Source organism: Python bivittatus, unplaced genomic scaffold (genome assembly GCF_059951505.1).
Source record: "Python bivittatus isolate LINGU-HERP-01145 unplaced genomic scaffold, Pbiv_v1 ctg000840_np1212, whole genome shotgun sequence".
NCBI lineage: Eukaryota > Metazoa > Chordata > Lepidosauria > Squamata > Pythonidae > Python > Python bivittatus.
Window position 1 is genome coordinate 45,001,249 of NW_028277113.1, and position 144,179 is coordinate 45,145,427.

General features: G+C 36.9%; 1 protein-coding gene across 4 annotated transcripts; it reads left to right on the forward strand.

Annotated features, from left to right (window-relative positions):
- Positions 1-11,301: 11,301 nt before the first annotated feature.
- On the forward strand, positions 11,302-97,802 carry FAM110B (family with sequence similarity 110 member B). 4 transcript variants are annotated; one of them, XM_007437405.3, is made up of 2 exons: positions 11,302-11,664; positions 94,844-97,802. In XM_007437405.3, exon 2 carries the CDS (start codon positions 95,182-95,184, stop codon positions 96,292-96,294), a length of 1,113 nt encoding a protein of 370 aa, XP_007437467.1. In that variant the 5' UTR covers positions 11,302-11,664; positions 94,844-95,181; the 3' UTR covers positions 96,295-97,802. The 4 variants fall into 4 exon arrangements, with proteins under 4 accessions (XP_007437467.1, XP_025028471.1, XP_025028469.1 ...); XM_025172703.2 differs by lacking the exon at positions 11,302-11,664 and adding an exon at positions 11,681-12,163; XM_025172701.2 differs by lacking the exon at positions 11,302-11,664 and adding an exon at positions 59,999-60,129.
- The last annotated feature ends 46,377 nt before the right edge of the window (positions 97,803-144,179 follow it).

Here is a 144,179-nt window from a genome sequence, read left to right on the forward strand (position 1 = left end):
GAAAGAGGTTGGGGGAGCAAGCAACCATCTGAATGCAAGAAAAGTTACATTTTGTGATAGATAGATAGATAGATAGATAGATAGATAGATAGATAGATAGATAGATAGATAGATAGATAGATGTATAATAGTTTCCAAATATTTGGGGGTTAGATAAAATCCTTCTTCTAAAGCTGTATAAAACTGCTTCATTTTAAAATTGTATTTAGTTGACCTGAGCAAAAGTATAAAAGCTACTGTGATTTGTCTCTCAGGTGCAGAGCTTACATTATTGAAAACCCTTTTCAGATGCCCTTTAATAGATGTATTGAGTTGATCATGCTGCTATTTTATGGATGTTATACGGTTGTGGTTTTTAAGTATTTATAGAAAGAGGGAGGCTAAATTATATCCTAATGTACTGTTGGCTCTCTGTATTTTTGAATGTTAGTTTTATTATAAAGTATGACATTAAGACATTAAAATACAACTTAACCACCTTTTATCTCTGTAGTGTCTTGGGAAGAGTTTTGTAGTTAAACACTAGAAAAATAACGGGCCTTATCAATTTGACCTATCTTAAAGACAAAATCAAAGAAAAATATGAATGAGGATAATTTTAGAAGTATTACCAGAACCATGCAAAAATATTTCCAACTCAGAAATCATTTATCAGGCAAAACATGTATTGTATTCTATGAAGTGGCTTTAAGGTCTGTAGACTTTGCTCACAAGCTCTAAAACTGCCAAGAAAACAGCAGCAGATAGGCCAACCATTTGAAAACTACTTTGAAGAAAATAGGAGGGGTTTAGGAGAAGGCATAAGTTCTGGGTTCAGAACCTAAGGCCTTTCACTTAAAGAAAGGTTAACCTGCTTCATCAAATTGTTTAGCATTGACATCACAGGGCTCTATGCCTGCAGAGAAGCTCCTCTTGTCGAGCAGTGATGAGCTCACCTAAGGGCACTTTTTAGAAGTGGGGTGCTGTGCCACTGCACCATTTTGCTTCAAAGGTATCCTTTACTGAAGCCTTCAACAAAGTGAAATATCCCTCAAAGTTCCTCATGGTCATAAACAGCAGCTTTTGTAGCAAAGAGTGATGACATCAAAATGACAAGACCCATGCAGTGTCTTCCTTATGTAAATGCCAGAGGTACATACTTGCATTCTGGCATCTGACCTAAGAACATAACTTGTGGCATTTGTGTGATGTTGTCATCGTGCATGCTTTGTCATTTGTCCTCCCTTGCTCCCCAGCAGGTGCTCATGGCCATAATAAATATTTTGGAATGATTTTTTTTCTTTTAGAACTGGAGAACAATAAAACAAAATATTAATGAAGGTTAAATTCTTAGCTGATCATCTATGCAAATATTTAGTGTTTTGTACACTTGTACTGGAGCACATGTGAACAAATGCCTGGGATATGGGTTGATCCTTCTGATTCCCTTGAATATAGTTCCTAAGTCCTTTCTAGGAATTCTCTGATCTCTTGGGGTTCTCTGAGAGGCTACTCAGGATGCTGTCATTTTCCACAGAGAAATCCTCTCTGATGCTGCGTTAGGTCAAGTGGTGATCTCCTCCCTTTGATTCCTTCCTTTTTGCATCTTAACCATGTGGGAGGTAAGTGTGCTAAAGTTGCATTCCTTTCAGAATAAGAATGCTGATTCAATAAAAATGTTCTGATTATGTACATCAAGAATAAGGAACTAAAGGAAAGTAGAAAGCGGAAAAGGGGGGGAGGAATGAAGAGTTCTGTTTATCTTAGCAACTGCTCTGCAGTCAAGACTATGTATAGACAGACACACACACACACACAGAGTCAGAACAAGTAGAACAAAGCTACACAACTCCAATTATTTTCCATAAAATAATATCCTAAAACTCTAATCTGCATCTAGCTCCACTATTTCTAGATTGTTGTATTTTTCCTGATCTCCACTCTCAGAATCCTGTCTATTGTTGTCTCTTCTTTTCAAAAGCCCACCAGAAAGAGATTCTTCCTGCTCCTGACTCTTTAGTGTTTGATTTTCTCAAGCTTTGATGCTTTTTGCCCTTTACCTAGAATGACAGATTCAGTTTGGTTATCAGATCAGAGCCTTTTGTATCTGCACCTTTGGAGATAAAAGCTCTCCTGATTCACTACCATATTTTGGCCATGCTGTCTAGTGCCAGTAATTAATCTTATTTGGTTAATGTACAGAGTTTTTTTTTTAATCTGTTCATCATGAATGGAGATTGCCTGGACAAGTCCCTGCAGTTTTCTTGGCAAGGTTTTTCAGAAGTAGCTTGCCATTGCCTCCTTCCTAGATCTGAGAAAAAGTGACTGGCCCAAGGTCATCCAGCTGGCTTTGTGCCTAGGCAGGACTAGAACTCCCAGTCTCCCAGTTTCTGGCCTAGTGCCTTAACCATTACACCAAAGTAGCTTTCAGTATAAACTATACTGAGTATAGTATAAACTATCAACTCAGTATAAAGTCAGTATAAACTATTCTGTATCCTTAATAATTTGATCCTTAGTAGGCCTTTCAAATGGTACTATGAGCACTTTTGTGGTTTAAATGGTTGAATACAAAGATACACTTTAAATTTTGGAGTCTGGAATTGAATACATGTTTCCAGATCGTCACAACATTAAAGACTGCTTATTTTTAGGTGAAGACAAACAAAATGTAAATGTATGTCTATACAAAAAAAGTAGAGATGCAACTCCCTCCCCATCTAGACATTTATAAACACATCAATTAAATATAACTATTAGTCATAAAATTATAATTGGCTACAAGTCCATGATAAATTCATATTTGGTGACAGTAACAATAATAATGTTTATTTAGAACAAACCTTTTATTTATTTGTTTGTTAAATTTATATGCCATCCATCTCCCCCAGAGGGTGACTCTGGGTGGCTTACCATTAAAAATCAAGATAATAAAAACAATAAAAATATAAATACCCCCAATTAAATCACAAATAACAAATCTATACAAGCAATATACAAATCAAGAAGATGGGGGAAGCAGTATCAATCATCCCACAAGCCAGTTCCAGCAATGTGAGCCCCCATCAGGCCCAAGGCCATCTGGCATAACCATGTTTTTATACTTTTTTGGAAGGCCAGGAGAGTGGGGGCAGCCCGCACCTCAGATGGCAAGCTGTTCCATGGAGCAGGGGCCACAGCAGAAAAGGCCCTCTTCCTAGACCCCGCCAGGCAAAATTCCTTGGCTGGTGAGGTCCAAAACATGCCCCTTCTGCTGGACCAAGTGGGGCAGGCAGATATAATGGGGGCGAGATGGCTCCTCAGATAACCTGGTCCTGTGCCATGAAGGCCTTTAAAGATGATAACCAACACCTTGAATTGGACCCAGAAGCAAAGAAGCAATCAATGCAGCTCATGTAACAGAGGTGTTATATGTGCCGCCCTAGGGGTGTTCAAGATTGTCCACACTGCTGCATTTTGTGCCAGCTGCAGCTTCCAAATACTCTTCAAGGGTAGCCCCATGTAGAGCTCATTGCAGTAATCCAAATGGGAGGTGACCAGAGCATGAGTGACTGTGTAGAGGGCCTTCTGATCCAGGAAGGGGCGTAACTGATGCAAAACACAAAGCTGTGTGAAGGCCCTCCTAGCCACGACTGCCACCTGCTCTTTGAACAGAAATCGTGAGTCTAGGAGGACCCCCAGATTATGCACCGAGTCTGTCTGGGGCAGTGCAACCCCATCTAGAACCAGAGATGATAAGCTCCTAGATCTTGAGGCTCCCTGTATCCACAGCCCCTCCATCTTACCAGGTTTAGGAGAAATGAAATAAATTGTTTTACTGTGTATTCATTTTTCAAATTTTTAAGCATTGAAATACAATATTTATATGCGCTCTTCCTCATTCACAAAACTGAAATTCAGTGAACCTCTAAGAGGGCAACCCCATGTGTGTCTTTATAAAAGTTAGCCCTTTTTAACACCGTACTATTTATCAGTGAAAGATGTGCCAAGGATTTTGCTGCAGTATAGGTAGTCCTCGCTTAATGACCATTTAATGGCAGTTCGAAGTTACGACAGCCTCGGAAAGTGCTTTATGAGCTGTACTCATATTTACAGCCATCACAAACCATTGCGCCACCACCCCGCAGTCATGGGATTGTGATTTGCAACCTTTTTTATGACTATTGTTAAGCAAATCAAGTGGCTGTTAAGCAAATTCTGGCAAAAAAGTCCATTGGGGAAATTGGATTCACTTAACAACTGTGGTGATTCATTTAATGACTGTCATAAAAATGGTCATAAAATAAGGTCCAGTCATGTGATTACTCACTTAATGACCACCCTGCTTAACGATCAATTTTATGGTCCCTATTGTTGTTAAGGGAGGACTAATTGTATGGTTTTATGTAAACAAGGTTAAAAAAATATAATGGCTTGGATTTAAAACAAAAACAAATTTTTCTGCAAATAACTGTTGCCTATCCAAGAGTTATCACATGACAAGAATCTCGTATCATATATAATTAAGAATGTATATGCCACCTTTTAAAAAAGTTTTCTTAAGCAAAACCTAATGCTAAAAGTGGTGGCGGTGGTGGGAAGAATTCTGCACATATCCAAACTGTGGAGTCTACCATAACTCTTGTTTTTCTCATAGACTATTTATCTTTCAGTTTAAGACACAGGCATGATTTAATGAGCTTGCAGTAGACTTTAGCACAGTGATAGCAATTCTAACCTCAATTTCACACGTGCTGTCCAACTGCTTTCTGGCCGACTGAAAAATCTGGCCTTGTATCAGCAGGTCAAATTAAACATGTGTTAAATAACATCAGGCCTGTGCCATATAGTCAAATTTTCTACTGCTGTTTTGTTCATAACTGTATATACCAATGCCACAGAGCTTTCGTTCAAATATGCCCACTGAGGTTCTTCTTCCCAATAAATAAGAAATGGCTGTAATCTGTTCATTCACACTTAATTAAGTCTAATTTTTGATCAAATTTCATGTTGTGCTACTAATTCAAATTCTAGAAGATGTCATATTTAGAATATTTACTGTTAGAGATCCCAAAGAAGAGAAACAATTGGAACATCATAAATTTCTGTGTGAGACAAGAAATTTATGCTATCCAATAATAATGGATGAGGGAAACAATTCTAAGACAGGCTGGTGTTTGGGAAAGTATCAGCAAAGAAAGACATCAGGACCAATATCTTTGTTGCTGATACTTTCCCAAGCACCCGCCTGCCTTAAAATGGTTTTCCTCATCAACTAGTTCCGGCTGTCACGATTTGTGACCTTTAGTTGATATTATGAACTAAAACTCTTAGCATCTTTTAATTTAGGATACTAATACAAGGGGGTATTAATTGAGGCTTATTCAAGCACTTAAGCAAAAACTGACTTCTCTGAGTTGTGTGAATTTACTGACCATGATCCTCATGGTTATGCTGTGTCTTCATTCATATGAAGAGAAGCAGCATAATTCTATTCATAACGAGATTAAATATTTAACTCACCTTTTCCTATAACCGGGTTGTACTGATGATATTTCAATAGTAGTGGTTTAACTCTTTATCACAGAGCCAGTCTGGGGTGGTGTTTAAGGCCCCAGGCTAGAAACCAGGAGACCCTGAGTTCTAGCCCCACCTTAGGCATGAAGCCAGCTGAGTAACCTTGGGCCAGTCCCTCTCTCTCAGCCCTAGGAAGGAGGCAATTCCTTCCTTCCGAAAAACCTTGCCAAGAAAACTGCAGGGACTAGTCCTGGTAGTCATCAGGAGTCAACACTGACTTGAAGGTCCGCATACACAAAAGCAGCCCACCAAAAAAGCCCTCTTTATTATTCAGCAAATACAGGCTTTTCTCACTTTATGCTAGGGATACGTTTCCCAGAAAGCTCTCATAAAATGAACTCACATAAAGTGAGATATTGAACCAGTGGAAAAAAGGGGGTTACAGTGTATAATGTCAAAGTTTGTAACTCAAATGCATTGAAAAATTTGCTCATAAATGTTTAGAGCCTTATTCTTAAGCACTAGGTTACTCAGACATGTTTTCTTCCTTGTCTGTGTTCTATGTACAATGAATGCATTTTCTCCATCTTTTCTACAACTGGATTTCTAATCTGCATGGTTCACATGGCCGACAAAGAAGTAGAATGCATTACAGCGCTACAAATTATTCACGTTCTTTGTTATGCTGCAGACAGTAGATTCACCCAGGTTAAAACCTGTCCTAGGGCTGGGGATCCTTCACCAGCTTCAGCACAACGTAATATGTCCAACTTGATTTCTAGTGTTAGAGAGGTCCTTTTCCTTTTCAACTGGGATAAGGGGATTGGCCAAATGGTTGATGGTTGTGTTGACCCCTTTGTAACAGTAGTACAGGTATGGAAGTAAGTGGGAGACAGGGCAGGCAGCTACAGCAACAGTACAGCACAATGATAAATGCAGGAATGAGGGCAGAAAGCAGTTTTGGGAGGCAGAAGTATTTGTATCTTTCTAGATCTTGGAGGAAATTGACAATACTGGCACAAATGTAACAGCCACTTCTTTTTTCATACAAAGTGAATTCTTAGACAAAAAGATCTATCAGACTATAGCAAATTTGCATAAAACAAGGAAAACCTGTATTACCTAAATCAGCTGAACTACTGTGAACACAGCCTAATTTGGATTATTTGGAAATTATCTGGTCAACCAAGAATTCCATTAATGCTTTCAGAAATGCCAGTGATCTGGGAGATTACCTAGTCCAAATCTCTGCCCAGTGTAGGATTTTGCTGCTATAGGGAAATATTCAATACTCAAAAGCATACCTGTTGTATCTGGGGCCTAAAGAGGCAAAAGATCAAACAGGGCCAGGATTACTTTTGCAATGAAATATTTTAACTTTAATGCCCACAACGGCTGTGTCAAGAAAGATAAGGATTTCTGCAATATTCCCCCATGCAATTCTGATGCCAGAAGACATAGCATAAATCACCAAGCATTAATGGATTACAGACCAGAGACAGAAAGACCCTATGCCTACTATATCAGCCTTTTTGACAAAGATTTGAATTAAGGTGGAGAGCCAATGGAATGAGAATACATGGAACCTGAATTAATTGTCCACTGAGTTTCGGTGTAGCTTTGATTGTAGAGCTGTCCTGTCCCGACATATAGGCATTGTCATATTTTCCGGGGATTTGCTTTTCCGGGGATTCCTATTCCATATGGAAAAACCCTCTACGCCTGGGAATTTTTGGACAAATTGCATGCATGGTGCATGTGCTAGAAAGAAACGGGTTCAAATGTCAGCTACCTAATACATGGTCTTCTGTTGCATATTTTAGGATTAGGGTAAGGATTTACTCTGCGCTCCCTCATTGTCTCTCATTCTACCTGCTCTCCCTTCTGCTTTTACTCCCAGACATATATGCACAAAGCACCTGTTTTAAGACTTTTCTTCAGTAAGGATGTAGTTAGCTATGGTAGGGCTAAGCTTTCCCTATGCCTATGAATAAATCTCCTTTCTGTTATTCTGCCAACTTTACTAATCTTTACTCAAGTTAGATTCTCACTCTCAGGAACATTCACACGCACACACTGAATCAGGATTATTTAAGCGGCTGGAAATAATGTAAACATATCCATATTTACAGTTAAAGAAACTTAATTCTTCTTAAGTGTGTGAGGACTGTATTCTAAAATGACAAGAAAAAATGTCCAATTTGGTCCATGCTGCAGAATACCCTGAAGTTTGAAAACTGTTCAAGTGTCAAGTTACCAGATGGCAAAAGGATTTCTAGGACCAAGGGAACTGATGCTTTGATATAAAGATTACAATGACGGGAAGAATAACAGTAATCACCTTCTTTTGTGAACCTTTCCCATTTGCTTTATAGTGCAGAAAATATTTTTCCCCTGAGGGAATATAACAACAAAAATTCCACATACCTCATTATTCTATTTCATCTAAGTGTCACCACTATCAAAACAACTAAACAAATAACATTAGTTGGTAAAACGTAAAGGTCTACTGTGACTGTTAAATGGAAAACTCAAGAACTTGCTCAGAGGGCATCAAAGGGTCTCTACATCTTGTTGCTGCCATCTCATGGTTGTCTGGATTTCTGCAGTCCAGATCTGTAAGATCTTGGATTTCTGTAAGAATATTTAGTTTACACCAAGAACAATTTTCTTAAGAGAATATAATCCTACTTTCCTTTTTCTTTCCTGTTGATTAACATAATAAAATATCATCTGTTTGTTTTGGGTATTTTTGATCCGACATCAAACACAACACAGGAAACATAATGTTAGATGTAGCACAGAGATATAGAAAACTCTAAATCTTTCCTGCCACGTAGTGGTTGTCCAGATTTTTACAGTCCAGATGTGGTAGCCCTATTAGCGTTTAGTCCAAGACTGCTAAACTGTGAAGAATTGATGCCTTTGAACTGTGGTGCTGGAGAAGACTCTTAAGAGTCCCCTGGACTGCTAGGAGGTCAAACCAGCCAATCTTAAAGGAAATCAACCCTGATTGCTCATTGGAAGGATTGATAATGAAGCTCAAGCTCAGATACTTTGGTCAACTAATGCGAAGAGAGATCTCTTAGGAGAAGACCCTGATGCTGGGAAAGATTGAAGGCAAAAGGAGAAGAGGACGGCAGAGGATGAGATGGTTAGATAGCATCACTGAAGCAATGAGCATGAAACTGAGCAAACTCAGGGAGGCAGTGAAGGACAGGAAGGCCTGGCGCGATATGGTTCATGGGGTCACGAAGAGTCGAACACGACTTAACGACTGAACAACAACAAGCTAAACTGTAAGCAATTATATAAGCATCCCATTTGCCAGAAGAGAGCAGCAATCCCACAATGTAATTTTGAAATCTCATTGGACAATTGTTTCTACTACTTGACATCTATGGAAAGGAAGTGCATGATTGCAGCCAAGAATAACTGAAAGGACTGGAAGCTGTGCTAGAACAGAGATGGGACTTAGGACCTAAACTGGAAACAAAGTGCAGGAATTTCATGTCTCTCCTTTCTTAGGTGCTACTGGTATGAAAACAGTATTGAATTGAATGAGTAGAGCCAATTTCTATGTTTAAATAGGATATCAATAATGGAATTAATTATTTCCTCTGAAGAGAAGGCAGCGACAGGGTGAATGCCATTTCAGGAGGCATTTTTTGTTTCCAATAATCATACGCCTCCCTCATTCTGAGCCCTTCACCATTTTAGGATTGGTGGGCTGGATGGCTCTTTCTCTCTTCCCAGTTTTGTCATCTATACCACAAGTAGAATCCAGTATACTGAGCCCCCAAGCCTGAGGGTCAGAATGATCTTCAGATCAGTTCTGGTTCCCAAAACAGCCAGAGTCTGCCTATCATGGGCATGTCCTCTGTACTGCATGTATACATAGGTGTATGTGAAAACATTCATTCAAGGGGCGAGGGGGGAGCAATAATGTAGAGGTTGAAACCTGGGTGGAAAGAGTTGTGCTAAACCATGGTTTATTTTGCCACAGCTTATTGAACTGAACCAGATGAGTTCACATATTGTGTTAAACCATCAACTTTGGTTTGTAAACCCTAATGGCTGAGTTGATGCAACCTGTAAACAGAAATTAGAATAAGCCACATAATGTATTAGCATAATGCGTGAACCTAGAAGGAACATTTATATAAGTAATGATGGCACTTTGGCTGCATCCCACACCAACCTATTTTCCTTATCTCAATGTAATTAATTCTGAGCCAATTGGCATACCTAGGGCTGTATTATTCATTTGCTTATATTACTGGTGTACCCAAATATAAGTATGTCTGAAAAAGGCATTTAACTGGCCACTAATTTACAGAAGAGAGGAACATCCTCCAATCATTTATAGAGGAGTCCAAATCATCTTATGTTAAACTAAATATATGTATAACATTCTTCCTGAAAAGTTTCAAATGTATTCTACTATGAACAGAGGGTGGGGGTAGGGGAGAAAACCACATACAAAAACAAACCAATTTAAAGACATTCTGTGCAGAATTGTACGGAGGCGTGAGGGTGGGAAATTATAAAACACAAATTGTAAGTGAAAGGTAGAATGTTATCTTGACCATGGCTTAACATGTGTGAACCCAGGCATTATGCTTTCTAAACCATTATTCACAGTTCTGTAGCTATGTTCACACTGCATACGGAACACAAACTAGCCATGTACATTTTAGTCTGGCGCATTGTGCAACTGGTTTATGTGGTTAATTTATGGCTCATTGCATTGTGTGAGCCCCCCCTCCCCAAACTGGATAGTTAAATTAACATGGGTGAGCATACTATACCATGTGTTTTGTGAACCTGACTGTGGTCAATAAAACACTGTTTATTCAATAAACCATTGTTAGGCAAGCATAACTCAGTGTGTTATATAACTTCATCCTCCATCTCAAACACCAGATATAAGCTTAATGGGAGAATAAACTTTGTTAAACTGAGTGATGTTGACTTTCTAGCAAACATGCAGAAGCGTGGGCTGCTAGTTCTGCAAAATGCAAGAGAGAGATGGATTTGCAGAGCACTCTGAGGTTTGTATGCTGATAAAATTAAAAAAAAAACTATGGTAGGATGAATCAACGCCAGCTGCATCCATAAAAAAGTTGTGATGGCATCAAAATGATGACAATTGTGTCATGCCATCATCAAAGACCACAGTTAAGTACTCGAGCCTCATCATTATACAAAAACAGAAACTGCATCATTTGCATTGTGACATCACTCCCCCAAGCATAAAGCTATCCAAATTATTTTGTTCACTGTTAAGCTGGGTTCACAACAATATACTTAATCATGTCAGGGAAAAACATACTGCTCAACATCCTGAACTTATTTAACATTAACCGTGGACTTTTTTTTTTTTTTTTTTTTTGCGCGGTGCGGTTTAGTGTTGTGCAAACCCAACTCCATTGATTAGTTTACGGTATTACGCAAACCCACAATATTTAGTGAACAGTTTAAGCATGTTATCTGAACCCAGCCTTAGAATCGCGTATATCTCCCCGCTTTCCCCACCTTTAATGCTGTTTACTATTACCATACTTTCCTAGTCTCCTAGCATCCAAACCCAGAACACCGCCTTTGAAAAGGAAACAAGGTAGGAATACTGGAGAGCTGTTTTTTGCTCCGTTACATCGCGGAGGTCGATTCAAGCCTATTGTATGCGAGCAACAGCATCCCCCGCCCCGCCCCTTCCCCATTTCAGGATGGACCGAGCCATTCAGAGCCAAGAATGGGGGACGGGGCGTAGGGAAAGGAAGAGAAATATAGCAAAACAAATTCCTCCTGTCCAGGAAGAGTCCATGAAAAATACAAAGGCGAACCGCGAGCTCTGTTTCTTGCGGCCTTCCGGGCCATCCTGGAAGGCCGCCCAAGTACAGAGAAAACACCCTGGACGCCGTCCTTCGACTCCCCCCTACGTTAGCAAGAAGTGGGAAGGACGGAGCTCGGCGCCGCTTGTGGCTGCGGTGGCAGCAATCCGGCCGTGGGAGAGTTTTCATTCAATGTGCGGAGGAAGCCCGGGGGCGCGTGCACCGCGTCGGCTTCGCAAGCCGTGCCAGCGTCTCCTCGCCACCGAAGCGCTCGCTCCCGTTGCTTTCTCGGCAAGACCGTGTCTCCCTGCCTGGGGTTTACTATCTCGGGGAGACGGCCGAAGCAGGGCACCAGGTAAGTCTCGCTGAGCTGGGGAATGCGGCCGCCCAGCGCCTCTGGACGGGTGGTCGTGGCGGAAGGACACACAGACAGCGGAGCCTCGAGATGGGGAGTGGGCTTGCTCCCCTTCCTGGAGCCTCGCCTCGCAGCCCCGATGCGGCGGCGGCTCTTCCTTTCTCGCTCCTCTCCTCATCTCGGGTTGTCCTTGCGATCTGGGACTGGAATGCCGGTGCCCGCTTCGCAGCGATAGTTAGTGCGCCTGAGCAAACGTCGTCTTTCCACCGCCGACGTAACCAGCAGCTGAAGCCCATTTTTGAGGCGGCGGCCGGGGTGGGCTTGCGCTGTATGTGCGCCGGTCACTACACCTGGATTATGGTTCCCCCTCCTTGCGATAGCAAGAGGGCGGTTTTTTTCTTGATTTTTGTAGTAGCTTTGGGAGGGAGTCCCTTGATAACGAGCGGAGGAGCAGGAGGGGGAAGTTTAACGTGCGCCTGCTGGGGAAACGGAGAAACGGGTTGGTATTGCGGAGAGAGAAGGACGGGTTATTCGCTGTTTCATTATTCGCGCGCGCACGTGTGTGTGTGTGTGTGTATCTGGCGGCACCGTTTCATTTTAGAATTGTAGAAATGGAAGCAATTCCGGGAGAATAGGAAGTTCGCCTTCGTAAAGGTCGCTGCTCTACCTGCGAAGTTCAGTAGAGCCTCCGCGCTGCGTTTCCAGAATCGCCGCGTTTTAAGGAAAGATGTGGTCTTGCACACTCTGGGGAACGACTGAATTCCAAGGAAGACAGTTATATAGACACCGGAACTGTGGTGGAAGTGCTGAGAACATGCATCCTTTGCCCTGAGAACAAACGTCTAGCGCCCGTGTGTGAAAAGTATTTGCACCATTCGTAGGATGGGTGCCAGTCCCCCTTTAATAAGGGCTTGGCTGTGGCTGTTGCCATACTGTATGGATACGGCACGGTGTCTTCGTGGAGTTTGTTTTTGACAGTGAAAAGTAAATGCAGTGTTGGTGTTTACTCTGAAGAAAAATATTCTGAGCTTGATTTTTTGGTCAGTGTGCTGAGACCCGAAGTTTAATAGCCTCTTTTTAAAATAGATAAATAACCTTTCATGTTTTAGCCTGCATTTATATCAGAAGGTAATTCCTGCTGGACATATTGATCTTTTCTGTCTGGCAGACAGGTACAGCCGTCTTTTCACATTTGGTATGCTCCAGTTAGGGAACTGGAATATCAGTGATAACTGTATAAAATTATATAAACGTTTTGTCATAGGATTCTATTGTTAGCATGACTCTAAAATACGAATCCCAGAAAGAAAATTGTCTGTGGTTCACATATCTACCTGGTTAACTTCTTGATGAGGTTTTTGGAATATGAGTGTTACAACACTTCCTCTCTCATGTTCTAGTGAGATGGTTAAAAGGAAGTTTCTAATCCCAGTCTTAAATTTAAGAAAGATATTTCGTCTTACCCTCATCCCATGCAGGGATAACAATAATAGTTTATTTCATAGGATTGGTATAGTTCTGCCCCATCAGATTTTATTATTAAATTGATGCTAAGTAACAGTTCTGTCACGGGGAATTGAAAATTGAACTTGTCAATGGTTCCTCATTAGTTTGAGGGAGGTTTGGGGCAGCGTCCCACAGGGTTCTATCCTGGGTTAATCCTCTTCTGCCTTTTTATTGGTAATTGTATTGCATTTGCAGATACGACTTAAGCTGGAAAGTGTAACCAGCACTACAGAAAAGAAGAATAAAATTCAATGGCCGTGTTGAAATGGACCAAAGTTATTACCACAACCACTACTAACAACAAAGAAATTGATAGAAATAAAGGCAAAATTCTACACTTATGCAAAAATAAATAAAATGCCAAACTATAGGACGGGGGATAGTTGGATGGCAGTAGTACATGTGAAATGTATTTTGGTCACAAGCTAAACATGAGTCAGCAGTATGATTTTGCTTACAAAAGCTGGTGCAATTTTAGGTTGTGTTAACAGAACCATACTTTTTAAAAATAAAAAAAAAATAGCTGCGTTATCTGGATGTAAACTTAGAACCAAGCTATAAGGAAGATTCCAAATTGGAACAGATTTAGAAGAGAATGTGAAGATGGCAAAGTAATGGGATTCATATACTTAGTTCAGAGAACAGAAGATTAAGCAATATGAAGCACTGAAGCATTCAAGTATTCTGCCACATAATTTACAATAATTTGGTGTCTACTGCCAAGATAGCAATGGTAGATCTAACTGGCTTACATTAAAGGGGATAGATTTTGAATGAATATGATTGCAGTGTTTGTATGCATTGCAGTATGAACTATAAACTAGCCAACCATATTTTAGTGAATACAAATAGTGGTGTTAACATTTAGAAAATTGGGACAATTGAGTAAAATCATGGTTAAATTATGGATAAGTGAGTTCTACAAAGCTTTTAAATGATTAGAGCAGTTTGACAGTGGAAAGACCTAAGTAAATGATTGGCTGTTCTCATGGAAGGCATTTAAGCAGAGGCTGGACAGCCATCTGTTAGGAATGCTTTAGTTCTGTGTTTCCTGCCTCAAGCAGTATGATTGATAGCCGATAAAGACACCTAGCAGGCATGTCCATGAATGGGATAGTTAGGGCATTTCCTTACAACTGCAGTTGTCATTCCCCAAATCCTTGGTCTCGCATTGCTCCACATGTGTCCTCAACTTGTTGGTGAGGAAACTGCCTGAATAGAGTGTTTGATGATGAGGGAGTGCAAAATGATGCTCCATCTTGATTTATTCAGTGTAGACGCCACTCGGTTCCAACTAACTCTGGGTGGTGTACAATAAAAGTGACAGCATAAAAATAGAATACAATACTTATACAGATATTGGGGGATCTCATTCAAGAGGGTAGGCACCATAGCAATGAAGGTATGCTTCCTGGATCCTGATAGATGACATTGTTTAGTCAAAGGGACCCAGACTTTACCAACTCTATCAGATCGAACCAGCTAGGCTGATACCATGGAAGATAGGCAGTCTGTCAAGTAACCAGGCCCTATACCATGTAGGGCTTTATAGGTCATAACCAGCACCTTGAATCATACCCAGAAGCATACCAGTAACCAGTGCAGCTCATGAAGCAGAAACGTCACATGCACATACTGAGGCGTGCCTATCAGTGCTCACACTGCTGCATTCTGAGCCAGTTGAAGTCCAAGTGGTCTTCAAGGGCATACACATGTAGAGTACATTGCAGTAGTCAATCCATAAAGTGACAAGGACGTGAGTGACAAAAAGGAGTGACCTTTTTGCTGCACTTCTTTTTGTGCCAATTAAAAAAAAAACTCTTAACCACAGTGCGGGGAATGGCAAAGCCGCCTATTGCCTGGGAAGAATGGGACAATGGAAACGGAAGTGGGAATTCTTACCAATGGGAAAACTATCTGCAACTGCACACAAAACACTGCAAATACTCTTTGTAACTTTTTCTACGTAACAGCGGCTAATCTTGAAGTTAACTGATTCAATGTACAAAGCCCTGTGATGTTGTAAAGATAGGGTAGTGCAATACCAATCTCAATGCAATTCTGGACTCTAGACTTAAAATATAAAGGATCCTTATCTAGTGTTTTGTGCCTGATATGGATAACTTCTCTGGCATATGTATTGATGTAGAAAGTTTGAAAAACTGGTGCAAGAGAATATTTATACTAGTATCACTCATACAGGAAGGATGCAGTGGAACTGGAAAGAGTACAAAGAAGAGTGACAAAGAGGGGCTTCAAGGCTAAATCCTGTGAAGAACAGTAACAGGAGGACATGATAGCAGACCCCTTGAAGGGCTGCCACAGGAAAGAGGGTATAGATTTATTTTCCATAGCCCCCAAGAATAGGAAAAGAATCAATGGGTAGAAGCTTTACAGAGGGAGATCCAAACTTGAAATGAGGAAGAATTTCCTGACTGTGTGAGTTATTAAGCAGTGGAACTGTTTCGTGGAATCATGAATGCTCTGTAACTGGAGATTTTCAAGTAAACATTGGATAGCCATTTGTGTGGGATGGTCTGGGGATTCCTGCCCTGGGCAGGGGTTGAACTCAAAGACCTTCAAGGTCCTTTCCTACTCTGATTATATCATTTTATCTTTTTGACAGTGACTCTTTAACATCTTATTATTTTCCAGCTTTCTCATTAGTGTCTAGGGAAATTGCTTGTACAAGGCAAGAATTATTTGATCACCATTTCATTTCTGAAAGTGTTATGAATAACCAGCAAACCATTTGTGAGGTAATGTTGAATTAGCACAAAATATTAACTCATATTGCTGGTGTTATTATATTGGGCCTGTTCTGAGCCTCATGCATATCAGAAATAAGTTACATCACAGTAGTAGTTGAATCAGGTAGTGATTCAACTAATAGTCAATCTGTACAGGAAGAATGGGCAATGTTCAGGGTTTACTAAGTTTTTTTTTTAAGGAAATGCATTTGACTGGTATGTTTGTTCTACAGAGTAGCTGGTGGGGCAATGCAGATAATTCAGTAATGAGCTTTGTCTCTTTTGATCCAGTCCTTCAAATGGTAAAGTAGCTGCAACACTTACCCTTGAGGGCTCTGGGCTGCTCTGAGGCCTTCCCAAGGTGTTCTGAACGCTTCTGCTGAGATAACTGATGAAGCAAAATGACTTGTCACATTATTTCCAGAGCTCTAGTAGGTACCAAACTAGATACTGAAGAATAGCATAAGATAAACAAAATCAGCTCAGAAATCTTTTATAGTTTTTATGCATATAAAGTGCCCTGTTTTTCCAAGAATAAACAGACAGCTCTTTCTTCAAGCTTTGGTTGCTTTGCCAAATCTGATAAATCTGTCATAACTTTACATGGATTTATGGTTTCATTTGGACATAAAATTACCATTGTGGCAAAGATATCAACCATCTTAGAAAAGTGGCTGATAAAGAGTTGTCTCAGTTTATAGCTGGAGTATAATGGGAGATACTGATTTTTTATATATAAGTAAAGGAGAAGCATCTGAACAATCTAATATAAATCAAAATGTTTGTATTGCCTCACTATTTGTTATAATCATCACCACATGCAACGGCCTCTAACTTTCTTATAATGTGTGCTTCACATAAGGTGTTTTTAATTTAATCTTTTTTTTTCTTTTTATAATTCTTTTTGGGGAGGAGTTTCCGCTAGGACTCTAAATTAAAATCTAGGTTATTTTCAATATCATATGCCCTACTTGTATTTGCGTAAAGCAGTCTTATGGTTTCCAATTGTTGCTTAAAGAAAAATACACTTTTTAAAGGCTAAGATAAAGTGTTATATGTTTTATCACTATTATAGCTGCAGAAATAAGAGAACAGTACTTTGACTACTTAGAAGTAAATCACACTGAGTCAAAAATAATTCTAAATATTAGAATTGAGAATTGTTTCAACTAAACTCTACTACAAAATGCAAAGGTAAGAGCAAGAGAGAAAGAAATTTGAAAATTTGTAATTGTGCTACAAATGCCAAATAGAGTTTTAGAAATGACAGTATATACTTACAGCAGGTTACACATTTTTTATAATCTTAAGTTGTAGAATTATTAAACCTAAAATAAAATTAAAAATAAGGCTAACAAGAAACAACCATGCTTTTGATATATTAATTACTGGACGTAGCAGAGAGCAGGACAAAACCTTCAACTTTCACTACCACATAAATTAGTAGTCTTCAGTTAGTTTAAATTCTAAAACACATTGGTTACTAATTTCTGCACTGTGAAGTTGTTAATCAAGAGTTAGGCATTTGAACTCTGTGGAATGAATAACTATGTCAGTAGTTTGTGGGTTTTTTTACACCCATAGGCTACTCTATTATCCAGTGTTGGTTTTTATTTATTGGATTTAAGAAGATAATATCACCACTTCTCTTTCATCCTGCCCATCACAAATGTAACAATAAATGTAATGCAATAAATTAATAGCATTGTCTTTATTTATGTATTTAATGTGTGAGATTGCATAACTCTTTGGGGAGCAATCCTTCCTCTCAGGAAAGGACTGTTCAGTTTTGGGCTCATGGTGGCAAAATTTATAATGGCCATGCAGAATTCATTAGTTCTGTTGTACTATTTTTTCCCTGTCCAATTCAGTTTTGTGGTTTATAGAAATTAAAGTTTTTTGTTCTTAATTCAGTCAATGTAAAATTGTGAAATTGGAGATAATCAGAAAGTTACATGTACAGAAAGTTAGTCCTTTGAATTTAGAAATCTCAGAAACTGATAGCAAGCATCTTTTTCTTTCAATACAAAAGAAGGAAGGTGATGGTGGTGATGTTTATTTTTATTTTAGAAATTTGTAAAGCCATATAATAAATTTTAAAATTAATATTTGTATTTCATCTATTTATGTGTGTGTGTGAGAGAGAAATTTCAGTCTTACAAATGCAGAAAAAGTGTGATATTCAGGGGCTGCTTTTAAATGCATTTGGTGGTAATTAGTTGATTTTCAGTGACATGATCTTTTTATTCCTTCTGATCCAGTGAAATATTGGAAATAAATTTTGTAAATTCTGTCCATCAGTGGAATTTTCCGAAAACTCAACAAAATGAAACACATTTTGGGAGGAGATGCTGGCAAATGAAAGATCAGGTTCACCACCACTACCCATTCTATCAGTGCATATTACAGAAGAAACAATTGGTCAGTGGCACAGAATGTAGTTGACTGTTCCATTCTAATTCATCTTTCCTTTTGGTCATGTGACCCAGCATGGAGTATATGCAAGCCATCCTATTCTTTGTGCACATTAATACAGAGAGGTACAACACAAGTGGAGATGAGAGATACATGACACAACAGGTTATTTCATTGTACTGATAATGCAGGCACCTCCTGTGACCATTGCTGGTAAAATGGTTAGAAAGAATTCCAGAAGCCATGTTCTTCATACTTGTTTTTTATTATTTTTTGAACAAAAATAATAATAATAATAATTTAAATGTATATGCCGCCTGACTCCCAGTGACTCTGGACAGTTTACAAATGTTAAAAGCATTTAAAAACAAGGAAACAACAAAGAATAAAGATGGCAGAAACAATGAAACCAGATGGAAACTAAGAAAAAGGGGGTTCAATCACCCTCGCCAAAGACTTAACCTAGGTACATGAAACCTGTGGTAGGATTAGTGTAAATATTTTGAGTGAGCCCTTCCCCCACAAACTTGTGCAAAATTTAATTGGAGCTAACTAGTTTGAAAACTCATTTGTGTGTTGCTAACTGATTATGGACTGTAAGCTGGTTGTATAACTCTGTGACATGTGAACCTTGTATTACACAGTTTTTTCACATCCTGGCAAACTCTACCTAATCTTTCCTAAACCAAACTCAAGTTTTAGATGCAGACAGAAAGTATGTGCTTTTTGTCAAGTGTGATTCCATCCAAAGAATTCGACTTTCTGAAGTATATGGGATCAGTAACTTACAAGGTATTTTTCAGTTTGGATACATTATTTTGTTTTGATGTTAGTCTTAAGCTTTAAATAAAAAGTAGTTCTAGCTTTGTTGGTCCATATGGAATGAATATCTGAAATCTCACCAAAGGGATATTTTTCTAGGACCAACAAAAGGGTATGTAAGCTTTAGGCACATTTTAAGCTTCTGGCAAAATGTTAAAGTTATAAGGTTTATAGTTCAGTGTCAGGTCCAAGATGGCAGCTGCCAAATGAACGCAGAGACCAAGTAGGTATTTTTAGTCTTAGATTTCACCCTGTCTTCAGGTTGCAAATAAAATAGTTGACTAGTTGCTTCTCCTACCTCTGAAAACAAAAAGGTCATTAGTCCCTAGTCTGTCTTTTGCCATGGGTGGTATACACATGTATCTTGATTTGGCAGAGTGCAGCATAAATGTTACAGTCTTTACATAAAGAAAGCTAGAAAATAATTTTGCACTAAGTATAAATCAAGTAAGTCAAATTGTTTGATAATATTAACTGGTATCACCAACGAATGGTTTTATTTGTTCTAAAAACTCATTTATGATAATATATTTTGACAACTCTTTTTTTACATATATTACTGATGAAAATGTATGTTGGTCAAAGCTGTGATATGTGTGTATATGTACATGTGTGTATTTAAATTGTTTAGGGAATCCCAAGACATCCCTTGCTGAAGATACCTATTGTATAACTAGAGTATAAATAGAATAAATGAAAAGTAAGGGCTTGAATATACTTTTGTAGCCTTTTTTCAGCAAAACAGTATCCATTGTACATACGTGAGAAAAAGAGAGATTCTTCATTTTATTCTTTGTAATTTATATGTGGTATATTTTGCTTTTCAAAAATGTTGGCTCCTCTTTTCCTGTTAACTAGGAAATATCTAGATCAAGAGGTTTAATCTTATTAATAATTTAAGGGTCTCTTCAACTGTCCTAGATACGCAGCTTCACAAATTTTATTCAGAGAAAATGCCCCTTGCTCGTGGTATCTTCTCTTTGCTTCTGACTTAACATTTCTTTGGGACTCTGAATGTGTCTGATTTCTTTGGATTCTTATCTTAGTACAGTTAGCACCTTCCAGGACTGCACCCCTAAGGGATTGTCACATCTAGAATGTGCCAGCTTGGAGAAATATACATTTAAATGCTTGCTGTGTAACATAAATATTTCCCAATATAGTTCCGTGGGAGCATTAGTCATATTTATTCAGAATTCTAATTTTATTTGGTAAGTTAATGTAAGTTGTATGCTTTGAAATGTGACAATGTTTTGTGCTGTAGTCTCATACTCCTAGAGTAGATCCCATAGAGTTTTTCTGTGAAATTGGTGCCTAAGGCATCTGCTTTCTATTAGAAATACACTTTTTTAATTTTTATTTTTGGCAAACATTGTTTCAGGTGAAATATATTCAGTGGCAGGATTAGCATAAAGAAGGAGAGGTACTTAAGTGTTTTTTTGTGGAAAAGTTCATAGAAAAAGGTATTGGGTGAGGAAAATCTTTTTGAACATAGGTTCAAAATGAGAAAAAAAAGCCATTTCTAGAGTAGACTGGAATGAATGGACCTGTAGCATCCAAAGCATGGGTGACAATAAGAGCAACAGTAAGCTAGATCTGGAGAGTTAACACCCATATGTAGCTACATAAGCCATCTACCTTAGATAGGAGTTTGTGATAGAAATTAGGCAGAAGTTTTTTTTCTAGTGGGAGGAGGAACATGAGCAGTAAGGAGCAACTCTAGATTTAGGAAGCAAATACAGTAAATGCTTTGTACCCCAAAGCCTGAGTTGTATTAAAAATACATTGACTGGGTTCACATATTGAATGTAGCATGTCATAACAATATCTTATTAACTAGATCACAACTGATTGGATTTGAATATTTGTATTGATTTGTATGTTAGGTCATAAACCATGTAAAACAATAGTGGATGAGATCACACAGTAGTTAAACCAGAACAAATGAACCACATTATGGCTTAGTACAATGTGTGGTCCAGGTGTGTCATTATTTCTTCTAGTCCAACAATTCCTAACTACGTACTTTTCTAAAGAGCCATGTAAATTCTGTAGTATAGCAAGTATCGTTGATATTGTCTGCAGTATTACAAATGAAAAACAGAAAAATACTACTATGTAAGAGAACCTCATTTACAGTTCTCTTCTATCCAGAATACTTTCTTGTTGTACCTAGCCCCATTTTGGTTCTAGTCATGTCAGTTTCACTAATCAAAACATTCAATTAAAACTGTGATTACCTACTAGTGGAAAGCACTTGAAAAATGTAATCAGAAACATTTTTCCCTTGTTAATTGATATTTATTAGTTGTGGCGGGTTGTTTATATCTTGCATATACCTATATACTTCTATTTGATCATGTTTTTACAGGGTATTGAAGAACACAAAAAAGGTTTAGTTGGGTTATTATTTCCATTTGTCAATCTGTGACACAGTAAACCAGATTGTATAACATTAAATTATAACAACAGCCAAAATCATATTGGAAATTCATAACATGAAAGGTTTATATCCTTGACAATGCACTAACAACGGTAGGCATTGGTTCCAGCAAGGCCTTAACACTTTGGGTCAATGCTATGCATGGCCTCTCATAGGCCTTCTATCATGTTAGATGTTATACTGATCTGTGAGCTGTGTGGCCCTGTATATCATCTGTACTATTTTGAATGAACTTCAGCTGATCTAGTTGATCTTTGGATTGCTTGGTGTTTCTGTGTGACCAAGATATAAGTTGGTCTAGTTTTCCAATTTTCTATCTATCCATTAATAATTTTTATTAAATGTTTTTCCGCATAGTAAAAACAATAGAAATTTTAAGTTACAGATAAGAGAAATAGACAAAAGTAATAGAAAAGTGAATAAGAAATAAAAAGAGAAAAGAAAAAAAAAGAATAATAAAGAAATGGCTTCCAATCTTCTTAATAGCAGTTATAAGTATATTTATATTTTACCCTCTCTCTCTAAGGTTACATCAAAATTTCCTTCTTTCCATAATTTACCCTTTCTATAAATCAAATCCATAAAAAAAAATGAACTCATGTTTTATGGACTTTTTGCTGAAAAAAGAAGATGAACTGAAAGTTTTCCAGCTTTCTGAGTTACTCAGTTTCATTGCTTGCATCTGCAGACTCTTACCATTCTGTGACTTAGAATGAGGTTCAGGCTAGATCTTGTCTGTGTCAGTCTTTCAGATTTTGATATATATCAATTTGTCATTTAAACTAAGAAATTTTATTAAAAGGCATAAGCCTTGGTGAGTTATAGCTCACTTCATCAGATGCATCTGATGAAGTGAGCTGTAGCTCATGAAAGCTTATGCATTTTAATAAAATGTGTTGGTCTGAAAAGGTGCTTCAGTACCTTTGGGCTATCACAGACTAGCATGGCTCTCCTCCTACAGTTCGTCATTTGTGTGTGTGCATGGACATGAATTTGAAAATAATGCTAGAAAGTCTGTATTAGGTGTCATCCAAACTTTCCTTGACCTACCTATTTTTGATACTAGTTTTTGATACTGTTTTTTAATTCTTCTCTCACTTCCTTTGAATAAAGAATGACAGAAACTAATAGTCCCTTCAGAGCACTGCCATTAATACATCAATGTATGACAGAATAACTGATCTTGGCAATTTGTACCTGATGCCCCCTTTTCACTATATATGTGTCTCTTAAAAGTATATTTTTGCTTGGAGCCTATAAAGCATGTAGATATACCCTTCCATCATTTTTGCTTGCATGACTACCTTTTAGATTATTTATATCCTTCTGCATAAGGAACTCACTGAAACTTCAGAGACATGACCATAAGCAAATAATTCTTATAATAAATTATACACAGAAGAGTGATCTGCAGCCACTGCACTGTTTATAGAAATGGTAGGCAATGAAATGGATCAAAATAGAAAATTAGGGCACCGAAAAATCTATTTGTGTTCTATAACCCACACAATATAACTGGTATTTCTGTCTCTTATCCAGCTACATACTTGTATAGTCAAATGTAGTTATGGAGGCTTTGTATGAATGAATATTTTGTTTAATTTTTTTTTTTACTTTATTAAATGCTAATTACATCAAGCTTTAAAAAAACTGACAAAAGTGTAGCTCTCTTTAGGATCATGTTCTGCTTAACCTTAGTGTGTATGGATAATTCATGGGGTTTGAAATAAGACTTGTTAATTGAATTTTCATGTTTTCTAGATTCTTTTCTAGTATTCTGAAAATCATATTGTATGTGTACTTGTGTGTGATCATATTTAGTTATATTTAGGAATTGTGAAATAGTTATATTTAGGAATTGTGAATTTCCCTTATTTTTCAATGCAGTTTCACAAATGGAGGTCTGCAAGTGGTTGATTCCTATATCTTTGGGTTTTTCAAATGATTCCTATGTATGCAGAGTCTAAGTATTCCCTGCCCCGGGTATAAAAAATAATTAGATATTTATTGTGGCAGGCTAGTATATACTCTGTATGAATGTACATTTGAATGCACATTCACTTTAAAACAGTGCCCTATATCAATGTTTCTCAACCTCTGCAACTTTAAGCTGTGCAAACTTCAACTCCCAGAATTCGCCCAGCCAGCGTGCTGGATGGGGGAATTCTGGGAGTTGAAGTTCACACAGCTTAAAGTTGCAATGGTTGAGAAACACTGCACTGTATTAAAGGCATGTATGTTGCTTTACACATTATTTTGCCCAGTGGTTTCCATACCTCGCTGGTTTTTCTTTCTCATTTCCATCTCATCCTCTTATATAGCAGAAGATGAATTGAATAATTTATTTCAGCTACTAGTAGAATAAAAATATCTGTCTTGGAAATTCAACTTGGTAAAATGCCAGCTTCAAGTACAGATAGTATTAGAAAAGTAGGGCAATTGAAGGTTCTGAATTCAGGCTCCCAAAGACATGTATAATATTACTGCGGTGTCAGTAATATCATTAAAATGGCTGTGGAATGGTAAGCTATTAAAACTATTTTAAAAACTCTGTCTTTTAAATGTTTATTCCTTATACAGTTTTTAATTATTTGCTAATGATAAAACTTCCAGTTATACATACGTGTCCTTTGAGTACTGCTATTCACACCGTTTGTCGGTATTTTCTTTCTCTTGCCCAAAGTTGAAAAATAGCACTAGATATGTTTTTAGCGTCTCTGCAGTACATGGGAGAATGATGGAAAAACTTTCTCTGCTTGCTATTGTAGAACTTCCTTACAAAAAATCTGTTTCACATTAAGTGAAATTGTAGAAGACCCAAGCATGTTCCAAGAAGGCTAGATGTCAAATACACACTCCTAAGTAAGAACTACAAAAATACTAAACATAGCATAATGGTTACAGTGTGACTAAACATGTGCTGTACACTTCTGTTGTAGAAATGTCATTGCTACGCATGCTAATATTTTAAGGGTATCAGGAGGTGATACCTTACAGTACAAAGGTTATTAAGTTGATGATTCTTCATACATCAACTTATAATTCATTAGCAGCACCATCGTATGCATGGCAAAAACCCCTTTCTTAGAAATAATACTGCATGTCTAGGTGTGCTTATTTTGATGTGATTATATCATTCATGGCTTTGAATGGGCTGCATGGTACAAAATATAAAATGATAAAGATTTGCTTGACTTCAGCACAGCTCCTGGTAACTACCAAGATCCATGTAGTTTTCTTGGCAACAGTATGGAAGTGGTTTGCAGTTGTTCAACTTAGCGTGCTTTTCTGAATTCCCAGTCTAGCCTATAGCCTTGAGATGTTCTGATGATCTTCCATCCAGGTACAAGCCAGATCAGATGTACCAAGCTTTTTTGAGAGCATAAAAGGTTGTCTGGCATTTGCTTTAGTGGAATATGACTACATCCTTATTCCAACCCAGTTAGTGAAAGAAGAGCTCAAACAAGGGAAAACATCCTGATGAAGTTACACAATTCTATCAAGCAATGAAATTGCCAATAAAAACAGCAACTTAGGGCATATCTACTTGGTTCTCCAGTAACATGGACATATTCCCTCTTCACTCTTCCTCTTAAAATTGGAGAAGCAGGTTCCCTAAAAATGGAACAGAAGAATGTGTTATACTATATGATAGATCTGAGAGCCAGTTTGGTGTAGTGATTAAGGCACCAGACTAGAAACCAAGAGAACCTGAGTTCTAAGGCACATTAGGCACAAAGCCAACTGGGTGACCTTGGGCCGGTCACTGTCAGCCCTAGGAAGCATGCAATGGCAAACAACTAATGAAAGTTTGCCAAGAAAATTGCAAGGACTTGTCCAGGCAGTCACCAGGAGTCATAACTGACTCAAAGGCATGCACACGCACACATGCACATATGATAAATCAGTAGACTGATAGATTACAAGGCTGTTTGCAAACCTTAAAAGCTCAACCTAGGTTCTGAAAATCAGATCAGAACATTTTTATGCCGCTGTACTTTTTAGCCAGTGAGCAATACTATTTAATGTAGTGCCCACCTTGCAGACTGATCTGATTAGTGCCATTCTCCCTCCCATAGACTTTCAAAGAAGGAAATTTTTGTATGTGGAGATCACACAGATATTTTATTTTGTCCTAGAAAGCAGGGCAATCTGAAGAAAAGGTATTTAAACAGAAATAGGTTAATTAAGTTAAAGTGATACAGAAGTTGCCTAAAAGTTCAGTGTATATACGTAGTTAAGATGAATTCACAGTTTATGATAGAAGACTGTATTTTGGAACCATCTTTTTTAACTTTCTGAAAATCCGACAGTGATTATATGAGCAGTTTACTGAGTGGTGTCTTATAATATAATTATGTATATTTAGTATCTTAAGCTATAAGCCATAGCAGGTGCCAGCACCTAGCTAACCTTGGCTGATTAAAAAAAGCTAAGCAAGTTTGGATCTGGTTAGTTATTGGAATTTTGATTTGATTATGTGTCATCATGTTGGTGTTGACTCGTAGTGACCAGATGCATAGGTAGGTAGATGAGTGAAGAACACTGGGAATGTATGCCAAGAATATATAATCCCAGGAGCATCACCCAAAGTGTGAAGGCCATCCCAGCTGCCCACTTATATAGGGCAGCAGTGATATAGGCAGAAGATCACTTTAGTAATAGTGGCAAAGGTATCATTTCATACTGTACAGGAGAAAGATGTAAACCACTCCTATATTTTACCAAGAAAACCACACAAATAGTTATTGGTATGGTGATCCAATAACCAAGAAATCCCAGACATATTGGCTAGACTGAGAGGTTTAGCAAGAAAGTGAATCACTTCCGTAAGAAAATTTGCATGGAAGCATCCATATATTTGCCAGGAGTCAAGCTTGATTTGAGGGTAGTGGTATGAGATACATTAACTTTAACAATCATTCCTGCATCTTCATGTAGTCTTTGGTTATACAGTGGTACCTCTACTTATGAACTTAATCCGTTCTGTGACTCTGATCGCAAGTCGAGTTGGTCGCAAGTCGATGTAAATTTTCCCATAAGGTTCAATGTAAATACGGTTAATCCGTTCCGCCCTCCGAATTTGGTCGCACCACGAGGCAAATATCCCCATAAGGTTAAATGTAAATACGGCTAACCCGCCCTCCAAATTTGGTCGCAAGTCGAGGCACATTTCCCCCATAAGGTTCAATGTAAATACATATGGTTAAACAGTTCTGAAACATATGCATTTTATTTTTAAACCACAAAAACATGAAAAAACACAGTATGAAGAGGGAGAATGGGGTGGGGAGGCAGTTATTGTTTGGAGGGAGAGTCCCCCTCCAAAAGGACATCGGGGAGATCTCCTTCAGGGGTTTCCTCTCTTCTTTGCCTCTTAGCTGCAGGCTCAGTTCTGGAGAAAAACCTGTCTAAAGTCAGTTGTTTTTTCCTGCGCTGCATAACCCTCCGGAAATGAGAGAACACGTTGTTGTTCATGTTCAACGCTCTGGTTGTCACAGTTCTGTTGGGGTGGTGCTTCTCAATGAAATCCTGACACTCATTCCATTTCTGCATGATGGATTTTATCGCATCACTGCTCACCTCCTCCCCCTCCTCCTCTTCCTCAGTGGAATGCTCCTCGCCAAGCGCTTTCTGTTGCTCACTCTGGAGCTGAGGAAGTTCTTCTGTGGTCAGCTCCTCCTTATGGTCCTCAACAAGCTCCTCTCTGTCCGCATCATCCACAACCAGACCCATGCTCTTGCCCATGGACACAATCTCCTCCACTACCTCTGCATCAGACCCTTCAAACTCACGTTCAGCGACACATTCTGGCCACAGTTTCCTCCAGGCTGAGTTTAAGGTCCGGCAGGTGACATCTTGCCAGGCTTTGTCAATTAGGCTGATGCAGTGGAGGACATTGAAATGTTTTTTCCAAAACTCTTTGAGAGTCAAGGATGTTTCTTCGGTGACATTGAAACACCTGGTGAAGAGCACCTTTGTGTACAACTTCTTAAAGTTGCAGATCACTTGCTGGTCCATGGGCTGCAGAAGAGGTGTCGTGTTGGAGGAGGAACTTGACCTTTATGAAGTCGTACTCGGTGTCCATGTCATCCACCAAGGCTGGAGAGTGTGCCGAGGCATTGTCCATCAGGAGAAGGCACCTTTCAGGCAGCTGGTTGTCAGACAGGTATTTTTTAATGCAGGGTGCGAACACCTCGTGCAGCCATTCCATGAACAACTGCCTTGTGACCCACGCTCTCGCATTGGCCCTTCACATGACAGGCAGTCTGGCCTTGTTCACATTGTGGTCCCTGAATGCACAAGAGGTCTGGGAATGGTACACGAGCAGTGGCTTAATCTTCAGGTCGCTGCTTGCGTTCGCACACAGCAAAAGGGTCAATCTGTCCTTCATGGGCTTGTGCCCTGGCAGTGCCTTTTCCTCCTGCGTGATGTAGGTTCTGTTTGGCATCTTCTTCCAGAAGAGCCCTGTCTCATCGCAGTTGAACACTTGCTGAGCGACGTATCCTTCCGCCTTCATGAAGTCCTCAAAGTCTTTCTTGTAGGCTTCTGCAGCAGCCTTGTCAGAACTGGAAGCCTCACCATGTCTTGCCACACTGTGGATGCCGCTTCTCTTTCGGAATTTCTCAAACCAGCCTCTGTTGGCTTTAAATTCCTCACTTGCTCCGCTGGTAGAGGGGTTTTCCCGCAGTAAATCACTGTGCAGTTTTCTGGCTTTTTCACAGATGATAGCTTCACTCACGCTATCACCTGCCAGCTGTTTCTCATTCAGCCACACCAACAACAGCTTTTCTACCTCTTCCACCACTTGTGTCCTCTTCCTCGTTAAGATTGTCACTCCTTTTGTCACATCAGCTCCTCTGAAGGCATCTTTATTCTTCAAAATAGTCGAGATGGTCGACTTTGCCATCTTGTACTCCGAGGCCAGATCAGTCACACGAATACCACGATCGTGCTTTTCTATAATGTCCTTCTTCAGTTTGATCATCACTTTTTTCTTCAAAGCCTTATTCTTGCCAAGCCTGCTCTGCATTTTCTTTGGAGCCATGCTGACAAGCACATCAAACACCTTCCAAAACCTTCCAAAACGCCACAAAACACACCACAAGCCTCACTAAACGTCTCCTTGCTACCGCGATCTCGCCCACAGGAAGTCACAACCGCGTGGCAGCAGGGAAAATGGCCGCGGATCCGGTTCGTAAGTCGAGGCAAGTTCATAAGTAGAGGTAAATTTTGGGGGCCGGAGCTGGTCGTATCTCAAAATTTTCGTAAGTAGGGGTGTTCGTAAGTAGAGGTACCACTGTACCTGAAAAAAACAGTGTCTTATGTGCACACTTAAACATTTGCAAATACACTTTTAAAACAGTTTCTAAGCTTGTTTGTTTTCCTGTATTGTAAGTGTATTCTTTGTAGATGGATTTTTGTTATCATTATGCTGAATTGCAAGGATTTTTTGTTTCAGTTAGTTGCAGGGCTAGGACCTCCCACACCTTTTTTGTTTTGTGAAATCATTTCATTTTTTTCCCCTAAGAACAGTACTTTCTATTCTAGATCATTTGCAATGCAGAAGGTGTTTGTATCTCTTTGAAATAGACAGCCATGCTTCAGCCAGAAACCTAACGAGCTTTTTTAGCTCTCTAGTCACCTTTACTATTATCATAATGCTCTATTTTTAATCATTGGAATGTTGATTCTGTTTAGTTATTAAAATAGCTGTATTGGAGGCTTTCATTAATTTTCTGTTTAAGTATCTTTAAGGCTGAGTAATGGATTATAAAGACTTCCGTAGATCTGAATAAATATGGGGGCTTTTTCTGATAAGAAATCAGTCCAGCCTCATAAATTTGTCCCAAACTAGCCTTGGTTTGTTTTGAGAACTTTGTACTGTATATTTTCATGAGCATTGGAATGTATGCAACAGGGAAAAAAGAGGTCACTTAATGTCAGAGAAACAAATGATAGCTAAAGCAAACAGAAATGACAACCCCAATGGAAATTAAGGGCAGTGGGCTTATCAAAAATCAGGCATTCTTGAGTTTCCAGTTAAATACAGAATATATGCTACACGCACCAAATGGCAAGACCACTAATGCTAAAAAGAATAACATACTGTGTTTGCTGGACAAGTAAAGATGATTTTAAAAGAGTTGTTTGGAATCTACATTGATTTTCTTTTTTTAATAATTTTTATTGAATAAATATTTAACGAAGTAAAAACCATAAAAGAAAATAAAGGTAATAAAGAAAAATAGTAAGTAGTGAGAAAAGAAAATAGAAATAGAAAAGAAAAATTATAAAGAAGTGGCTTCCGATCTGCTTGACGGTGGTTATAGATAGAAGGAATCTACATTAATTTTCCAGTCTAGCTTCTCCTTCCCTTGCTCCCCCCTTTATATACACTCTTACACACACACACACAGATTGGAAGGACTTATACCTGTTTTTCTAGGTATTAAAGTAATCCATGGATACTCTGAGTTTAATGTTTGAAGATATTTACCTGGTTTCTAAAACAGCAAGTCATCTGTGAGCCAAACACACTGTTAGACTTTTTTGCATCCATGGATGCCCATGATGATTGCACAAATAGTGTCTTGGGACTGTTTAGGGTTACTGTTTGCAGAAGGATATGTCTTATTCATGTACCAGTAATCCTCACTTATTAATGGTAATTGGGACCAGGATCTCCATCACTAAGCTACACAGTCGTAAGATGTGAAGTCATGTGACTGCACCAATTTATAACAGCAGTTCCAGCAGTTGCAGTTGCCATTGTTAGGGAAATCCTGCATGGTCACAGTGTCCCATGGCCATATGATCACCATTTGCAGCCTCCTGCTGGATTCCCCATTGTTTTTGCTTGTCGGAAGTTGGCAGTGAAGGTCGCAAATGGTGATCTCATGACCATGGGATGCTACAATGTCGTAATTGTGACCTGGTTGCCGAGTGCTTGAATTGCGATCATGTGATCGCAGAGATGCTCTGACAGCCACAACTACAAGAACTGGTCGTAAGTCCCCCTCATTCAGTACCGTCATAACTTCGAATGATCACTGATAAAGTGGACATTAAGCGAGGACTACCTATATTATTTTTGGCTGTAATGACGTCCCACCAAAAAAAATACAGTTCTGGATATCCAAAAACTTTTAACATTATACAAAGGATAAGGATAATGATATGGAACTTCCAAGTGAAGTTTTAGCTACTCAACCACAGTTAAAAGAAATCTGTGTGCAACAGCAGTGGCTGAGTTCACATTTCTGGGCAACAAGTAATGGCTCAGCCCATTGTAGTTTGCTTGGTTCTGGCTTAGCGCAAAATGTGAGTCTTTTCCAAGAGATGTTCAGCTGGTCCCTGCATTGTTTTCTTTCAGAAAATAATTGAATATATACCTTGTCATACAGACAGACCTGTGCACACATGGAATAACAACCAGGATTGTTGTATATTTTTTCTGATTTTTAAAATAAGCTTTTAAGTGTTTCATTGTTTTTATTTTGATTGTTTTGTTATTCTATCCTCCTTTATAGACTGTTCAGCTTTCCTCTAGAGAGAATAATGTTACAGAAAGTAGAAAAGCCCAGCCATTGAGGTTTATGAGTGAATCAGGCCATTGTATTTTTTTTCTGTATACCACGGTCAAAATAAAGTTCAACTTAGCACTATTTGTGAACCCAATCAACATCTTAAATTACGGAGGAGACTTAGAATCTATACAAGTGGAGGAACTGAAAAAGAGACCCTGAATATAGATTTATGACACACCCAAGATCTAAAAAAGGTAGAGCACAATTTATAGGTGTGTGTGTGTGTGCGGGTGTGTATATGTGTGTGTGTGTGTGTGTATTCATTCATTCTTAGACACAGAATAGGTTCTTATTTGAGATGCCAGGATATCAGAGATAATTTGAGAATTAATAAATATGTACATTAAGAGGGCTGCTAGATTTGAATGATGTGATAAGTTGTAAAAGGCATATTCATGCATTAAACCTAAGCAGGATTTATCTTATTCATTTATTACAGCTATTTTAGGTCACTTCAAGTATAAGTGGTTTACAAGTAAACACCATAATTTGATCAATTATAATATTGACAAAATTCTATAAATAGCTTCAGGCGCATCCAAAATGCTTATTTATCGCATCCTTAATCCCTAATGCCTGCTTGAACAGCCAAATTTTTAACAGCTTTAAGCATTATATAATGCAGTTTGGCTAAATCTCTGTAGCTAGCTGTGCCCATTCACTCACCAACCTTGTTATGTTGAGGGGCAAGTTCTAAATGATGGGGGTGGGGATCTGTTCAGCATTCTTAAAATGCAGATAAAACTACTTCTGTCCACAGAGGTTTCTGCTTCATTGTGATCTCCATGCATGGGCCTTATGTGCCTGGTCAAACGCCCATTTGGAACCCTCTAGAATCTACAGTATTGTTTGCAGTATCTTTTGTTCATTCATCCCAGTCAGCTAGATGTGACTTCTGCTGAACCTCTTCACCTTTTATCTATCACAGCTGGAGCCTGTTTGTCATTGTTTTGTTTTATCAAAATTCTTTACTCTTTTTAAAATTTAAAATCTTTTCTTAACTTTTCTTCAGATCTCTTTAGAGTTGTTAATTGGAACACTTTGTCCTCTTGTTCCAAGTACCAAGCATTCTCCCTTGAGGTCCTGAGGTCCCCATTTCTCAAATGCCCCTTAAGACATGCTGAACTACTTTTTTTTTTTTGCACAGGTCACACAATAAACTCTTGTAAACACCATCACACATTTACTAAAAAGGTAAATCACCTCGTTCATCACCTCATTCCTTACCGTTTGTGAGCTTTAACAACTTTTAAGGGTGGCAGACCCTGAAGCTTTTGTAGCTGTCTCCGCTTCCTCCTATCATATTTTTCAAATTATCTGGTAGATCCACAAACTATGTTTGCAAAACTTAAGGCTATATCTTTTTATAAAGGACTGTGGATTTAACTGTAAATGCTATTAAGACCTATATAAATCTTCTATTCTAGCCTATAATTGATGAAGTTTATATACAGTGCATTCGGAAAGTATTCAGACCCCCTTCACTTTTTTCAGTTTTGTTATGTTGCAGCCTGATACTACAATTGTTCAGATTCATTTTTTTCTCATTAATCTACACTCAGTACCCCATAATGACAAAGTGAAAACAGAATTTTAGAAATGTCTGTAAATTTATTAAAAAGGAAAAACTGAAATATCACATTGGTATAAGTATTCAGACCCTTTACAACAACACTTGAAATTTAGCTCAGGTGCCTCCCATTTCTCTTGATCCTTGCTGAGCTGTTTCTACACCTTAATTGGAGTCCACCTGTGGTAAATTAAATTGATTGGACATGATTTGGAAAGACACACACCTCTCTATAGAAGGCCTCACAGCTGACAATGCCTACTGTATCAGAGCAAAAGCCATGAGGTCAAAAGAACTGCCTGCAGACCTCAGAGACAGGATTATTGCAAGGCACAGATCTGGGGAAGGCTACAGAAAAATTTCTACTGCACTGAAAGTTCCCAAGAGCATAGTGGTCTCCATAATTCTCAAATGGAAGAAGTTTGGCACAACCAGGACTTTTTGAAGAGCTGGTTGCCCGGCCAAACTGAGAAATTGGGGGAGAAGAGCCATAGTAAGAGAGGTGACCAAGAACCTGATGGTCACTCTGACTGAACTCTAGAGATTCCTGTGTGGAGATGGGACAAAGTTCCAGAAGGACAACCATCACTGCAGCCCTTCCTGTGCTTTATGGCAGAGTGGCTAGACGGAAGCCTCTCCTCAGTGCAAAACACATGAAAGCCCGCTTGGAGTTTGCAAAAAAGCACCTGAAGGCCTCTGTCTGTGAGGAACAAGATTCTCTGGCCTGATGAAACCAAGTTTGAACTGTTTGGCCTCAATTCTAAACGTTATGTCTGGAGGAAACCAGGCACCGCTCATCACCTGCCCAATACCATCCCAACAGTGAAGCGTGGTGGTGGCAGCATCATGCTGTGGTGGTGTTTTTCAGCAACAGGGATTGGGAGACTGGTCAGGGTTGAGGGAAAGCTGAATGGAGCAAAGCACAGAGATATCCTCAATGAAAACCTGTTCCACAGCGCTCAGGACCTCAGACTGGGCCGAAGGTTCACCTTCCAACATGACAACGATCCTAAGCACACAGCCAAGACAACACAGTAGTGGCTTAGGGACAGCTCTGTGAATGTCCTAGAGTGGCCCAGCCAGAGCCCTGACTTGAATGCTATTAAACATCTCTGGAGAGACCTGAAAATGGCTGTCCACCGACGGTCCCCATCCAACCTGCTTGAGAGGATTTGCAAAGAAGAATGGCAGAAAATCCCCCAATCCAGGTGTGCAAAGCTTGTCGCGTCATACCGAAAAAGACTCGAGGCTGTAATTGTTGCCAAAGGTGCTTCAACAAAGTACTGAGTAAAAGGTCTGAATACTTTTAAGTATTAATATTAAGTATGTAATATTTCAGTTTTTCCTTTTTAATAAATTTACAGACATTCTAAAATTCTGTTTTCACTTTGTCATTATGGGGTACTGAGTGTAGATTAATGAGAAAAAAAATGAATTTGAACGATTGTAGTATCAGGCTGCGACATAACAAAATTGAAAAAAGTGGAGGGGGTCTGAATACTTTCCGAATGCACTGTACCTTAAGTTTCTTCACACAGCAGCACTTAAATTTTGTGGTAAAGGCACATATTCTTCAACAGCTCTTTTTCTAGGTTCAAGCAATTGTTAATGCTATGTGGCACCTGCTCTCTTATGCATAAAAAAGACCAAACACTTTTATTCTTGAAGTAAACAACTTTTTCATATTTTAACCAAATATTTGCTTGCGCACTATTGTGGCAAGATCCTGTTTTATTCCTCAATTTAACTTTGATTATATTTTTCTCAGAGGACTGGCCCTCAACCATAAAACCAAAGTTAAACAGTGCCTAGGATTGTTGAAAATAATCCCATTTTAGGTTCTGAAATTGAAATGGATACATATTTGATAATTTATAAATAAATGATAGCCTGCAAACCTTTCAGGATGAATGGGAAGAATTAGAGGCACATTTTTGTTTAGTTAGGAGCAACTCCAAGTTTTTTTCCTGACTGTTGAAAGCCAGTATCAGTACAGCTTAAAAGTAGGACCATTTATTTGAATACACCCTATTTTTATCCTTAACAATTTTGTCAAGAACTCGAGACAATGTTATTCCTTTGATTAAAATGTGGATTTCTGAGCCTTTGGATCTGTCAGACTGAATATTTTCTGCTATTTACTTGTACTGTAGAAAATATCTTAAATTCCATGTGGAAGAGAACTGACTTTGAACTGGTAATACAGATATCTCTTAAATCTGGACATTGCGTTAGATCAAGAACTAGCTGTGATACAGATTATTATAAAATCTGTATATTTGTTCTAAGGTATATATCTAGTCAGGTGCAGACCTATCATTGTTTTTGTCTTATATGTCACTAAAAGATTAATCTAGATTGATTGAGAAACTTCAGTCTACAAATGAGGACAGATATCAACATATTTGTTACATCTGCAAGAGTTTTCTAAGGATGAGTGCCAGGCTGGAATTCTTTTCCTTGACACAGCTTTCTGCAAAAATGTTTTCCCTTAAAATCTGAAGATGCAGATTTAATTCATCAGTGATAAGCAGACTGCCAGAATAAAAATAATACTACAACAGAGGTAAAGATGTGACAGGGCAACATATCTTCTATAGTTACGATAGCTCCCAACTCTACACATGGGTCCTTAAACTCTCCAGATGCTTTATGCTATTGCTGCTTTTTGCTCCTGTGCAAATCATGTTCATGTATGTGTCAAGGCTTAGTTTTTTAAGGTATGGAAATGGCAACAGAAAGAGCTATTTCATGCTGCAGACATTGTCCACCATTGAAATTAGTGCTGCCTGCTATGAGGTACAGCTTTTTCTCCATTAGCGAAGAACTCTTCTTATGCTGAAAAGTGCTTCATATTTACTTTAGAGAGATCTGGTATTTATTTGGTATTTAGAGAGATTTGGCAGAATACACCTGCCCATCCCATCAGATCCAGCAGAAGAGACATGCTGCAGGAGTCTGTTAGGGAGCTACACTTGGTGGGCCCGAGGAGGCAGGCCTTCTGTGCCGTGGCACCCACCTTATGGAACACCCCCCCCGCCCAAAGTTAGGTCATCTCTATTCCTGCTTATTTTCTGTCAGTCCCTCAAGACCTGGCTATGTCATCAGGCCTGGGGGGTCTCAGGGGAGAGATCTTGAGGTGGCTCCCTGGCTAACCTAATCTCTTGTGTGACTCATGCTTTTTAACTTGTTAATAATGACTCCTTTTTAACATATTTATTGTTTTATGTCTTTGTTGTACACCACCCAGTGTTACTTCTTGTGAGACGGGCAGCCATATAAGTGATAGCTAGCTAGCTAGCTAGCTAGCTAGCTAGCAAGATAGATAGATAGATAGATAGATAGATAGATAGATAGATAGATAGATAGATAGATAGATAGATAGAGGTACCCATTTACTATCGATACCAACAATTGCTTTGATACAAGTTACTCTTTTTATAGCTGCAGTGCTTTAGGCTGTTTTAAGTACTTCACGTATTCTTTCTTGCAATTCTAACAGAGACCCTGTGAGGTACGACAGTATCTCTGGTTATCAACCATTCAGTCTGGTAAAATCCCAGAAAAGGATTAATCTCTTACCAATTGTGCCAAAGAAACTTTCTATTAGCTGCAAAGTGTGGAAGCAACATCAAGATATTTCACTGAATTCATCTGATTGGACCAGTTTAGGTTGAGGGAAGGAGTAGGTGGAAACTCTGTTTCTTCTTCACCTCCCATTGTATGATACTTCTGTTGAGTAATGTTATTGTTCCATTAAGGTAGTGATTTTCAAATGTGAGCTTTTGTTTTCAGGATCATTTTGAGAAAGGAGGAAAATAAACCAGAATCTGTTAGCTTGGCCTTTAATTGTGCTGCCAGTTTCTTAGGGCCAACAGTTGATATGCCATTGCTGTCTACTTGTTAATTACTCATTATAGAGGTACAGGAAATTGAACTTAGTTTGAAAAAGAGGTTTAAATTTTCATATCCCCTTTTTTTCTTTTGAATTATTAAAGTAATTGACAGCAATATATGCTTGAAAAAGCTGTAGTAGCAGACAAGCATATTCAGAGGAGATTAGAAGTCACCATATAAAGGCTAGCCCAGTGTTTCTCAACCTTGGCAACTTTAAGAAGTGTGGACTTAAACTCCCAGAATTACCCAGCCAGCCATGCTGGCTGGGGAATTCTAGGAGTTGAAGTCCAGACTTTTTAAAGTTGCCAAGGTTGAGAAACACTGGGCTAGACTGTGCTTAATCACAAATCATTAAGAGGTAGAGGCAGGTGTGTCTTCCATCTGTAATGTGTTGCTTGGCTAATAGGGCATCATTGTTGGAAAGTATCTGACATTTTGGGTGACAAAAAAGGCCTCAATACCTGTCCAATTCAGTCAGCTATATGCTGGCCCTATCCAAGTCACCATCCGGTGTACTAAAGGGAAGAGACTGTGCCAAAGCCAGCTTTCTAAACATTGGGATTGTAGCTTAACATAATTATCTGATTGGCACTAGGAGCATTGATGTGATGCACAGTAACTAGTTCATCAAGTTAAAGTTAGGCTACTTTGGAGAGTTGTTGCCAACATAGCACTTAAAAAATGAATAATTGAATGAAGAGAGCTTTCAAATGGGACATCCCCATTTGAAAAATATCTTTTGAATAATAGAAGCAGCTTTGTATCTCAAATGTCTCCTTGAAGTGATGTTCGATTCCTGGTAACCTCTTGGACCCGCCTATGTAGTCTTCTTGTCAGTTTTATGGAAGCGATTTGGCCTCCTTCCAGGATGTGTTTCAGCTTCCCCTTCTAGCCAATAGCACCAGAGATTCCCTGAAGGTATTTCATCCAAGTACTGCCCTAGCCAGATCTTGATTAGCTTCCAAGCCCACTATCTTTTGAATAATGGAAGGAGCTGTTTTGTCTCTTTATCCTTAAAACGGCAAGGGTGCTTGTCTTTCAAGGCAATTGGTACCCAGAATTAGATTTCTGTTGCTGAGAAATGCAAGTGAAATTGGACATCTATTTTGATTGAATGAGCAAGCAGCAGCTTTGGCCTCCATTATTGCCTTTCTGTATTATAATTATTTGCTTTTTTCCTCTGCCGGCTTCTTTTTTGAAGTGTGTTTTGATATTCCTGTTGCTGCTGCTGAACAGTCCCATATAGGAATATGTAAACGCTACTGAAATGTGTGGAACTGCTTATGCAGTATATTAGTGGCAATAGCATCACTGTATATAAATTTCTCTTCCTATAATGTATCATTTTGTGAAACCATACAATATAAGTGTAACTTATTAGGAAAAAGAAGAAATTAAGTTTCCTGTAGGGACATTGACATGTGGCACCATCTCCATGTTGGCTCAACAATAAATGTCACTCATTTCAATATAAATGTCGGCCTTAGAACTGCTTTTTCGAGATGTACTTTCATAAATTGTGACTGATATATTTGAAGTGCTGCCCTAGAAGGTGATCTAGAGGCTGCTACCAAAATCAAAGTTTCAAAGTATTTCATGTAATAAATATAAATAGCAGGGAGAGCCATTATGGTGCCCTCCAGTTATTTGGGCTTCTGTTCCTGTCAGCCTAGCTTATGGCAAAGGATTATCGGAGTTGTTTTTAAACATCCAGAGGGCACCATATTGCCTGCCTCTGCTGTATAGGATGGCGAGCTTCTCTTAAACATTTTTCTTTGTAGAAAACCTACTTGTGGCTTCCCTTCCCTCCAAATATGGACGGGACAAGGGCACTAATGAGAAACATCTGGAATAAAGCAATTGCCAGATGTTGAAGGAAAATGGGAGGTTCTTTTTCAAGTTGTGAAGATGACATTTGTCCTATTTTATTCTTCTTCCCTGTTGCAATAGATCACATGAATAATTTATCAAAGATTCCTCAGTTCTTACCTGAAATGATAATTCTCCTGGCTTCCTGCTCATTCATCCTTTGTCATCACATAGCCTCTGCTTCTATATTTGTGATGTCTCATTCCCTAGAGGGGAGGCTGGCTTTTGCTTTAATTTCCTCCGTGGTTTAAAGGAAAACTTCAAAAATGAACACTGATATTAAGCAAACGGTAGTTCTCCCCTGCCTCCCTCCCCCTCAAAAAATAAAGAAGAAAGCTTCGTTCTGGAAAGTCAGAGGCATAAAGAAGTGTGTTTTCATTAAGTTTGCATGTTCTGCCTTTACACATTTTAAGCACGAAGGAATATTCTGTAGTATTCTGTAACTGGAGGTTCCAAGTGAATTGAAAGACAGCTACATCTGCTGTTCAGTTAGAAACAGAAGACATTTAAGTTGCCTTTTAAAGCCAGCCTCAATAGTGATGCAATTCAGCTGAAGTAGATTTATGGTGCCTTTTCCTCTACAAATCAATACAGCTTGAAGAGGCTGTCATGGGAACTGGGTGACTCAGAGCCAGCTGTGTTCAAATATAAACTTCTGTACTGCAAACCCAAGGTAGTGACTCTTTGCTCTTGTTTTTTAATCAGGACTTTAGCTGTGAGACATTGCAGAGTAAGTTTTAATTGACTACTTAGTTTCCATTAGAAACTATCTGAAACTTTCTTCAGGCAAAGTCAGCAAGTTAATACTATTCTTCCTTGCCCTAAAGCAGCATTTCTCAAACTTTGCAACTTTAAGATGTGTGGACTTCAACTCCCAGAATTCCCCAGCTAGCCATCAATGTTTCAGATTGCATTGAAAGTGACTATATATAATAACCAGCTTTGGTCCTTTATACCCATAGAGTGCACCATACACATTGTGTGAGAGAAGTGAGAAACAGAGGCTGTCCAAGGTGGCCATACTTCTAGCATATGAAATAATTTAATTCTCATCTTTATATATTAGATATTGCAAAAATATCTTGAAGTAACAGTTCTCCACTTGTAGTCCACCCATAATTCCTTTTGCTGCTTGTATCTTTTTTTTTCTCCATTAAGTCTGTTAAGGAGGAACAAATCATGCACATTTTCTTTGACTACTGTATCTAGTATTCGTTCACCTGAAAGTACATTTTATTAGCCAAGATGAAGCCAAGAGTGTGAAGATACTGAGGTTGGGCTACTATTAGGAAATGTATATGTTTGTACTCATATCTGTATTGGAGATAGTCAGATGTCACTTTCCATTTCATCTTTCTATCTATTCTCACTATTTTAGTTTTTGTCTTTTTCTTTTAGTTCTATCTTCTTTCTTTTCTATATTTTTTTATTTGTGTTTTATCTGTATTTTTTATATATCTTAATAAAAGTTCTAATAAAAAGGAAATGTATATATTAACTATGATATTGTATTAGGAAATGTCTAACATTAATTTTATATGGTTTTATTGTGATACTGGTTTATATTATTTTTTATTTACCTGTACTGTGCTTATTATAAATGCACACTAAATAGAACTGCTAAATTACACAGATCTGTCCATGTACACCTTACTTCTTCACATGATTCTAACTGCATGAGACTTGCATCATGACATAAGGTTTATATCTCATTCAGTGTGCTCAATCCAAAGGACTCCTTTCCGTGTTAACAGAAGATTCATTCCACTGGAGGAATGGAAACACTAGATGCAATCTAATATTTTATCAATAAAAAAAAGGGGGGAAAAACCCTCCACATAGTTATTTGTGCTATGGGACATATTTTTATTTCAATAGCTATGTAATTCAGGGAGGAATTGATTCCAGACAGTATGAGAATAGAAAAAAGCCCTGAAAGGTGAGGTGGCCATTTTTACCCAAAGAACGACTAATTGACCTTGATTGTATAATTGAGCTAAGTGCACAGGAACATGAATTGTAATCAAGTTATTCAAATAATTGACTGTTCCTGTACACAGATCTATGAAGGTCAGCATCAGCAATCCAAATGATAAGACTCAGACCCCATCAATGTAGAGATTGATAAAAGAGATGGGATATATTAAGAATAATCTAGGACCATACAAACTACACTATTCTGGATGCAGTTTAGTGGTCAGAGAGCAGAGTCAGGAAGGTCTGTCATCAAACAACTACAGTAATCCAGAGAACACCACCAAGGCATGGACTAACTGCTTAGCTGCTTTTGAAGTATGATATGAATGGACTCTCTGGATATTTGTAAGGTAAAACTGCAAGTTCTTGTAAAGTTATTAATGAAAGGCTTCAATTTAAGTTTGTCATTGAGAAGAACTACCAATTTATGTACTACAGAAGACATCTGCAACTGACGGTCTTGAAGGGCAAAAGAAACAAATCAAGAGAAAGGGACAGTCAGGATGAAAAATAATAAGTTGAATCTTTTTTATATGTAATGCAAGGCTTTTGTGAGAATTCATTAAACTGGAAATCCCAGTTAGACATTTAGAGAGAAGAGATTACACTGCATCATCCAAGACTTTCATCACTTTGCCTTTGCCTTTCAAATTGGAGAACCAATAATCTACAACAAGGAGCTAATTCTATTAGTGTAAGCTCTATATGAGGTTTTGATATTGCATGTGAGTTTTCATTCATAAACCAAGTACCCTACTCACATTGAAAACATAGTTTTGTATGTCTTAACCTTAAATGCTGAGGATCAGAAGTTGCCAGGAATGCCTTTATCCTGCCAAAATCAGCTGTCCCAGCTAAATCCATTCCTACAGAATGCAGATGCTTTCCTTACTTACATCATATCCAGGTATTCAGAAGTTACAGTTGGTTTGGAATTCAGCATGTTTGTTAACAGAATAAGTATAATATCCTATTATAATTCAGAAGTCTGTTAACAGGGTTTGATTTGAAAGAGGGGCTTTGGAGCACAGGGCTGAAGTTTCATGAATACAGATAGGTACTGTCTTGGCACATCTAAGCATTTTGAAGCACCTTTTCTAGATTGAATCCAAAACATTGAACAAACTAAGTTTGTTTCTAGGTACAGTTCAAAGTGCTAGTGATCTTTAAAACTCTACATGGTTTAGGACAAATTTAAAATGACATCTTAAGCTGTACCAACCTGCCTGTGTTAAGAGAAGAGGATGCCTAGACTCTCAGAATCCCTTTCCAGGGAGGCCATCTCACAAGCTTACTGACACCTTCTGAAAATTGGTGAAGACTTTCCTTTTTAAGAAGAACTTGAGTAAATAATTTCCCTTGTTGTTTTTATTTATTTGTTCTTGATTAGATGGGTACTACTATTCTTTTTTTTTATTTTTTGAATATATAAAAAATACTGAATTATTTAACTGTTATTTGTTGTGAGCCACCTGGAATTTTGTAGAGTGCTTTATTTATCTTTTAAATAAAGTAAATACAAAATGTTCATTCTTTATCTAAGCAGGGAGATGTTAATAGAGAGAGAAGCTGAGTATCCCCCTGCTCCTCATACAGTTTCAATCATATGGAAGATCAAATCAGCTGCAAAGATTGGAGCAAAAATGGACAACAAATATACTTTTTAAAAAAGTGTGTTCTGAAAAACAAAATCCAATAAACTTCATTGTTTACTAATAACCAAATGCCTATGTAGTTATATCTCTATATAAACAAACTGTAATAATATATACCGCACTATAGTTAAACAGCTAGACACACTAAAAACATCAGTAAGAAAAGCAGTTCATAACTATATTATATTAACTCTTTGGTATCATGCCAAAAGATAACTTGCAAGTTAAATATGATGAATATAAATTCTTTTTCTTTTTTAAAAAATAGCCACTGTTCAAAAACAGCAATAAGGAGATCTCTGATTAAAAATAAATCAAGTGGATAAATATTTATTCCTTTGCTTGCTTGCTTCTGGTGGAGAAACCACAAGGTTATGTTTATATTTTGAACAAAATAAATGCTTACAGATTTTAAGGACTGCAGGAATAATTTTATATAATGCTAAAAGATTGAAAAAAAATTGAACATGAATAGGGCAAACCATTTTTTTTGGCCACAGTTTTTATTGGAATGAAGTCATTATTATTATTGTTGGTCACACAGTCAGCCAGATGTTTAGACTGGATTTGGCATTTTTATCCACTTATTGAGTCCTTCCCAAGGACCTGGGATAAGCAGATGTTGTTGTTTTATGGTATTAAAGGTATCGTCCCAGGATGTAAGCTGTACCAAGTAAAGCTGCCTTTTGCCATTGACTGATGGTGGTTTTGCCAATGGTCTTCAAGTGGTACTCCAGATGTTTTGGATTGGTATTATTATTATTATTAGTAGTAGTAGTAGTAGTAGTAGTAGTATTTTAAAGAAGCAAATATAGCCATGGTTTTTATACCCAAGAATGTAGCCAAGTATTTTGTACTACTTTCCACTGACAGGCAAAAAAATTCTGATTTTGAGTTTGAAGCAGCTGCTTTGCTCTGAAAAAGGGCTACTTTGGCCAATTTGGAAGTGTTTTGAGCTAGAAGTTTCACATTTGATAAAATTCAAAAATGGTCAAATAACTATCTCAAACTTGATATGGAGTGTGCCTAATTCAAAATAGTTTGAATTCAAAATGTTTTGCGCACCCCTACTTCTTGGCCTCTGGTTGCCTTGGAGACTGTAACAGCTGCTTTCTTGTGCTCCTCCCCTATCCCACAGACAGCAGAAAACCATGCTACCCTAAACCTTTCTGTCCCCTTAGTGTGCCCTTTCCACAAACCCAGAAGTGGTATACCATGCAGTTGTACAGTTTGAATGGACAACATTATGCCATGTGTGGTAGTGGTCCTCTCTGCTGAAATTCCAAACCTACCCAACATCACCACATGAAAAGCTTCCTCCAGTTGGCACATGCAATGCTCTGCTTACTCCGTGCACTACTTTTTTTCTTTCCTATCATACTTTTGATTGATTGAACTTTTTTTCCATTCCTTGAAAATGCAGGTCAACCTATCAATCACTAGGTAGCAGCCAAGAGTTTGAGTCTCTTGGCTCCAGTCTAGCGTCACCCAAATTTTTGCAGCTGAGATGTAGCCACTGGATAAGTGCTGTTGAAGAGCTAGAGTTTGAAAAAAGATGTCAGCTAAGGGAATGGTATGGACCCTAAGAACCTGACATGAGAAGAAATAAGCCAGGGCTTGAGAGCAGCACCTATGCAGAAGGGAAGTACAAGACCTGAATCCTTTCATTTACACTTTGATATATATATGTGTTAAGCCAAGGATGGGCCACTCAGTTTCAGAGTTTCACATTCCCTAGGTCCAACAGTCCACTGGTGAACCAACCCATTTAAAAAAAGGACTTCTGGGTGCTTGGGTTCCAGTTTCTCTCAAAGCCAAAACAGGATTGTGAAAACAGATGGAAGGGGTGCTATCATAGGAAACTGTCAAAACCAATTGCAGCCAAGATGAAAGATATCATTTCAGGCCACCTTCCCTAGCTGCATGAATAAACTCTATACTATCTTCACAAGTACAGCCTCTGAAGGCAGGATAAGAAGAAAAACATTTTGAGAGTGCAATTCCTAAAGCTATTTTCAAGTTTCCTTAGCTGATACAAAGATGGCAGGTGGACAAGTGCTTGGGAAAGAATTAGTGGGCTGCCCCCGCATTGGGGCAAAGAAGCTGTGCGAATTTATACAAAGTCTTGCTGGATTGCTGTTAGCACTTGGGAAAATGTATGTACTTGGAAATATTTACAGGTAAAATATCTTGGATTTTCTCATGGTTTCTTATGAATGTATAGTAGACTTGTATTCATTTTGAAATAATTAATTTAATTTAGGTATATAAACAAGTTCCCATTTTCCAGCCTTAAATTTATGATTTTAAGATACAGAGAACCAAATACTTAATGTAAATGAGCTATTTATAATATATTTAAATAAATAGGATAAGAAAATGCTTATATTGCCTTTGCCATTTAAGCTTGCCATAAGGGGAGACTTACTGAGAAATACAGGTACGTGAGGAGTGAGAGCTCTGGAAATTGACTGCCTATACTTGTAAAAATATTTTTAAATACTATAAACAGAAAGGATTGTGACATCTAAATGGTTATAGTTAAGCAAAACAGAGCTAAAGAAAAGTAAGGGCTTTTTGGGTGTAGCAACAGATCAGAACTAGTTCATTTTGTTTGTTCTATTTGGATTCAGCTTTTTTAAAGTTGAGTCAACTTAAGCAATTTGTTATATGATACCTGGAATAAAAACGTATGAAAAACTTGGCTAGGTAAGTCCAAAGCCAATGTATTCCAGTATTCTCTTCCTGTAATCATCAACCAGATGCTTCTGGGAAATCCCTCCCCACAACGGTCCCCGAACATAATTTTAAGAAACGAATTCGCTCTGATACTGGTGAAAATACTGAGCCAGTTCACAGAAAGCACTAAGCCAGTGCTTTTCAAACTTGGCAACTTTAAGATGTGGGGACTTCAACTCCCAGAATTCCCCAGCCAACACTTCACTAAGCATAATACAGTTGTGTGACAAAGAAAGTACACCCTCTTTGAGTTCTATGGTTTTATGTATCAGGACATAATAAAAATCATCTGGTCCTTTGCAGTTCTCAAAAGTAGGTAAATACAGCCTCAGATGAATAATAACACATGACATATTACACCATGTCATCATTTATTTTACAAAAAGAAAGCCAAAATGGAGAAGCCATGTGTGAAAAACTAAGTACACCCTTACTGCTTCCATAGGTATGAAGAGGCTAAGTAGCAGCCAGGTTATGCTAATCAAATGCCCTTGATCAATTGATCATCAGCAAGTGTGACTACCTCTATAAAAGCCAAAGTTTTTAGGAGTTTGCTGGTTTTGAGCCTTGAGGTGTGTGTTAACACAATGCCAAACAGTAAAGACATCAGCAATGATCTTAGAGAAGCAACTGTTGCTGGCCATCAGTCTGGGAAGGGTTATAAGGCCATTTCCAAACAATCTGAAGTCCATCATTCTACAGTGAGGAAGATTATTCACAAATGGAAAACATTCAAGACAGTTACCAATCTTCCCAGGAGTGGACGTCCCAGCAAATTCACCCCAAGGTCAGACCATGCAATGCTCAGGGAAATGGCAAAAAATCCAAGAGTTTCATCTCAGACTCTACAGGCCTCAGCATGTGAAATGTTAAAGTTCATGACAGTACAATTAGAAAAAGACTGAACCAGTATGGTTCGTTTGGAAGGGTTGCTGGGAGAAAGCCTCTTCTCTCTAAAAAGAACATGGCAGCGCGGCTCTGGTTTGCAAAGTTGCATCTGAACAAATCACAAGACTTCCGGAACGCTATCCTTTGGACAGATGAGACCAAAGTGGAGATGTTTGGCCATAATGCACAGGACCATGTTTGTTGAAAACCAAATACAGCATATCAGCACAAACATCTCATATGGACCATCAAGCATGGTAGTGGAGGGGTGATGATTTGGGCTTGTTTTGCAGCCACAGGACCTGGGCACCTTGCAGTCATTGAGTCAACCATGAACTCCTCTGTATACCAAAGTATTCTAAAGTCAAATGTGAGGCCATCTGTCCGATAGCTACAGCTTGGCTGACATTGGATCATGCAACAGAACAGTGATCCCAAGCACACCAGCAAATGTACAACAGAATGGCTGAAAAGGAAAAGAATCAAGGTGTTGCAATGGCCAAGTCAAAGTCCAGACCTCAACCTGATTGAAATGCTATGGCAAGACTTCAAGAGAGCTTTGCATAAACGCCCGCAAACCTCAATGAACTGAAGCAATGTTGTAAAGAAGAGTGGGCCAGAATTCCTCCACAATGATGTGAGAGACTGGTACAGTCATACAGAAAACGATTATTTCAAGTTATGGCTGCTAAAGGTGGTTCTCCAAGCTATTGAATCATGAGGTGTACTTACTTTTTAACACATGGCTTCTCCATTTTGGCTTTCTTTTTGTAAAATAAATGATGACATGGTGCAATATGTCATGTGTTGCTGTTCATCTGAGGTTGTATTTACCTAATTTTGAGAACTGCTAAGGACTAGTGATTTTTATGATGTCCTGATATGTAAAACCATAGAACTCAAAGAGGGAGTACTTTCTTTTTCACACAACTGTAATAACAGTGGGGGTTGAAGGTGCAGTGGGGCTTGTGTTGGGAAAATCCAGCTATGGTTCATAGCAAGCCACTGTTTATGGCTTAATGATATGTGAAACCAAATAGGTTTTTTCAGTAAATCACAGTTGATCATGATGTATGAACATAGTTGCTACCTTTAATATGCCTTATTTACATCCTTTTTTCCTAAACAAAATAGCTCTTAATATTCTAAATAATATTTTACTTTAAGAAGTTGCAGGTTTATTTCTGCACTTTCCAAGTATGTTTTTATCATAGTATTTTGTAAAAGAACTAACTTAAATATAAGTTTAATTCAGAGTCCTTTATTAATTATTTCCAGCAAGAATGTATCTTAAACTAGGGACTCCCTGTAATCAGGGCAGCTCACAAAGCAGAGGCATCACCTAGGCAAACTGAAGTGCATCCATAACTACTCAGTGTCCTCCCCCAGTAACTAGAGGAGTGTCTTCCAGTTTGGGGTGTGGTATGTATGATCTTCTAGCATTCATGCAATTTTCTTGATGACAAGTGAGAGTTGTTTGTTCTTTCTTATGATTCTGATTTTAGAATTCCTTCTCCTAAGTAGGTTAGCATCTGTCAGCCCTTTGAGGTAGGGCAAATCAGGAAACAAACAAAACAAGAACAGCTGGAACTTTAGTCTTTTGTTATAAAATAACAGAATCTTGAAAGCCTGGCAGAGGTTCTCTCTCCCCTGTCTTATACTCTAGTTACTGGGGAAGAACATTGAATCACCACAAGTAGATTTTGTGGTGATGGGGTAGCCCTCCAAAGCTGCAAGGAAGTCTGGTCACTGATGGTATTGAAAGCATTCCTCATTTTACAAGGACACACAGAAACTGGAACATGGAATGTATTATTTTTGCTCCTAATAAGGAGACTGGTATTTTTTTCAGGATCTGGACTTGGAGGAGACAGTGAAATCCCAGCCAGCTGTAAGGGAAATGCTGGAAGTGATTACTTCTCCTAAAGAGGGGACAGCTGGAAATACTGAATTGCTTAAATCTGCTCCTCTGGGTCCAAGAGAGCAATTGAGACTGCTGTGGTGAAGATGCAGCGAGTCCCTGAAATTATGAGTTGGCAGGATTAAAGATTTTCTAGCAGAGTAATTAGACAACACTTGGGGAGATACTCTACTTTGCCGATTTATGACGAACCTTTGATTTCCCTTGTTATTACTTGCAATTGAATTTTTTCTCTGACCATTTCATGAATCTTACTCATGTATCTTGAAACATGAATCAGGTCCCTCGGACCACCATGTGACTATCTCTTTTTAACCACCTTTTTGGACTAGACTGCTGCTATGGAACCCTGAGAATGATCCAGCTAAAAACTACAAACTACTCTGTCAGTAAACCACTATTAACCTTGGACTATTCTGCTTTCTTTGGCTTTGCTAGGGATAAAACCTGGTACATGAATCTATCAGAGTGAATTATAGCAGCAACAGTGGTAAAACAACAGAATTTGAGAAGCATCAAGGAAAATTTGAAATTTGCAAAGCGCAAATGGAATGGATATTTTCAGGATGTGGATTTTTAGGCAAGAGTAGAAGAAATAAAGAAACCTGGACTTATAGGATGATTTGGATTGGGTAAACATAATAATGTAAGAGATAGGCTAACAGAGTTTTGTGAAGAGAATTCTTTGTTTATTGCCAGTGGAAATGCAAATTCTACTCAAGGACATTACTGGTTGTACAACATCAGAATCAAAATGACTACATAATATTAAAAGAAAATGAGAAAATGAAATGCAGGCAAACTTTCATGTGCACATTGTGGTATAGGCCATGAATTTTGGCCAATGGGTTAAACTTAGAAAAATAAAGAGAAAATAGATAATAGAGGACTCATGTCAGAATATAAAATCAGTGCAAGAAATAGATTAAATACTCTTAACTTATGCAAAAGAAAACATAAGAAGTTAGGGAAGAGACGAGAAACATTGTAAAAATTGGATCAGAAAAAAATGTTTCCAAAATTTGAAAAAGAAAAAGATCCTGCACTTTACATGGGGTTGCCCTTGAAGACTACAGCTGATCCAGAATGTGGCAGTATGAATAGTTATGGATGTACCTCTGTTTGCCTATGTGATGTCTCTGTGGGCTGCCCTGATTACAGGTAGTCCCCAGTTTAAGAATGAGTTCCATTCCCATTGTCCATAAGTCAAATTTGTGTGTAAGCTGGAACTGTATTATTGTATAAAACTGTATAAGTAGTATTGTGTAATTAACTCAAACCAGTGTGTATTTAACTCGAATTTTGCTAAAGTAGGCTCTGTTGCTGCTATGGAACCCTGAGAATGTGGGTCATCCTTAAATCTTAAACCGGGGGTTCTTAACTGGGACTACCTGTTGCAATTCGGGGTGCTTTTTGTCATCTGTAAAGCTCTTTATGGCTTAGGGTAGCTGGATATCTACAATTGTTTCTGCTCATCCAATAAGATCTGGCAAGGTTGACAAGCTCCTGGCCTCGTCAATATCATGTCTTTTTATGGAACTTTGGAGATACAATTCCTGTTGCATCCTCTGCCCTTGGGAACAGCATTTCCACTGAAGTCTGCACAGGCTCTAGGCTAAAATGATTTGTGAACCCACACCAGGAGCATGATATATATGTATTTTTTTAATTTCTGTAATGTAGTGTCTTGACTTTTTATTTTTATTCTCTCTCTCCCTCTCTTGCTTTTATTATCTATTTTTAAATTCTTGTATGTCTCCTTGAGTTGCTTTGTGATTAGGTGGCTTATAAATCAAATAAAAAAATAAAATCCAAAAGATCTAGAATAAGTTATGATAGCTAAAGATGGAAGGGGAAAGTCTTAGACAGCAAGGATGTACCGTGACTGAATACAAATTTCTAACATCAAGCATGCAAGGACAAAATGTTTTCTTAATCAAGAATGTCAACAACTAGAAGACAATAACAAAAGGAATATAAGTTATGTTTTTAAGAAGATTGCAGAAATCACAGGATATTTTATAACTAAGAAGATTACAGGTAGTCCTTGCTTAATGACCAATCATTTAGCAACTTTTCGAAGTAACAGTGGCGTTAAAAAAAGTGACTTACAACCGGTGCCTGAAGTTATGACCATCGCAGTGCCCCTGCAATTACGTGATTGCGATCCAGGCACTTGGCAACCAACTTGTACTTACAAGGATTGCAGCATCCTAGGGTCACATGATCACCATTTGTGACCCTCCCAGGCAGCTTCCAGCAAGCAAGATCAATGGGGAACCACATGATTCACTTAACGACCACAGTGATTCGCTTAACAACTACTGCAAAAGTTGTAAAATTGGTCTGCTTAATGATTTGCTTAATGACCACATCACTTAGCAACCTAAATTCCAGTCCCAATTGTGATCATTAAGCAAGATCTACCTGTACTCAAGAGTAATCTTAGAAGAAAGACAAATAAGGTTAAGAGATTGTGGAAGGACAACACTGAAAATCTCTATAAGTGGGATTCTAGAATGATAGAAATATTTGTAGAGACAAAATATATTCATAAACTGACTCCACTAGAAAGTGAGATATGATAGGCTTTAAACCAGTTGTCAGATAAAATCACAGGTGCAAATGAAATGCTCATTAAACTAAAGTTGTAGGAGATAATTAAAGTGCTAGCAATTCTGTGTCAACAAATTCAGAACAAAACAGTGTGGCATAGAGATTGAAAAAGTTCAGTTTGTATATCTAATTAAAGAAGGAAGATGCAAGAGTGTGCAGATTATTGAAACATTGCATTAATCCTTTCAGAAGCAAAATATAAATTAAAGATTTGAAAAAAGAATGGTGTCGTACATGGTGAGAGAAGTATCAAATGAACAGTAGTAGACTAATGAGTGAGCTTGAACACTTGATCAGTCTTCTGAGGAACTTTTACAGTGAAAAAGAAGTTTCTTTAATAACTGTATTTAGAGAAACAGAGTGGATCAAAACAGGGATGGAGGTGAGATAACAATGCATACATAAACACAAACTCTGTTATAAGAATTGCAGGAGGGAAGAGATGTATCAAAATAGGATGCCAAAACATTAAGAATGTCAGATATGCAGACAACACTTTCCTATCAGGAAAAAGAAAAGTATGAAGGTAAAAATGGAAGGTGAAAAATCTGGATGAATGTTAAATATAAAGAAGACAAAAATAGTGTTAACCTGCATGTCAATTTACAATTCATGATGAAGAAATGTATGTAATAGATAACTTTGTTTCCTCAAGCTCAAGGATTGAGAAAAATGGACAGCATATCAAAGAAGTAAAGAGATTAATGTTAGGAAGACAATAACAAATATTGACAAAATAATAAATAAGAATATTTCCGTGACAGTACTTAAAACAGTGGACTTTCCAGTGTTACCATGCCACTGTGAAAGCGAGACATTGAAGAAGGAGAGAAATATGTCTTTGATTAATAGATCTGGATATGGCTGCCAAGAGTACCATGGGACTGTGGTCTGTAAGGGGAGCCAGTTAGTCTATCCTGGCCCAAATAAAGACCTGGAAGCAAGGATGAGCAAACAGAAACTCATATACTTTGGACACATTGTGTGAATGGGTAATGAACAAGACAGACATCTACACTTGGAATAGCATAAAGGGAAAAATGGATATAATGGATGAAATGGATGGTCGAGATCAAGGAAATTACAGCAATATCCTTGCAAGAGCTACAACTTAGTACTAGACAGTGAATATTTGTCATGATCCTGACTTGAAGGCACCTAACACTTGTCTGTTGTGTTCTGATATAGAAATCCCTTATTTTTTGGATTTGAAATACAGAAATTTAAATCTGTTTGTCTAACCTAAATGTATTAGGGAAAAAAGTTACTAATGAACAAGTCTGGAATTTTTTAAGAGCAGTAAATTGACTTATTTGATTATATTCTTAAAATATGAAGCAGTGAATAATGAAATGTTCTGACAGATCTAAAAATGACATAATTTCAAAATCAGCACTGGTTAATTGAATACTTCTCTTTAGGTAAAAATGATTTTAAATGAATATTTTTAATGGAACCATCCAAATGTTAAAGGACTAGCTGTTCCCAAGTTCTAACACTGGGGATAAAAACATACAATACAGTGTTGTAGATCAGGGGTCCTCAACCTTAGCAACTTTAAGATGGGTGGACGTCAATTCCCAGTAGACTTCATCTACTGGTGTATATGACCTTTGAGAAGATATGCAGAGGCCATTGCAAAACATGAGCTCAGTCTTGGAAAACAAGACAGCGTGAGAAAGAAACTCAAGGTTGCCCTGCTTTGACTCTCTTGGTATAAGGGGAAGGGGAACCTCTATCAAGCTTTCAAGATTCTGTTGTTACTATAGCCTATATCAATATAGTTCTAGCATTTTTTCTTTAAAAAAAAACATTTTTATTAAAACAAGCAAAAATAGAAAAGAATACATATAAATGCATAAAATGAACTTTATATTAAAGGATGAAATGAAAAAATGGTTCTAAAATATTTTTTTTAAAAGCAAAATAAACAAAAAAGATAAATAAAAACATTTAAAAAGCATTCTGGTAGCCCCCCTCTTTTTTCCCTCTCTCCTTTTTTTCCCAGATGCTACTTGAGTTCTAGTATTTCTTGTTTCTGTATCCTGACTTAGCCTGCCTCCAAGAGGTGACAGGTGGTTCTTGTTATTTGCATGGGATCCATTTCATTCAACCACCACCAGAAAATCACAGATAATGAAGTTTCACTAAATGGACTTTAACATGTGCAAAAGCCAGTATGTTGTTTTCTACATGCATATAGTAAGAAAACAAGTCCAGAATTGCAGATGTATGAAAACCTCACCATGGAAGACAAAGACTGGATTCTATTTAGAAACTCTGGATATCTAAAACTATGGGAAAGAGAACCACAGGGAATGAGGGCATCCTGTATTCTTTTAAATAATGAATTAAAACTGCTGTGCTGATATGTGTTTACTGTTTGGTAGCTGTTTATCAGAAACAATTTTTTAAAATCCTCTTTAAAACTTATTTTTCACTATCAGAAATTGGGCACTTTTTATTTTCTGTATGTATACATTGCTGTATACAGTTGTATCATGCTGTACACATACAGTTGTATACAAGAATGTAGGTATCCCTTGCCAAAGTGCATATCTTAATGAATCTCTAAGTGAACAGAAGCTGATACTATTTTAATATACGGCAAAGCTAAACGTGACACCTTTCTGCAAATTTGAATGCATATTTTTTATGTGCAGTTGTTTATAAATTCAAATTAGAAAATTGAATATGGCATGCACAAATGATTGGATGCCCTTTCAGTCACTGCTTTGTAACACCTCCTTTGGCAGAAATAACCATTTCCAAATGTTTCCTGAAGCCAGTTGAGATTTGTTTTTGGAAAGTTTTCCTACTGTTCCTTGCAGAATTCTTCTAGCTCAGAAATAATATTAGGTTTCCTTGCATGTACTGTTTGTTTGAGATTGCTCCACAGATTTTCCATAAGACTTCTATTCAGGTTTCAGGACCGTGAAAGCCATTTCATAAGTTTTTCTTTCTTTCTTGTAAGTACAGGTAGTCCCCGGGTTAAGAATACCCAGATTACAGATGACCCATAGTTAAGAACAGAGCTTATTGTAGCAAAATTCGAGTTAAATATGCAATGATTCAAGTTAAATGCACAATGGTTCAAGTTAATTACACAATACTACTTGTACAGTATTATACAATAATAGTGTTCCGGCCTACATACAAATTCGGCTTAAGGACAGACCTTGCGAATAGAACTCGTTCTCAAACTGGAGGCTGCTTGTATTTCATGGTTGATTTGGAGCTTTGTTTCAGATAATTATTTTCCTGAAATATCCAACCTCTTTTCAGCTTTTCATGTCTGCAACATGCTTATTCTCAAAATCATGCAGTAGCTGGGTGTTCCAGAGAAAAGTCAAAGCAGCTGTAAGGAGTTCCAAATAGGTGCACTTTTCATGTAAGAGATCTAGCCAATGTCACTACTACATTAGCCTTTGTTTCTAGAGCACTGAGATCTTTTGCTAATGACTCTGCAACTGTATTCTGTTCATTGGGAGGTTCTTCACTTTTATTTTATTTTTCTTATTTTGAATAATTTGCATTATCCATTACAAAGCAGAGTACTATAAATTTGAAACTTAACAACATATAGCTTGTAGTGCTACTACTTGTGTATATTCAGCACACTGAACATTTCATGTACCAGTTACTTCAGCTGGGAAGATACTCTTTTCTGTTGATAGACAAACACATACAATGGAATCAATTATGAGAACTGGCTTGCACATAAAGATTTGGTGTAATAGTTGGCCCTCATAGATTATTTGCATGCTTCTCAGTTTCTTATAGCTTTATCCAATAATTGCCCTGGAGTACAAGCTTTGCTGGGTGGACAATTCCTTAGTCAAAGTGGCAGAACCATGTTGATGAAGAGCCCTTTTCCATGGCTGAATTTGCTATCCACCCATTCCTGAGTCAGCAAAAACTATACAGGTAGTTCTTGCTTAATGACACTAATTGGGATTGGAAACTCCATCATTAAGCAGTGCAGTCATAAATTGAAAAGCCTCATGACCATGCCACTTAGTGATGGCAGTCCCGGTTACTGTTGTTACGTGAGGAACTCACATGACCATGACTCGTGCCGGTTTCTCTATTGACTTTGCTTGTCAGAAGCTGGCAGGGAAGGTCGCAAATCGCTATCACTTGACCATGGGAAGCTGTGATAGCCATAAGTTTGAGGACCCATCCTAACTACCACTTGTTCAGCGCTGTCATAAGTTCAAATGGTTGCTGAACAAGTGGGCAATCAATATTTTATTACGGTCACAGACCAGAATTACAAATAAAATACAAATTTGTACAAATATAAATAAAAATGCATTAAAATGAAATAAAACAAAACATAATATTAATGATGGGATCATCAGTGGGCAAAGTCTGCCTACTTTTACAGACAGTATAACAAAATTTGCTATTTTCAAAGAAACGGAATCATACTGATCAGATAGCCACAACTTTACATAAACAAGATCAGAATTTCCCAGGTATTTGATCAGATAGGGAGCTGTAAAATGGGTCCGTGAGTCCTTATAGAAGGTACAGTATAGCAGGACGCAAGCTGTAGTTTCAGTAGCCCCTTGTCCACAGGGGCATAATCTCAGCTCATATGGAACTTTTTTGAATTGGCCCTTCAAAACTGCTGTAGGAAGAACATTGCAACGTGCTAGAGTTAATGCCCTTCAGAATTTGGAGATAGTTATATAATGTAAGTATCTCACTGGTTTATAAAAATGGGCTTGACCGCTCAGGAAAACGTTCTTAGGTAGAGCAGACTCATCCTGTTGGACTTCCAGATCTTTGATACGTTGTTTAAATGCACTAAGTGCATGCTCATAGCCCATTATTAGGAACACTCCCCTGGAGAGAACAAGTGGTCATTAAACAAGGATCACGTGTACCAGCATGAAAGTTGTCCCTATGGCTGATATGTGTTCTGTTATGTTGGATCTTTTCTGACTTGCTGTCAAATGGTGGTGTCCTGACTTTGCTTGTATGGTGAGTGATCAGCAAATTGGTCGATTGATTCCTCCAGCTTTGCTACCCTCCCTCTTCAGCAGGTCTGGAATGGTGTGGGTCTGGCTACAGACTCTGTCATGTGCTTGTCCTTTTTATAACCTATTCTGTCATAACCTAGCTTGAATAAAGTTTAAACAAAACTTTTAATAAGGTTTTAAAAACCAAACACCAAGGATGTTGAGTCAAAAGCAGCATTTTTACCTCTCTCTTTGCATCCTTCTGCAGGCAATAAATTCTTACTTTTAGATTCCTCTGTGTCTCTTTGTTGGTCCCATCATTCTGCTGTTTCACTATTTCAGCTTTGCACTCAATGTTAAAGGCCATGGTGTTCAAGCCCTTACAGTACTGCCCGTTCAGCAATTTAGCACTACTGCATCATTCTGATAAACCAGCAAAGCATAGATTTTAGGAGAAAACAGCAGAATGGCAACAGATGAGGCCAGACTAGAGTTGCCAGCTGCAGTTCTGATCATGTAGAAAATAGTATGTTGCATAAGCAACCAAACCATTTGTAATCAGTTGCTTCTTGCTGTAATTTACTGGCTTTTATTACAAAGTTATCTGTTTATACAAAGATTATCTTGGCTAGGCATAATATAGTAGGTCTTGATGACATGCATACTGTGGCTTCAGTGCTATCAGGTAACTCTAAAATAGTAATGCTGATAATGGCATTGAAGACAGTGCTGCCCATCGGGTTGTTTTATTCTAAAGATGGACCTACATAAACAAAAGAAATCAGTGCAGATCATATAGCTACCTTGCTTACTTATGATTGGGTGTCAGTGATGATAAAAATGAAACAGTAAAAACCTTCCTGTGTTGTTCAGCTGAGAAACCCTTACAAAAAGCTATGACTAGAAGTCAAAGGGAAGAAGAAAAAGAGTATGAAGTTATACAAATGTTTACTAACCTGAAGATCATTCATATTTAGAGGTGCTGTTTCAAAAGCATGAGAAATTTTGATAAAGATGCTTCATTTGAGCAGCCAAGGTCTGGATTTCTTTGCCACATCATTTTCATTTTGTGCATTTACCTATCTTACCCCAAAATAGAGGAATTTTATTAAAATATTTCCAAAGAAGTTCTTTCTTGTAGCCTGCTGCCCTGTTTAGACTTAGACATAGACAATAGAAAGTACAATCTGGACTGGAAACCATCACTCACTTCCTCAGAGCTAGAAGACAGTGTTTCACTTTCTATACCTTTCCAGATCCACTTTGAGTCCAGAAACTTACTTTTTGCCAGATGTATTCTACCATCTCAAATTCTATATTCATTTCCCTTTGTGTTTGCACTCTTAGAGAGAAGACAATTACTAGATTTGTTAACATACCTCTCAGCTAATTATATTCACAATTATCTGTTTGACACAGATATATGTGTGTGCGCAAAACATCTAAAGCTTTAAAATCTGATTTTTAAAAAATAATTTATTTTAATAAGTCCTGTTCTCAAGTTAGGGAAAGCTGATGTTCATGATATTGTGAAGAGGGAAGACAGTGGCCAGCTATCTGGGCTATTTGGAACAATGGAGAATGAAAATATTGATACATGATTGTGAAGGGGCACGATTCATTAGACTCAGAAGAAAGGGAGATTGGAAACACTGGACTGGGAGCCTTGCTGTCTTTGGTCACCTCATTATTGGCACTAAAGGGACATTGTGCCAATGACTGTAGTGGAATTGCTTTCTTAGTGTTAGCTAATGAAAGATTTCTTAGACCAGAGTAAATAGGTTATAACAGGAAAGCAAAGGCGGTCTAATAGCCACAGGTTTGGGTTTGTGCGTGTGTGCGCGTGTGTGCAAGGGAAACAGAGGCTGTCTCCTCAACTTTGTCCTGTTCTCATAGAATAGAATACTGTCTGTGTGTTTTTGTCATGCTAGCAGACAAGAGCAAGACGCACACACTCTTATATATACAAAAGATTCTGTGTAATAAATTCCATGGCCTTCTTGCATGTGAAGGTTTGTAAGGATAGAAAAGAAAAGCAACCGTGTGTGCTTTTGGCACCAGTACAGTGTTCTCTTTCATCTATTTTATGTGCTCCGGGAATAACCTGCTCTTTGCTTCTGCTGCCTGGCAGCTCTTTCTTATTATCTCAGTGTAGGTACGTTAGGTACCTACTCACTGTAGCTTGACTTCCAGGGGGAAGCAGTCAACAGATTACTGTAAGGTTTCTTTGAGACACAGTTGTACATTCTCTGGAATTAGGTGGTAAAATTTCCGGATGCAATGTACTAAGGAATCCTCATTTAGAAATTCTTAGAATACTATTTTAATCTAAGGGACAAGCAGGTTTATTGCTTGATAGAATGAGGGTTGTTCTGTTCCCCAAAGCTGCATATCTGCTGTAATGATGGATATGCCCAGTCACTAGTTTTGAAGCAAAATTCTGCTGCCGTTTTACCTTTCATAAAAAAATTGGGGGGAGGTAGGAGCCATTTGTTTTTAGTGTTTCAGGCTGCAAAATACTTTGGGCCAAGACTTAAAAAGGCTATTCATTACAGAGCTGTTCTTTTCTCCCTGCATTATAATAGCATCTTTAATGGGATACCTTCTGTTACTTCCACAGATATTTATAGATAAGGTTAGTTGACGGACACTGAAAACGGAGCAACAGTGGTGTTGTTAAAAAAGAAGTGAAATACCTATCTTGCAAACGAAAGATTGTAATGACAGCTTCAGCAGTTTGTACAGGCTTGTTTAAAATAACTAACTAAAGAAAGAAAGTTTTAATTTCTTAACACTTAATTTCTGACCTACTGTATATCTTCTGTAATAAATACAAGGAATCTATACTCTCCAGTTGTTCCTGAGCTACAACCTCAGTATATGTTGCCATAGGTGATATGTTGGACTTCTGGAAACTGTTCTTGAAGAATAACTGTAGGACCTCAAGCGCCTGATTCTTTTTCTGTTTGCCTGTATTATTTGGGGTTTTTCAGAAGGTGCCATTTTCAGTCTGCAGTCGTATGTATGCTTAAATGAGTGTCTGTTAATAAAGGGGAGCTGGATACATTCGCAGTATTTTAATGAATGGAAATCAGATTCTGGCACTTCCTTGTGTTATTCAAGATATACCACTTTGTTGTCATTTCCTTTTAAACTCGTTAATGCTTGCAAAATGTGAAAGTGGGCAAAGAGGCCATTCCCTGTTCCTGCATGTCAATGAAGTTAGTAATTATGTCGAGTTGGGAATTATTTTGCTGAATTTGAACATTTGAATGCATAGTGGACATGAAGTTCTTTTTTATCACCAAGTTAATCACTTTATTGGCTAATTTAGTTTTAATGTTGCAGAAGTTTGGATGCTGCAAAGAAGTGTCAGATTTAGCTTCTGCTGGCACAGGCAGATATGCAATAGGAAGATAAAAGCATATGACAGTAGCCAGAAGCCAAATGTTTATACTAGCCTTGTAAATAAGCCCTTCCAATATGTGAAAAAACTTTTATTCACAGGAAAATACAGGATAAGATTAGAAGAAGCTGCGAAAAGAAGAGAATGGGCAAGAGATAGAACTGATGATAGCCACAGCTGCTTTTAGACGCTGAAGGTGGGCCTGTTTGGGAGAGGTTGTTTCATGGGTGAATTTAACTCTTTCGTGTAATGCTGAAGAAAACTTCTCTTTTGTCTGTTTCTCTGAGACAGAGAATTATTGCCATATGGGGGAGCAATTAATTTTATAAATGGGGATCTTAATTTGCAGGCGGTTGGTCTTAAATCAGTAATTACTGATTCAATTAATGTCTATCTATTCTGGGACTTTTTGGAGTATAGTTTTTGGCAGATATCTAGTCACTCATACTGTATGTATGTATGTATGTGTGGCTATACACACACACACACACACACACACACATCACATGCACATACCCATTGGGGACAGTTGTCTTTAATTCAGGTTTGTCCTTTTTTCAGATTGGTTTGATAGGTGCGTCTTTCCTTATAGCTGGCAAAGCTGGGATGGAGGGATGTGAAGAAAGATGCTTTTTCTCTTTCAGTACCCTAGTTGGTTCCTCTGCTGGATGCAGAGAAAGCATAGATTACTTCCATCACCTCCTTCCTGCTTATTCATGTCTATCAGAGATGTGTTTAAATATAAAGCTGATTTTATGTGCATTCTTATTCTGTTGGCCACTTACATAGGTTCAGAATAGTTCAACTTGCCCACTTAAATGTTTCACTGAAAATAACTATACCTTGTATAAATGTATAGAGTTTAAATTGCAAAGCGTTAAACCTAACAACATAAAAATGCAGGTTTATAAAGGAAATGGGTGAATGCTGTTCAGAGCTTCAGATATCATGGAAAAGTGGTTGAAATCAGCTGGTTATCTAACTGGGAATTCTTGCATTGACAGAAACTAGAGTGCATGTGTCCATGCTTACATACGTTCTTGTACACTCTCCTGGTGTACCTGTCTTGGGGGGTATTTGATTTTCTTGGTCACGTGCCCTGCGTTCATCGTTCTGTGCTAGTAAATGGCTATAATTAGATTAGCAGCCTGCTAAACAGCAGTGACAGTATCCAAGCCTCAGAGAGCATGTGCTAGATTCTGCATGTGCCTTTCTGCCATTGGCTGGCAACATTTGCTGCTTTCCAATTTGATAGGTTTCCCCAGTAATCTTTATACTGCATTAGAGACATAGATACAGTGGTATAGGGCTCATGCAACGGTGGAGGAACTCCTTCTTGTGTAGCATAAAAGAAAAGCATACAGAAGAGAGAGTCATTGCTCTTTATTATAAACCTATCAGCATTTTAACAACTGCTGGCTGCAAGCAGAGGTCAGTGAAGGAGTTTCAGTTTATGGTAATTACTTTCAGGTCTTTATCTCCTCCCATAAAACACATCCATGCATGAAATTAATACAGTTAATCATGTCATCTCTCTAATTTTCTTTTGCTTTTGTTAACATGTGTACCCTACCGGGGTGGTCATCACATAGCGAAACACATAATTATATTTAAGATTTAGCAGGAAAATACATTGTATATTGCATGGAGAAAATGCTCTCATGAAATCTTCGACCCTGGCACCTATCTATTTTTGTTGTGATCAGAGTAGTGTTAGCATCTGCTTGGATTTTTTTTAAAAAAATGTTACATCCACCGAATTAGAACATACATAACTTTTTTCATTCATGAAGAACGAAATATTTCTACATAACGACCATTAATCAGAGATGATTCTGGAGATAGCCTTCAGTTCAGTCCAGGCAGTAACAAAATGCCTATTTATGCAAAGACAGGAACTTGGATTAATATGCTCTATTGTCTGTCTGCAGCGTGTTTGGGTGGATTCTTTGTTTGATCCTCCAAATTCCTTATTAAGTAGAAACTCACTTACATTGCAGTGAATCCCTCGTTGCATACTTACTGTTACAAGATGCCAAATACTAGCTTTAAGCTTGTGTATGTGTGGTGCGTATCAATGATCTTTTCCGGTGTGTAGCAAAATGCAGTTTGGTATAACTGGATGGTGCAGTGAAATGTTTTGGCAAGCTGGGCTGGTTTATTTTTTGGGGAAGGGAAGAGTATATTATGATTCTCTTCCCCCGCCCTCCCCATTAGATTCTTGTGTTTAGGGGACTTGAGATTTCCTTGGTAACTGATCCAAACTTATTCAGAAGTGTGCTGATTGAGGGTATGCACCTTGCTTGATTATTAAAGGGACAGCTGAAGCAGGAAGTGTTACAACAGATCTTTAGTTGTGTAGTTGAATTTCTTACAAAAAAGACCACTTATAACTAAGCTTTGAGAACTACTTCTGTGCAAATTGCTTTGTTATGTGTGGGCACCAGCACATGGGTATGGTTTGTTTCTGTAGAGCTTTTTGTAAAATAGGTTCCCTGAAGTTGTTCCTCGGAATGTTTTGACTGCTGATGGTCATGTAAATATGCATTAGGTCACGAATTGTCCAGCTGGCATTTAGCCACCATGCGTCTGGATAACAGGAGAATGAGCTATGGATTTGCTTTTGTTTCAGATCTGATCTCTACTCCTAATTTCACATTTTTCTCTAATTAAATGTTACCAAACACAACTCAGTTGTAGATATCAGTTTCTAATATATATTTTTAATTATTTGCGTGTACATTTTGCTCTAATTTGAACAAAAGCATAGAAAAACAGAGTAATCAGTGAATATTTAGGTTTTTTTAAAAAAAATAACTTGGGGTTCTTTTGATTTTTGTTTTCTTTCTAGTAATATAGAGCATAGTATTGATTTTTATTTTCTTCTCCTTGGTATAGTGTACCATAGGATAGTAATTCAGCATGGCATACCAAATTTAATTCTCATCCCAGCTGTGAATTTACACCTTTTGATATACTAATGATAAATTAATAATATATTATTACATGGTGGAATTGGACAATTGCTGGGAATGCAGAATAATTTTAGAATTAGAAAAAAAAACCCCTAAGATACAGTGGTTAGACTTTATTATTGCCTTTAAAGCAGAGATGAACTGTGGACCTCCATCTTTTGGGGGTTTGGACCCAATCCTGTGATTCCTGATTTTTTCAAACTTAAGAGTGCTGTTGAGTCATTTCAAATGCCTGTTCCCGTGTGACCACCCAGATTCATATAGGAAATCCACAACTTGGAGATTAGAGTAAAAGACGTCTCCTGCTGTTGTTCTCCAATGATTACTGTTCAAAAGCACCTTACATCCAGTATGAGAAGTAATACAGAGCAGGTGCTATTTTTTAGTCTTACCTCTCATGAAATGTTAAAATTGCCCAAATCGTTGGCCTTATCTATAGACTTCATAGTTTAATTGTGTGATTTATGAAAAAGGACTTTCTTTTTAACCTGGCTGAATCTTTCAACCATTAGACTAATTGGAGAACCCTGGAATCCTGTATCATGGAAGGATAAGAAAAACAGCCATCCTTGCTTTGGAATAGCTGTTAATGATGAAAAAAATAATCGAAATTTAATAATTTCTACCTGAAAGCTTCCAAGCTTGAATTCGTTCATAGTAGAATTATTTTATCCCAATCACAGTTTGAATTGCAGTTGTCTGCCTGTGCTCGGGTTGTACCACATTCTTTTTAAGGGTTTTACGAGAACCATCTCAACCATGATTTTATCATGGATTAGAATAATGGCAGAACAGCAGTTTATTCAAAACCCACTTTCAAATGGGTATCAGCTGTTCATAATAAATTGTTTTCAGTTGGCCATAAAGTATTCATGTCTTTTCAGTTTGCCTTAATTTCTCAGACTTTCTTAATCATCCTGACATACATGAGTATCAGCTACATGTCTGCAGTGAGGGCAGATGCAAATGACTCCTTAGGTTTCTGTGCAGTCAGCTTTAAGGTCTTCTTGCTTCCATATCATTAATTGTATATGGGCCTTGTTATCTGCACTTGAGAGGAAACCAAGTTGCTCATCACTGCCTTAAAGAAATTATTGCATAAGTAATATCAACAGATTTTAGATTTCCAGAAATTATTTGCTCTTAATTTTTTTGTTTCTTCCAATTTAGCAGAAGCCATGGGCTTCTTAAGTGTACTTGAGATTATAGATAAGGTAACAGTCTTGGCCACTGATAGAAGTGAAGTGAATGTGTAGTCTTCTTTCTTTGTTCGCCATCTGTTAGACCTACCATGTGTAAGGCATTCTGCTGGAAGCCATCTTCCATGTTATTCCACACAGGCAACATATAAATCCCCATAATCAAGTCATAGATATTTTTAGATGATGGCATGGACATATATGTACAGTTTTGCTGGTAACAGTGGGTTTGCCATTGTCTACTTCCAGTTTAGCCTACAGCCCTAATGTTTCCCAGTTGTCCTATCCAAGTACTAACTAAGCCTGACCCCAATGAGATTCAAGTCTAGACAAGACCAGCCAGATGTCTGTCACCTATATAGATATCTGATAGGTTTTTCTTGATTTCATTAAAAAAAAAAACAAGAACAAGAACAAGGGAAGCATCAGAACACAATCTTGGTTTCAACCCAATAATATATAAAGTACATTTGAAAGTTATCTTCTTTTGTCTGACTTTCTTCACAAAGTACCTGGTAAACATAAGTATGAATATAATCTTATAATAAATTTAAAACAACCAGATTTAGATATTGCTGAGTGTGTCATTTTTAATTATTTGATAAAATGTCATTCCAGTGCTACATACTTTGTAAAGATGTTTTACATGCAAACTATCCATTTATTGTGTTATGGTACATCATCTTGCTATAATCTATTCATACTGAATTAGGGGAAGGGATTGTGAGGGAGGATTATATTTTTTCAAGGAAAACCATGGTTTGTAAGAGAGAAGTTTAAAAAAAATAAATCTATTTATATTTGTGTATTCAGCCATAGCCATAACTTCTTATAGTAGTCAGCATAATTAAATATTTTGAAAATGGTGTCTGCATGAAGCTATTCTAAATATGTTTGTTTAAAACTAGTCGCATTTCTCAGACATTTGCCTGTCTTAATCTCTTCATGCTGACTGCTGTATCTTGCATTTATTTATTGCATTTATCAATAATATCCAGGAACAAATATTCACATGAATGTTGATATTCATAGGCAAATGATATGATGTTGGCTTTGAAATTAGAAATGCATCTTTTTTTTGTAATGCTCTATAGGTGTGGCCCTTTAGATGTCACTAAACTAGAGACATGGCCAATAATGAAGAATACTGATAGATGCAGATCAGCAGTATTTCTACAACCACACATTGTGTATCTATGCTGTTAAAAAAGAGAACTTTTTCTGAAAGCTATGCCAAATCTAAAAAGAGGGAGTCACATTATGAAAGTAATGAAGAAATACAGAAACAATCACCAGCATTCATGAGATGCTGAACATTTCAAGGGAGGCAGGTAAGGTTGAATTTGCTGTGACCAGCAGAATTTGAGAATATATATGACTATGAATTTTAAGGGAGAGACCTGTCACATGAATTGCACTGGTGTTTTATGTACTGAACTGTTTCTTTTGTTTCATTTTCCAATTTCAACTTTTTCATAGTGAACTGGAACGAAATGGAGATGAAGTTGTTCATATCCATTTTGATTGATTGATTATGTGCCATCAAGTCGCTGTCAACTCTTAGTGACCACATAGATAGATCCATGTTTATATCATGTCCATAATGCGGCTATAAAAATTGGAAAGCTAACATGAAGACTTAGGATTTGATAAAAAATTGCCCTCAGAATTCTTGGCATATGAGGGATTGATGCATGATATGGAGACATGTAAAAAAACCTAGTTACTCCATTGTAAAGCCAGTGGTTTGCGAAAGTAACATTTTCCATTTTAATAAGTTTTCTGTTCAAGACCTACTGCCCATTGGCCAGGCTTTTTTTCAGCTAGGTGACAAGTAGTCTGATTCTACATAAAGCTACTACATATGATTAGGTGATGATATAGGTCTTGATCTTCCTCATTGCTGCCATTAAACCATAAATTCATTCCTGCATTAGGTATCATAAACAAAGCAGCCTGTTCATAGTATCTGTAGCATATAACCATTGTGCTTTGTGCATTGCTTTACTTTAATTCCCCTGTGCTGTTAATTTATGTCGTCTCTCATGTGTATACTTTTAAATTGAGGCTTAAAATGTTCAAAAGTTCATGTCGATTGATAAAACTTGAAAGTGTAGTTTTGCTGTTAGAGGGAGTCATTTAAGGCAACAAAAGGAGGAATAAAATGTACAGGATACAGGCCCTAAAACCTGTCAGCCTTACAGGGTAGACCAGACAGGAAGCCAATTCTACTTTAATGTAGAGCTACATTATCATAATCTTGCAAGTCTGAAAGTGCATCTCTTCTGCCAGGTCCTTTATAGCCCAAGAAACTAGGAGGGATGTTCTCTTCTGAGCCTCTTACCCCACCCACATTCCTGCTGCAGGCTCAGCTGCCTTTATCTGACCGTTCCTGTGGCTGTGTCTCTTTGCCCTGTCTCCCAGGGTATTACAAAACTGGACATACACAAAAAATGTGCACCTTAAAAAGCTTTTCAGTTCTGTTGGATATTTGGCCATTGTGAGGCTTTCAACATTTAGATACTTACAGTCCAAGATCAACAAACTCCTTTGGCTTTTAAATATATTAATCTATTAAATGTTGTTAATTTGAAAGTTTGTATCTTGTCCTTCAATGAAGACAACAGTTACATAAATATAAAATGAGATCCCCTACGTATTAAACACAATCCCCAAAATCTAATTTAAAACTATCATCAATAAAAGCACTACCTTAATAATTGACCTATTTGCTTTAAATCTTTTTATTTCCTTGCTAACCTCATTGTTTATAGTCCACATCAATACTATTTAGATATACATCTGTCTAATGAACTGGACTATTGTCCCCAGAAAGTTGTGGAATGATAAAATGTACCTAAAGTTTTTCATTGCTTTTTCTGCAGTCCTCTTTTATTTCACCAGCTATATCTTGGTATATGATATAAAGTAGAATATGTTTCTTTTATTTTTTTAATATGAATGACAACAGAGATTTTTTTTTAGAGAAAGTCTCCTTCTGGTGACTTTATCGACACATCCATGTAGTTTTCTTGGCCATAATATGGAAGTCATTTATTATTGCTTTCTTTTGGGATATTTTTCAACTTCCCAATATAATTTACAGACCTGATATTTTCTGGTGGTTTCCCACCCAAATATTAATCAGGTCCCTCTCTCATAGCTTTTTGGGATCAGCCAGGGTTAGCTAAATGCCACCACCTAGCTGGTTGTAGATTCTGCTTAGCTATCATTTTTCCAATGTATTCAATTTACTATATCATTACTTGAAATAGCATTTAGGCTAGAAGTGACAGTTTTTATCACTTCCCCCACCACAAAGCTTCTCCTGTGTAACACTAACATTATGAGTGTTCATGTGAGTGGTAGAAGAGCACTATTGTCTTTCCTGTAGGAAAATACAGCAGCCAGGAAACTTTGTAGTTTATTTCCTTTCCACATTGATCTGAAAGTTCTTCAGAGCTGATTTAGAGGTTCTTCTTAAACATCCACTAGAAAACTTTCTATGCACACTGTGTGGAATCTGTGGCAAATGTTAATAAGTGTGATGGTTTTATTATGCAGCTTCCATTAACTGGAATTTCATGGGGCAAATTTTAATGGATAGTTCCAGCAGAGTTATCTTTTCCTTAAGACAGGGCCACATGCTTCCACTTTATGGTACAGGATTCCTAAACTTTGCAGTTTTGTGATTCCCTAAATGATAAACTAATTTGTGTGACCCCGCCTACCACATAGCTAAATTAATGATTTTATTGGGGTTGGGATTAGATAAAAATAATTAATGTTTAAGCTATATATCAAATGAAACAATGAACTTTCAACGTTATTTTCAGTGAAAAGGTTTCATTAAAAAAAACAACACCAAATTTGAAATCATATTTTTATGGGAAGCATGGCCTTGCTTATTTGTACATAATTAATGAAATGTGGGGTTTATTTTTTGAGATAGCCTCTCTCATTTCTGGATACAGATGGGTTTTAGATTAATATTTGCTCTTTTTAGCAGTGATCATAGAAAATCCTGAGACACCCAGATAGGATATTGCAAATGGAGTCAGAATCCTCACAACTTTCTCTTTTAATTCTTGCTACTCAGTTTGCACATTTACCCAAACTTCAGGGAGATGCATTGGTGGGAATTTTGTTTTTAAAGATGTGTCAGAAACAACATCAATAAATTGCTTCTTTCCAGAAATAATGAGCGTGCCGGCAATCAGTTTAACATAAATGGGATCCTTATCAAATCACTGTTTCTATTTCTGCAACTGAGAAATAGTTTTGAAAGAAAGGTGAGTTAAAAATATAAATCTTCATGACTTTACTGACTCTCAATAAAATTGCTTTATAGTAAGAAACATAGTCTCAATTTGCATTTTCCATTTTATTTTGCTGCAGTTCAACTTTCCTAATAAATTATTTTAATTTGTCTGCGTTGAATATTATTTTTTCAACCTTGCAGTGAGGTGCTAAAAACGTTCACCCTATCAGTTATCATTTAAATATTCTGCATGCCTAATGAAATCAGTTGATAAACAGTTGTGCATTACTGAGCCTTTCTTCAATTAAATACAGGTAGTCCTTGCTTAATGACCATTTGTTCGGCGACCATTTGAAGTGAGTTTTATCTTCAACTCTGAACAAAAGAAAAATTAATTATAAGCTTAAGAACTTAAAGAATTTGAAATAAACAGCAAAATGCTGAGTAAGATTTTGATTTAAGAAAGTTATAAACAGATTAAGGGTTCAGATAAATTTGGAATACTGACTTTTACTATAAGATGTTGGAATTAATTATAAAAAATAAATAGCTTCTCATGGGAAATAGACTTATTTTGACTATTCTGGCCATTATAAACCATAACAAAGATAAGTTACCTTATGATTTTAGAAACTGAACACTAGAGGGGACTAAAGATTCTAAGCAGAAGGCAAAAAAAAAAAAATATGCAAGCCTGTTTTTGATGTCAGTTAATACTGGGACTTACAAAATGACACAAAACATTATAACATCAGACACATTAAAGGAGATATTTGAAGAATGGAGCCAGAAATTAATAACTGCAATATCAACACTGTCAGTAATGATGTCTGCTTCCATGGATAAACCATGTCCAAAAGATGTTAATGAAGGAATGACAGTTGGAACAAATTTTATCTGACAAGACAGAGAAGGTACCGAAAGTGGAACTACAAATAACAGGCCAAGAGAATAACTTGGAAAAGGACACTTTGCTGGATATATAAAAGAAACTGGCTGAAGTTTTAAAAATTAAAAAGGAAATACAAATGATAAAGCCAAGAGAATGACTTGGAAAATGTTTTCTTATTGGATTTACAAGAGAGGCTTGTTAAACCCTTGAAGAAATCTCTGCAATGGGATAAAGAAGAATTGAAAAGAAATCATATCCTATGTCAATATTTGATTGAAATAAAGATTAAGACTGTTAGAAGTAAAAAGAAGGAATATAAAGTTGGTTTATTAGATCAAGGTTAAAATAAGACTTTTTTTTGCAAAGTTCTGGCAACCCTTTATGGACCTTTTGCTGACACCAGGATTAAAAAATTGATGTTTTATGGATTTGGTTATAGATAAGTGATGGGATATGGGATGAAGCAATAACTTTGTAGCTTCATAGGGGCTGAAGAGTTACTAAACTTGTTTGTACTTGTGATGAAGGTTGGAAGTTACTTCTTTATATATTTCTTTTCTTTTTCTTTATGATATTCTTTTTCTTTCTTTTTCTTTCTTTCTACACTTTTTATTATTTTTTCCTATTTTCTTCTCTTTCTCTAAGTTTAGTTTGTATTAGTTTTTACTATTGTAATCAAAATCCTTAATAACAATTATATTTAAAAAAGGAATGTTCTAAATATTTTGACTAATAGACAATAAAACAGTAACATATCAACTCTAAAATTGCCAGGCTTTCTTAATTCAAAACATTTCTACCAAAAAAGTTGACCCTGGAAGATTTTGGAAGATTTTTCTAACCAAATCTTTCTCTAAATAGATAAAATCAAAATTAAAAACAGAGAGTTCCAGAAGGATCTCTCCAAACACGGGGAAGAAAATGTTAAATATCCTAAATTCATGATATACATTAAAGGGATTTAAGTGATAAATAGCCAAAAAGGGGATCTGGTAATTAGCTTGATAAAAACTTTGGCCCAAAGGGTAGTTCCTGTAAAATTCAAATTCCATGTTGAAAGAAACTTTAAATCAGACAGGCAGTATCTCAGAGCTGGTCTATGAATCTGTGGTGTAACCCACTTAGAATGTTGTCTACCATTGTACTCACTGCACTTCAAAAATGATACTGTAAAACTGTAATGGTTGAAGAAGCTGTTGTATGATGACAAGGTACAATATTTTGAGATTATTAACTTGGTAAAGTGATAAGGAAGTATAAAAGAACTACATAATATTATGGGTGGTATCAGGGAAGATGTTTCCTCACTTTCCCAGCACACTGAAACTTGAGTGATAGGAGATTAATGATAGACAAAGGGAATACTGTTCATTTAACTAGTTTCATGTAGTTGTAACCATCAATTTAAATAATTTTAAAATTAGATTAGATAGACCCATCTAATATCAATTTATCACAGGGTACTGCCAGGGCTATACTAACTATAAGTTGTGTATTTATTTACAGAGAAAAGTGCCCAACAATGCCAAAATTTACGTTACTTTCTGATATGTTGCCATTTTGAAGATAGGTGAAATAATTTACTAATTTATTACCATGAAAGCATACTCTACTTTTTAAAAAGATACTTAAGCATCTTTGAAATGTTAATAGAGTGTCTATATGTTATATATATATATATATATATATATATATATATATACACACACACATACATACATACATACACATACATACATACATACATACACACACACACACACACACACACACTAAAGATCTAGTTTCTTGTGTAAACTGAATAATGAAAGTGTGCTGAACAAACATGGAATCTTATTCTTAAGATTGTTTATGTATCTTTGGAGATCTCTTAAAGTTAAAATGTATAGTTTTGTAGTTTACTGCTATAGACAGTAACAAATAGACCTGTGAGGCTCCTATTATAATAAGGATGGGGATCAAACTAGACCAGTGTTTCTCAACTTTGGCAACTATAAGATAGATGGACTTCAACTCCCAGAATTCCCCAGCCAGCATGCTGGCTGTGGGATTCTGGGAGTTGAAGTCCACCCATCTTAAAGTTACCAAGGTTGAGAAACACTGAACTCTAGATTCCATCCAGAAAGGTTCAGGTACTTTGGAATCATGAACCATTCTTGCACAACATGCTGGCACAGCATATACAGCAAACTGAACTCCCTGTTTGGCTATCTAAGCTCACTGCTTATATCATCACTGATCCTACTGCACAGTTCCCATTCTGCGCATGGACAACTCAGGGGTAACAAAGTTACTTGCCCTGTTTCAGTCTCTTGCAGAAGATTCAAGTAGCAAAACTTCTGCTTTTGCAGACAACCGCCACATTATGTTGCCACTGTTTTTAAGAGCTCAGTAGGAAGAGTGACCATTTCCATGTGTCCTTCACCTCTAACATTTTTGTTCTTTACAAGAATTTTGCAGGAGGCAAAAGCATCAAGATGCTACTGGCCCTTTCTGGAAATCCACCACTGGCAGAATGGAAACCAGCTCCCCTTTCTTTTTTCAATTGATTCTCTGTGGAAATAAATATTTAATTCACATTAGAAATCCAGCCTTAAAAAAGGAAAGAAAAAAGAGCTAATGAAGCAGAGAAAGAAATTGCCATACTTTTTTCCAAGTATTACAGAACAAAGGGAAATAGGGCTTTTTTCATTTCAAGGGGTAGCAGTGAAGCACTGCTTTGATTTCTGCAGCAGTCCTGACTTGAAACAAATTCACCTTTTCTTTCCTCCCCATTCTGGAGGTGTAGGATAGAAAGGAGAATTTCATCTCATCCGATCATATGAATTGGATTTTTGGAGAATACAACAGCTAAACCTACCTCCTGTCTCATACAAAGAAGAAGGAGAAGGAGGAGGAGGAGGAGGAGGAGGAGGAGGAGGAGGAGGAGGAGGAGGAGGAGGAGGAGGAGAAGAAGAAGAAGAAGAAGAAGAAGAAGAAGAAGAAGAAGAAGAAGAAGAAGAAGAAGAAGAAGAAGAAGAGGAGGAGGAGGAGGAGGAGGAGGAGGAGGAGGAGGAGGAGGAGGAGGAGGAGGAGGAATTGAAAGAGATTCCCCCTGATTTGCCCCAAGAGTAAAGGAGGTCTGATTTCTTTTCATATGTTTTGAGTTTTTGCAAAAAACAACAGAAACATGCTGATGTTTGTTTATGTGTTTAATGAAAGCTTTTTTTTTTTTTTAAATCCAGGAGAGGGGAAAGAGAGAAATTCTGGTGCAAGAAAGGTTATTTGTCTCTAGTAAAGAGGCAGATGGAATAATCAGACTCTGGATTGTCTAGATCATTTATTTGCCTTTGCCCTGATTAGCCTATTTCCCAATCTCCCCACTTTTTAGAATTTTACAGCCTGAAGTTTAATTCCTGGTAGACCCAACGACCCCAGATTCAAGATTTTGGTAATTGGAAAGCATTTATGTATACAGATTACGCTACCCTGGCTTGCAACACTACAGATCTGAAGGGAGAGAGGTGTTTCAGAGTGCAGGAGGGCTGCTCCTGCAGTCCATTTTCACTATTTTAAGCAGTCGTGTCTCGTTCCAGGATCACCAGGTTGCCCTCTGCAGCTCCCTGTTTGGTTTAAGGAGTTGCCAACAGGTACTCTCTACCCACTCATGCGTGTCCCAAAGCCCCTTGTTGCCTTTCAGCCTGAAATGCTGCACATCCCTGCCTATGTCACTTATTTCTGCTGCCTTGGCAAGACCAATTATTTGTCTTGAAATCAGCTATGGTTTTGCAAAGATTTTCAGCACTTAGGGAGTGGTGGTGAAGCATTGTGATATAAAAATGACAAAAGAGAGCGAAAATGTTTCCAGGCAATTTTGATTAAAGTGTAAGTGCAAATATGAAACAATACTTGGAGCAGTTCCACTCATTACTGTAATCTGTTGTCAGATATCTACAATCATATGCCTCTATATACCACATTAATCAGCCTGTTCTAACTCACTTGGCATCCCTATGAATACTTGGTGGGCTGTAATCATTTAATGTGGGTGTCTGTTTTGAGTTGGGATGAACACAACAGTTGACAGGCTCATGGGTGGGCCATCTCTGTCTTACACATGCATAAACACAAATTGTCTCCTGACCTAGTGATCCTATACTAGCAAGCTTTTTTTTTTCCACTACTCTTAGAAGATTTTAGAAGCACCATTGGTTATATTGAGCAGAATCATTAATGAAGGAGGATGATGACAACAACTTACTATTTTTGTTACTAAAATAATCCTGTCTGCTGAGGTGATTTTTCTCAAACTCTTATTTCCTATGGTTTGATAGGCTACAGAGTGTCTGAAGGCCATATGCCACACCTGGGTCGCCAGTACAGGTAGTCACTTAACAACCGTTTGTTTAAGTTACAATGGCCTCATAAAAAGTGGTTTGTGACCTGTACTCACACTCACAAACCATCTCACCATCCCCCATAGTCACATAATTGCAAATTGCGACCTTTTTTATGACAGTGGTTAAGTGAATCACTGTGGTTGTTAAACAAATCATGTGGTTATTAAGCAAATCGCCTGGTCATTAAACAAATCCTGGCAAAAAGCATCCATTGGGGAAGCTGGATTTGCTTAACAACCTCATGATTCGCTTAACGACCATGTGATTTACTTAACAATTGTCATAAAAATGGTTGTAAATTGGGTCTGGTCACACGGTGACTCGCTTAATGACTACCCCACTTAGTGGCCATTTTTCCAGTTCCTATTGTGGTTGTTAGGTGAGGACTACCTGTAAGTGTCATGAATTATCTTCCTAGTTATGTAGAAATATTAAAAGCTAGGTAATGAGAACCATACATATTAAATCATACTGTGTAAATTCCCAGATTGTATTGTTTATTCATATCTATGCCATCCTGTTTACCATTTCAGCTCATTACAGATTCCACTTGTTTCACTAGTACTGCTTTTATCCTCCATACTACATCAATTTTCTAGACAAGTCTTATAGTTTTATATTAATCATTTTCTTAGGGTTTCCAGCATCTTGGCTACATTTTTCACTTTTTCGGAATGCCTCATGTGAAACATTCTTGTCTTTTTATTTTTGTCCTGATTTTGTTATCCTGTTTCAACTTTAAAAACTCCATTCCTTGAGAATGAATCATATTGTGATCTACTATACATCATTCATAATGTTGATGATTATGGTAGCATACAAATTTAATGAAGAAATAATAAATTAATAAAATAAATACTTATATTCTACATCTAAATGCTTGCCAACATTTATAGGTACAGTCGCAGACAAAAGTATTGGTAACCTTCCACTTTTTCCCAAAGAATCCCAATTTGCTGTGAAATAAGTTGAAACTGACACAAGTAAATGGCATCCACCAGTCCAGAACAGACACTTTGCTTTTGATACAGTATGGATAAGATTAATAAACACTGTAGTAAGTGCATAACTTTTATGCTTATACATGTGTTATGCCTACATTTTTTTTCAACATTTGTACCTTGACAGATACTATAAGAAACATGCATTTAAATTATATTAACACTGTCCTTAGATAAATACATAAATAGCATCCTCAAATGTTGTGAGATCTGGAGTTCTCACAAGCTCTCAGCCATTTTCTAAAAATGAAACATAACATTTGATTTGATTTGAATACTGTAGTGGCTCTTTGGAGAAGTGATGTGTGCTGTAGAGTAACAAAGCCTGTGTTGATAACCCATAGTTTTATAGCAATCCTCAAAAACTTTGAAAGATGATATAGTTGTTTATATAAAGCAGTAAACTGTAGACCACTGGATTGCATTTGTCACAGTCTGAAGATTATACTCCTTTTTTATGGTCATAACAAATAAAAATGTTTCCCAGAAACTTTGTTATCTGTAAATACTGGTTTGATTTATCAGCACTCTTACAGTTTGACATGTTTCTGCTATCTTATATAGAAATTTTAAGGCATATAGGAATTGTTTTAATAACTACTTAAAAATGGTTCTGTTCTTATATTTAGTCAGTATAGTCCTGTTTATTAACATTCAGTTTGTACTTTCTCAGTGTTTAATTTGCTGAACAAAGATGATAGGAAACTGTTACTTTAGCCTCCCTTTTTTCTCCTTTATAGAGGCTAGGTTTACTTTAATCACATTGAATGATTATAAATCATATTTGTGATCTGAATATAAAAGCTTCTATATTTCCCTGCCAGATTCATAAAATTGTACAGGGATCCACCCATTTCCATCATCATCTTGAAATCTCCCTTGTTTTTCTTCCCGTTTCTTTCTTTTTTTTCCCCCCCTTTTATTTAATCACAGAAAATCTGTTAAGGAAAAAAAGAACAGAATTGCTACACAGTATGGGTTTATTGGGGTCCCTCTACACCCTGAATTCATTATGTAAAGCAAGGGATATGCAACTCAGACCACGTTTTTACATCGTGGCATTGACACGCAACCCAGTTTTTATTTTCACATTATACAATGATTGAACTTGCATTTTAATATGCTAGCTTGATGTTAATCTCTATTAACATTTTGTTTTGCTGTGTGCATATATTTTTTAATTTTAAACTCCATGAAGATGCTTCGTTAGTTGCATGTTGAAGGTTTAATAAAGAGCTCACTTTACTTATGGCATATTTTAATTTTAATTAATGTTTGGATGTGGAAAATAGCTTTAGTTTTATTATTTGTCTGCCTCTGTTTATATAAAAATACTCTACTGAAATGCATAAAAAGCAATCACACTTATTTTAAACAGAGGAAAATTCAAAATCTGTAGTTAGCTTAATTGCTTTCTTAGGACTAGTCTAAATGGCAGTAAAGTGTTTGCAAGTTTTTGAGAATTTGTCTGGCAAGATATTATAAAACATATTGCATAATATATTATGAAAAGGGGGGCAAGAAATAATGCATAAAGGAAAATGAGCATTTCTTTCATTTCAGAAGTAGAGAACAGACTTTACATTTTTCAATAATTGATAAAAATTACTGCTTAAATATTATTTTTTAGATTGCTACTTTTTTCATCTATTACAGAAACTTAGTTGTAGACCATGTAAACTGGTCTGTCAAGGCCATAGAGATCTTTCATATTCATTTCAGTAATTTCCTGCCTGTCATTTTTCTGGTCACTGTTGTTTTCTCCCTCTTATGATCCTTCAGAATCATTTACCCTCTCTATATACCACCTTAGTTGTATGTTGCTCAGATTTCCTAATTTATTACCAGATTTTCCAGTAATTGATTGCTTATGTGCAGTCAAGTCAGTGTTGACTCTTAGTGACCACGCAGGTAAATATTTTCCATGGCAATCTGTCCCCAATCTGGTCCTTCACTTCCAGTCCATCCACCTTGTTGCTGGTCTTCTGTCTTCTTTCACCTTTCCCAGCATTATAGACTTCTCAAGGGAGCTAGGGCTTCGCATAATATAGCCAAAGTATGATAATTTTATTTATTTATTTATTTAATTTAACATTTATATACCTGCCCATGTCACTAAATATGATTCTGGGTAGTGTACAATCAATAGTTAAAACAATAAAACAACTATTAAAATACTTAAAAATAAATAAAAACATGATAAATAAGATAATAAAAACAAGATTGCAGAACACCCATCTAAACACAATACAACCATCACACAGGCTCCCCATGGGATTCCTAAGGTTGCTGGAAGAACCACATTTTCAGAGCTTTCCAAAAGGCTAACAGTGATGGGGCTAACCTCACCTTGGGGATGATGATGTTCCAGAGGGTAGGAGCCACAGTAGAAAAGGCATGTCATTTGGGTTTCATCAGATGAAGCTCTAGTTTAAGTCTGTCATTTGTGCCTCAAGTAAAAACTCTGGGTTAATTTGTTCAGTGATCCATTTGTTTATTTTCTTGGCTGTTCATGGTATTCTCAGTACTAGATTTTCTAGCACTTCCTACATACTACTTTTCTCCAGGATTCTAGATAATCAACAGAATGTGTCTAGATATGGTTGAATTAGGAATCTGACAGAATGAGAAATCTTTCCAGACTGATAATTTTTAATCATTTTACAGAGGCTTTCCTAAATTTCCTTTAACTGAAGCATGACATGTCTCTAGAATCCCCAGGTAAAAGCTCCACTATTCTCTACAAGCCAAAGCTTGTGAGATTTATATAGATCAATGCTGGCCTGCATCAGCCCTGATTGTTTAATGAAGTACTCACAGAGCTGGACTTAGTTATTCCTTTAATTAAATTTACTGAACTGGGAGAGCAGTTATGTTTTCACAGTGGCACATCGCATGTTAATTGAGCCCCAAGCTTTGCTTTTTCTTCACTTAGATTCCCTTTGTGTACCACAAGGACCTACATGAAACTGTAGGTTCAGAGATAAAATTACACGTAAGAAAATACAAAAGAGCTGAATGTATTTTCACAGAACTGTGGAGCAGCAGTTACTTCTTACCTCACAGCTGTATTAGAGGAAAAGAGGTGAATGGATTAACTTTCAAATGATACCAACATGTTTGTTTTTAACCAGAAAGAATGGGAGTGAATTTTCAAAAGAATGGAAAGTGTGTTTATGCAAGATGGATTTTGCTCTCTCTTCATTAAGAATAGTGGTTTATAAGCCCCTATGGTCAATTGATCCAAGGAATGTGTTGACTTCTTTTGCCTCACAATTTTTTCTTTGCGGTGTATCATATTATTGGTATTAACAAATGTCTGTATTTACACAAAAGGAAGAAACAGATGCAGCTATCTCTGTTTTATCTCTTAAGAAGCAGGTTTTATTGTATTCCATTTCAGCAGGAATGGAATGGACAGAAAATACATATTCTTCTGTTATAGACAGGGTTATTATTTTTCACATCCTGCTTAGTAGAAGAGCAGGAGCCTCTCTCTTCACAGCATCAGATCTCAGATGACTTTAGTGACAGGTGCAAGAGAATTAATATCAACAAATTTATATATGCAGCAGTTCTTAAATTATTTGCTGTGGTGTTAAGCAGACTCTGTATCCAACAAATATTTCCAAACTGAACAGATTGGTGAATTAATGTTGAATATCACATATACCAACAGTGAATTCATTCTCTAACAGTTAATATTTAAGGGACTAAAATGACCTCTACAAACAAGGCAAACATCATTTTGGGAAAGCCCTATATTTATGATGGACTGGAAATTCTGATACACTGGTTGAAATAGCATTTGCAGGTTGTCTTCCCCAAGGAAGGATATTGACTGGGGAAGTGCCTCTTTATCATGTTGGTATATAGCACAAGAATTTTATTTCATTTATAACCAATAAAGAAACTTATCTTATGATTAAATAGTCTTGTCTTGGCAGACAAGAAAATGAACATCAGCTTCCCTCCACTTACAGTTGTTCTACAATATACATATGATGTACACATGCCCTATGGATAGCAAAAATAATAATTTAGAGGTACTTGTATCAGCAAATATCCCTGCATGGTGAGTCATGCTATAGGAGTAAGAAATCCTATTGCTTCAGTTACCAGCTTGCTGCCATCTTGAGGAATTTCTCTCTCTTTTTTTCCCCCTTTCTTTTTCCTTTTGTTATCCTGAACCTCAAATATGTCAGGCAACTTCATTTTTCAAATAAAGCTGCCTGCCCCAATCACCTAATTTATTTCAGCGAACAAGGCTATGTTGGATATGTAACTATATGTTTCATTTCCATTTTAAATGCAGTTATAACTTTTGTCATTCTTACAAAACCAAGTCTGTAATTATAACCAAAGATGGTTGGGACTTCATTTTGACACAGGCCCCAGCTGCCAACTTTTGTACAGTAAGCGCTTCTGCCTTTAGTTCTCTACTTAAAAAGAACAACTGCCTACTCCTGTTGTAGAAGTGCTGTCCCGGTGAAGTTTGTAGGCACCACAGTATCTGCCATTATCAGTTATATTGACCACCGTATTTTTCTAATTAAATATAGAGACCACATCCCCTCCATTTTGCCACACTGTGTCCAGTCCCTTAGAAGGGAGGTTGAGATGAGCAGGCCCACCTTAACCTGTCTCTCAGTCATCTTCCATTGCCTTGGCCTCTCTCTTCTGCTCCAGTCCTGAAACTTCCTCCAGGACTGAAGAAGAGGAGATCTTGATTGAAATGTTTACAGTGTCAGTTTCCTGGGAAAGGGATTGAAACTATATACTACAGTCTGTCCTTTGGGAAACCCCAAGGATTTCAGTCAGTTTCTGACAGGCAGGATTGTCCTTTCTGTGTGCAAGATATTTCCTTGCTTCATTATGCCCAGTAAGACTTGTGGTCAGGAAAAAGTAGTAGAGGGAATTGGGGTACTTGTTTAAGTAGTGTTTACAGCATGTGTAAATGTTCAATTGTTTGCACATGTGGGATTTAAAAAAGGATAAAGACTCATACAGTGACTCAAGAGCTGCAGTATCAACATCAACTTAGCAATTTGGAGTTACTCAGTTGCTGGGAACAAGTGTTGATTGATTGCTGCTTAAGAGGATTTTTTTCCCCTGCAATTGTAATTACTGGAACATTGACTTGTAATTTTTTGTATGCATCCTAGGACACTTGCATCAAGTAAAAGGCTACTTAAGTTTCTAAAACAGAAATAATGACTACCAGAACTGAAAAGTTTAATTTCAGCACAAACTTAACAACTGCCTCATTTATCTAACTTTTTGTTGAAAATGCTTTTCAACAGTGCATTTAATTTTTATATATATATATATATATATATATAAGAAAATTGTTTTTCAAGAGATTACATAATGGTGAAGTGAAGTACTTAGACTGTATTTAATCTCTACTTCATTGAAACCGGTAACTAAGCTTATATTGAAAATGAACAAAATTAACTAGAAATAATTCTGAAAGAACTGAAAACAGAAAATTAACATTAGATGTTCTGTCTTGATAGAATTCTATATACATTATCAGAAATGTTCCATATTTTATAAGCCATATTGATTTTGTGTTCACTTGCATTTCTTAGATTGAATGAAATACAGTGTAGGACTCACAGAATTTTATTGGCCCTGTTTACAGAGTTTCTCTAGCAATACTATTTTATTAAAATTCTGAATATTCCAGGGGAAATGCAGTTAAAATTTCTCCCTTGCTTTCTTCATGACCACTCTTTTCTTACCTTCATATGCCCAGTTTGCCCTCACTTGGACTGCAAATGATTGCACTGTTCTTCAGCCCAGCCTTCAGCTCTCCACAAGTGATAGACATATTGACTAGAGTTGATGTGAGTTTTACTGTAATGTATGTTGAGGTCTAGGGAATCTCTTGCCACAGTTTTAATGGGCTTCTCAAATAGATGTCACCATTAGACAGCATGGACTCAGCTGTAAAGCTATAAAGTTTTGCCTCCTAAGTAGATCCTTACATTTTTGAGAATCTCTGTAGGTTCTGTTTCCTGCTGAAAGGAGACATCAATGTGGAAATAAATCTGCTCTTGTATCTTTTAATTAATCTGTATTCTTTGATCTCTGATGAAAGAGAGCCAGGTATTGTTGTCTGGCTGATTGAATAGGTACAACAAAATGTCCAGAATTTTTTTAAGTGTTTTAAATGGAGAATATTATTTTAAGAGTCATCAGACAGTAACAATGCTGCATAAATGAAAAGTACTCTTTGATTTATATCAGTAGCACCAATTTACCAAGACAAAATATCTACTGTTCATATCTAGAGGACTATACATCATCATATAGCTAGCCAGAGCATAAAAGCAACACCAGCCAGAGCATAAAACAACTAAAAGAAGCCATACAAGATTGGAAAATGTGGAGAGAGCTGGTCCATAGAATTGCCAAGAATTGGACATGATTGAACAGATAGCAACATCATCATCTTATCTATACTTAATTTCTGTTCTAATCAATGTTTGCTGATAGATACTTCTGTGGCAAACAATATAAGAATGCATAGAATTTAAAAAAAATAAAAGCTCAGTTTTTAAAAACCCACTATTATATAAGTAACCCATTTGCTAAAATGTATAGAAATATGTTCCTTCCTGCAGACTCTCTTTTACCAATTGTGTTTTAGATTCTCTTCTACCTTAAAGTTCCAAATGTATTTGCTGTTTTTTCCCATTGATTGAGAGAAGGAGAAGTTTTTTATCTCAAATCTTTGTTCAAGAATTGCATGACTGTTAATCATATTTTCTCTGCTTTTGGGAGGGGGGGCGGTGGTTCAGGAAGAGAAGTCCAAGACACCCCTGAAAATGTACATTTGATAACATATCATGATGCTCTCCCAGCATCTAAAATAGGTCCTTGTTCTTAATGGGCACTTGTGAAACTTTTGTGCCTGTTCACACATTTCTTGGCAATTCAGTAATATGCAGAAAGGGCACTGTGGTTTAAAGACTAATTAGAATAGCTAAGGGTACTTTGGCATAGTACCATTTCCACTCCTCAATCTTGCAAGGCATTTTGAAGCTGGCTTTGTCTTCACTTCTGCTGATTTCAGAATACTGAGACAGGCAGGGAACACAGTTAGCCAATCTGTACCAATAGAAGAGAATATACGTAGCTCAGGCTTGAACTGTGGGTAACGAAACGTCTGCAAGAAAATAACCAAGCTCAGAGAACCCCAAGGACTCCATAGCCAATATGTGCTCCCTCTGGTGGACCCATAGGAGAGTGCACAATGTGTTAGCTCCTGAAGTAAAACTTTAAGAGAGGAGACAATAAGTGAAGTCAGCTGAATGTTGGCACTGCACAGTTTAATTGCTACATACAGTAGTTATGTTTTCACATCTCACAGATTTTGTGGGATTGCATGAACATGGATTATGCAGTCTACCATTTCATCGCAATACTTAGATAAAAGTTTGAAGAGCAGTTCGGCTGAGGATTAGGAATTTGGGGGCTTTAACAAGGCACAGATTTTCACCTCATTTCTATCCCCAATCTTTTACCAGCAGTTTGAAATCAGCTTTGTTTGTTGTCGCATTTGTCAGTCTCCAATTGTGCAAGTTCTCCCACTTAAAAAGATGAGAACTGTATATAGTTCTCCCACCAGATGACAAATATGCAAATCCAAACTCTCCCTGAGCTTCTGGAATTCCAGGGGTAAGAAAAGTTCCCTTGGTCTCAGTCCCCATAGGAGGACTTATGAATTATTAGCACTCTTAGCATTGCAGCCACATTTCAGTACATGCTCTGTGCCATTTGCACCATAAATATGTATTCTGTATATGCGTGTATGTGTTTGTTGGTCAATTATCACTGCTTAGAAGTCAATTTCTTCTATTTAGAACTTCTACTAGCTATAATGCTTTAAGGATACAAAGGCAATATTTTGACAGCCTGACTGGAACTAAGATTGGATTCCCTGACAAAGTTGCCTTTATTCCTAATCTAGCATAGCTAGGTTGCAACCATTGTTAAGGAAGGGTTTGTTTGCCCCCAGGAACTGATGGTAATGAAATCAAAAGCAACAGACTATCCACAAGGCCCCTCGGTACCTAAAATGTCCAATTTTGCCCTGGTTTCAGATGAACTGGCACAGAAGCAGAAAAATGCTGTTTGCTCCTGAAAACAAGAGAGAATGTGGGATGCAGACGAGTGTGGGGCCAATCCAGGAACAGTGCAATGAGTTTGGGTAGAGGGGCCTTAACTAGGCTCTGGGTTCTTTATTTAGATTATGGAAACTAGGATTATATACATCCAGCAAAACAACATATTCTTTTCAAGTGTCAATTATGGTTATAAATTTATTTCACCATAAACTTCTAGGTATTTTAAGCCAAGTACAGGAAATATTTTAACTGGGTTATTTTAAATCCTTCTAATACTGTATACTTTGAAACTGCTTTGCTTCGGACTAAAACAGTCATAATGGTGTCCTCAGGAATTGATAAATGAAACTGAAAGGGACTGCACATGATTGTCTATGAAATAATTTATTTGGAAATTCACTAAAAGCAGCAGCAACCGGGTAATTAAATTGAAGGATGGGCCATAGGTTTCTTTGTGTTTAGAATAAATTTGTGATATTTGTGTAAATGTAAATAATTCTCTCTAAAGCATGTGGATTTCTGAAATATCCTGTTGCAAATGTGGATCAGGTGACGTGTGCCTTTTCCTTCTACCTCTTCTCCCTCCCGAATAAGGACAAACACATCCCTTCCTGAAGGTGACACAGTGACTTCTTCTGTGGGCAGCGTTCCCGTTGCAGCTGCATAAGGTCCTCTGAAGTTCAACACATCAAACGCTTGCATTATTAGGCCAGGAAATCTTTTCTTTATTGTACTTTCAGCAGAACATATTTGCATTTCATCTGCATTAGATAACAGTGCACATTGCTCTGCTACTCTGCCACTGTTGTATGCTGAATCTTTCCTATAATTTAAAAACAATTCCTTGCATCATGAAATCTGCTTTTCTGCAAAGCGCCTTGAACTGAGAATTATGCCAAGCTCTCAGTGAATTGTTCCCATAGAGAGGAAACAATTCAACCTGGAATGTGGTTTATTGAAGCTAATTTAAAAAAACAAAGGTGATCTGTTTTATGTCACTATAGATCAAGTTTTATACTTCCAGATGTTCGGTAAGTGAACCTGATGTCTTCCCCATCATTCTTCTCCTTTATTGTCCGGTGTCCATTCTAATTCCAAAAGCTGACTGAATGCTAAAGTTTTGTAAGTACTTGTTCTTCGATTTGCAAAATTGTTACATTCCTCAGTACATGTTCCATGGGACTTGATATGTAACTGAACAGATTAAATGAGGGTCCTTTATTGTTGTTTGTGTTCATTTTTCTCCCCATGAATTTTCCAAACTGCCTTCCCTTATTGAGTTAAATAAATTAAGGGATAAATTTCCCATCCTAAAGTATCAGCAGCATTTTTTCAGCATTTGCCCAGTGTCTTGTTTACAGCCTGCTCTTCTGCTGGGATACAGTAGATCAGCAGCAAGCAAACTGATGCCTGCTAGTTGTTCTAGACTTCAGTCCCATTAGCCATAGACAGCAGGTGGTAGGATTTTTACCTGAAGGATGCCAGATTTCCCACTGTAAATGCTGAAGTATCTGCCTCTTCCAAGTATTATAGAATCAAGAATGGAAGTGTTGGAAGAAACTTGTGTGATCATCTGGTCCAAACTCTTGCCCAGTACAGGAATCTACTATTCAACAGATGGCCATTCAGCTTAGCTTAAACAGTTAGTTAAGAAGAGTCCACTGCCTGCCAATTGCTCCATTGTTGCTCCATTGTTGAACAGCTCCTACCATTAGGAAACTTTAGTGCTTATCTAAAAGAGAAAAATCCCTTGCCTTTCCTAGCTCAGAAGATATGTTAGTTCTCTGCTGTGCCAGTGTATTATCCAGAAAATGTATTTTTCTTAACTTGCTTGTATTCAGTGTAATTGCATGTGACCAGGCTTTCTGTAAGTGCTTATGTGTTACATTGGAACACAGAGACAAGCTAGAGATTCTGTTGGGACATTATCGGGCTTGCTGGACTGTGGTAGAGATCCCTCTGCCATATGTTATTGTGTCAGTGAGTTCTTCTGCAGCCATGTTTTAAATGGTCAGTTCCCTGTTAGGAAAAAAAACAATGTGAAGACCCTCACCTGATCACTGAGATCAATTAGCGCAACATTTTGCTGACAAAGTCACCCAGATTCACTTAAGTCTTGACTCCATGTGAGCAGGATGTGAGATGGTCACTGGGGCATCCTCTTGCTTAGTTAACCTGTGACCTCCAAGGAAGTGGATGGGGTATTCTCTAAAGTGTCCTGTGCCACCTGGGGGTTGGATCTGCTCCTCCTGGTTCCTTTGGGCATCTGGGGGAGGTAATTTCGTGGATCAGGAAGATTATTAATGCCTCATTGCAAAATGGGACACCATGGTGCGCTCTCTCCTTTAGAGATCCTCTATAGTTCTGCAGGTGTTTAACTGTTTGCCAAGCTTTTTTTTTTTTGAGATTGCAATGGGGAATCAGCTATGGATCACCCTAGAGGACCCTCTACAGTCAATGTTCAGGTCCAGAGATGGAACAGAAACAGCATGGATTGCACTAGTGGATAACCTTTGTCAGAATGTGGACGGGAAAAGCGTGTCCATGCTTTTACACCTGTCAGCAGCCTTGGATACCATCAACCATCACATCCTTCTGAGCTGTCCACAGTAGCTGGGAACTGGGGATACAGTACTGGAGTAGCTCCATTTCTTTCTTGAAGGATGATTGTAGTTGGTGGTGGTGGGATAGGAGAAATTGACCCAATGGCTACTCTCCCTCCTTTTACATGGGAAAAGTCATCCAAAGGTTTTGTAGGTTTGATCATTAATATATTGTTTATATCCAGCTGTACATCACTACCTCAGGCCAGGATGGTGCTGCTGAAGTCCTGTCCTGATGCCTGGAGGCTGTGAAGATCTGGATGGGAGAAACAGGCTTAAACTGAATCCTAGTAAGATTGTTTATCATTTATCCATCAGGGTTTGCTGTCAGCTCCAGCAGTGCCTTTTGATAGGGTAACATTACCCCTGAAGAACAGATTCATGTCTTGGGGTTTGTCCTGTACTCATGGCTCTTACTAGATCAGCAGGAAGGGGGGTGGGGGGGGTTCACCTTTGGCTGCTACACCAGTTGGGACTTTATCTGGAGTGGGAGGTTTGCTACAGTGACTCGTGCCCTTGTCAGTTAGACCTCTGCAATACCCTCTACATGAGGCTGCCTTTGAAGATCATGTAGAAGCTGCAGTTTGTTCAGGGTGCAGCAGCCTGTGTGATCGCATATATCAGTGCTGTAAGCCATGTGCTGGTTGCCATTAGGGTTCTGGATACATGTTAAATAATTGGGTACCAACTTATACATCCCTACATTGTTTAGTGCCTAGTTATCTGCAAGTCCATATTCCCCAACTGGAATCAGTCTCACCAGTTTGAACTACTTGGGAAATGCTATTAGCAGTGCCCCACTTTAGGGAGACCAAGGCTCAAAGCATTGCTTTTCAGTGGCTGCACTGGTTCTTTGGAATAGCCTCCCAGTAGACATCTAGCTGGCTCCCACCCTCACTAACTTCTGGATACTATTCAAAATAGAGCTTTTCCAGAGCGCATATGGACCTTGACCCATCTTGGTTTTGTTATTGTTGGGTTTTGTTAATTTAACTTTATTCTATGCTTTTTATTAATTTGTGGACCTTTCATTTACACACTTTTTGTTCATTATGTATTGTTTCTTATGTATCTTAACTATAAACCACCAAGAGCCCTTAGAGGTTCAGGGGTCTATAAATATAAGTAGTAATGACAATGATGACAAGAACAACACTTACATCAATTTTTCTTATCAAAACTGCTTAATTAGATTAGCATAATGCTTTGCAGCCTGTTTCCTTATAGAGGTTCATAAAATTTCTCCTGAGAAACCATTAGATCAATCTAGACAGATGAATTCAAATGTAAAAGTGATATCATGTTGCAGTCCAGCCCTGGTTTAGAAAGGTGATGAAGAACAGATTCATGTCTTGGGGTTTGTCCTGTACTCATGGCTCTTACTAGATCAGCAGGCGGGGGTGGGGTGGGGGTTAGGTCTAATTTAGATCCACTCAATTCATTTTTGTTCGCTGCTTAAAAAGGCTCACTTTGATCAATATGACCTGGTTTCACAGCATTACATGTACTGCAATTTTTTTCCCTTCTATCTGTCATTTTTTGAATTCCCAGCATTTGAGCATTCTCTGTTTGCTGCTGATACAGGTTTTAAAGAGAATAAGTTTCAATTTGTTAGGGATTATAGGAACTGAAGTCAGATACAGCAGGAAGGCACAAAAAATGTTCGGCCACATTGAGTAATGGTTAGTCTTTCCCGGCCCATATGTCTGCAAAGGGTTGGAGCCATTGTATCTGTCCCTTGTTTGGGTATGTGAATGTGCATCCATGGTTGTATATACATGCATTTACACAAAAAACACACACGTGAAGATGCCCCACTTCAAGCACAATTGTTTGAAGCTTCTCATTGGAATAAGTGGAAAGCATGTTTTTGGAGCCACATGTTTTATTATTCCAAAGTGAGTCCGTCCTTCGGTTCAGCATTATCACATGATTCCAGACTCTCTGCAGACAGTGAATTGTTTCAAGTATTCTAGGAACCTTCTGCAGATGCCATGTACTCAGTTTGCAAAAATTCAAGCCACAGATTAACAGAGCAAAACAGTTAGAGTCTGGCACACTGCCCAGAATCTTTTAGCGTTTTGAAAGGCCCTCTGTGTGTTCGTACGCGTGCACACACACATGTGCACATACTATGCTGTTGGTTAGGAAGATACCTGATGTTTTCTCCTTGAGGGTTAAATTACCACTTTCCTTAGAACACTTTCACTTTGGCGTTTCTGACATTCAGAGATAACACTTCACATGGAAATCATTCTTCGCTACTAATCAGTTCCAAAATGGAGGTAGGAGAACTCATAGTCTTAGTTTTTCACTTGTAGTTTTACTGTTTGTAAAACACTAATATATCTCTATCTCTGTCCCCCAAATGAACTTCTAGTATTTTTGCTTCCACACATTTTAGATAAAGCTGACTTGGGACTAATTCAGATAATTGATTCTGATTTTTAGTCAATTTTTGCCCCACTGTATATGCATTAAATGTGACCATATCAGAAAACAAGGGCTTCTTCACAGTTTACAAAGAATCATTCGGGTTTAATCCTGCTTTATTGTAAACAGGGAAAACTCTTAAGATGCTTGAGAAATGCTTGTTAACGCCCTTAATTAAGGTCTGATTTATGAGTATTTTTAATGGTGGCACCATGAAATGAATTCCACTGTAAAATGGAATTCACACCCCAGCAATGCTCCAGCAGATCCCCTTCCTGGCTTTTTTTGGGGGGGGGGGGTTAGTTAATTTTTTTGTATCAACGGCCATTGTAATTTTCTTTTTTCATCATGGTTTCTGTGTATCACATAAATGGATTCATGCTTATATGGAAGTTCCATCAGAATCTTCCAAGCCTGAGAAGCTTATTGTATGGTGTATGCCTATAGGTACAGTTTCTGCCTCTCCACCATTCCTTTTCAGTTGCTGTAGTAACCTTGGGAGTTTCTTCCATCAAGAGTTAACTGAGTTATTCTTTTTCATTGGTTTTCTTTTTCTTTTTCATCATATTCTTTAAAAATAATATTGTTAATGATGATAATGAAGATAGTGATAATTGATAATACACCTATGCTCCTAGAGATTGAGCTAATGAAAGGCCTTCTTTTGAAAAAGTATAAACTAGCAATAAGTTATCATTTGCTTTCTCTGCCTGGGAGGGATTGATACTGTGGATGCCTGTGTGCATTACCCCAAAATGTGCAAATTAAATATAAGGGAACCAGTCATTCAGATTTAGTCCTCTAGTTTAGAAGAAAGTACTCTTAGTTACCAAGTTATCAATATCAAGAACTTTAAGCTCAGTCTCTATTTGTCTTCTACACCAAGAATAGCTGAGATGATAGATGCTACCTCCACTGGTTCCTGTGATTGCCAGCAAAAAAAAAAAAAAGTCACTTGCCCAAATACCCTAGCTGCTCTGTGATAGCCTTCTTAGTGTTGTCCCAACCAAGAAGAAGATGTTTCTAGGACAAGGATATAGGAATCAAAGATAAAGAAGGGAAAAAACCACCCAGAGTCACTCTGTAGTGAGATGGGCAGTGACAAATTTGAAATATAAATAAAAATAAATTAAAAAAATATCAAGGTACCCTCCACCTGAATAGTCTACCATTGCAGCATAGCCTCATTTTTGCCCGATTCACCATTAACATTAGTGTTGTAGTCTTGAAAAAAAGACAAAAAGGGGTATATGATAACCACATGCAAATTGTATATAAACTAGATCTATCCATCTAGTGTGTCTCATCTATCCCTGATTTATATATATGTAGTCACAGTCCTTAGAAGCTGGGCCCATTTTATTTAGCCTTTTCCAACCTGATTCCCTCCAGGTATATCAATCAGGTTTTAATTCCGATAAATTCCAGCCAGAAAAAAAAAAAAAGGATGCATGTACAGGAAAGTTCCAAAGAGTTTAAAATATTAATAAGATACAGTTGTGAAGGAGGCAATAAATTGCTCCATCATATTTCAAGGACAGTTGTTTCCCAAATGTTACCAAAGGCTTACAAAGTGTTATGAATCTTTATTAAAAAAAAAAAAAAGATAAAATTTCAACAGTCTATTTCCTACTCTTAACTAATTTGATAACAAGTCATACATTTCTATTGACTGCTGAACTGCCAATGAAATATGTGAGCTTCTGTAAGTTCTCTTTAAGAGGAGAGAAACATTTAGAAGGATTTTAAGCATCCCTTCACAAGTTTGTTTTTTGAGGGAAGGTGACATGACCTTCTCTCTCCAGTCACAAAAATCAAAATAAGTAAAAGAAAATATGCCTTATATCCATGGAAAGATTCTAGACAAGGACAAATCCTAAGGAGGAGCTCTTCCCCTCCTTCTCAGTCAACAGGGAAGAGCTTGCAATAGCATTAAAGCTTAAGGGTGTGTTGGATACAGTATACAGTATATTTCTTAAAAGAAGATACCTATAGTCCTATAATCCACCTGGAACTCAGACTTTTAAAAAGACAACATTTCTTCTGCAGACAGCACTCTTTGTTATCCAAAACCTGCCAGATGCTACATTTCACTTTATTTTTGCCTGCCGTTTCTAGTTCTTTCCCTTCTTCATTATTGTAATTCGACACTGTCGTCTTCATTGTGAAATCTCTTAAAATCATGAATTCTAACCATTTTTAAATAGGTATTAATGTGTCTTTACTTTTAAAGGAATTCAGCTGCTGTTAAATAGAGCTCTTCAACATGCAGACTAGATGTGTGCAGAGTATCCTAAGTCTGATACAAGTTTGGTGCCCATAATCCTATTGAGGTCCATATCAGATTTTTTTCCTACTTTTAAACAAAACATGGGACAAGCACCATTTGTGGGAGTCTGCTATCCAGATTCCATGTCTGAAAAGATGGGTTTGTAGGGGATGAAACCAAGTGCATTCCAAGTCATAAACTGATTGACTTATGGTGACCATACAGGCAAGGCAAGAAGTATATCCAAGTCACAATCTGAGGGTCAAGTTCTTTGAGATAGGCGAAAGAAAAGTGTGAGACTGACTGTGGACAGGTGGAATGTTGTTTCTTACAACCTGTCTTGGAAGTCAGGCTCTTATTTATACTTTCTGAGGGTCTGTCCATCCCAGCCCAGATGGTCTTAATTATTCCCCATAGTATCAAGTCAGACACAGAGGGAAGTTGATCTCTTCACTTCTGAAACCTCTCACTTCTTCCTTGCACATCCCATTGCATGGCCTCAAAATGGGCTACCATTATTTATATTGTAACTTTGAACATGCTTCTGCATGCCTGGATTCTGCTCCAGACTCTTACTCTTTTCTAAGTATCATAAGGATCTTCTATCATCACTTAGTTGTCCATCTATTTATATAACTTATAAGATGCCTTTGTTTTTGATGCCCTGCTGCCTCTTCCCATCCCAAATTTCACTTTTATAATGCTATGAATAGGACTTTCCCAATAGTGGCACTGCTATAAACAGAACACCTCCATCCATCTACAGGTTATTTAATAATTCAAATTGCTTTTGTTTTGTTTTAACAGGCTTAGTAAGCAGAGAAATTTATTGAGAAGGGAGATCACATTTTTTATTAGTTGTTAGTGCATTAGTGTTTATATTCAACTGCTTTATATCCAGGAAAGAGAACTGAAATCCTCATTTACTGAAATAAGATTGCATGGCTCTGGTATAGGAGAGAGAGAGATAACACAGCTATTGAGCCTAAGCTGGAAAAAAATAAACCATAGAACTAATACATTGATAGCACAGCATAAGATTTAATTCATAAATGATCCTGTATATTTTGAATTGTACATACATATAATAATAGAGTAATATTCTGATTTAACCATTATTTTACTACCATATTCTGCCATCTTGGAGATTGGAATACATTGTGTAAAATATTTTCTCTCCAAGGATAAATAATCTCTCTCAACAGCTGGTCTGTTTTTGATGTGCAGCTGGTCTTCTGCACCATTTTTCTTTTCTTTTCCCTATTGAAATAAGTCATGTATGCTGTTTTCTTGAAGTTATTGAAAGATAAATGAGAAAAGACTACTTGGGTTATAAATTAGATACATGTTATGTCTGGAGACACAATCTCTCTGTGCGTGTCTCTCACACACAGATATACATACCCTTTAATACTCTAAGGACATCTAAAATCTGGAAATTGTAATCTATTTCCTTCATCGGGCTACATTTGGCTAATTAAAGACAAATAATTGATGTGCAAATAAACACATTTTGAAATGTATGAATTCTGTATGTGTGCAAGTTGCCCAGAGGAAGTTGGATGTAAACAATATGATTATTTACCATAACTGGCCCATTGGTCTGTTCATCTGTTTGGGAGCCTCCAGAAGAAAGAATAAAAAAGCTTATGTGAATATTAGTAGAGCTGGAGAACACAGTTCTCTAAATATCTTAAATTTGCATTATTATATTTCTAATTGGAAATTCAGCACAGCTTTGTAGTATAACAATTTTATAGCCTTCACTGCTTCATAACTTGCCTGAAGTGCCCATTAAAAAAGTCTTAATATCACTTAATGATACTTAATTTTGGACATATCTCAGTATTTATTTAAAAGATGTATTAAATTTCACAAGACTTAATATATTTATTATTATATTTATTTAATCAAAGATCTTTAGAATTCATAATATATATGAATGGCTGGTGCCTTAATTTTATACTAATGATAATACTATAATATTATAGTAATAATATAGTAATGATAAACAGAGAACAGTATTTGCTTACTTATCATGATAAGTAAGCATTGATATTTTATAGCAAGTAGTGATAAATATTTTATTATTTTATACCCATTTAAATGGCTTTTAATAAAAAGGAAATATTGTAACTTGGCACACATCATTTCCCATTATCGAAGTATGGTTTTTATTATTATTATTATTAGGCTTATTAAAATGTTTTCTTCTATATGTTGTAGGAAAGAACATAGGAAACTGCCTTATCATAGATCAGCTGGACCAGTATCAGACATTGGTGTAGTAGCTTTGCAATATTTCAGGCAGAGGTTTCTCAGGTTACTTTCTATGCCCTGTTCAGAATATACGTTCTAATATAGAATTCAAGGATTTTGAGCAGCCCCTCTCCATGTACAGTATGACTGTACAGCTTTTTAGGTGAAGAAACAGTTTCACATGAGCTGGAACCCTGCAGAGTTACCATTTTGCAGTTTTGAATTGTATGTAGAAATTGATCACATATTTGTCTCTTCCTAGGAATTGACAAATTCCTGGGACCTTCTGCATTTGAAACGTGGGCTGAACTACTAAGTGAGAGTTTCTTCTTAAATATTTACTTCTGAATTGTATGGTATGGTCTAAATTTAATGGAAAATGAAGAGAATGTAGAAACACATTTTGTTCCTAAATTGACTTACAGGGAGTCTCCATGCAAGGCAATGAGTAGCATTGTCCCACTCATCACTGAACATTTGGTATTTAGAGATATGCTGCTCCTGTGGGTAGAGCTGCTGCATATTTATCATGATAAGTGGGTATTGATATTATTTCCCCCCATGACTTTGTTTAATCGCTTGTTAAAAACTTAAGTAACCATCACTGAATCCTCAAATGATAAATTCCATACATTTCATTAACAATTTTGTCCATCCTGAATCATTGCATAATTATACTCACTAGCATATTATATTGAAAGAGAAAAACTTCACTGTAGTTTTTTTTCCTACACTGTGAAAAATATTATAAACATCATGGCTCCTTGTTTATTTGTCCTTTTAAAAAGCTAAAATGCCTTGAAGATTATAACCTTTCCTGGGTGGAAGTTGTTGTAAGCCTTCTAATCATTTTGGTTGTGTTCCAGTTGTTCTCTGTTCTTTGTGAGGTGATAATCAGAACTATAATCTTATCTAGGGATGTTCCAGAGTTCTATTCTGAGAATGGTTGCTCTGTAGATTTATACAAAAGTTATACTACTGATTTTGTTATCAGTGCCTTTCCAACATGGACTTTACCCTTTTTGCAGCATTTATACATACAGATGTTTTGTCAAAATATGATCCAAAACCCCAGATCACTAGTCAGTAATGATGGGGTCTCAGTGAAATTAAAATTCTTTTTGAAATTAAAATTCTTTGTCCCAATGTCATTTTTTTCATGCTTTATTCCAGTGTTTCTCAGCCTTGACAACTTTAAGTTGTGTGGACTTCAACTGCCAGAAATCCCCAGTCAGCATGCTGGCTGGAGAATTCTGGGAGTTGAAGTCTACACAGCTTAAAGTTGCCAAGGTTGAGAAACACTGCTTTATTCCATTAAACAGAATTTTCAGTTTTAGCACTTACTTTTCATCTTCAGGCAAGTTCTTCTGAGAGTCTTAATACTATACAAGTAAGTTGTGCAAATTAGCTTGGTCATCTTGGTCATCACATTTTTCTTCCAAATCAACTATAAACAGCTGGGGAAAAAAAGTGATAGTACAGATACCTGGGAGATCTTAGTCATTGCATCTTCAGTTGTAGGAGCAACCTGTTTAGTCTTGTTTTCTATTTTTTAACAAGTTCTTCATACAGATCTCATGTCCTTCCTATTTTGTACTTGAAACATGAAGTTGCACTGCAAAAACAAAATATTGCAGTAGCATGATGAAGAATGTTTTGCTGTGCCATCTGGTATGAAGAAAATCTTCCATTCAGAATTTCTCTATATTAAATAATTTGGAGACAGCTAATATAACCCAGGTGTCAATGTGCATATAGGACTCCTGCATATTTGGGCTCTTCCCTTTCCTCTTTGGGAATTCTTCATAAATATAGCTCTTGTGCAGAGATACTCTTCTAACATTTTGTTTATATCTATTTCAAAACAAATTATTTATAAAATCCAGCTGCAAATGCACTTTGCAGATAATCAGATAGCAATCTTTAAAGAAACTGCCAGTAGTATTTATATAGTCTCACTCAGATTGAGAATAATGAGATGTTCCACTGTGAATGGTAGTTTTGCTTATTATTCAAATAAATCAGAAGCATTATGGAAGAAAGAAATTTATCCATGAAAAAGTTACTTCTTTGGCTTCATGTACATGTCATGTGAAACAATGATACATTAAAGGATTTTAATTTGTAATAAGATAATCGACCATGGTTGATTATGGTTTATGACAACATTGTTCTGTGTTACTTCACTGAGAGATGAAATGGAATATTTTAAAACTGAAGATCAAGATGAGATAATATAAGGGAAATCAAACCATTTGTTTGAAGGGAAAAGCTAACATTCTCCTGAGAGTATGTTCTAATATATTTTTGTACTTATCATTGAAATTAACTTGAGTTGCTATTGCAAACTTAAATGAGAAATTAACTTTACTACCACTTTAATACCAAGGCAGTTACATAGTAAATGGTACCTAATAGAACTTGTAGTTGATATATCACATTATAGTTGTTACGTCTTTAATTGCAATTTCCATACAGGATTAGACTAATTTTCTGCCTAGGCTGAAAAATATCTTCTGATAGCAGTTACCAAATACTGTGAAGGCTATATATTTGTCATGTTGTTGTTTTTTCTCTAACATTAGCTAATCATAAGTACGTGATGTCTTGTAGCAAGATACCAAATACTGCATTGCTTCTTCATGGCTAATAATTACTTATGGTATTACATGATTAAATAATTACTGATCAAGCTGTAATTATTCTTTTTCTGCATAATTTGATAAACTCTTGTTTGCCTATCAGACATCCAGTTTGTTAATTACCTTGGTTAGTAGCATCTGTCCCAGAGACAGAATATACTACTATCTTTTTTCCCCTCCAATGCCACATCTATTTCCTTCCTCTTTTTGTTACCAGAGTTTCTAATTGAAAAGAAAGTCATCTATTTCTAACTAGAAACCACAGTAATGAAAATAGAGGTTTTACAGGAAGTACAGATGGAGGGGAAGAGTGATATGGAAGAATGCAAGGGGAAAACAGCAAACAGTATGGACGAAGGCTGAATTTGGATGGGGGACAGAACATGCAAAAGAAATGAGAGAAGGTCCCTCCAGGTTTGCAAGGCTGTTTCATATAGTCATATATAGTTTCATATATTTTCTTAGTGGGAGTGTTTACATGGTGAAAAGGATCCATAAAATAAATATTATTCTAATCTTAAGTTCATCCGAAATATTTGTAGTCTAGGCGTACATTAAAAAAAAAAATACATGGCTTTTTTAATTCCAAAGAAACTGTGTTCAATATAAAATATATAACAAGCCCAAACTCCCTAGTTTCTTCTGTCTTAAGGATATAAAAGAGAAAACAATAGAAACTTTATTTTTAGCTAAACCTTGTTTCACTCTGCCCGCTTACCATGTCTCACATGATAGACATAGCCTTGAGAAAGCAAGAAGCCATATACTATAAATTGGGTATGCAGTATTAGCTTGAAACTATGTAACTGTAACATTTTAAATATTTAAATAAACCCTAGACTTAAATTTTGAGAAACTAGTATCATGGTTAAATGCATGCATATACCTGAATAGAAGAGCAGTAATCCTTACTTTGCTTACAGTCTTAGTAAAATGCATGCTTTTCAATGATGGTATGGTGAAATGCATCAGCTAGAACGACCCACTGCTTTAGCTCAGCCAGCAAATGAGGGTGGGGAAAGAGAGAGCTCTGTTGCTATAGCGGTGATATCATACGCTATTGCTAACATGTGGTTGGCTATTTTATGTTTCAGATCACTGCTTGTAGTGGAACACAAAGAAACCGCAGAGACTTCCACATCCTTCAGTGAGAAGAAAGAAACCAACAGAGCAAGATTAATACTGGCTTGTTTCTGGTGGCCTGTTTGCACAAAGGCTGCCTTTGGGAGGGGTGGGGTGGAGGGCAGAAAAGAAGGAAGCGTCCCTGATATTTAATGAGCTGTGAAATGAAGCACTGCTGCTTCTCTTGCTAACCTTCAGATTCCAAGGTTCATCTGCTATTCATTGTGCTTAATATACATGTTTCTGCACCGTGCATTTAGAAGATCCCAGAAAGGAATTCAAAACGGCTGCGGGGGAAAAGCCACCAAACATGCCTACAGAAACACTACAGACAGGTAGCATGGTCAAACCTGTCAGTCCTGCCATCACTTTCACTTCAGCTGTTCCTCTCCGCATTTTAAACAAAGGACCTGATTACTTCCGCAGGCAAACTGAGCCTAATCCAAAAAGACTTAGTGCTGTGGAGAGGCTGGAAGCTGACAAGGCAAAATATGTGAAAAGCCAAGAGGTCATCAACGCCAAACAAGAACCTGTGAAGCCAGCAGTGCTTCCAAAGCCGCCAGTGTGCCCTGCAGCTAAGCGAGCCTTGGGCAGCCCTACTTTGAAAGTATTCAGCAACAATGCAAAGACTGAGAGTGGTGTCCAGAGGGAGAACCTGAAGTTGGAGATTTTGAAGAATATCATAAACAGTTCAGAGGGCTCCAGTTCAGGTTCAGGTCACAAACACAGTTCGCGAAATTGGCCTCCCCACAAATCTGATACAGGAGACCTAAATCGTCATTCATTTGCAGAATCCCTAAAGGTTTATCCCACCCAAGGTTCTAGCAGTCCTCAAGAAAGCAGCTCCAGTGTGAGTAGAAGGGTACTGGAACAGTCAGCAGAGTCATTCTTGCATGTTTCGCATAGTTCCTCAGACATTAGAAAAGTATCCAGTGGTAAACCTTTAAAAGCAATACCATGCAGTAGTTCAGCTCCACCTCTGCCTCCAAAACCCAAAATTGCAACCATCACTACGTTGAAATCACCAGAGATGGACTCAGTGGAACCCACTTGTGGAGTAAGCAGACGACCTTCCCTCCAACGATCAAAGTCAGACTTAAGCGATAGATACTTTCGAGTTGATGCAGACGTTGAAAGGTTCTTTAACTACTGTGGACTTGATCCTGAAGAGCTTGAAAATCTTGGAATGGAAAATTTTGCAAGGGCTAACTCTGACATTATCTCTCTCAACTTTCGCAGTGCAAGTATGATCAGTTCAGACTGTGAACAGTCTCAGGACAGCAACAGTGACCTTAGAAATGATGACAGTGCCAATGACCGTGTGCCATATGGTATTTCTGCAATAGAAAGAAATGCCAGAATCATCAAGTGGTTATACAGCATCAAACAAGCTAGGGAGTCACAGAAAGTGTCCCATGTGTGAGTTGGTCTTGGGCAGGGGAGGGGGGCAAAGAAAGACTAATTTGTGTATATTCAGTTGTGAAGGGTTGTGAAGTCTACTTGAAGTCTTAATACACTTCTCAGATCTCTTTTTATGTTCCTTGTTGTGCAATGTTTTCAAGTTGCATGCCTGTCAACCTGTGAACTGACCTGGCTTCTACTTGAATAATAACTAGCTACAGAGCCTGGCTGAGCATACACACATTATCTGCCAAAAGTTTAAGACCAGAATCTAAATAGGGCTTTTGCTTTTGAATGAATTGTTTACATTAAATGGTAATATGGTTTCTTTATAATAGTTTGTAGTCCCTTGAAGTTGTCCTGTTTTTTTTGTTTGTTTGTTTTTGTTTTAAATATCTGGCCACTTTTGGTGTTTTAAGCACAACTTAATTTAAGATTTAAAAAGAGGAGAAATTGAAGAAATAAGGTTGTCATAAACCTTAGCTAGAACAGCATAGTGGTTTGTGGAATAAATGGATCAAATGAACTTTGTTGCCTACGATCTACAATGCAGCTTGTTTTGTTTTTGGTGTTTTTCTTTTCAAGATATGATCCAAGGTTCTCTGTTTTGATGTTCTAACCAGAGACCTCTCCATACACACATCCTTCCTAGTCTTTTTGCAAACACTATAAGTAATTAGGAAAGTGTTTCAGCGTTTTTAAACTACTATTGTGGGTTATGATGTAAAAAAAGAAAGATCTGTCATTAGTTTCACTAATAATGGGCTTTTTTTTTTTTTTTTTTGGAAAGTGACTGAGATAGCGAACCATGAAAATGATGGTGATGCCTTTAAAGGAAGGTTCCTTGTCTTAAACTTTTGACAGGAGTTGTTAAATCCTGTTTGCTGATCTTGAATGCCTTTAAATAGACAAAGCACATCATGATTACAAGCTCCTGCTGCTGACTACATTTTTGTAGACCTGTTTGAGCATTTCATGTATAGAAAATGGAAATACACAGCCATAGCAGTGTAAAAACTTCTTATCCAAAAATTAAACATACAATATAATTGAACTATATCTGAGAAAGTGTGATTACGTTGTCTTAAATATGTTATATCTTAAGGCTGTGGAAGTTTGTTACAGCTCTAGGAACTGTAGAAACATGACAGTATGTAGCTTTTTTTGGGTTGTCCCCTTATTCCCTCCCTCCAGTGTTCAGTGCTGCACGTCAATCTGTTACACTTTTTTTTTTTTTTTTTACAAACTTGTGTCTTCCCAATGGTTTAACTGTCATATCCACGTGGCAGTTGTGGTGCATAGCAGAGAAGTTGAAAGTGCAGTGGTCTATTTCATTATTATTATTATTATTATTATTACTATTATTATTATTATTCATGCTTTGAAGTATTTTGCAGCACTATCTTATACTTCGTCAGCTAATAGGAAACTTTTTAATGTGTAAATGCTGTAAGACTTTGTATATATTTCAGTTCTTACGAGATCTTTAAGAAAAGTGTTATGCTAATAAATAGCTTTTGTTGCAGCTACTGCTCATGTGTTTCTCTGTTCCTTTTAATTTGTGATGTTACAGTGGAGAGATAAAAGCCAGTGACCAAAATAAACTTTCGGATTCAATGTAGGATGGAATAGAATACTACAAAGAGAGGCGGTTGTATGTGTAGATAACGAATGAAAAGATAGATTGTTGAAGAAAGCTAACTTCTTTTGGGACTCCCTTTCCATCATCATGTAAAGTGGGGAACAGATCCACTCAGATCTGAACCACCTGAACCTAAATAGAACAAATTCTAGTGCAGCATACATTGGAGAGATCATAAGATAAATAATCTGGCCTCCAAAGCAATTTGTTATTAAAATCCATTTTAAAAGATAACTGATAGATTACCACTTTTTAAAGGAACTCATAGAGCCAAGATTATTATTTAAATTGATGGATAAATTAATGGAAAAAGCCTTACATTGCTGTTAGTATAATTATTTTACTAAAACACATCTAGATACAGTGGGGCAAAAAAGTATTTAGTCAGCCACCAATTGTGCAAGTTCTCCCACTTAAAAACATGAGAGAGGCCTGTCATTTTCATCATAGGTATACCTCAACTATGAGAGACAAAATGGGGGGAAAATCCAGAAAATCACATTGTCTGATTTTTAAAGAATTTATTTGCAAATCATGGTGGAAAATAAGTATTTGGTCAATATCAAAAGTTCATCTCAATACTTTGTTATATATCCTTTGTTGGCAATGACAGAGGTCAAACGTTTTCTGTAAGTCTTCACAAGGTTTTCACACACTGTTGCTGGTATTTTGGCCCATTCCTCCATGCAGATCTCCTCTAGAGCAGTGATGTTTTGGGGCTGTCGCTGGGCAACACGGACTTTCAACTCCCTCCAAAGGTTTTCCATGGGGTTGAGATCTGAAGACTGGCTAGGCCACTCCAGGACCTTGAAATGCTTCTTACGAAGCCACTCCTTCGTGGCCCGGGCAGTGTGTTTGGGATCATTGTCATGCTGAAAGACCCAGCCACGTTTCATCTTCAATGCCCTTGCTGATGGAAGGAGGTGTTCCCTCAAAATCTCACAATACATGGCCCCATTCATTCTTTCCTTTACACGGATCAGTCGTCCTGGTCCCTTTGCAGAAAAACAGCCCCAAAGCATGATGTTTCCACCCCCATGCTTCACAGTAGGTATGGTGTTCTTTGGATGCAACTCAGCATTCTCTCTCCTCCAAACACGACGAGTTGAGTTTAGACCAAAATGTTCTACTTTGGTTTCATCTGACCATATGACATTCTCCCAATCCTCTTCTGGATCATCCAAATGCTCTCTAGCAAACTTCAGACGGGCCCGGACATGTACTGGCTTAAGCAGGGGGACACAGCTGGCACTGCAGGATTTGAGTCCCTGGCAGCATAGTTTGTTACTGATGGTAGCCTTTGTTACTTTGGTCCCAGCTCTCTGCAGGTCATTCACTAGGTCCCCCATGTGGTTCTGGGATTTTTGCTCACCGTTCTTGTGATCATTTTGACCCCACAGGGTGAGATCTTGCATGGAGCCCCAGATCGAGGGAGATTATCAGTGGTCTTGTATGTCTTCCATTTTCTAATTTTTGCTCCCACAGTTGATTTCTTCACACCAAGCTGCTTGCCTATTGCAGATTCAGTCTTCCCAGCCTGGTGCAGGTCTACAATTTTGTTTCTGGTGTCCTTCAACAGCTCTTTGGTCTTCACCATAATGGAGTTTGGAGTGTGACTGTTTGAGGTTGTGGACAGGTGTCTTTTATACTGATAACAAGGTCAAACAGGTGCCATTACTACAGGTAACGAGTGGAGGACAGAGGAGCCTCTTAAGTAGTTACAGGTCTGTGAGAGCCAGACATCTTGCTTGTTTGTAGGTGACCAAATACTTATTTTCCACCATGATTTGCAAATAAATTCTTTAAAAATCAGACAATGTGATTTTCTGGATTTTTTTTCTCATTTTGTCTCTCATAGTTGAGGTATAGCTATGATGAAAATTACAGGCCTCTCTCATCTTTTTAAGTGGGAGAACTTGCACAATTGGTGGCTGACTAAATACTTTTTTGCCCCACTGTACATTGCAGTGTGACAAAACACCTAAAAGCAAGCCTGAATAAAACAGAACCAATATGAATGAAATTATATTCCAAAAGCCTTCTCAGAACAATTGTTATAATCAGTTTTATGAACTGGGTAATTGTATAAATCTAGATTTAAAAAACAGCCCCATCCTAGACATAGGAGATGAAAGAAAACCAGCTTTACCTGTCTGCCTTGTCAATCTGTATTCAAGAAATAAAAAACCAAGAGCTTTATGAATAGTTAAAGACACTATATTGAGAGGAGCCTTTCCTAATGTCTACCTTACACTTTAACTGCTCAAAGAAATAATACAATGAGATCTTTACAGAGAATCTCTTCTAGAAACTATTCATATTAGCACTATGCAGCTCTTTGGATTCAAAGCAAAAGGCACTTTGGAGTATTTCTGGCTCTGAAGGTAGCATCCTTTTAAAGCTGTCACAATTTTTCCTGCAACTGTACAGCTACTATGCAATCTCAGGAAAATAAGTGTTTGATGTAAAGAGTAGTAGACAGGTGCTACTTCCATGCCCCCACATACTGTGAAGCACCTTTTTGTTTTGAATGTGGAACACTGCACAACGCTATTTCGTATATACAAAGAAATACTTCATCAAAAGAAGTATGAACTAGTGCAGAAAGTCCAGTAATCACTTGTTCCCAGATTTCCTTAAGAGATTTGCAAAACTTCCACTTATATTCCCCATATCACATGGAAAATGCTGGTTAGGGTGATGAAATCTGTTGAGAGTACAATTCCACATGTAAGAGTTTAAAGAAAACTTTGTATGCTAGAGTTGAAGTGGACAAGCATTTGGTCCATACAGATAACTGATGAGAAACTCTGATATTGTTCCATGTGTAATGCACACTAAAAGGTGTGAAGTTTTGATCATATTATCACTCTCACCATCTTGACTTTTTTTACCTCCACCTGTGGACACTCCTGTTTGATACCTTCAGTTATTTGGCCTGCAGGGGACCTCATCTAATGTACAAGCCTTTCAAAAGTCTCTACTCCATCCTGCCATCTTGGTTCACCATGTGGTCTAGGATTCCAGCAGCTGTAGCTGCAGCATAGCTGTTGATCACTTCATTGCTGCCTCATTACCTAGACAACTCACTGCTGGGAATTAGTCTTCATAGAATTTGGTCACAGTCTGTCCTGGTGAGCCAGCATGAATCAACTTCCCTGTATCATTACCTCTTTCTCCTTCTCTGATCACTTTGCACTTCCAAATACCATCTCACCCCATTTGCATCAACATGATTTTCCACCAGCTCTGGGGCGACATCATTCAAAATCTACAACTTTCCAACAAAAACATTTCTCTATGAAATCATTCCCACTGACACATTAGCATCAAAAGACTCATGAAAGTAGCCACCATTCAGAGCCATCTTTTTAAAAAAAGAAATATAGTTTAATTCTGATGAGTCCTCTCTTCCATGCAGCATTAAATTTGTGTATTCTGAATTACATGAATTAAATTTTAATATACCAAATGTAAATGTATGAGCAAGCCAAGTAATGTATCATACATATTTGGTTCCACTGGTAACAAAATTATTTCAGATCTGTAATGGGTACTAATCTGTCTAGCCAGCTTCAGAATTTTCATAATTTTATCTAATTTTGTTATAGTTGCAATTTGGATTGTTCTCTCATGGCTTTATATAATAGTCACAAGAGTCATGAAGCCAATCACTGCTGCTGACTTCTTTGATTTCTGCAGTTTTGACCATCTATGGAAGCTGTACATAATTCTCAAAGAATGAGGACAAGTCTCTGCTCATTCAGTGACAAATGCATTGCAGTACTCAATTCTCTGAGAAAGGAAATTGAATAAACTACAAAAATCAATCACCTGGGAAATGCCAACAATATCACCAAATCAAATTATCTTGCTTAGATACATATTTTAAAAGTGCATAAATAGCAGCATAAAATAAACTAAGGTTTTAGTTGTGAAATACAAATTAATAGCATGATTGGCTAGTTGAGTAACATTTTAACCTGGTGATTCTCAACCTTTTCTTTTAAATAGACTACTGGATCATAATTAAAAACTTTTGAAGCTCATCCAGTAAGCCATGAGTTGGCAACATGACACCTGTGGCCCAAAGGAACAGGTGAGCTCCCCTAATGGCATTCATTAGACCCCCAAACTAAATATTATTTCATTAAAAAATAGATGGTGAAAATCTCATGAGATTTTTTTTTGTTTCTACCTGAAATCTTGCAAAAATTTAGCAAGTGCACTAATTCTTGCAAGGTATGGTGATTTCCTGAATTTTTCATCATTTCGAAAATGCATTTTTATTTGGTACCTACCTCATTATCCACAGATACCACCAGTGATCTTTTGTGCATGAAAACAAAAACAAAACACATAAGACACCAAATTGTGGAAGGTGGATATGAGAATCATATTATAATGAATATATCCTAAACCGAGGGTTGGTAGCACAGCATCCCGGGCATCCGTGTTCCTATCTTCCTTGTCACCCACCAGGTGCTTCACTTGATTTATTTATTTTTTTTAAACTTTAAAATGAATACATTGGGAAGCTAGCATTCTGCAAAGCAACACACCAGGCATTATTATCATCTTTAGTTAAAAGGCTGCTCTTGGTTCCATATGGAACTCAAAGCATTCTTAGAAACTGAAAATGGTGACTGGCAACAGTTTAGAAAAGCGGCCACCTGCCCAGAAGGGTGATGCAAAACAACCTGGAAAGGATGGTGGGGAGAAACCGCTCTGTTGGCTTTCTGATACATAGATGCTTTGTACTTAGTCACATGTAGACCATAGCAAACATTTTGTGAATAAGCAACCTTCCCGCATGGCACCTTTTTTTTGCCAATGTATCCAAGACATGCTCACAAAATTCTAAATGTCCCTACTAGCTCAAAAAGTTTGTCTGCCTATCCTTAAACTCATTACGTTTTATATCAGTCTCTTCACCTTCTCCCACTAAAGTGCTGACTGGAATACATATCAGTCGTTTGACAGTCTTATAGTTGATGACCTTGTGAATGGATAAAAAACATGGTAAAGGCAGAACCGCTGTAGGCATAAGGCAATAATTCTGCCGGGAAAATTAGAAGCTGCAGCCACCCACATCTCTGTGTTGGTTTGGTGTTTGCTGGAGGAACTGAAAAAAAAAAAATCAGTTGCAATAACAAGTCTTTGAAATTTGGCTTTCTTCTTTATTTCGCTGATGTTTTATTTTCTGCATTGTTTTGAGGATAGAAAAGTCTTTTAGCTACACTGCTCAATAGACCAGTTGTGATCTTTTACCTTGGCTCTAGGTCATCAGTGAAGAGATGAAATCATGACAAAGGGTTAAGCAATTTGTAACCATTTCAAATGCAAATTAAAGTCAGCTCAAGTTAATACGTAACTAACAAAAAAGAGAACAATAGGTTTATATGTGGAATGCCAGATTTAGCACATAGGAAATTTTGTATCCTAATGGAAGGAAAACAAAAGACTCAGGTGTAGATGCCTTTCATAGCTTCTTATAAAAACATAAGATTATAAAGAAGTAAAAACTGACTCTTAACAAGTATGTTATATGTATATGACCTACTTTTCAAGCATCTTATTTCATGGAGTTAACTTTGCCTTTAACGGTGATTGAATAACGTATATTTTTCTATTCCAACTGCAGATAACATTTTGGAAGGGGTATCTTCCCGTCTTATTTAAAGTAATAACATAATATGCTGCTTTATTGACAGTGTTGAACACATTTATTTCCATTTTAGGCCAATTTTCACATATCTTCTCTGTTAACTCTGACCTGCAAGTGACTTGGGAATATGTGTTTTGCTAATGTGCCTTGCTGCATGAAAATTATGGCATTAAACCTCAATAAATGCTTAAATAAATGCTCAAGAATATCAGTTTACATGTATCTGGCATAAATTGAAGTTATTCTCATGAAAGCCTTTCCTCTGAGCAGTTTATGGACTTAACTCTCCTTGGCTGTTATGTTGTTTAAATCATTTGTGAATAAAACCTGTCATAAAGCTGCAAGTTTCCCAAGATTCTCAGGTTTGCATTTTTACCAGCTGTTAAAGACGAACTGGTAATTTAAATGAATGTCATTTTCCTAGATGTTTAACATGCATATTCTGAATATCTTTAGACAACGCAAGTAACTTGGAAAGATATTACTATTCTCTGTTTCATACAGCATACAGTAGTAATGCACAAGTACATATACAAGCAAATCATATTTCTAGTCCTCATGATATTGTAAATAATTGGCATATCTATTTTGTTATATATTGTTTCATCATGCTTAAATGCCAAAATGGGGATTTCTTTTTTGGCCCTTTTCTTGCTAAATATTTGATGCCAAATAACTTCCTAGGATAATTTACAAAAAAATTAACATTACAAAACAATTAGAACATTAACATTAAATAAAAGACCATATTAAAAGTGGTCAGAATTTTTAAAAAGTGAAGAAAATCTAATAATTTTACAAAAGATTAATAGTACTTAATATTTGGCAGTACAGAAAGATCTTTTAATTTCTATTTATTTATGTAATCAAGTTCTGTCTACTGCTTACCCTTTCTAAACCCCCCTGCTTTTCTTCCTCTTCTCAGAGGAATATATAAAATAGCACATAAAAATAAAAGTAACAGTATATTGCTACAAATGACCTCAAATCTAAATGCAAATCCTCAATTCTTAAAACACTTAAAACCAGAGAATTTAAACACAAATTTAGCAACACATTATATAAAAGATTTAGATCCTAAGAGAGACCCTTAGCAGGCATTACAACACACTAAAATTGGCCAAATCTGACATCACAGTAGGTGCCAAGCAAGCCTCCCTGAGTAAGTGTATTTTACAGTGGTATAGAAAATCCCAGATTCAATCTCTATCCTTTGAATTCACAGTATCAAGTCTTTGGGAGATTTGAAAGACTCCGTTGAAAAACCTGGGCAATAGCTGCTATTTGGTGCACCAAGGATAGGCAGCATCTTAAGGAAACAGGCAGAGTTAGCATTTTGAACAAATGTCAACTTCAGACTGGCTGTCATCCATTAAATGACCACCATTGGAAGAAGACCAGTGAGAGCCAGTACAGCATAGTCCTTAAGGTGTTCATCTAAGAATGAAGAGACCCAAGTTCAAGTCCATCCTCTGCCATAGAAAGTCTCTGGAAGACTAGGCCACCTTACCTGATGGGATTGCTTTTGAGATAAAATGAGGAGAGATCCCAGTATAAAACACCTAGAGCTTCTGGAGGAAAGGTGAGATATAAATCTAACAAATAAGCATTAAAATGGGTTACAGTTACTATATAAAGGAATGGTATTAAATTGCTAAAATACAGCTATACTTTCAAAATAATTAGATTCAGATTATTTAACCCTATTATTTTATATTTATATTTATATTATTTTATAATTTAAATCAGTTCCCATTCTAACAGGACATTAATACAACTTTTACACTGAACCCTGAGGTGAGAAGGTTGAGGGGAGAAGATGAAACATTTCTCAAATATTTGACCAGTTTTCTGCCATTCCAGGTTAAACAACTTGGAACAATGGATTTGAGCGGAACCCAACTTTTTTTTTTTTCTCCCTAGCGTTTTTCCCGCAAGTGCAGGGTCCACTTTTTTTTTTTTTTCCCTGGATCAACCAAATGTTGATCCATTGGTTGTGACAGGAACTGACTGACCAGCTTCTTAGCTGAGCCTAATGTCATGGGCTGAGAGAAGTGACTGGCCCAAAGTCACCCAGCTGTCTTTCATGCCTAAGGCTAGGACTAGAACTCTTCAGTTTCCTGGTTTCCAGCCTGGTGCCTTAGCCACTAGACCAAACTGGCTCTCAAGCAGAGCCCAACTGAAGTTTAGAAAAATTCCTGATGAACAATTCAAAAGTAGAGCCAACAGTTAGAGATGTGTTGGGCTTCCTTTTGCTGAATGTGTTTCAACAAAGACTGGACAGCCATATTGCTGGAGATGCTTTATTTTGAATGCCTGTAAGGTTGGATTTGTTGACCTAAACAGACCCTTCCTAATCTTTATGACCATTTCCCTTTTTCCTTAAGCAAACAGAGCCCATTCAGTGGTCATAGTCAGCAAGGCTCCTGAGGATGGCTTTCAAACACATCTCTATTGCAAACACATCTCTCTTTTTCAGAGTGCCTCTGGATATGAATATAGCGCAGAAGATGTTCTACCCAACTTGTTGTGTGCTGCAAGTTGTCTGCAGCTGTTGAAATATTTCTTCTTAAATCCTGTCTCTCACTTTGTATTCTAGACTTTGGCCCAGAGGATGTGATGCCCACATCTAAGCAAATTATTGGGATTTAATCCACTGCTGCCTCCTTACCACTCCTAAAATAATTGATTCTGAGTTTTCCATTATCTCTGTCTCCTTGAGAGCAGGAACAGCAGCCGCTTGCTACATATCACCCATCCTCTTGAGTTCTCCTTCCCTTTGAATGACAGATTGAAGGGCATTGATGGGGGAGGAGGGGAGGCGACAGTTTCGTCTGGCATCATGCAAAGCCTCCATGGTTGCTGTGGCACATATAAATGCCACATTGCTGGCCTTGACAGTTGATACCAGGCTAAATGGATAAACAACCTGAACTGGGGTGTTTATCATATACCACATTATCACAACAAGACAACCATTTTATTACCTACTGTAGTAGGTGTGAAGGAAGCAATTTGTATGTTCAACTGGCATGTATGAGAAAGATAGCCCCCTCATTACACAGTTTTTATAGCCTGGAGAAAAGTAGTGAATACTAGCTGACAGTTTATCATACATACTATATGTGTGTGTATAGAAAAATGCACAAAATGAAAACAGGATGGGATATATGAGGAGGCAATGATTTCCTATAGGACTCTGACAAATTCAAAAGCAGAGAGAATAGTAACTTGCCATTGCTGAGATAAATACAAGCTCTTGTCGATTCACATCTAAACATATTCACATTTCCAAGAAACATTTGTTTCACACACTTGGCTTTTAAGTGGTATGCTGGGAGGGGCACACTCCAAAAAGTAATGAGTAAAGCCAGGATGAAGTTAAATTTGAGTTCTTTTCATTTACATTTAGATATATTAAAACAAGCATAGTTAATATGATTACTTCTTTCTAAACACTTCTAATTTTTGTAACTGACAAACATGCTAATATACTTCCAATTAGAAAGTGCTTTAAAATCTTAGTAAAATGTATAAAATCTCTATGTTTTACCATCCCAATACAATGATAACCCAGGTCTGTCTATATAGGTTTTTTTTAATATGATTTTATTAAAAGTTTTTAAAAGGAAGATAAAAACTAATACAAACTAATATAAAGTAAGAAGAAGATAAGAAAGAGAAAGAAAGCTAAAAGTATAAGAAAGGAAAAAAAGTAAAAGAGAAAAAAAATATAAAGAAGTGGTTTCCAATCTTTACAGCAATCATAAGTACAATTATACATTATACTTACATAATACAATAATGGTATCGGCCGATAGTTTCTTGTTAATACTAAATCTTGTCCTTCCTTAGGTATTAATGCTATATTGGCCTCTTTCCAACTCTCTGGCCTCTTTCTTCCCTATAAGATAGAATTCACTGTATTTTGTAGAGGCTGTAAAAGTTCATCTCAAAACATTTACAATAAGAACCTGATAATCCATCTGTTCCAGGCACCTTTCCTAATTTAATCTTTTTTATAGCTTCAGAAACTTCCCTTATTTTTATAGGTCCATTCATAATCTGTTTCTGTTCCTCTGTAATCCTTGGTAAATTTTGTTGCTTTAGATATTCATCTGTTTTCTCCAGAGAGATGCACAAGGTGGAATAATATTGATGAAATGCTTTTTGTATAGCCATGCTATCCGTTAATACAGTATATCTCTCTTGTAGTTTCAATATCATTTTCTTTTCTTTTTCTTTTCGGAATTTATATACCAGCCACTTCCCTGGTTTGTTTGCAAACTCAACATTTTTTTGCTTTACATAATTCATTTTTATTTCTATTTCTCTTATTAACATAGATAATTGTCATTGTAAAAGCTTAATTTGTTGAGAAATATTTATCTTCTCTGGAAATTTCTTTAATTCCTCTTCTTCTCTCTTTATTTCATCCAAAATAGCTTATGTTTTTTCTTGAGTCTTCTTTTTAAGTTCAGTATTATGTTGTATAAAATAACCTCTAATAAAAGCCTACTTGTATCATAAAGCATTCTTAAATCAGTACCTTTATCTGAATTATTTTCAAAAAATTATTTTAATTTCTTTTTTCAATCCTCCACTATTGCTTCTTTCCGTAGCAACATTACATTTAGTCTCCATCTAACAGAACTAGATTTTCTTTTATGAACCTTAGGATTATGATCTGAAAAAGCCTTTGGTAGAACCTCTACTTTAGAAACCTTAGTAGCTAAATTCTTTGAAATCCAAATCATGTCTATTCTTGAAAATGATCTATGTGTTTCAGAAAAGTAGGTGTGCTCTCTTGAATTGCTATTTTTTTGTCTCCATATATCAACCAGCCCTAAGTTGTCCATCAAATCAAAGAAAACTTTTGGTAATTTGCTTTGAGTGATTTTAATATTTTTCTGAGAAGTTCTATCCAGTTGTGGGGAGAAAGCTCACTCCATTCCAATCCCCCATCAAACACCAATTTTCATAAGAAAAACCTAATAGTCTCTCCATACATCGTTTATAGAACAATACTTTATCCTCATTTGGGGCATAAATTCCCAGTATCCAAAGTCTTAGTCCCATGTAAATTAATTTCCACCAGACAGAGACTCTAGGAGATAATGTTTTGGAATAGTTTTTCCCTAACCAATATAAAAATAAAGTTTTCCCTGATATTAGGTTGACACATGACTTCAAAAGACTAAACAATGCATAGGGCTGAACAGAAATGAACACTTATGGTGGCATCACAATCAAACTTTCAATATCCTGAATGTTTTTTCTTTTCTGCTAAAGAGACAGTTTTTCTCAATTTACTTTCAGTTCTATTTAGAGTTATTTATTTGTTCTGGGTTATTATTGCAAATGGACTCTCTCCTCTCCAGGAGCCTATACCCTCCATAGCTGCCCCCACTTCTTGATCTGAAAAATCTCTATGTATATAATTCTCATATAATACATTTCCTTGGGACTTGACTGAAGAGTGGGAAACTAAGGAGGCTGATGGCTACCTATATATAAAAAAGACATCTATTCAGTCAAAGATGGGACACATCCCCTACAATGCTAAACAATGAATGAATATGTATATAGGTCCCCCATAATTAATTAATTATAGTAACATTATTACTTCAATTATTACTGTACACACATTCCTCATTCTTTGAACATAACTGCATGGAAACATCAGGTAAAATCCCCCATTAGCATTAACAAGAATTAATAGATTCTTCTATGTCTAATGTATTTGTGGAAAATGCAAAGTTGAATTATTTGAATTATTTTTGGAAGGTTGCAAAACAAAATTCTGCCATCAGATCTAGTGGATGTGATCAAAGCACCTTATCTTGACGGAGATTTTCAAAAGCAGTAAAAGTATATTAATTTAGACTGAAAAATGTTTGGCTCCAGAGCAGGCTGTCAGAGATAAGTTTGAGTCTGTTCAAAAGAACTACAGTAAGAAATATTAATGACTATGTAGCAGTTAGATGAAACCACCAAACTATTCTGATAAAGTCATAAAGCTTCCATAAACTCCATAAATAGATTTCTATTTTATTTCCCATATTCCATATACTAAAAAATGGCTAGTAAATGACAGATATGCATCTCTTGCATGGTTTTATTTTTATTGTTATTTTCTTCTGTTCCTGTAGATAAAACTTTATGATGTGCAATATTAGCTTAGCTTAATGTAAAACAAACATGGAATGGAGGTCTGCAACAGGGAGGATGTACAATTTTGGAAAATTTCTGGAACTGGAGGCTAGAAAATAGATCACTGACTTGCCCTATATTAACTGAGCTTTTGCAACACAACTATAGCTCAGAACTTTGTAATAAAAGTGATCATTAGTGAATAAAGCCTAAATTTTAATTAGTTCTCACTCTAAAATATAGTGGCCTGACAGATAATAAAATAATATTTAGTATTTCAGATGGTAAAAAAAAAAGATATTTACCCTATCTATAATGTCCTCTTTTGTTTTATTCATTAAAGAACTTGAAATGTATTTTGCTTAACCACAACAATACTTAGCAATTTCCAGCTACTACATTACTGAGGACCCAGCAGTGGTCTTGTCTGAATCCTCAGGGTCAGAGGCTGAACAGGCAACCAACAGACTGTCGGCCTGAAGATCCACCCTGTAGCTGCTTCAGAAGACAATGAGTCTCAGCAGGTGAGAAATGATCCAGATATTGAAGGGCTGGATTCTCGTGGAGCATCTCATCCAAGAACACCCTGGGTGCTCCAAAGGGTTGGGCAAAGGCAATCAACATGCCTCCTTGAGTGGGCAATGCCACTCCCAATCAAGCCACACCAGCACTTGCAGCTATAGGAAGCAGCATCCAGATCTTAACTCCTGTACTGGAGACAAGTCTTAGACTCAGGACCTGCTTTTCAGTTGCACTTGCTCCTTGCCCTGTAATTCCCATCCTAAGCTTGATGTTTAGACTGGCTTGTGTAATTCTCTGATGCTCAAATTGGAGACAACTTTTATGGCTCTGGCCCTGCCTCTCTCTCACTCAGAGTTTGCTAATAGCTCAAGTGACAGGACAAGTTATGGACTCTGTAAACTTTCCAAGTGTTAAATGTTTTCTGGTTAATTGCTCACCTAATTTTCAGCTATTGCCAGGAAGTTTACAGTACAGCAATAAAGCCTTTCAGACTTATAATAGCCTGGTTATCTCTCTTGTGGTGTCAGTTGGCTGACACCAGACAAATATCCTGTGATGGACCTTGAGCAACAATATTGGCTAAGAGATTTGACCTGCATGTGCTACTGAATTATTTGCTTATAATTTGCAGCTGGCAACAAGTATCTGCCCTTTAATATGCCTTGTGCTAATCTGTCCAAAAATTCCTTATTAAAAATGGGCAAGTTACAGTCACCTACTCCAGCTACCCCATACAGACACCATATCTGGGCTGCAAAAATCTAAACAATCACTAGATAAAGCCAAATGTCTGCATATGTTTGCTGTCATCTAGGGGTTAAATGGATTTTTGTAGCCCAGACACAGTAGTCCTATCTATGAGAAGCAATTGCATTACTAACTGTGACCTGTCCATTTTTATAAGGCACTCACAGGTGCTGCTAAGTCTTGCAATGGTATTTTTATTTGGTATGTGATTTTATCTAAGTGTAGTACAAAGAAAACAATTTACAATACATATAAACAAATACCAATAATAAAATAGTGTAATAGTCCATTTAAAACATTATCTAATCTCAAGGCTGACATACTTAACAGGTATCAAGTACTAATAGCAAAATTTTCTAGATTCAAAAAGGTTCTGAAAAAAGAAGCATTTATAAACCTTGGAGATGAGACTCAAAATGTTGTTCAAGGGTGAGATATTTCCAAACAGGGGGAGGTAGATGGGAAAAAGGCTCTGATATGTGAGATTGTTATTCTAATGTGAAGAAAAACTAAAGAAACCTTGTTTGTGCAAAAAAGCCAACTGCACAAGCACATGAATTGTAATCAGATTATTCAAATAACTAGGTGATCCTGTACACAAAGCTGAGAAGGTCAGCATCTGCAATTCAGACTGGTAATGTTCCTAAAGATCTGGCCAATGTAAGCATTGATGAAAAGAAGTAGAGATTAATCAGGAGCTGTCTAGGACCACACAGACCTTGTTATTCTGGACCCGAACCAGAATGTTATAGCAGAATCAGGAAAACCAGCCAACAAACACTGCGATACTGTATCTAGTTGGGATACTACCAAGGCTCAAACTAATTGCTTAGCCATTTCAGTAGTAAGAAATGAATGAATTCTATGGATAGTCAAATTAGTGTAGATCTATTGAAATGCTTTCTCAATGATAAGAACTCCCAAATTTTGTAATAGAGAAGATGCCTACAGCTAACAATCCTGAAAAAGAGAGAGAGAGAGAGAGAAGGAGGAGGATCAGTATAACAAACAGTAAATTTATCTTAATGCAGTGGGAATACAACCAATTATAAGCCTCAGAAATGCAGTTGCAGAAGGAAAAATCACACCACATCATCTGATCCCAGGGCAGAAGAGCACACCTAAAGTTCACCAACATAAATAGAACAGTTAAACTGAAAAAGAAAAATCAGAACTTAATGACACAATATAGGAGTAGATAAAAGTGACCATACCCTGAGGAACACCCACAGGTAAACAGAAGGTCTGAAAGCAAAAAGCCTTCCACTTAACCAAAAACATGAGATGAAAGTTGTAGGGCTGAAACCAGGAAAAGGTGTATTGTTAATATCTAATGAATTCAAAGAAGAGAGAAAGATTTTGTAATCAAGAATGTCAAGTGTTGTGGAAAAATCCAGAACACTTTCTTAAGCTACCATAGAGGGGGGTATTATTGAAATAAAAGCCCAACAAACATTAGGGGATATGACAGTACTGTTCAAAGTTATATATTGTTCCATGGTGCAGGTCACGTAATAATGCATTTAAGTTACCAGAAGGCAGATTCTAAGTAATATTTTTTTAAAAACACACACACTTTTTTTGACAGTAAAAACAGTTTGACAGTGGAGTCAATTACCCAGTGACGGAGTGAGCTTCCCTTTATTTAAGTGCGTTCAAGTAGAGGCTTAACAACCACCTGTCTGGGATATTATAATATGAATTTCTGCAATAAGCATGGATTTGACTATTTATTCTTTAATTTACAAATTTGCTAATATGAGCAACTAGACTAGACTTCTTAAGAAAGCCACATATTATGGACTCCTTCAAAGCATCTGGCATCTACCTCTCATGCAAGAATGTATTTGTTTCAATTACGAAGCATTTCTGATTTCCTTCCAAAAAAGTCTTTCAAAGCTGAGTGTGAACATTACATCTGTCTGCAATTCCTTAAAGCAGTCACTTCTTTTCCTAGAACAGTGCAACTGCCGTGTGGTGCTGAGATATATACAGCTACTTTAAAGAGTTTTAGAGAGATTCTGTGCATTCTGAAGGACAACCCTCGTGTTAATCACACTACAGAATCATCCAATTAATGTCCTCAGCTTATCTCAAATAAAGAACAGGGATCAACAGTGCATATGGTCAGACACACAACACAAGCCTTATTCCTCATATGCTGCAGCTGATCTCACCTGACCAGATTGAACTATGGTTCCTTATTTGGACTTGAATTGTAAATCTATAATGGGACAATAGCTCTGACAGAATCACCAGCCCTCTTCATCTGTAAAATCTCCAATAACATAAAAAATCCTTCACATTCCATAAATCCCTGGGCCAGATCATTTCAATGGATACCCCACCCTATCAGTAGGAAAGATGGCTGTCAATCCAAACTGGATCCTTTCCTCCAGACAGACATAGATACATTCAGGACCATACTTTAGGTACTTTTGTTCAACCAATTGCAAATCCATCTGACAATGGGACTATCCATTCCACATTGTTCCACTTTATCAAGAAGATATGGCCAACTTTATCAAATGAGTTTCTGAGGTCTAAGTACACTACATCCATAGCATTTCCTCATTTTGTCCAAAAAAAAAAAAGTAAGATTTGTCTTGGTATTGCAGACCAGATTGGTTTTCTCACCAACAGTTAAATTGTGAGTGATTGTTTAAAGAACTACAGATCAGAGGGTAGACTGACAGGAAAAGTTAGATTCTTTTTGACCAAATTCTTAGGCAATGTGTCCCGTCTCTCTGTATCCAGTTGGTCCAAAGCTCTATGTCATATCTCTTCTTTCCCATCTCTGTTTGAATTTTAGTGCACCATCTTCCCCCTCCCCCCACCATCAACCAGGCTCTTTATTAAGAGAGCAATACACACACACGCGCACACACACACACACACACACAGAGTATACCAAAAGTCAGACCCCTTAGACCAATCACAACATATTTTCTGATTTTTTTTTTCCCAGAGAAAATGTTTCTGTCCTTAGGAATGTTTAAAGTCATGTATCGAACAAGTAAGGAAGTATTTAGAAGAAAATGGCAACCAATTTGAGAATTTAATGTAGTTTATATAATAAATTGCCTATGGGGCCTGACTTCTGATATGTGTGTGTGTGTGTGTGTGTGTGTGTATACACCCCCACACACACACAGTATACATGAACACACAAGATATATTCACATTTATATATAGAATGCAATCCTCTTCCTCCTAACACCATGTCATCTGTTTAACTTTCTCTGCTCTTTATTGTATCAATTTGCCCTATTTCCAGTCTGGAACTGGAATAAATAATTAGTAAAAAGAAGAAGAAAATACTTCTGAAATAAGTTGCCAGTACTCGTGATAGAGCTTAGATGCATTCTGCTTTGAGAAATAAATCAGAAGAATGCATCCTTTTAAACTAAAGGAATTTGGTGTGTTGGCTGGATTTAATATTAATAACGAGAAAACAAAGATGTTAACAAAAAAAATATGATGGAATATCAAAAAGAATTGATTGTAAAAACTGGTTTTCAGACTGAGAAAAAATTAAAATATCTAGGTATCACTATGATTAATATGAACTGTATGTTATTTCAAAATATGTATGTTAAAGTATGGAATGAAATTAAGAAAGATACATTAAAATAGGAAAAAATACAATTATCACTGTTGGGAAGAATATCTGTGGTAAAAATGAATGTACTACCTAGAATGATGTTTTTATTTCAAACAATACCAGTTTTGAGAAATGATGCACCTTTTAAGCAATGGCAAAAAGATATATCCAGATTTATATGGCAGAGGAAGAAATCAAGGGTTAAATATAAATTCTTCAAGATGCAAAGGAAAGAGAAGGACTTGGATTGCCCGATCTCAAATTGTACTTTGCAGCCTGCTGTTTGGTTGGATAAAAGAGTGGGTGCTGTTGAGAAATAAAAGAATGTTGGAATTAGAGGAACACAACCTGAGGTTTGGATGGAATGGTTTTTTATGGTACAATAAAATTAAAGTTAATGCAGATTTTAAAAATCATTATGTTAGGAATGCCATACTAAGAATATGAAATAGATATAAACCCAGGCTATGCCCCAAAATACCCTTATTGGTTTCAGCATAAGAAGCATTTTATAGAAAAGAAACAGTGGGCAAAGAGAAATGGTTAACATATCAAGATTTGTTGGTACATGAAGTCAAGCGAACAACTGACTATGGAAGGATTTAGTTAGGGTTAAGACTGTGTTGCTCTTAAGCGATGATCATAACTAGCCAACCTCACAGCCAGAGCACACAGCATTTCAAAAACATCTAACACACTGACTGGAAAAGAATGTCCTCTTTTCCCTATAACTGAGAAAGCTATCTTGGCAAAAGATGTGACCAAACTGCGCATATGAACATGTCATCTGCATCTTGTGGAACAACTGGGTATGACTACATTTTTTTATGAACACACATTCCAAATTGGCAAATAATGTGTGAAGTTGAAAAGTCTGGCATAGATCCTCTAGTCAATATCAAACAGACTTGTGTTGGCATAAATTAAGCCTATCCAGCCTATTTAAAACAGAGCACGTAGTATCAAGGCAGTTTTTTATACTGGTTGGATGAAAACCATTAAATGCTAGATTACTATATGTTGCTTTCTGTATGACTTTGAATTTTGTTCTAAACACCTAGTGTCTCCTAGAAACAATATTTTACATCGTTACATTTGTGATAAATTATGAACACATTGCAACACCACAATGAGGCTTTTTTAATGTGCCATAGAAAACTTTAAGTGTTTTGCTTCTCTATTTATGATTTTCTATTTCCAATCTGTATCCTGTCCTTGCAATTGCTATTCTTTCACACAATCTCTGTTACAAACAAATTAAGTTGTTTTGAGCCATGATGCTTTTAGCATTACACTAGTTGGTATAAATCACACTTAATGAGCGTTCTCATTATTCAGATTTGCTAACCATTGTGAGTAAAGGGGGAAAAAAATACTGCAAGACTGTAATTAATGTTAGAAGAATATATTTGCTACTTATTAATTAGAGCTCTGTTTTGGTCAGATAAAAGTAAAATGGGAGTGTAGGTCTGCTATGTTATCCCTATAACTACTACTACTCTAAAGGAAGAAATTGACAATTCACTGCCATACAAGAATAATAGATGAAACCATCACAAAAAATGCTGGACATTTTCAAAACTATTAAATAAAGGAAGAGAAAACTATTAGGATTCCAAGAATCATGTTAGCATATAGGCAGAATAAATGTTCTGTGCTGCCAACAATGTTATCTTGTTAAGTGAGCAAGAGTGTAGTAAGGAATCCAAGGAAATGTTTTATAACATCTGTAGACCAGATATTACTATATACTCTGTGTGTGTGTGTATAAAGTGCATTTTTTCAATAGGCTACTGTTTTATTTCTGTTCTGTTAACTCAGTTTAAAACCAAAGGGTTCATTAATAATAATGCTGACTATTACATATAACAGCATCTCCATTCCTTGCATTCAGTATCGGAAATATTGCAAATGATATTATTTTGCTCTTACAATAAGAATCCTGCAGAAGATTGTCAAAGATATTTTTATACAAAATATAATCATGGAACGTAAGATTTTGTGGTGTGAATGAAGCAGAACATTCACTGAATGATACAGGTGGGGCTCGATTAGTGCAGTTGATGAATCCCATAAAATGTGCGCATTGCTCAAATTTGTACTATTCAAAGTGATATTTCTATAGAAAATAGGGTAATTGGTTGCAGCTTGATGGAAATAGGCAATGAAAATTTTTAAACATAAATGTTTATATGTTTATTAATGAACTACTGTATAACAATAAAAGAAGATAACCCAAATCCAAAGTGTGCCTGCTATCTCCTGTGTTCTGCTGTAGTTCTTCAAAATGAGCCTCTTCTTGTCTGAGCTTTCCTTGAACTGAACCTTCATTTTCTGCATTTTGCACAAATGGCAATTAGTGTCTAAAACCCCAATGGCGATTGCCCACACACTTGCCTCAACCACGTGTGCCCTAGCCTTGCACTAACTGAATTTTGGCTCACATTAAATGCGACCTGGTATCCATTTATAAACACAGTAAATCGAATTTCGTACTATTCCAACTCATACTAATCGTGACCTACCTGTATTAGCAAGTTACTGGCTGACTTTACATTCTAGTAACCTGTGCTTTGTTTAACCATGGTTTGATAAATAATGGCAGCACTACCCCACATTTGTTTGTGGCAGGGTAAAGGTGAAGAGCAACAGCTGGTATGTATGAAAAAATATGGTTTCTGTGCCCTAAAAAAGGAAGATCCTACTTTTAAAAACATAGGAGAAGAGAAGGAAAGTTGGAATGGTCAGACATGAGATTTATTTTTGATTGCCTCAAACTAGAAATAAGGCATATCTGCATTTGTTATTTAAACTACTCCTGCTCTGTGTTCATGCTGACTTGTCTCTAAACTAGTTTAAGAAAATCCTGTCTCTACTGAAACATTTTGGCAAGTTTACAAGGTATTTCAGTGTTTTTCAAACTTGGCAACTTTAAGATGTGTGGACTTCAACTCCCAGAATTCCCCAGCCAGCATGGTCTATAATTTCTTGGGTTTCTTCTTTTTTAATAATTGTTGTGACACTGACTATTTTCAATCCTCTGGCACACAGCCTAATTTGAGAAACATATTTAATATGTTACATAAATATGGTAAACAAGTATGATTAAACAAATAAATAAATATTTGCAATTTCACATTTGAGTGGAGAGAGAGAGAAATCCAGACTTGAAACGAAGAAAAGTTCCTTTACATTCCTGACCATCAGATCTATTAAGCAGGGGAATAACTGCCTTCTGGAGCGGTGAATGCTTTATCACTGGAGGTTTTCAAAGATTGGACAGCCATTGTCTGGGATGGTTTGAAGAATCCTATTTTGGATAGGGAGTTGGATTAGAAAATATCAGAGGTTACTTCCAACCTTATGATTTTATGACTCTATTAATTATTTAAGACCCACTGTTTTCTTAAAATGAAGGCCTTAACTGTCACCTTACTTTGGGGATTTTCAAACTGTGCATTGGGACACTTCAAGGGTCACTAAGAAACCTAGAAGGGAAAATCACATTTTTTAAGAAAATCAATCAGGCTTGTGAAGACAGAATGGGATCACTGTCAAAATTTGCATAAGCCCAATGTTCAGTTGTACTACAAAGTTTGAGAATCTCTTCTATATTGGGAAATAAACCTTTCAAAGAGTCATTTGGAAGTTGATATCTGTTCATTGCTTGCCTTTTATTACAGATATATGATTTATTGGTTAATTTATTTGTTCATTAATTGAATTATTGAAACATATTCTGATTTTAACTGTATATTGCCACATGTTCTTGAGAAATATAGTGGTCTAATTACATAGCAAATAGATACCATTTTCCCTTCTAGGTTTCTTAGTGACCCTTGAAGTGTCCCAATGCACAGTTTGAAAATCCCCAAAGTAAGGTGACAGTTAAGGCCTTCATTTTAAGAAAACAGTGGGTCTTAAATAATTAATAGAGTCATAAAATCATACATACATACATACATAATGCAATGTAGTTATTAAAAGTAAGCGGTAATACTACAAAGTTAGAGATTCCCTGTATTTTTTCAAAGTTATTGTAAGTCTAAATGGAAAAGAATGTATTAAATACTTTTGGGAGAAAATAAAACAGAAATAAAATAATGAAAAGGAAACACATTTTGCTATAGTTTACTTGACTAATAATGCATTGTTTATATATTTTTTCAAAATGGTGAGTGTGGAAATAAACATTTTTTAAAAAATATTTGCTTATTTAAAAAATATTTTATATTTCTATGAACATACACAGTAAACAGATGTGTTTTCAATTTTCTCCTGTAAAAATCTTTTGGATAGTTCAACATTCCCAAAGAGAGGACACAGCTGGAATAATGATAAACTGTGACCTGGCTTGTCAGCTATTAGAGAGAAAAGAAAAATCTGACAAAAACTCTACTTTAAAGCAGGAAATTTTAATCAAAATTTAAAGTGGAGTTTTTGACAGATTTTTCTTGCCATTACTTGGCTTCAGCTTTGGCATCAGTATAAAGCATGTAATGTACAATCATAAAGATGGAAAAATTTAGGAAGCAGTAGATTTGTGTCCAATTTTGGTTTCATGCCAAGAGTTTTAAAAAAAAACCTGTAAGAGATAAGTGAGTTCCTTTTCCACTACTCCTTTTCTCTTTTGAATCTGTTTAACTGCCCTGGTTTCAAAATGAATGAAAGCAGCTGAATTCTGTCTCCTGGTACTCAAATAACCAGCTGCTTGTGTCTCTTGTGGAGACTGTAAAGCTTCAAATGTTGTCATCTCCACACTTAAATTCAATTCCCAAGCTTAAATTGAAACCATACTGCTTTTTTGTTTCCATAGAATAGCCATTTAAATAGAGCTTAACGTTATATATTTACCATGTTTGCTATTATGTTAGACAAGCAAACTTCTGGGGTCTGGGGCACATTTGGAATTGTGAGAGTATGTCAATGAGCATTCACAAAATGGCTGACAAGGCAAATTTATCTAATCACAAAATGGCCAGTCACATAGACAAATTGTTCACACTCAAGCATTAAAATTTACCAGAAGGCAAATGAACCCTTCCCAGGATGCCATCTATCATCCCAGCTGGATTTTTGTGAGTGCCAAAGATTTTTGCAAATATATATAATACCACAGGCTGGTGATCTGATTTGCAGTATGTCAGTTTTATATGCCTGCTTTATAAATTATAAGAATTGTATAAAATGTCAGGAGATGCAAGAAACCTGATGGTACATAAAGGAGGAAAACTCTGGGTACAACATTTTCTTCTCCTGTCTTATGCATAAATCCTATATGGTGCCATAGGAATTGCTTCAGATTTAAAATCAGGCATCAACTCCTCCTCTCTTCCTCTGAAAAATAATTAAAGCACTTTCAGATTTTGCTAGGGAAAAAACCCATGCAGATCCATGCACAATTTTACTTTAAGCCTTAAGAAAATTCATGGTCAATGAAAGAGTCCAAAGATAGATAATCTGAAAAATGTTAAATAATTTCTCAAGGATTCCCCCATTGCTACCAAAGTGTCATGCATAATATTTTAAAAACAACAACACCGTTTTAACACTGAAAAGTTCACAAGTTCCATCCTGTTGTCTGAATTTAAAGTAATGTAATCCTGTAATATTTATAAACTAATGATAAGAACCCCTTCATGGATCACTGCCTCGTCGTGGTGAAGGGGCTTGTGTAACTCAGTGAAGCCATGAGCTATACCGTGCAGGGCCACCCAAGACGGACAGGCCATGGCAGAGAGTTCTGACAAAATGTGGTCCACTGGAGAAGGAAATGGCAACCCACTCCAGTATCCTTGCCAAGAAAACCCCATGGATAATGTCAAAAGGCTAAAAGATATGACGCCGGAAGATGAGCGCCTCTGGTCGGAAGGTGTCCAGTGTGCTACTGGGGAAGAGTGGAGGGCAATTCCAAGTAGCTCCAGAAAGAGTGAAGCGGCTGGGCCAAAGCCGAAAGGTTGTTCAGCTGTGGATGTATCTGGAAGCGAAAAGAAGGTCCGATGCTGTAAAAAACAATATTGTATAGGTACCTGGAATGTCAGATCTATGAACCAAGGCAAGCTGGATGTGGTCAAACATGAGATGACAAGATTGAACATCAACATCTTGGGAATCAGCAAATTGAAATGGATGGGAATGGGTGAATTTAATTCAGGTGACCATTATATCTACTACTGTGGCCAAGAAACCCTTAGAAGAAATGGAGTAGCACTCATAGTCAATAAGAGAGTGGGAAAGGCAGTAATGGGGTACAACCTCAAAAACGACAGAATGATCTCAGTGCGAATCCAAGGCAAACCGTTCAACATCACAGTAATCCAAGTCTATGCCCCAACCACTGATGCCAAAGAAGCTGAAGTTGACCACTTCTATGAAGACCTACAACACCTTTTAGAACTAGCACCAAAAAAAGATGTCCTTTTCATCATAGGGGATTGGAATTCTAAAGTAGGAAGGCAAGGAGTAATTGGAATAACAGGCAAATTTGGCCTTGGAGTACAAAATGAAGCAGGGCAAAGGCTAATAGAGTTCTGTCAAGAGAACAAGCTAGTCATAGCAAACACTCTTTTCCAACAACACAAGAGACGACTCTACACAAGGACATCACCAGATGGTCAATACCGAAACCAGATTGATTATATACTTTGCAGCCAAAGATGGAGAAGCTCTATACAGACAGCAAAAACAAGACCAGGAGCTGACTGTGGCTCAGATCATGAGCTTCTTACTGCAAAATTTAGGCTTAAATTGAATAATGTAGGGGAAACCACTAGACCACATAGGTATGACTTAGATCATATTCCTTGTGAGTACACAGTGAAGGTGATGAATAGATTTAGGGGATTAGATTTGGTAGACAGAGTGCCTGAAGAACTATGGACAGAGATTCGTAACATTGTACAGGAGGCAGCAACTACTGTAAAACCATCCCAAAGAAAAAGAAATGCAAGAAAGCAAAATGGTTGTCTGATGAGGCCTTACAAATAGCTGTGGAAAGAAGGAATGCAAAAAGCAAGGGTGAAAGGGAAAGATATAAGCAACTAAATGCAGATTTCCAGAGAACAGCAAGGAGAGATAAGAAGGCCTTCTTAAATGAACAATGCAAAGAAATTGAGGAAAATAGAATGGGGAAGACTAGAGATCTCTTCAAGAAAATTGGAGATATCAAAGGAACATTTAGTGCAAAGATGGGCATGATAAAGGACAAAAAAGGCAGAGACCTAACAGAGCAACAGTTAGAACTGGTCATGGAACAACTGATTGGTTCAAAATAGAGAAAGGAGTATGACAAGGCTGTATACTGTCAACCTGCTTATTTAACCTATATGCAGAGTACATCATGAGAAATGCCAGGCTGGAAGAATCACAAGCCAGAATTAAGATTGCAGGGAGAAACATCAACAACCTCAGATATGCAGATGATACCACCCTAATGGCAGAAAGTGAAGAAGAACTAAAGAGCCTCTTGATGAGGGTGAAAGAGGAGAGTGCAAAAGCTGGCTTGAAACTCAACATTAAAAAAACTAAGATCATGGCATCTGGACCCATCAATTCCTGGCAAATAGAAGGGATAGAAATGGAAGCAGTAACAGACTTCATTTATTTGGGCTCCAAGATCACCGCAGATGGAGACTTCAGCCATGAAATTAAGAGACGCTTGCTCCTTGGGAGGAAAGCTATGGCAAACCTAGATAGCATATTAAAAAGCAGAGACATAAACTTGCCGACAAAGATCCGCATAGTCAAAGCTATGGTTTTTCCAGTAGTAATGTATGGCTGTGAGAGCTGGACCATAAAGAAGGCTGAGCACCGAAGAATTTATGGCTTTGAACTGTGGTGCTGGAGAAGACTCTTAAGAGTCCCCTGGACTTCTAGGAGGTCAAACCAGGAAGGAAGGAAATCAACCCTGACTGCTCATTGGAAGGATTGATAATGAAACTCAAGCTCAGATACTTTGGTCACCTAATGCGAAGAGAGGACTCTTTGGAAAAGACCCTGATGCTGGGAAAGATTGAAGGCAAAAGGAGAAGAGGACGGCAGAGGATGAGATGGTTAGATAGCATCACTGAAGCAATGAGCATGAAACTGAGCAAACTCAGGGAGGCAGTGAAGACAGGAAGGCCTGGCGCAATATGGTTCATGGGGTCACGAAGAGTCAAACATGATTTAACGACTGAACAACAAAATGATAAGAAAGCTTTGAACTTTGGGGAAATTATAGAGATAAAAGAAACAACTGATTCATTCTGAATTTTTCTTCCCTTAGGGGATTAAGGAGCAAAGAGCCAGCTTGGCAAAACTTGCAGCAAATAGGGGCAGAATAAAATACTGCACTGGGAAATAGTATTGTGTATACTTGCATGCATATACTTCCATGGGAATTGTGTTCAGAAAAGCCACAGTAGTAACCACTGTACGTCCACAGAGGCCAGAATACACTATACAGGTACATATTGCAAACGCTTTCAGAGCAAATATTTGGACCTGGATTTCACTCTATTTGTGTTGGTTCTTAAGAAAAGTGGACTATTGTCCTGTTAGAGTGTGGATAGTTTGGAAAATATGACTGGGTGTGTTAACACAGAATAAGCTCCCTATCACTCACCAGGAAACTCCTAAAGCTAATAGGATGTGGTTTATTCTTCACTTTTAAACTATGACAGATTAGTCCTGGTGTAAAATTGATCTCTATATGGCAAATTAATCATGATGTTTGTCATCTAGTTCACTGAATCTTGGAGGCTTAAAAGAATCAAATTGCCAATGCTGGAAGCCTCATTTAGATCAGGGCACAGTGTAGGCAATAAGACGTGAGAAACACCTCTGCTCAGCACAGCGTAACCAGAAATTTTAATTTACTCAGCACCAGTCATCTTGACAGTTGATTATGAAGCCCTGAAAACTTTATGTTTATCCTAATTCCTTAGGTTTAATATAAGTGTAATAGGCCAAAAGAGGAAAAAGTGAATGCTCCTGGAAAAGTCCACAAAAAAACTTTTTTTTAAAAGTACCCTTTGCTGTACTTCCATATAAGATCTAAAATTGAATGTTAGACATGGTCCTTTGTCTACAAAGCTGAAATGCTAATCTTGTCACTATAGGAATTTCATATCTTCCACAAAGCAGAGTGTTCTTGGAGCCCTAGAAAACCCAGCCTGCTAGAATACAAGATTCCCCAGGTTGCCTGGTATGTGTTATAAGTTGTGACTCAAAATCAGGACAGAAATGCTAACAGCTGCACAACGTGCAGATGTATATGTATGCAGTAGCAGTACAACACATGTTAGGAAAGTTGCCTAGGAAAAGGGAAATACGGAGTGGATAAATAGCAGAGGAGAGTATACAGTACTTAATCCTTCCTCCATTGGGAACTTCTCAATTTCACATTTAATCAAGCTGTTGTCTTTCCTCACCAAGTTTCAAAAAGCTTGCAGGAAGGCAGCTGGGAAGTTAATGTTGAGTGGTAAGCTACTCCCCTGTTTCAAATCTTCCCATTCAATGCTGCTTGACTGAAAAAAAATTATAAGGGAGCTGTGATATGCATGTTAACATGAGTATGAGTTGGTTCCTAAAATTACTTTGGGACAGTGGCAGCTGCAGTACAAAGCCCTCCTTGTCAACACTGTTACTCTACTAAGCGCACCCAGCTTGTATTTGCTGTTAGAGGCTCACCGCATAGGAAGCAACATATTAATGGACTAAGTAATTGTATACAACCTATGTGGCATAATTTAGAAGCCTGGACCTCACACACTAAGCTGTACCAGCCTTCCCTAACCTATGCATGGCCCAGATATGTAGTCTTCTATTTCCAGAATGCTCTTGGCGACATGGCCCAATTGCTGAGAATTCTAGAAGTTTAAGCCCATGCATATGGAAGGCACTCAAGTTGGGAAAAGTGAAGCTAATTTATAATGTGTTTATTTTATTTTATTTTATTTTATTTTATTTTATTTTATTTTATTTTATTTTATTTAAAAGATTTATATGGCCACCCATCTTAAACAACTCTGGGTGGCTCACAACAACAGTAAAACCAGTAACTATAAAACAGCCATAAAACAATAAAACAGTAAATGTTCAAACAAAAGCAAACTGTTTAGTCTTCACATATGTGAACCCAGCCAATTTTATTTTAATCTATAAACCATGGTTAAGTAAATGGTGGATTAGCATGATGTACAATTTCAGTGACTCACGCTCTTTGACCTGAACCATGCCAGTGTATTTAGTTTGTTTGCTAGTCTTGAAGCTTATTGCATACATTAATTCAATACTGAACAGCCTAAAGCTGAAAGTTGAAAGTAGCAAATAGTAAAACTTACTTACAAGCTGTCAGTTTGCAACAGGTAAGTTTATTCATATTGACCTTGTACCTTGTCCTACACTTCAAGATTCTTTGATAAAGCTAGATTTATACTGGTCTTACCATTGGATAGTTAGTGGATTCCTGCAGGTTATCTCACCTTAGTTTGAGAACCTACCTTCCCAATGCTGGTCTTTGGATGTTTTTGAACTATACCTGTAACTTCCTCAATGGCTTCCTCATTTATGCTATTACTTGACATACTGCTGGATACTCCATTGCCCTACAGCATGCTGTTTGGGAAATTCTGAGAGTTAAGGTCCATACATCTTAAAGTTGCCAAGGTTGAGAAATACTGCTCTATAGGATAGGCTGGTAGGTGTTTTAATAAAATAATAGTGAATACTAACTAAAGAATTCATTAAAACTTTTTTAATCCTCACAGAATGATGAGGATTAAACTTTTTGTACCATAGATACTAGGTATTTAATCAAATACATTTTAGGCAACTCAGTTTTTATGGTCTTCCTGCAAAGTGCATTCATTGGACAGTGTGTTGCGGACTGGCATTAGATGAGTTTTAAAAGATAATGACATTTGATGATGAACTATCATAGGTTAATCCTTCAGCCCTGACTAAGTAAGTACTTTGATTATTCAATGGAAGGATAGGTATGGGTAGGAATTATAAGCTCCCCTTGGCAATTAGTCTGCAAGAATGTCTGACAATTCTTGCAAGACCATTCCACAGTTTAACAGGTTTCACCAATGGCAGTAAGCCATTTACTTACTTGGGCTAATGTATAACGAAAACAATTAAATCCAGTGTGTTCAGGATGAGATTTTTCATCTGTAAGAATACCCATTCCATTCTCTTAATGCAAACAACCCATAAGGTTTGAAGCTGAATATAAAGAAAACAAATAACATAAACATCTTTACATCATAGTAATGTCAAAAGATTGTATCATAACTGACAATAGGCATTCTAGTTTCATTCATGTACCTTCATGTACCTTGAAAGAGCCAATAATAAGTGTACAGTAATAATCATGCTCACTCACAATCCTTGACTTTAAAACTTGTTCACTACAGCCCTCTTTGGTAGAAGAATCATTTGTGAAGACTATCTCTGTTGATGTAGAGTACACTTCCTATCACAGGTGAATGGTCTCTATTTTACATTCACTTTTCATCACCTAGCAGCTGAAATTCCTGAGAGGTGTTGAATTCTCATTTAACTGAAAGACTGCTTTGCACTGTTCATTGTCTAATGTGCGACAGTTTACACTGTCATAAGCATACATACTTATTATTCTCCTGGTTCAATTGCCTTTATGTCTGCATTTCATTTAGACCAATCAATCTATCCTACTTAGTATAGATCACCCTGCCTTTAGTATAGCTGTGATCAATCCACATTACAGTCTGTTAGATCTTAAATCCTCTGGTGATTAGCCAGGCACTGGAGCAACCTGATGTGAGGAGATTCCACAGTGCTCTGTTGGTACCAGACATCCTGGCAATGTTCCATTTTTGGAATATGATGATCAGGACCAGCAGCTAAGCCACAAACTCTTTTTTTACTTCCTCATTGTATATGTTTTCTTGCAAACTACCCATCATTTCATTACCTCATCTCTGCTACAAACTGACAAGACCTTCCTACCATATAGCTATAAGCTAAATGCTTCAGATTAAACTATCCATAAACAATTAACTTACTTTAAAAAACCATGGAATGGTATGAGTTAATGCTGTCTCAGTAGTAAGATTCTAGGTTTCATATCAGAAAATTTGTTGTCCTTTTCCAACTTTTTAGCATTTTATATAGTGTTCTAGAAAAAAACCCTGAACATGTATTGAAGAAAGAAGAGAGGCTAGACATTCTGTCATGTCAAAAATATTACATTGGGATTTGAAGACTATCTCCTTTCCCCTTCCTAGAATGAAGAACATCTAAAATTTATCTTTAATTCCCTCTTGCTCAATTTTTTATTCCTAGGAATACCTGTTATCTAAAAGTTTCTCTTGCCAATCTTTTGAGTAAATTCTTCCTTTCTTGTTCAAACAGAATAGCATGGGAAACAATAGGAAAGCATTATTGAGGTAGCAGTAGTTAGAGTGGAAAAGGGGGGCGGGAGATAAAAAAATAGGTTTAATTGGTTAAAGGCCATTTTACTAAATCTCAACTCTCTTTTCTTCCAAAATATATTATCTTTCTTTACTATAGGTTATGGTAAAACAGAAAGAAATATAATGTTTCTAAATATAGTATTTCACATATGATTAAAAAAGTAGTAGGTGAACATTCCTAGATTCAATTCAGGACAATCTCAACAAAGTTTGAGTTTGGTTGACTTATCTGTTTTGGTGGCTTCTCTCCCACTGTCATAGATATGGCCTTACTATTGAACACCAAGGTACCAAGTAGCCAAAAATGCCTTTGTTCAACTTTTGATCTAAAAGTCTTAGCTCAATGATTCTGAACTTCAATAACATAATGATTAAACAAGTCTTTTCCAACCTGGTGACTTATTACTATATTAAGATTACAACTCCCAGAATTCCCAGACAGACTGTCATCTTAACAAATCTGGAAGGCACAAGGTTGGAGAAGCTGTATTTAAATACTTTTTACTAGGGCTAGCTTCCAGAAGCTTCTGTTCCAATTAGAAATAAAGAGCACAACTAGTTATAATATAAAATAGTAGTACCTGGACTTCTGTGGTTTAGTAAATTCCCAGTTTCTAATAAATAACATCACATCAGTAAGTAATCTGCATCTTAACAGAGCTTGTTTTACTTCTTGTATGTCAATAATTTAATAAAAACTTTCCTATGATCTGTGTGCATGTGAGAATGTGTTCATGTCTGTATTAATACACAAATAACTTGCTTCAATAAGTTATATGTCACTACTTAATAATAATGACAACTATGAAGTGTTAATCATAGAAAGCATACAAGGAAATTAGGAATAAATATTTGAATCCACACAAGCTGGAGGTCATGCTGGTGATACAAATTGTTTTGGTCAGGAAAACGTGCCTTGCTTTTAACATAATTCAGGAGTAAACAGAAAAGCAAATTTTGTTTGCCATCCTGGACCAAAAAGGACTTTTTATGGTACACAAGAGATAAGCACCCAAAGGCACCCTAGTACTAGCAACATTATTACATGGGCTCCAAACATTTTCAGTAAAAATAATCATAATTTAAATGACATCTCATAAGTTAGCTGAGTGTTGCAAGATGCTTGTATTCTCACGTGAGTTCCTATGAGATTTTATGTTCATGTTTAATTTCATTAGGAAAAACTAAATTTTTCCTTTAGTTTTTATTTATTTTAAAATTTGGCATCTGCAATATCCCACAAGATGCCATGATGACTGAAAAAGTTGCTGATGCCTCTGATACACTTTGGGATGGAGAGTTGTTTTTTTAATAACCACATATTAGTAGATTCTATCATTGATGGTTTTCTCTGCCCCGCCCTAACGTTGTTTTACCTGAGCTGAGATGCCATGGTCAAACCAGTATTTTAATATTGGAAAAAACACAGCATTTCAAGGATAAACCTTCTCATGTCTGATTTTCCCAGAAGCCATACTTAGCACATTCTTTGGTAAAGAAAAACATGTCTTATCTTTGTGTGCTTGTGTGAGAGCTATCTGTTTCGCTCCCAAAAAAGGAAGAACCCCCAGCACAGAAGGAACTTTCTCATAGCTGATCCTGGAATCTTAGTGCAGGAGAACATTTTTAAAAAGGCTATGAACAACTGTTTTGTGCCTTCTGTCTTGGGTTCCTGAGGAGGGTTGAGACAGAAACCAAACAACTGTAGCAACCTCCCACCCCCCCACCCCCATACCCCATGCTCAACAGCAATTTATTTAATGGGAAAGGAGGAAAAGCAGAAGGAAGAAGCAAAAATCTGTGCATCTAAGAATAAGCGGTCTAAACTGTAAAAAAAATTGCATAAACTTTGCCATTCTCCCTCAGCAAAAGGTCTTCTGCCTGAAATGCTGCCAAGGTGGCTGAACACCTAAATTTGATAAGAAAACAGCCCTTGAAAGGATGTGCTAAACTTTTTGAGCACCTCAGCATTCAGCTTTTCAGCTTTTATTTTTCTGCATCCACTGTGTGATATGTCTGTGAAAATAAGGAATTTAATTGTTGGTGCCATTTCAAAGTTTCCTCAAAAGTGCACAAACTTTTTTTTATTTATAGCAGAGTAACCACTCCATACAAAACAGCCAAGTTAAAACCTGGCATTTCCTTCACTGTCACCTTGAGGCATCCTTGCATTTGTTTCTTTGGAGAAGAATTTTTTGTCTCTCCAGCAATATTGCCTTTTTATTCTACTCATGTTTTGTTTTCTCTTATTGCTTTCTTATTTTTATGGCCTAAGGTGGGGCCTTGCCAGATTGCTTTTGAAGATCTTGAGCAAGAACATAATGCTTGCTGCTGATTTCTGCCTAAATCAAATTAAAACCAGAGATTATCACAGCTACATATTGATGCAGCTGCAAAAATAAGTGCATAAGAGATATTAATCTGTATCCTTGGCTTAACTCTTGAGCTTCTAGTGTCTTTTTAGTGTGAGAACCCACATTTGTGGAATCTTTCAAAGAGCAAAAGGAATTCTCTTAGTTTTAATGGAAATGGATCATTGCTAAAGTGATCTTGTGATGTCTGAGGGTTGTTCCCCTCTGGCCCATAATCAGGATTTTTTTGGAAAGCTTGGACTACAAAATGATGAACAGGCATTCAAGGATATAACAGGATAAGTTGACTGGTTGTGGAAAAGCTAATGAAGCTGTTAGGCAAGAATTTTATCAACTGCTGGATATCTCATGCCACCCCTTTTTATAATGAATTTATTTGTCTGTTTGCTTATTTATTTATACAATTTATAGGCTTTCAGATTTCCAGCAATCTGGGTAGCTTAACATTAAAAAGGTAAAAAATTCCAAAAGACAAAAACAAATCATGAATGGCATAATGACATAGACTGACATAAACATCCCCCACCCCCAAAACCCCATCCAGTAGGGAGTCGACCTTCACTTGTCTAGCTTGAAGAATAGCCAGGACTTTAATAGCTTCCCCAACGTCATAAGGATGGAAGCCATCCAGATTTGGGGGATGGGATATCATTCCAGAGGTCAGATACCATGACATAGAAGGCATGATTCCTGGGTCCCACAAGATGACACTGCTTCATCAATGGGACCAGAGTGTACCCAGAGTACTATTGCCTTCTCTTTTCCCAACAAAACTACAACACACAAAAGTTGTCATGTTGAGAATCAACAGCTCTCCATGTTGTTCGGTATGGACACAATCCAAACAAGAAGTCAATTAAATCTGCCAAAGGATGCAACCCTATTTCCTACAATCTAAGTTGCATATAACCTTGTGCACCCTGCGATAAATATATTTAGAATTTAGAAGGATTCTAAGTGTGGCACACAGATACTTTCCCCAACTTTTTAAAACAGGTATAATTTTCCCCATAACATTCCTACAGCATTAATTCAGAATCATCTTTGGTAACTTGATTACTGTGCAATCTTAATGGAGCAGAAAATGCTTGCTTTTTCTTGTGCTGTAATTCATCAAATTCCACTGCTTCAATATTTTTACATGATTTTCCACTTGCATTTATAACTCTATTTTTAATCAAAACTTCTTTCAGACATACAAAACAATTAAATTGAGAGTGAAATTTCCACTTTGTAGTGTATATTGCAACATTACAGAAAAAACAAAGGAGATTAGTCCTACATATAAAAAAGTAAAATGCTTTTTTCAAATGCGTTTTTATTTTATTTATTAACAGTAATTTATATGTCTTCTCCTCCTGTGACTTTAAGTGGTTCAAAATATTGTCTTAGTTTCTTATAATACATCTCTGTCTGAAAAATCACATCTACCATTTTTGTTTTTGTTTTTTAAGTATTTATTTAATATATGACTGGCACCTACTATTAGATTTATTGCAAAATGTGTTTTGGTCTTTATAACCAAGAGCTTTAATTTACCAGTAAACTAATATATAAAGATACTTAATCATATTTATATTTTAATTGCTTTATTATTTTTGTAAAACAAGCCTGCAAGTATGATTAAATAACACATTATTTGTAATAAATCATTCAATAACTATTAAACTATTTCTAAAATATGTATGAACTATAAAATGTTTTAGGCCACATGAAAAAGTTGCCTTTTCATATTTATCAAGTATCAGATTTATTACCACAAATATTTTAATCTCATTTGGATAATGAACCAGCAAAGCATATTGGGAAATAACTCTTAATCACACTCATGATATAAATATTTCAATATAACTATTGCCATATGTTGTTGTTTTCCTTTAAATCATGATTCCATTATTAATATAAAAGAATTCTCTATTAATAAGTTATTTATTATTCCCATAAGGAATGGAAATGTCAGGATCAAAATTAATTATAATATAGTAGGTACCATTGTACCTACTATATTATAATTAAACCAATCTTTTAAAAAAACTAGAATCAATTTTTTTCACATTCATTTTTGCCATCCTATGTTTATTGGTATTGCAGTTTCCTTCTTACCAAATTATACTACTGAAGATAACAATGGTTTGAAATGTTTAAGAAACGGTTTGTTAAATCTTTATCACAGGATTAAAATATTGATTCAATAATTAAATTATATGGAATACTTCTAGAGAGTAATTATTTTAAAAATTCCCATCCATACATTTAGTATAAAAGTATGCTACTAAGTACAGTTTTATACTACTCAAGTAATTTTGGCTTGTATTGATCCCACTATCTCTAGAAATATATCTATCTAATTCTAAAACATGTTACGGATTTCATTATAACTATAATTTGGTATTGATCTATATCCTACAGTAATTGATTGAGAACTGCCACAATAAACCTGCTATAGATAAAAGAACAGGTATTTTTTCTAGTGGAAACGTTATTTCTCAACCCCATCTCTAAAGGTATTTCTTCAGGCATTCCAAAAAACTTTCAGATCATCAGAATTGTAAACCATTCTGCAAACCAGACTTTTTAAAAAAATGGGTGGAGTTAGAATTGCACTGTCATGGTCACCATCTTAATTTTGTTGACGTCACCCTGTGGACACCCCTGGCATTCTGTTATCAGATTTCTAGGTTTATTTCCTTTTTTGAAGTTGTCATTTCAGTTTTTTACTTCCTTGCTACTAACTCTGGTGCCTCTACCTGATTTCTCCCACAAGTGCCAAATATTTTTTTTAATCCTTTGCTCTTCTCAGCAGATCTCACTGTCTCACACACATGAGATATCTAGCTATTCTTCTTTTGCCTAAGTAACTAACTTCCTTCCCCCTTTCTCTATTAATATACAGAGACATCCAATTCCTTGCTTGCAGGCTCAGACCCTCGTGCCAATAATATGAAATTAAATATAGAAGGCCAAATCTTGCTTTACCTAAAGTCATCCACCTGGATTTTGAGGGATGTGTTTGTTTTGGAGTGTGTGGAATGACAGAGCAAACTGCCTTGCATTTTTTTTTAATTTTAAAAGGCTACTTACTGCTCATTTGAATAATTTCTAAGTATATTTTCACATCACGTAAAAACATTAAAAAAATGCTAAAAAGACATCTTCCAGATAAAAATATTATTATTTGGTAATATAAACAGTTAGTGTCTGTACATTGTTGGAAAGTAATTTCAGCATAGTTTTAAAGAATAGGGGAACTTGTGGTCTGTGGTTCCCATAATCTCTGACAGATGGTCCAGTTGTCTGAAATTGATGAATACTGAAGTGGGGATTCCTTGGTGCTTGGTTGTTTGCTTACAGATATTTCATTACTCAACTAGGTAACATCATCAGTGCGAGTGATCAGTGCAAGTGAATGCTGAAGTCCAACCACACGAAGAAGAGGCAAGATTTTGCCAACTTGATCAGGCCAATGTCTCACTTGGAAACCATATACTAAAAAGTGGGTATAAGAGGAGTTGGGAATAGAAAACGGTGTCCTCTGAATTCCCATAACACTTTATGAATGCAGAAGAAGAGAAATGTCTCATTTGGAGTCATCTTAAAACTTAGATAAGCACTAATACATGTTGTTTTCAAAATACTCAGTTCCTTTGGCATCTCCATAACAAAAAAAAATGGTAATTAAAATCCACAAGGCCATAAAGCAGTAATCTTATTACAAAGCAAAGAAATACCTTCTAGCAGAAGGTTCAGAACGCCTTTGCTGTTTAAATCCACTTTTCCTTAATTCGGAAAGGAAAAAGCTGTTATTATTTGTTAAATTAGGGAAAATTATTTTCAAAATCCCCTAAGTGACTTAAGTGACATGATTGGGTTCCTAAATCATAGCAAAACTTTTAGAAGTATGTGGATTATAATAAGTGCATTGGAGGGCAGTAATTCCTAACTGCAAAGCAGTAACATTTGCTAGTCATTAGCCTTTGGTTTCTGCAGTTTGTAGTTCAATGAGTTTGATTTTTTATAAATTAACAAACATAATTCTCTATTAAGTATTAATTTATTGAAAGCACCTAAGTTAACTATTTAGAACTTGTGTCATTTAATGCATGCTGTGCCATTGCTATGATCAGATGATCTGCTCTAATTGAGTGGGAAGATCATACCCACCCAATCAATAAATGTATCAGTGTGACCATAGGTTGTAACAACATTATATAGAATTTTTTTAAAAAGTAGTCATAATAAGAAAAAAAGAAAGAAAAAAAATAACAACAAAGAAAAATTATGTAGAAGAGTTAAGATGGAACCAATACTAAAATTCAGAACTTAAAAATTCATGGCAAAAGGTAGCAATCTGACTACTAACAGTTGGAACCATATCCACAAGAAGGTAGTTCAGTTGTTTGGAATTTGACTGCTTACGTCTGTTTATCCTCACTGTTTTCCCCTTAATTTCATTCTTGATAGGACAGCGGGTAGTTGATTTCCTCCACTTGGTCCACCACACAAAGGGAGAGGTACTGTTCCACTGGATGTTTACAAAAGCTCCCTTCAAAGTATGTGGTAGGCATGGTCTGAAAGAAGAGAGATGTACAAGCCTTCCTTAGGATTACAACCCAGTTTTTTTACTTGTTTTTTCTGACTTTGTATATATTGTTGTAGTGAATGGGTAATTCTCAATCCACGGAGGCAGGATATAGTAAACCTTTCCCTCCTTCCACATTCAGCCAGATAGCTAGTACACAGTCCCAGACTTGAGCAAACAGGTAGGAAAGTTAATAGTCACTACAAAATCTAAACCTCAGGGGAGGGGGGCGGCTGCCTAGTTTTGCCCAGTAGGTTCTCATATTCTTTGTTAAACAGAATACCGGATAGGCAGACTGCAGGTAGTAAGTGAGAAAGGTCACCAGAGGACATAGCGTAATTTTAAGCTTCTAGCTTTTGCCTCTTAAAGACCTCTTTTCCTAGCAATCTTTTTTGTTGTACCACTAAAATTCAATACCATCTGGTTTACTCAATTAAAATTAATTCACTTAGTTTGTTTTGAAAATCCTGGTAGCTTAACTCCAAAGTTGCAAAGTTTAGGGGGGAGGTTTTTTTTTTTTTTTTTGGACAAACAGCACTTAATGTGCCTCCATTAATCCAGTCATTTAAAAGAACTTGCCTTTCTCACAACAGATCATCATGTTGGATGTTTGCAGCTGGATCAGTTCTGCTTGATGAAGATATCAGCTGAATCAGGAATTATGCTGTTTACATTATGCAATACATGATTAAAAATCAGTATGGTTATACTTTAGATTTTGCCAAATTCCAAACCAAATTGAACCACGTAGGACAGATTCAGAAGATCCCTGAAATGAAGCTGGGTTCCTTCAAATGGAATTAAGTCTAAAATTAAAGTCAAAGTTTGCTAGTGATTCAGAAAAATCCAGGGATATGGACACATATATTCAGTGTGTCTGCAAACATGTTTCAATTTTTTCTCAAACTCAGCGCAAAGGATAATTCCAGGATAAGGAATGGGAAAGGGAGATTCAGCTTTAACTTCCATTCACAATTTATTATTTTAGAAAAGTTCTCCAGTATTAGTGCTTTGACTGAAGAGACGTTGAAATATTATACTGCAGGAGTATTCTGCAGTTCAGTGCTCTCTGATACTTTTCTTTCCCATGATCAAGTACACTGAGAGCCTTTTCAGAGTCTGTGAGCTCTAAGAGGGTACTGCATGTGTTTTCTTGAAATTGCTGGGTGCTAAAGAATTTCTGGCCCCTACTGTATGATTCTCATCTATCATCCTGTCCTTTCTTTTTGCATTTTCTGTGATTTTGGGTGACAATTGAACAGAAAACAGAAAGAGCCTTAAACCAGTTTAATCCATCCAAACACTCTAAACCCTGCATGTATCACAGGTGGCAACTGTGGCCAAGGGGAGCTTTGCACAGATCCATCTACTGCACCAGTTGTACCCATTCTTAGATCGCGAGGCCTTTCAGATAGTCACCTATGTCCTAGTCATCTCATGGTTGGACTATTGCAATGTGCCCTGCGTGGGACTGCCCTTGAAGGCCTCCTGGAGGCTACAATTGGTCCTGAAAGCAGCTGCACAGGTAGTGATGGGCATGCCACAGGATGCACATGTGACTGTTGCTCCATGAATTCCAGTGATTGCTAGTGGGCTTCTGGGTGCCTGGTTATCACCTATAAAGACTTTCATGGAATAGGGCTGTTATTTGAGGGACCATCTACCTTCCATCATTTCTGCCTGCCTAGTAAGGTTGGGCAAAGTAAGCATGCTCCAGGTCCCCTCTATTAAACACTGTCATCTATCAGGACTTAAGACGTCTTCTCTGTTGCAGCAGCTGCCCTCTGGAATACCGTGCCCCCCAGAGATTCATACGGCTCCTACCCTAAAGATGTTTTAAAAGTTTCTGAAAATCTGGCTGTTTTCCCAGGCCTTGAAGTAGGGGAGCTGTCGAGCCCCTGTAGGTTTGTTGTTGCTGTAGCTTTGTTGGGTTTCCTTCTCTTCTAGATGTCTATGACCTGTTTTTTTCTTTCTTTCTTTTTTTAATTGCTCTCACTTTTAAAGAGTAAGCCACCCAGGATCTTTTGGAGATAGGCTACCTCTAAAATAATAAGTACATAAATAAACTTATTTATTTATTTATTTATTTATTTATTTATTTATTTATTTATTTGGCTTGTATGCCACCCATCTCCCCCACGGGTGACTCTGGGCAGCTCACAATAAAAAAGAAGAAATACAATTCTCTCCAAGATGGCTAAAAACTATAAATAATTTAAAAACATATTAAAAATACCCTAAAAAACCTCCTCTAATTTTGGCCCTATAAAAATCTGTAAGATGCTGGGGGGGGGGCAACCCATCATCCCACCAGCCATCTCCACAGGTGCGGGCCCCCCTCTGGCCCCCAGGCCTTCTGGCAAAGCCAGGATTTAATACCTTTCCTGAAGGCCATGAGGGAGGGGGCACACCGGACCTCAGGAGGCAGGATGTTCCATAGGGCGGGCACTGCAGCAGAAAAGGCTCTCTGCCTAGACCCCACTAATCGAAATTCCCTGACCGGTGGGGTCTGCAACCTGCCCCTTCTGCTGGACCGAGTGGGACGGGCTGAAGTGACCAAATTTATATTGAATTTCTGCTCCCTTTTCAGTGTTACCTGGATAGAAAATAAACACTTCATAAATCCTGTTATCTAAATTTTAACATGACAACCTTATTAAATGTGATGTGCATTTAGCAGGTCAGACAGAAGTCTCTGAGGGGCAGAAGTTAGTGTTTTAACCTTCAGTACTATCCCAAAGTCTGCCAATCAATGCAAATATGATTAGGACGCAGTATTCCCCTAATACGTTTTATCAGTCATGTATCAAAACCTTACAAAAGTAATTCTTATTATAAGATTAAACTCAGCAATTATGCATCAGAGTCTTGCAAAAATGTAGCAGTACATAAAAATTGTAAAAGGACAATATCTACGTGTTCTTTAAATAAATCAATTTCCATATAATGATGTAGGATTTTTTGTGATTTTCAGGTTTATCACTGAGCAAACATTTTGACTTCTGCTTTTCTTCTATGATGTTTATATTAATTCACAGTGAAGTTGTGTTGTGTGTGTGTGTGTGTGTGTGTGTGTGTAATGGCTTTTCTGAAATGAAAAATAGCCCTCCAATTTCAGAACATCTTATTTCCTCTGCTAGGCTTCAGTGAATATCTTATTTATGTGCAATCTCACTTCTTCATACATCGAAAGAGGTAGAAGACTAACATTTTAAGACCCAGGTGAACCCAATGACCGATTCAAAATACAGCAAAACAACAACAACAACAACAACAACAATCCTTGGCATTCCTTCTCACAAATGATAATACTTACTTCCAGATACATATGCATAAAAATCAAACTGCAAAACTGGCATTCTGAAGATTTATTGGTCTATAATTCCCACATATTTCAGCCAGAATGGCATTCTGTCTTGTTGGCTGAGAATTCTAAGAATTGCAGTTCAAGCCATCCAGAAGGCACTTTGAATTGGGGCAATTTGAACGCTCAGTCCATTCATGGATTCCTACCTTCTAATGGTGAAGAATCTCAGTGATGATATGAAATATACTTTTCGGTGTATACACACTCTGAGAAGGGTCACTCATGCCAGGCAGGTCATAAATGAAGGCTCAGACTAAATATAATCCAATGGAGAAGAAAATGGCAACCTACCTTGGTCTGCTTCCAAGAAAAATAAACAGACAGTCATAACCGACTCAGTGTTGACATGATCCTGGAAGATGAACTATTCAGGTCAGAATATATGCAACAGCTATTGGGAAAAAGCAGGTGGAAGTATGAATAGCAATGTGGCTTATGATGCGACTGGATTAAACTCAAAGGGATGTGCAGCTGTTGATGTGGCCAGGAGGGAAAAGAAAATGTGATGGTGCAAATCTAAGTATATTACTAATACATCGAATGTTAGGACCATGCTGCGAATCTAGGCAAACTTATCGTTGTCAGAGCAGAAGTGTCAAAATTGTACTGATAACTTTCTATTTGAAGGACTGCCTATCTGTAATTGTTTCTGTCCATCCAGTGAAATTAGGCACAGTGGGTGAACTTCAGGTCCCTTTGAAAAAACAGTGTCATCTATTGGAACATGCCTTCTCTGCCATAGCACTGGCTCTCTGGAACAGTATCCTCTCAGAGATGGCTCTCACATTGATGCTTTTGAGAAAGTCACTCAAAATGTGGCTGTTCTCTCAGGCCTTGAGGCAGGGGTAACTGAGTTCATGTAGGATGCTTTTTGTTTTTATAGAGAGTTTCCCTTCTGAGTACTTACGATCTATTTCTTTTTATTATTGTTTTTATTGTTCTTACTTTTAGTGTAAGCCACCCAGAGTCAACTGGAAACAGGCGGCCTCTACATTGTATTAAATAAATTAAATAAATAAATAAATAATCTGGGAATCAATAAACTGAAATTATGCGTACAATTTCACGTCAGAAAAGCATCAGATGTTTACTGTGGAGAAGAAAAAAGAAATGTAGTAACCATCATTATTAACAAAAGGGTGTCAAAATCAATGCTTGAATACAACTCCCCCAAAATGATAGAACGATCTCAGTTCGAACTGAAGGCAATATTTCAGTGACCAAATCTATGTTCCAACTACAAATTAAGAGGAAATGGTATAGTTCAGTGGTGACTTGCAAGTTCTTATCAGTTTAACACTAAAAAAATCAAAATCATACTAATTATGGGAGACTGAAAGTTACGTTTGGAAGGAAAATAGCGTCTGGAATAGTGGGAAATTTGGCTTTGGTGTGTGAAACAAAGCAGAAAACAGACTAATAGACTTCTGCTAAGATAAATCAATGTTTACAGCAAATACCTACTTCCAGCAACATAAAAGATGACTGATTATGTTGACATACCATATGGACAACATTGAAATACGATTGACTATGCACTCTGCAAGCAAAGATGGAAAACTGTTGAATCAACAAAATAAGAGCTGATGCTGCCTATGACACAAATCACACTCTTTGCAAAATTGTAACTTAAACTGAAGATAACAAATAAAATGATCCAACCAACAATATATGACTTCAGTGATATTCCATACAGTTTATGGTTATGTGGTGAAGGTAAAATATAGATTTAATGGATACAGCACTTGAAGATTTCTGTACTGCAATTCAGGACATAAAATACCTCAAAATGTAAGAAACAAAAAAGGCAAAATGGTTCTCTGTTCACATGCTGGAAATAGCTGAAGGAAGGCAGAAGAAACTACATCCAACTAAAGATTGAGTTCCAGAGAACAGCAAGAAACAAAAGTTATATTTAAATAAGTAGGATTCAAACAGCCAGGGATATTTGAGATATAATTGCTAACACCTGACAAATTCTCTTCTACTGGAACCTGACAAATAATTTAAAAAGCAAGGGAGTTCCAAGAAGAATTTTATTGACTATATAAAATCTTTTGTATGTGAAAAACATGAGAAATTATGGATGTATTGGGCCATTTAGGAATTTGTATGATGACCAGGAAACAACAGTTATAATGGAATATGAAGAAATCAAATTGTTCAAAATTGGGAAAGAAGTGCCCCAGGTTGTATATTGTCCTTATATGCAGAATATATCACGAGAAATGCTGGCTTGGAAGAAACAGAAATTGGAATTAAAATTGCTGGGAGAATCATTCATTCATTCATTCATTCATTCATTCATTCATTCATTCATCTACTTATTTATAAGATTTATATAGCCACATCAATAAATTCATAAAGTTTCTCCCAATGGTGAAGTTTCTTCACTTTAATGGTTGGAAGTCAGGAAGACTTAAGGAATCTCTTGTGAAAGAAAAGAGTGCAAAAGCTAATCTGCCACTCGATAATTGAAAAAGCATTCAACAAACACCAAGACTCAATTTGGAGTTCAGCAGGATATAAATGCAATAAAGAAAAAGCAAGATCATGTCAACAAGCAGAGCCATTCCAATCCAATTAGGTAAAGAAGAAGTTGGAGTGATAATATACTTTATCTTCCTAGGTCAGAAGTTCACAGGGATGATGACTACTGCTTGGAAAAAAGGCTGTGACAGAACTAGATGAAAGGTTAAAAGTACAGAGATATTCTGCTGACAACAAAGGTGCATGATGCTATGATTCTCAGTTCAAATTTATGGCTCTGAACTCTAGCACATGAGAAAAGCTGAACAAAGAAAAAAGTGATGCCTTTGAATTGTGGTGCCTTTGAATTGGACCACAAGAAGATCAACTACAGTATTAGATGTAGTAAAATCAGACTGCTCTCCAAAAGCATTACCAACGAAGTTAAAGCTTTAATATTTGGCATACAATGAAGGCAAGAGTCATTGGAGAAGATCTGCACTGTTGAAAAAACTGAAGCCAATTGAAAAGAGGTTGACAAAAGACATGGTGTCTAGATTCTACTACTGATACCACAAGCAAGAGCTTACAAGAACATTGCCAACATAAGGAATCTAATGTCTGTCCTTTTTCAAACATTCTTAGAGGAGTCCAATAAACACGCAATATTTTCTGTTGAATTTATTTCATTTTTAAGTCATAAAAAGTGTATTTCAAATTTTTTAACACTTGGAGCCATTGTTTCTTCATGAGAAAAGCAGTTACTGATAGATGGTCCTGGATAAATGATGTCCATGAAGAATAAGAAATGCCTCAATGACTGAACAATAAGGAGTACTCAGATGTGATCATCAGTATACAGACACAAAGAGATGCACACTTACATATTACTGGATATTGGATCTGTCTGACATGTGCCAAAAAGGCTGTCTTACTGTCTTTAAAATCCAAATTAATATTAAATATGTAGAATGTAACAGTGATGTGTGAAGAGAGCATTGCATAACTTGAAATATATCTTGGAATACTAATATTTCTTTAATCATAATTAAGGGAGTGAAGTATCTTTAATGAGTTAATGAGAAAAGTATTCATAAGAATACATTCAGGAGTTTTAATATTTCAAGAAGGAATTATTCCAAACTCTTTCCTCACTTCCTCTAAAAGCAGAATCTGTGATTGGCTTATAAGAAAGAATGAAAAGATGTCACGCTGCTTACGTTAAAAGAGAGAAAGAAGAATTTAAGCCAAGAGCTGTTAAGAAAACTGGACAAGATTTTGATAGATTTTATCTTAACAACTGTAAGTAGTTATTCTCCCCCATCCCCATTCCCCCCAAAATGTACATGCCATCATCCCCTCCCCCCATTATTCTCAATTCTGAATAACTTTGTTTTTGAAAAGCTGCAATTACAGAAGTTGCCAAGAATAGGAATCAACACAGCTGCGCCTGGAGCAGTTCCATCACATAATCACCTGTCATGTATGCTAATTCCAGCTATGATTAAAGCCCATGATTTCCAAGAAGGATCGCCAGCACCATTGTCAGAAGTGTCATAGCTTAATCCAGTAGGCCTGGGCTTGCCTCTACCTGCTGGCAATATTTCCTCTATCAACTGGAGCCATGGGTGGCGTTTGCACTTTGAAGGATCACATCTTTTTTTGTTTGTTTGTTTTTACAAAAAAAGCAAAAACAGAACTAATCCTGGTCCAGTATTGTCAACAAGAGACTAAAGAAAATGCGATTATCTTCCACAAAATGTGGCTGACGTAGCCATGTCAAGAAATGACACAACCCTGATGTTACAGAAATGTTCTCCTTAAAAAAAAAAAAAATCCAAACAGGCTCCAGAGCAAATCAGGCAACACAATATCTCATGTTTAAAAAGTGCAGAAAGCTTCTGTTTACTACATTTAAAAATTAACTATATTCAGTTACTTTCCTGAAACAGCTTCTCCGCCCACCCGCTAAGCCTAGTTCTTTGTCATCCTACGATTAGTGGGGCGTGAGAAATGGCATGCAGCTTAGAAAGACCCAGCAAATGTTTATTTCCTTTTGATATTTTTATAGTAAGCAACGCAGACTCTGACAAATAAAATAACAGTCTTTATTTGTTCATCACTTCCAAACCTTTATATATCACTTCCAAGCATGCAAATCCTTAACAATACCGTAATAAAGTTATGGTAGTCTGTTCCAAGGCTCATTTAGCACTGAAGGGCTTTTGATGTTCTATTTTCTACTTGTGAATTATATTTCTTTTAATTTGTTTGATATAATATGCAGAAGTAAAGAGAAAATAACACTGAAAGAAGGAAAAAACAAACAGAATAAAATAAAATAGTTCCATTTTTAAACGTAGCATTAAGCCTTCACCACACTGATTAATTCTGATAACTTTTTCCATTACATCATTAGATAGCAGAGTGTGAACACCTGTGTATGGCACTGTCTTTCCATCATAAAAAATAATCTTTTTGCTATGTTCCATTGTACTTCATATACTGGTAAATTCAAACGTTTTTTGATAAATACATAACTTCATAATTTAACAAATGTATAGGTTTTAAACCAGAATGTGATTACAGTGGGGCAAGCCCTTAATTTGCATGAGGATCTCTCCATTTTAAACTTCCAGCAGAATAAAATTTAAGCCTTTGAAATGTTCTCTGAGACATCTAATTACATATCTATCTATCCATCCATCCATCCATCTTTCTATCCATCTATCTTTTCTTAATCTCATTTTAAGATAACAAGAAACATGCTTAATATCTCTAATTTAATTTGTTATAATGGAATATTCCAGCTCTTTATTCCAAAGTTCTCACAAATATCTGATATCCACCATAACAATGCTCATTAATTATCTATTTTAAAATATATATTTGGAATCATCCAAGACACATTTTGGTGTTGATAGTTATTTAGGATTTTTAGGTGCTGTTAATGAGTCTTGCCAAACTATGAAATCAAAAGATGTTTTAAATTACTATGTGTTATTCTATTTTCAGAGAATTCAACTTTCTTGCTCAATGACTCCAATAAGGCTGAGCTAAAGTATTAATGCTCCTATGAGACCATTAATTTAAAAAAAACTTGCAATTTTCAGACTGAGATTATCCCAAAGTATAAATGAATTTTGTGAATAAAGGTCAGAATTATACTACAACATCTTCCAAATATGCCTTGCAGCTTTTAATGCTGGAAATAGAGTAAAATCCTGACAAAAAAGAGACAAACTCATTCCATGATCTCAGAGGAGTCACTGTGCCCATAATGATTCCACAGAGAAAAAGGAATCAAAAGACATGTCCAATGATAAAGCTGAAAACCATGTATGTTAATGCCTATCAGTACATGGTAATTACAATCTAGATAAAGAAAATTATTGGGGGGGGGGTCATTTCCATAAAAACTTTCTTAATCACTTATCAGTCTGCTAGAAATACCTTGCAAATCCCTTATACAGTACAAATATGTATTCACTCACTACAAGATAAATTAAAAGATCCAATTTTTTACTGTTATTCATGGACGATTCTCACCTACCTGAGGGACCTTTAAAGGTAGTTTCTAATGTAAACTGGGATCTGACCCAAACAGCATATTAGACGGCTCTTTTAATCCCATTAAAATGATTCATTCTCCTCTTTAAAGCCATTCCACCTCATTTTCTCTTCATTCTTTCCATATTCCATGTAACTGAGTTCCTACAATGAAGAAGAGGGAAACCATTTTTTTTTCTTTAGACTTTTTGTTGATCTTCAAAAGTAAGTATATGGTGCCTCTCCCCGGCCTGTGAATGATATTTTTTTCTACATATACGCAAAAGTACAGAAATAATTCTGTAGGTAAAAAAACTGAAAAGCTTTAAAAAGGGGTGCTTAATGCACATGATCATACATTGCAATAAATCCACTGCAGCTTTTGGGAGGTTTATGCAGTTGTTTCAAAGGCCGAACCCTACTTGCCCGTGCTGGTGTGTATGCTCATGGCCACTTTTGCTTGGGTTATCCCAGCAAAAGCATTGTCTGTTTGTGTACACATGCATGCAGATAGCTAAAGGTAGCCTTCAAAACCACTGTGTGAGACTAGAGGACACAGCTGCTTTAATGCTTTGCATAACACTTTTTTCACATGGAATGTAAGCCCTAATAAAAAGTAAAAATTTACAGGAAAATGTTTTTTTCTATTATATTTATGTACTTAGCATTAGGTCACCTACTTCTGAAGAGAAACAGGTTCTAGGAGGCACATTTAGGACAATGTGTGGAGCTGTATTCAAATCCAGTATTTGTAAGTCTTTGAATTAATCATATATGCCTATTGTAAGGGTA

What these genes read in the sequence shown, in the direction of transcription:
- FAM110B (XM_007437405.3), top strand. Translation starts at nt 95,182, where the DNA reads ATGCCTACAGAAACACTACAGACAGGTAGCATGGTCAAACCTGTCAGT.